Here is a 125,364-nt window from a genome sequence, read left to right as displayed (position 1 = left end):
TCACAAGTGACAGCATACGCACATGAAATACCACATAATGGACACAACGAATGCCAGTGATGCCAAACAAAAAGCTGACAATTTTGAAAGAGTGAATATTATATGACAAATAAGTTTCCACACACTTTCTATTACTTGCAGAGTGAACATTAAATTTTTCCTCAAAAATAGAATGCTCTTTCTCGTTTGTATTAACAATGATTGAACCATCCACACTAATTTCACACAAGATAAATAGCAAAGCTTCTGCTGCCACCAACTAAGTTAAATCTATATTTACACTCCCCAAAGTACGTGAGGGAGGGTACTTCTGAGACCATCGCCATCCATTTGCACATTTCCTGTTGCCACTTCATTGCAAACACTGTAAACTTTTTTTTTTTAATCTATGAATGAATAAGTGCCAGTTTAACACGGACTAAGCTTTAAATATCCTTTGAAATATCTTAGAGGTATAAAGAAACACATCCTCCCTGGTCTAACTTGTGGAGCATTCTGTTGGATTCTATCTTAATACAATGTCATTAGAGCATTATATTGCCTAAATGAGGAAAGACAACCAAACCTCTTACTTCTAGCTGATCAATGCATGGTGCTGTAGTTCACCCTCTTTGTTTTTTTAACCTTTCTGATTATTTCATCAGCCAGTGCAGTAATTTGGAAAATGGGTTTAATTATAAAGTCACGAAATAATTCTCATCATGAAGCAGTGTTGTCACAATAGCAATATACACAAGTGGAAACTATGCCACAGAATATTAATAAAATATAAATAATATTTAACAACAGACTGGCTGCAACAACAAGAAAAGGCACATACATTCGCAAGTGAGTGAGCTGTCTAATAACTACTGCATTTGGGGATGATAGTAAGAAATTGTAATTATTGTAAAATTCACTCACATATGACAAATATATGGGAAAGACAGAAACACACATATTTTCTTAGATTTACCTTTTTTTTTGTGGCCTGGTTACAAAGAATATCGGTTATGGTGGAGACAAGAATCAGATAAATATTATAACAGAAGGAACTGGACTTCATCAGAAAAAGAGAAATGATAAGATTGCACATATTAGTGTCGCGGTAAATAACTAAATTAAAAAAAGAAAAACAGAAAATGGCAGCCACAAGGGAAGAAAAGGACATGTTCACCTACCTTCACTTTCATAATGCGCCGTCACGAAGATTGCCGCAGCTATCTGTATTCATCTTGTATAAATAATAACAATATTGGTCCAAGAGAATGTTTTATTAGGCTTCCACAAATAATGATAAATGGGAGATTTAGTTACACAGTTTTCTCAGCAAATGGGAATTTCCTATTGCTCTGTTGAAACAGCTATGACATCAGCAAAGTTGCAGCCCTATAAAGTAGCACCTGTGCAAAGACTTAAACTTGGTGACCCAGAAAGAGAGATTGAAGTTCTGTGAATGGATTTTGAATATGGTGCAAGACAGAGAAATTGACCCTAACCTACCTTTCTTTTTGGATGAATCATGGTTCCAGTGGGTATGTTCATTTACAAAATAACACAGCCAACTGATTCAGCTCATATCTGAGAGGTCACTTTTGTACATCCTAAAATAAGAAACTTTTCAGATATTTTGGCTCAACAACCCCTAAAGTTCATGATGAGCAATAAGACCCAAAACTAACAGGATTGATAAATAATTCAAAATTAAGCATTTTTCATCATCGTATAAGGGAATCACAAACACATATTTTCTAGGAAAATGGGGATATAAACTTGTTCAATCGCTGCTTATGCACAGATGTGATAAAGGCTATTAAACAAAAGTGTCATGGTCTAACTACAAAGGCATCCACAGCGTTCCGAGATGCACTGTGTGTGTGTGTGTGTGTGTGTGTGTGTGTTTTAGGTTTTAGTAGAGAATTAAAATTTTACGGCTTGTTGTATGAAAACAGTTCCAAGCGAGACTGTTGTGAAGACAAGCATTCTACATAGGAAAGAACTGTTGTCACAGCTTGTAGTATACATAAAATAATGGATTTAAACATTGTGCTTTATTCAATTGTAGCATCTGGAAAATTGTTGCCTAAAGTTTCCAGTGCTTACAAGAAACCAATGATTAATTTGGTCCTCAGTGTGTAGAAAAGTCAACTGTTTGACTGACACATTAAAAAATGTTTATGTAACTTGCTCCAAATCCACAAAACTGAGAAATCTACACTACTGGCCATTAAAATTGCTACACCACGAAGATGACGTGTTACAGGCGCAAAATGTAACTGACAGGAAGGAGATGCTGTGATATGAAAATGATTAGCTTTTCAGAGCATTCACACAAGGTTGGCACTGCTGGCGAAACCTACAACGTGCTGACATGAGGAAAGTTTCCAACCGATTTCTCATACACAAACAGCAGTTGACCGGCGTTGCCTGATGAAACGTTGTTGTGATGCCTCGTGTAAGGAGGAGAAATGCGTACCTTCACAGGAGGAGAAATGCGTACCTTCACATTTCTGACTTTGATAAAGGTGGGATGGTAGCCTATTGCAATTGCGTTTTATCGTATCGCGACACTGCTGCTAGCGTTGGTCGAGATCCAATGACTGTTAGCAGAATATGGAATCGGTGGGTTCAGGAGGGTAATACGGAACACCGTGCTGGATCCCAACAGCCTCGTATCACTAGCAGTCGAGATGAGAAGCATCTTATCCGCATGGGTGTAACGGATCGTGCAGCCACGTCTCGATCCCTCAGTCAACAGATGGGGACGTTTTCAAGACAACCATCTGCATGAACAGTTCAACTATGTTTGCAGCAGCACGGACTATCAGCTCGGAGATCATGGCTGCGGTTACCCTTGATGCTGCATCACAGACAGGAGCGTCTGCAATGGTGTACTCAACGACAAACCTGGGTGCACTAATGGCAAAACATCATTTTTAGGATGAATCCAGGTTCTGTTTACAGCATCATGAAGGTCGCATCCGTGTTTGGTGACATCACGGTGGACGCACATTGGAAGCGTGTATTCGTCATTGCCATACCGACGTATCACCCGGCGTGATGGTATGGGGTGTCATTGGTTACATGTCTCGGTCACCTCTTGTTCGCATTGACGGCACTTTGGACAGTAGATGTTACATTTCAGATTTGTTATGACCCGTGGCTCTACCCTTCATTCGATCCCTGCGAAACCCTACATTTCAGCAGGATAATGCATGAGCGTATGTTGCAGGTCCTGTACGGGCCTTTCTGGATACAGAAAATGTTCAACTGCTGCCCTGAGCAGCACATTCTCCAGATATCTCACCAATTGAAAACGCCTGGTCAATGATGGCCGAGCAATCGGCTCATCACAATACGCCAGTCACTACTCTTGATGAACTGTGGTATCGTGTTGAAGTTGCATGGGCAGCTGTACCTGTACACACCATCCAAGCTCTGTCTGACTCAATGCCCAGGCATATCAAGGCCGTTATTACGGCCAGAGGTGGTTCTTCTGGGTACTGATTTCTCAGCATCTATGCACCCAAATTGCGTGAAAATGTAATCACATGTCAGTTGTAGTATAATATATTTGTCCAATGAATATTCGTTTATCATCTGCATTTCTACTTGGTGTAGCAATTTTAATGGCCAGTAGTGTAATTTACAACACATATCTTGAGAACATTTTAAAACCATAAGTTACAGATAACAAGTTTTGTCTAATATTGATCCCTAGTGTAAACAGACTCAGGCCATCATGTACAACTGTATGATTATAAATGACAAGTGTGCATCAACTTAGATGATAGAAGTAATATTGCCAAACTGCAGAACTGTGTGCCAGCCATGTGATGATGTTTTTATTGCCTAGCTAAAAACTTTATTTTGAGATTTCAACATTGCAACCTAGTTGTGGAAACCTGGCAGGAACTGCCCTACAGTTTAGATGCAATAATGTTTTACAGTGTAATTCAAGATCAACTTTCAGCACTGATTTTTGGCAATGTTACTGTAGGCACAACATGTATCAAAATTAATTCCCAAAAAAGAAATATTTTTAAACATAAACTAAGTCTGTCTTCTGTCAAATTGTTGGAAGGAATGATCTACTTTCACCACGACTGCATTCTTCACATGTTCTTGGTACTGCAGGATTACTGAATGTTTATTTGAGATTACAATTACAAATAACTTACATTGGAATGATCTACTTTCACCACGACTGCATTCTTCACATGTTCTTGGTACTGCAGGATTACTGAATGTTTATTTGAGATTACAATTACAAATAACTTACATCGGAATGATCAGACAGATAATGTGGGGAAAGCAAACCAAAGATTGCTATTTATTGGCAGAACACTTAGAAAATGTAATAGGTCTGCTAAAGAGACTGCTTAATACGCTTGTTCTCCCTCTTCTGGTCCCATTTTATTACCACAAAATAGGGGAGAGAGTGCCACAGATATAATACAGGAATTGCAGTGGCAGTCATTAAAACAAAGGTGTTTTTCACTGTTTCAATCACCAACTTTCTCCTCAGAGAGAGAAAATGTTTTGTTGGCACCCACCTACATAGGGAGAAATCACCCTAATAATAAAATAAGAGAAATCAGAGCTCACATGGGAAAATTTAATTGTTCATTTTTCCTGTGTGCTGTTTCAGAGGGGAACAACAGTGACGGAGCTTAGCGGTGGTTCGATGAACCCTCTGCCAGGCACTTAAGTGTGAATTGCAGAGTAATCATGTTGATGCAGCTGTAGACGAGTACCATCCATCTACCTGTTCAAAGGAAATTGAGGACATGTAACAGAGTTAGTGGTAGAGAAATTTTAAAGCGACCAGGATTAAATGTTTAAAACATTGGAGGTATGAATTAAACCACGCCTTCAGTCACAAGTTTTTTGTGTTTTATTAACTACACGATGCATTTCGGACCCTGTGTGCATCGTCAGGCGTAATTTGTCTTAATACATGTTTTATTTCTTCTCCTGAATGAGGAGAAGAAATGAGGAATTCAGGAGCAGAAATAAAACATGTATTAAGACTAATTACACCTGACGATGGACCCACAGGCTCCGAAATGCATCATGTAGTTAATAAAACACAAAAAAGTTGTTACTGAAGGCTTTGTTTAATTCATACTTCCAATGTTTTGAATACAATCACGTTTTAAGCTGCAAAATATGGATAAAATTCAATTAAATGTTTAAATCTTTACTTGTCAATGTTATCTGAGAAATTAATTGCCTACTTTATTATTCTTTATTGATTCACTTTACTTATTAACCCACCCATTCCTACTAATTCAAAACAGAAAAGAATACACATTTGGAAACCAAACACCGTGTGAGGGTCAAAAGATGGAAATTAATAATTCAGGAGTTCATAAAACACTTGCTCTGTAACAGCTGATATAAGTGACAAATCATGGCTAGTCGATAGGCAATCAAATTTAAATTATGATATTATGGTTAGTCAGAGTACTGACCCAGTTCTGGGCTTGATATGTTTGGATTTTTTATTAGAGATGCTACTGGGGCGTCTTGCAATGGAGAAAGACCATCTTATGGTGAAACCGTATCATCGTAAGTAGCTACAGAGTCTACAGTGCTGTGTGTCGCACCACGGAGCCCCTTCACAATGAAGTTCCATGACGGTGGTCAATGCTGACCTAAGAGTGTTGAATGAAGTAAAGGGGGATTCTTAATCCTTTCAATAGCCTTGAAAGAGTTCAGTCATACTTGTATTACTAACAAGTTGTAATTTGAGTTGTGAATTCAAGTCAGTTTGTAACCTGGCAAATAAAACCAGATGATCTTCCCGAATAGCTGAATAGTTTTTCTTTGTAAAAAGCAATTTTCACGTAGAACTTATGGAAGAAGTGGTGAGCTCCGTGAGTTGAAGGTAAAAGTGAGCATCAAATGGCAGAACCATCACAACAGCCAGATGCTGTGGACGCTACACCAGCAGAACTTGCAATGAACTGTCTTTACCTTATGGGTGCATAAGTGGCAGTTGTAAAAGTTTCTTGCCTTGATTTCCAGGAATATAGACTTTTGCAGATCCAGACATGATGAAAAATGCTCAGTTTATAATTACCCATTGATCCAGTCAATTCTGAGTTGATTGTGTGACATGAACTTTAGGGGTGGTTTTCTCAACCTTACTGTATTTTATTTTGAACTTTAGGAGCGGTTTTCTCAAAAATATCTTACAGTATTTTATTTTAGTTTGTACATAACTGACCTGCCAAATACAAGCTAAATTGCTTGGCTGTGTCTGAGGTCCTCCCCCTGTCAGTGACTCAAGATTTATTTGTAATACATGACTCTCAGGATCATTTATTCAACAATTATCGTGGACAACAGGCCTGCCTTTGATAGTACACAATACCGTAGAAATACTAGTTATATGAAAGTGAATGCCATTTTAAATGATCTTTTATATCATAACAAAATTATCTTTTACATGTGATCTTCAAATGAAAGAATTAATTTTTAAAATGATTTTTCTTCTTCAGTCACTTTTTACTAATATTTAATAGCACAAAACATTTTGGCAGCATGCTGCCATCATCAGACTGTATTCGTTATTCCTGATGTTCCCATACAATGCTGTCCCTATGAGATCAAAGTTATGCCATCTGGGCTACTTGATGCTCTAGCCTGCTTCGGACATATGATGGACAACCTCCTTCGACACCTTACAAAGTCTATTGTTATTTGCCAACTGAATGATATTGTCATTTTTTAAGACATTCAAGGAACATCTAAGCCACCTGACAATTGTGTTGAAGTGTGTTCAGACTGCAGGACTCAAACTGTATCTGAAGATGTCCACTTCATTGAAAAAGAAATACAAGTCTTGGGGCACCTAGCTAATGGGAAGGGAGTCCAGAAGAGAGAGAATGAGACCAGTCATAGATTTTCCAACTGTTTGGCACATTTTTGATGTGATAAATTTGGTCAAAATGCGTCTTACTACTGGCGATTCATAAAGGATTTCCAAGTACTGTTGCAGGGAGACACCAAATTTCCCTGGAACAAGGTACAATAAAAATCCTTCCTTGTCCTTAAGGAGGTGCTAACATCTTTTCCAGCTCTGGCAATTAATGACAAGAACACCAAAACAGAACTTCACACAAGTGCTAATGGTTAAGGGATAGCTGCAGTCCTAGTTCTGTTTCAGGAAGGTCATGAAAAGATAATTGCTTATGCATGTAGAGTAATCTCGTAGTCCGAGACGAACTACTCTACAATTGAAAAAGAGTGCCTTGCAGTTGTTTAAGCAATCAGCAAGTTCCAACCATGTTTATTTGGCAAATCATTCACCATTGTGATGGATCACTATTCCCTTTGATGGCTTATTGGCCTGAAAGTTCTGGCGATTCAACAATTGATATGGTCACTATGTGTGTGTGTGTGTGTGTGTGTGTGTGTGTGTGTGTGTGTGTGTGTGTGTTTTTAAGTCATCAGTCTACTGACTGGTTTGATGCGGCCCGCCACGAACTTCTCTCCTGTGCCAATCTCTTCATGTCAGAGTAGCACTCGCAATCTAGAGACCTCAATTATTTGCTGGATGTATTCCAGTCTCTGTTTTCTTCTACAGTTTTCACCTTCTACAGCTCCCTCTAGTACCACAGAAGTAATTCCCTGATATCTTAACATATGCCCCCATGCTGTCCCTTCTTCTTGTAAGTGTCTTCCATATGTTCCTTTCCTCACCGATTCTCCAGAGAATCTCCCTTCTCCCTTACATCATCAATCCACCTAATTTTCAACATCCATCTATAACACCCCACTTCAAATGCTTCAGTGGTTTTCCACTGTCCATGTTTTGCTAACATACAATGCTGTCATCCAAACGTACATTCTTAGAAATTTCTTTCTCAATTTATGGCGTGTGTTTGATACTAGTAGACTTCTCTTGGCCACGAATGCCCTTCTTGCCAGTGCTTGTCTGCTTTTGATGTCGTCCTTGCTCCAACCACTGTGGTTTATTTTGCTACCTAGGTTGCAGAATTCCTTGACTTCATCTATTTCTTGATTGTCAAAACCAATTTTTAAGTTTCTCACTGTTCTCGTTTCTGCTATTTCTCATTACTTTCGTCTTTCTTCGATTTACTCTCAATCCACATTCTGAACTCAGACTGTTCTTTCCACTCAGCAGATCATGAACTACTTCTTCACTTTCACTCAGGACAGCAATGTCATCAGTGATCTGTATCATTGATATCCTCTCATCAAGCCAGTCTCAGGACTGAAGACCACAACAACACCTTAAATTTTGATTCCACTCCTGAATTTTTCTTTTACTTCCCTTTTCGATGCACAGATTGAACAATAGGAGCAAAAGATTAAATCCCTGTCTTACACCCTTTTTAATTGGAGCACTTTGTTCTTGGTCGTCCACTCCTACCATTCCCTCTTGGCTCCTGTTCATATTGTATATTATCTCTCTCTCCCTATATCTTACCCCTATTTTTCTCAGAATTTTGAATATTTTGCGCCACTTTACATTGTCAAACACTTTCCCCAGGTCAACAAATCCTATGAAAGTGTCTTGACTTTTCTTCGGTCTTGCTTCCATTATCAACTGCCATGTCAGAATTGCTTCTCTGGTGCCTTTACCTTTCCTAAAGCGAAACTGATCATCATCTAACACACACTCAATTTTCTTTTCCGTATATTATTCTTGTAAGCAACTTGGCTGCATAAGCTGTTAAGCTGATTGTGCGATAAGTCTCTCATGTTAGCTCTTGCAGTCTTCAGAATTATGTGGATGCTATTTTTCCAAAAGGCAGATGGTATGTAGCCAGACTCATACATTCTATACACCAACGTGAAAAGTCATTTTGTTGCCACTTTCCCCCCATGGTTTTAGGAATTCTGATAGAATGTTATCCATCCCATCTGCTTTATTTGATCTTAAATCCTCCAATCGTCTCTTAAATTCTGATTCTAATACTGGATCCCCTATCTCTTCTAAATTGACTCTTGTTTCTTCTTCTATCACATTAGACAAATCTTCCTCTTCATAGAGGCCTTCAGTGTACTATTTCCACCTATCTGCTCTCTCCTCTGTATTTAACAGTGGAACTCCCAATGCACCCTTAACGTTACCATCCTTGCTTTTAGTTTCATCGAAATTTGTTTTGACTTTCCTATATCCTGACTCAGTCCTCCTGAAAATCATTTCTTTTTTGAATTCTTCACATTTTTCATGCAGCCATTTTGTCTTAGCTTCCCTGCACTTGCTATTAATTTCATTCCCCAGTGACTTGTATTTCTGCATTCCAGAACAATTTTGTACTTCCTTCTTTCATCGCTCAACTGAAGTATTTCCTCTGTTACCTACGGTTTCTTCGCAGTTACCTTCTTTGTACCTATGTTATCCTTTGTAACTTCTGTGATTGTCCTTTTTAGACATTTCCAATCCTCTTCAACTGAACTGCTTTGAAGAACTTCAAGCATATCTCGGCATTCCTTAGTACTTTTGTATCCCACTTCTTTGTGTATGTACTGATTCTCCCTGCCTGGCTGTAAAGATGAAGATGCTAACTGCCTTTCAAGGAATTGTTTGGTGGAACACAACACCATAAATGAAATCTCAGTCATTGCTGTACTGAATGACATTTATGCTGAAAAGAGAGAAGATACAGCATTTCGGAAAACCATATCTCTGAAGGAGGAAGAAATGGTCAAAGAAGGGTTCCAATGAATAAATGGAACACTGTATAAGAGGAACTATGAACCAATGGATCGAAAATGGTTGCTTGTCATCCTAGCTTATCAACTGCCAACTAACCTGCAATTTTTCCATGAAACTTCAACATTTGGTCACTTGCGATTCAAGACTCTTGACAACAGCAGACCCTAGTATCACGGGCCAGGTCTTTACCAATCCTTTAGACAATATATGGGCCACTGTAAGGAATGCCAGTAGCAGAAGCAGATGCTGCAATTACCTCCAGGGTGTCTGGTACCAATTCCACCTGCAGCAACACCATTCCACCAAATTGGAATCAATCTCTTGGAGAGGTTCCTGAAGTTGACAAATGGAAATTAATGGATAATAGTCTGCATCAATTACCACACCTGCTATATTGTGGTGATCGTGGAATAGTTTTCCAGCCAAGACTAGTGTCAAAGGTAACTTCAGATCATGACATAGCAAACATACTCTCCTACAAGCTTCTGTAAAGTTTGGAAGGTAGGAGACGAGATACTGACAGAAGTAAAGCTGTGAGGATGGGGCGTGAGTAATGCTAGCTTAGATGGTAGAGCACTTGCCTGCAAAAGGCAAAGGTCCCAAGTTTGAGTCTCGGTCCGGCACACAGTTTTAATCTGCCAGAAAGTTTCATATCACCGCACCCTCCGCTGCAGAGTGAAAATCTCATTCTGGAAACATTCCCCAGGCTGTGGCTCAGCCATGTCTCCGCAATAACCTTTCTTTCAGGAGTGCTAGTTCTGCAGGTTCGCACGAGAGCTTCTGTGAAGTTTGGAAGGTAGGAGACAAGATACTGGCATAAGTAAAGCTGTGAGGATGGGGCATGAGTCACGCTTGGGTAGCTCAGATGGTAGAGCACTTGCTCATAAAAGGCAAAGGTCCCGAGTTCGAGTCTCAGTCCAGCACACAGTTTTAATCTGCCAGAAAGTTTCGTATCACCACACACTCCACTGCAGAGTGAAAATCTCAAGATGACAACTGCCTACTGCCTACTGACACACCTACCATCTACAGATGAATGGACTCACAAAACATCTTATTAAGATGTTGGCAAATATGCTCTTGATGTATGTTGATGTTGAACAGAGAGACTGGGATAAAATACTAGCTGTCTTGAGATTTGCATACAACACAGTAAAGCAAGATATTAGTGGCTTCACTCCATTCTTTGTGTTACATGGTCAGGAGGCTGAAATGACAATGGGTACACTGTTGCCACTTCAACTCTGGATGACTACGTGAAACATCTCATCACCAGGACCAAGCAAGCAGGACAGCGGACTTGCATCACTATAACACTAAGTACCAGTCAGGGAGATACAGCCCAAAAGATATGGTGTGGTATGGATTTTTATGCTTGTGTGGAAAGTGTGACTATTGGAAAAATTAATAAAGTGCTACTTTGAGCCATATCATACCCTTCATTGCCAGTCAGATGTCACACAAGAATTTGAAGATTATGGCCCTTCACCAAGAAGATAAAAGCACACAGACCATGTCCATGTCCTCTGTATGACGTCCCACTACAGTCCTGAGACACAGATCAACACTGGGAGATTCTCATTCAGTTTCCTTGAAGACACGCTCCAAGACTGAAAATCTTCAAAGGGAGGGGCTACCTTCAATGCTCATAGTAGTGAAGAGGACATGACAAGATGACCAGAACTCAAGGATTCACCTGTACGGTCATACAGAAGACCATTGTCAAGGGGTTGGGCTGTTTAAGGGAGAGGAGATCAGACAGCGAGGTCATCGGTCTCGTTATGTTTGGGAAGGATGGGAAGGAAGTCGGCCGTGCCTTTTCAAAGGAACCGTCCTGGCATTTGCCTGGAGCGATTTATGGAAATCATGGAAGACTAAATCAGGATGGCTGGATGTGGGATTGAACTGTCGCCCTCCCGAATGTAAGTCCAGTGTGCTAACCACTGCGCCACCTCGCTCGGTCCATTATCAAGATCTAGATCCAGGGTACTGTAGCAGGCTTCAATGAGAACGTCTGAAACAGCAGGTGGCTGTTTCTCCAGGAGAGGGAGCACTGCTGTGCTGCATGCAATGTGACATTCTGATCAGCTGCTGGCTGACATGTGAAACAGCTACCAGTTCAAATGCAATCACCAGCTGTTATTTGTTATATAGTATTTGCCATCTCTGGAAAGTCCATGAAATTTCTTAAGTTTGTGTATTCTGGAATATGCAGTGTTTCTGTAAACAGCAGCATCCACTGTCCAGGAGTTCTCTCCTGCTTGTTATTACGTTGTGTTTGTAATATAGATGATAATCATGCTATCAGATTTGGAATTGTGATTGTGGTTATAGTGTGACAATATTCTGATAGTAAAATAGCCCCCATTAAGATCCCCAAGCAGAGCCTATTCAGGAGGATCTCGTTATTAGGAAAAACAAAACTGGCATTATATGGGTCACAGGGTGGCATGTTAGGTCCCTTGACTGGGAAGATGACTTTGAAAAGAAAAATATATGGGTGGAAGATAGATTTGGTGGGAATCAGGTTAGTGAACTGCGCATGCAGCAAGTACAGGCTAGTGAACTGCGCATGCAGCAAGTACAGGCTTTCTAGTAATGAGAGTATAGGGTTATCAACATAATTTCAAACAGTGGTGTGCGTGAGTCGGTCTCATAATGAATAAGAAAATAGGAATAGCATCTTGGCCAAGATAGGCAAAAAGCTTAATTAAAACTTGATAGTTCGACAGATAACGAAGAGGTTTTATAAATGTATGATGTTATAAAAGAAATTATTCAGTTTGTTAAGGGAGAAGACTATTATTACAATCTAATAGAAGGAAAAGAAAGACACTGAAAATAGTAAGTTAGTTAGTTATATTACTTGTTCCATGGATCATGAACACGATTCTTTCGTAATGATGTGGAACGTGTCAAAGTACAAAAGATTCATTTATCCCAAATAATCTTTGTTAGTCTTATATACGGTACAATTGTTAATACTTACTGTATTTCTTTAGCCTATGTCTAAAAATTCATCTATGGAGTAGAAGGAGTTGTCATTCAGGAATTCCCTTAACTTACTTTTGAATGCTGATTGGTTGTCTGTCAGACTTTTGATATTGTTTGGCAAGTGACCAAAAATCTTTGTGGCAGTATAATTCACCCCCTTTTGTGCCAATGTCAAATTCAATGAACGGTAGTGAAGGTCACCCTATCTCCTAGTATTGTAGCTGTGGACTGTGCTATTAATTCTGAAGTGATCTGGGTTACTAACAACAAATTTCATTAGGCTGTATATATATTGTGAAGCTACTGGCAATATCCGTAATTCTTTAAATAATTGTCTACAAGATGATCTTGGATGAGCCCCAGACATTATACTGATAACACGTTTTTGTGCAATAAATACGTTCTTTCTTAGTGATGAATTGCCCCAAAAGATGATTCTGTAAGAAAGCAACGAATGAAAATATGCATGGTAAGCTAACTTACTTATATGCTTGTCTCCAAAATTTGCAATGACACTAATAGCATAGGTAGCTGAGCTCAATCGTTTCAGTAGATTGTCAATGTGTGTCTTCCAGTTTAAATTCTGATCAATACAGACACCCAGAAATTTTGAACAATCTGCTTTAGCTAAAGATTTTCCCCCACACTCTATATTTATTTCCGGTGTTATGCCTTTCCCTGTACTGAACTGTATGTACAGTGTTTTTTCAAAGTTCAATGAAAGTCCATTTGCGGAAAACCACCTAATAACTCTTTGAGAAACATTATTTGCATTTTCCTCAGCTGATTCTTGCTTTTTAGGCTTGATTACAATACTTGTGTCATCTGCAAAGAGAACCAAGTTTGCATCTTCATGAATATAATTAGGCAAGTCATTAACATATATTAAAAACAATAAAGGCCCCAAGGCAGAACCCTGTGGTACCCCATTCTTGATACATCCCCAGTCTGAATAATCTGATGCCCTTTGTGTACTATGTGGGTTTACTGTTTCAACCTTCTGCATTCTACCAGTTAAATATGAAGTGAACCATCTGTGTACTGAACCATTCATCCCATAGTACTTCAGCTTATCTAAGAGGATTTCATGATCCACACAATCAAAAGCCTTAGAGAGATCACAGAAAATCCCAATTGGTGATGTTCTACTATCCAGAGCATTTAAAATTTGATCAGTGAAAGCATGTATAGCACTATCTGTTGAAACACCTTTCTGAAAACTGAACTGAAATTTTGTTAAAACGTTATTCCCACTGATATGTAAAGTTACTCTTGAGTACATTACTTTTTCAAACACTTTTGCGAAGGATGTCAGAAGTGAAATAGGATGATAATTGTTGACGTCTGTCTTGTCACCTTTTTTATACAAGGGTTTAACTATGGCATATTTCAATCTGTCAGGAAATATTCCCTGATTCAATGAGCTATTACATATGTGGCTAAGAACTCGACTTATCAGGTGTGGACAAGATTTTAGTATTCTATTGGAGATACCATCAGTTCCATGTGAGTTTTTATTCTTAAGTGAATTTATTATTTTCTTAATTTCAGACGGTGAGGTGGGTAGGATTTCAATTTCATTTGTTTGCACCGGGAATGCCTCTTTCATATAGAGTTCTGCCCTATCTGGTGAGCAGCTAGTGCCTATATTTTCCACTACATTTAAAAAATGATTATTAAAAATATTTTCAACCTGTGATTTTTCATTTATAAGCTTTTCATTGTGCTTAACAGTAAAACTGTTGTCCTGTGACCTTGGTTGCCCTGTTTCCCTTTTAACGATATTCCATATTGTTTTAACTTTGTCATCAGAGGTCCTAATCTCAGACTCGATACACATACTTCTGGATTTTTTTATAACTTTCCTTAGTATATTACAATATTTCTTATAATGGTTGAGCTTTTCTTCATCTCGACTTATTCTAGTGTCTTGGTATAGTTCCCATTTCCGGCTACAAGAAATTTTAATCCCTTTAGTCAGCCATGGTTTTTTATCAAGTTTATTTGAATTATGATTCACTAATTTCTTAGGAAAACTGCTTTCAAATATACCCACAAGTTTATCATGGAATAAGTTAAATTTAATATTTGCATCAGGTTCCCGATAAACATCCTCCCAGTCTACACGTTTCAAGCTTTCCTTAGATTGTTGAATTGTTATATGGTTAATTGGGCGTATTATTTTGATTTTTTTTTTTTTCACATTACTGTATGGAGCAAAGTCATGAATTGAAAGTAGCTGTGCATCGTGATCAGAAAGCCTGTTCTTAATAGGATAGGTGCTTACTTCTTTTAATTTATCTTGGTCTATGAAAATGTTATCTATCAGGGTGCTACTGTCTTGTACAATACGAGTAGGAAAATCAATGACTGATGTCAGATTGTAAGAGCAAAGTAATAGTTCAAGGTCGTTCTTCTTGCTTGAGTGTTTAAGAAAATCTACGTTAAAATCTCCACAAATGATAATGTGTTTTCCTTTTTCTGACAGATAACGCAGCAAGAGATCTAGGTTTTTAAGAAACATTTGAAAATTTCTAAGTGGGGACCTATACACAGTCACAATTATGAATTTACTACTGTCCAATTCAAGCTCACAAGCGCATACTTCAATGTGCTCTTCTACACAGAATTTTACGGTTTCTATGTTTTTAAAACCATGTTCCCCCTTAACATAAATGGCAGCTCCTCCTTTCTCCATATTGTCTCTACAAAAATAAGTTACTAGTTTATACCCATTAATATTTACATTTTCTATTTGTGTAGTTATATGATGTTCAGACAGGCACAGTACATCAACTTCTGTTGTACTTTTAATATTCTCAAAACAAATTATTAGTTCGTCTATTTTGTTCCTTAATCCCCTGATATTTTGGTGAAATATATTAACACAACTGTTTCCTCTACCTTTATTCGAACCATTTATTTTTTTACCTTTAAGAGCTGCCTGTCTGTTCATCTTGTTCAACCTAAAAAAGGTGCCCCTATGCCCTTTCAGGTCACAGGGGTTTTGCCTTGAGTGTTAGTGGCCCCCTTTAGACGACCTACAATTAAATCAGCTAATCTATCCTTCCCTAGACTATTTAGGTGCAGGCCATGTCGAGTGTATCCCCATTCCCAATGCTACCAACAGGCACTGTATAAATATGTGTTTTTGCACAGTCCAGCAGCTGCTCGCTCAACTCTCTGTTAACTCACCACACAGAAGGGTTAAGCGAGGGCTGATCGTAACGCTGCAATACCTCAACAAAACCCACATTCGTATATCCTATTGCAGCTCCTATTTTATCCAGGTCACTCTTAATATCATAATTCCTATCCTTAGCCAGGCTGTTTCCTGCCCCACCTATTACTATCACCTCATCATTCTTGTCAAAGTCCCTACAGAGTGGTCCTATGTCTTCTATCACCTGGCTAAGCCTAGCACTTGGCTTAAACAAACTCGTAACCTGGTAATCTGCTCCTAATTTCTCCTGCACTAGTTGGCCTACACCCCTCCCATGACTGCTACCTAGCAGCAAGACTTTTCTTTTCCTATTACTAGATTTTCCCGACCTAATGCTGTTACCAATTTTAGTAGTCTTCTGCACCCTACTTTCAACTACTCCTGTTTTTGGCTCCTCCCTTCCTACTTCAGGTAAAAAGGAGAATTTATTCATAACTGGAACTTCGACAACATCTACATGGATGGTCCCTTTTCGCGATTTCCTTGTTACCAATTCCCATTTCCCACAGTCTTTTTCCCCCTTTAACTTAGCTAATTCAGTTTTTACCAAATCTAGTTCAGCCTGAAGGGCACACATCTTTTCCTCCTGTTGTACGAATCTTTTTTCTATACTACAGAACCTACAGTTCCATGGAACAAGCTGGACTAAGTGAAAGGAATGAATAGGTAAGCCCCTTGGAAGAATTTTGCTCAGATCACAATTTAATTCACACAAATTCTTTGTCATAAGTGATTATGCAGAGGCACAACAAATTAAGAAATCAGATTTTAAAACTGAGAGCACAACTCAGATAAAAGGTCATTGGGCATGAAATGCAGATTGAAAATACAAAAACAGCAGAAAGGAAGGAAACTGGACATGGATAAATGGAAAGAATTAATGGTTGTTACTGTTTCAAAGGGCAATTATTGACAAATAGAAGAAAGGAATGGAATGCAAGATGTATGGGTACCTTTGAGAAGCCAAACAGTGAAGGTAGCAGAGGATCAAATAGGCAATGAGATAAGGCCCACCAGAAATCATTGGATAGCACACTAGATACTCAATTTAATTGATGAAAGAAGAAAATATAAAATCTCAGAAAGTTAGGTAGGTGGAAGGGAATGCAGATGTCTAAAAAATGACAAGGGGAGGCCACAATGCTGGAATCACAGATTTACTTCAAACATTGTGATTCTCCAGTAGGCCATAAAAACAAGATAATATGCAAGCAGTAAGGTGCATTACTCTGGCAATTCCGAGAAAATCGCAAGAGAAGTTGTGTGTGTTTATTACGTAAGGGACCTACCTGTATATAAGTGCAGCTTGTGACAATTCATAGTGGTCAAGTGGTTAGCATTCGAGCTTACTAAGATGAACATGTATGAGGCGATGGTTCGACTCCTGCTCAAACTTAATTTTAAATCTATACTTATTTCATCATTGTTCATATTACTTAATTTATATGACATTTGAGAGGTAATATAATTAAAAAACAAGTTGTTTTTCCATGAAGTTTTAGTGAATTTCATGTTATTTGACTACTTACAACTTTTAATTAAATTTAAGTATTAGAACAAACATATTTATTACAACGAAATGAAAACCCTTAGCCGCTTACAGGCGTTGACATACACCAATGGGGACAGATGAAAATATACGCCCCAACCGGGACTCGAAACCGGGATCTCCCGCTTACATGGCAGACGCTCTATCCATCTGAGCCACCGAGGACACAGAGGATAGCACGACTGCAGGGATTTATCTGTGGCACGCCTCCCGCGAAACCCACACTCCCAACCTATCGTCCCGCACTACATTCGTAGTGCCCCCACCCATTATACTCATTACTCGCGGCGCACTGCCGATTCCTGTGAGAGTTCAGGCACTGTTTGTGCATCCGCACAGAAGAAGAAGATGGTTAAAGGGCCGGTGAGCCTTAACTATACAGGATGGTCCATGGATCGTGACTGGGCCAAATAACTCATGAAATAAGCGTCATATGAAAAAACTACAAAGAACGAAACTTGTCTATCTTGAAGTGGTAAACCAGATGGTGCTATGGTTGGCCCGTTAGATGGCACTGCCATAGGTCAATCAGATATCAACTGCCTTTTTTTTTTTTTTTTTTTGATAGGAACCCTTATTTTTTATTACATATTCGTGTAGTACGTAAAGAAATATGAATGTTTTAGTTGGACCAGCTTTTTCGCTTTGTGATAGATGGCGCTGTAATAGTCACAAACATATGGCTCACAATTTTAGACAAACAGTTGGTAACAGGTAGGTTTTTTAAATTAAAATACAAAACGTAGGTACGTTTGAGCATTTTATTTCGGTTGTTCCAATGTGATACATGTACCTTTGTCAACTTACCATTTCTGAGAACGCATGCTGTTACAGCGTGATTACCTGCAAATACCACATTAATGCAATAAATGCTCAAAATGACGTCCGTCAACCTCAATGCATTTGGCAATACGTGTAACGACATTCCTCTCAACAGCGAGTAGTTCGCCTCCCGTAATGTTTGCACATGCATTGACAATGCACTGATGCATGTTGTTAGGCACTGTCGGTGGATCACGATAGCAAATATCCTTCAACTTTCCCCACAGAAAGAAATCCGGGGACGTCCAATCGCCGACAATCCACCTGTCATGAAATACGCTATTCAATACCGCTTCAACCGCAACCAAGCTATGTGCCAGACATCCATCATGTTGGAAGTACATCGCCATTCTGTCATGCAGTGAAACATCTTGTAGTAACATCGATAGAACATTACATAGGAAATCTGCAAAAATTTGCACCATTTAGATTGCCATCGATAAAATGGGGGCCAATTATCCTTCCTCCCACAATGCCGCACCAAACATTAACCCACCAAGGTCGCTGATGTTCCACATATCACAGCCATCGTGGATTTTCCATTGCCCAATAGTGCATATTATGCCGATTTACGTTACTGCTGTTGGTGAATGACGCTTCATCACTAAAAATCGCAAAAAATCTGTCATCATTCCGCAATTTCTCTTGCGCCCAGTGACAGAACTGTACACGACGTTCAAAGTCGCCACCATGCAATTCCTGGTGCACAGAAATATGGTACGGGTGCAATCGATGTTGATGTAGCATTCTCAACATCAACATTTATGAGATTCCCGATTCTTGCACAGTTTGTCTGCTACTGATATGTCGATTAGCCGCAACAGCAGCTAAAACTCCTACTTGGGCATCATCATTTGTTGTAGGTCATGGTTGACGTTTCACATGTAGCTGAACACTTCCTGTTTCATTAAATAACATAACTATCTGGGGAATGGTCCGGACACTTGAATGATGTCATCCAGGATACTGAGCAGCATACATAGCACACGCCCGTTGGGCATTTTGATCACAATAGCCATACATCAACACGATATTGACCTTTACTGCAATTGGTAAAAGGTCCATTTTAACACGGATAATGTATCACGAAACAAATGCTGTCTGCACTGGCGGAATGTTACATGATACCATGTACTTATACATTTGTGACTATTACAGCGTTATTTATCACAAAGCGAAAAAAGTGGGCAAACTAAAACATTCATATTTCTTTATGTACTACACGAATACGTAATAAAAAAATGGGGGTTCCTATTTTAAAAAATGCAGTTGATATCCATTTGACCTATGGCAGCGCCATCTAGCGGGCAAACCATAGCACCATCTGGTTTTCCCCTTCAAGTTAGTCAAGTTTTGTTCTTAGTAGTTTTTTAGTTTGATGCTTATTTCGTGAGATATCTGGCCTGGTCATGATCAATGGACCACCCTGTATATATACTAAGATGGTATCTGTTCTTTTGGATATGTCCGAAAGAACAGATACCATCAGTGACCATGCAATTTGTTAGAATAAATTACAATGAAATGAAAACCCTTAGCTGCCTACAGGCATTGACACACATCAATGGGGACAGATGAAAATGTACGCCCCAACCGGGACTCGAACCCGGGATCTCCTGCTTACATGGCAGGCGCTCTATCCATCTGAGCCACCAAGGACACAGAGGATAGTGCAACTGCAGGGATTTATCTCTGGCACGCCTCCTGTAAAACCCACACTCCCAACCTATTGTCCCGCACTACATTCGTAGTGCCCCCTCCCATTGTACTCATTATTCGCGGCGCACTGCCGATTCCCGTAAGAGTTCGAGCACTGTTTGTGCATCTGCACAGAAGAAGAAGACGGTCAAGTGGCCAGTGAGGCTTAACTATATATATACTAATATATACTATACTAATATATACTATACTAATATATATACTAATATAAACATACACACAACTATCAACAAGTAAATGAAGAAATGCAAAGAGTTTTCCTGAGAAAGTATGCTTGTCATGATTTGTGAAATCCCTTATACACGCAATCTGATAAAGTACCCAGAACTACTTTGCACCTCGATGCTTTGAGCAGTAGGCAGAGATGCAGACGCCATTTGGCAGTTAACTTGTGTAGCAGTAAGATGTTGCTGATGTAGCAAGAATGAAAAGTGTAGGAGCAAATTTTCTGATTATCACAGAATTTACACTTGCACTACAAAATAAAAAGCTGACTAGGAGTCAAACAGTCACTTCATACATGTTTGTCTTACGAACCTCGAACGCAAACCATTGACCACTGTGTACTCTAACATCCAGCACCTATGCACAGATAAATCAGTTACATAATACACGCATAAAACTTCTCTAGCAATTTCTCAGACTTGCCAGAATTGCACATTATGTTGGTTTAATGGCTTATTAAAAGTGTATAAAGTTTGAAGTAAAACCGTGATCCCAACGTCATGGTCTCCCCTCATGAGATCAACAGAATATGCAAAACAGGAGGCATATATGAATGTGGGCAAGACAGATGCTAAAGAGAACTAAACTCCATCCAAACAGGCCTCCAAATGCCCAATGGTACCAACTAGTCACCGTGTCATTCTCTGCCAATTTGTGGAGACGGATGCAGGCACAGAGAGGCACACAGCACTCTCCCGGCCGATGTCAGTTTTCGTGACTGGAGAAAGGTAAATGCAACCTACAGGAGAATTACAGAGATCTTACGAGAACAGAGACACAGCTGTGTGGATATCAAGCCAGTATCGTGTAAGGAAGGGAAACATGAAAGGCATATATACAAAGGGTATACATGGGAAATGAACTCGAAGACAATACTACAGAAAGTGACACTGTACTGAAAGTACTACAGAGAAACAAGGGCCCAGGAGTAAACAATATTTCCTCATATTATTGAGGTCCTTGGGAGAGCCAGCCATAATAAAACTATTCCACCTCTTTTTGTACGATGTATGAAATACAACAAATATCCACAGGATTTCAACATTAATGTAATAATTCCTGTTCCAAAGAAGGCTGGTTTCAATAGGTGTGAATATTACCAAGCCATATGGTTAATAAGTCACACTTGCCAAACAGTAGCACAAATTATTTACGAATGAATGGAAAGAGTGGCAGAAGCTGATGTCAGAAAAGATCACTTTGGCTATCAGAAAAATGTATGACCCCATAAGCAATACTGATGCTACAACTACTCATAAGAGGCTAGACTGGAAAAAAAAGGTAAACTATGTATAAAGCGTTTGTTGACTGGAATACACTGAAATTCTGAAGTACCAGGATTAAATACACAGAGTGAAAGTTATTTACAGCTTGCACAGAAGACAGACTGCATTTATAAGAATCAAGTACAAAAGGGAACAGCTGAGACGGGAATAAAACAACCCCAATGTTATTCAGTCTGCACTGAACAAGCAGTACAGAAAAACCGAGAAGAAATTTGTTAAGGGGATCAATGCTCCAAGGAGAAGAAATAAAAACAATAAGGTGTGTTGATGGCAAGATTCCATAAGGAACAGCGTAAAATGTAGATCAATTGTACAGAATGTATAGTACCTTGAAAAGAGGAAATATGATGACATTAACAAGAGTAATGGAATTCTGTCAAATTAATTCAAATGATCCTGAGGTAATCAGGTTACGAGATGAGACATTAAAAGTAACAGAGCTTTGCTATTTAGAAGGACGGAAGAGTGGGGTTTAATACTGCATCAACATCAAGGTCATTAGGGTAGAGACAGGGCAAAATCTCAGAATATTTCGAGGATGGGGTGGAAATCAGATGTGCACTTTCAAAAACACCATCCCACAATTTTTCTGGAGTACACTTGATATAATTAAATTTTTCTTGAGACATTGGACTGTCATATTCATCTTCGACAATGACAGAAGCCGAAAAAATGAATTAAAATTTGTGCCGATTGAGACTTGTACTGGTGTCTCCTTGTGCTAGCTACCTGGATCCTCGTGCCACTGCAGCCATATAGCAGAAACAGCTGCACGGACTACCCTAGTCGAGTTCCCTCCCTAACACACATTTAAATTCACATCTTCAGCTTATTTTCCCTTTCCCAGATCGCCACTATTGCTGAGGCTCTCTGTTATCAGGATAGCATTCCATCATTGGAGGTAATGGAGCAATCATTAATTTCTTCAGCTTCTGTTATTATCATAGATAAATATGTGACTCAAATATCTCAACAAAAATTTCATTATATCATATCTATAGATCACATATGTTTGAGGTACAGACAGGATTTCCCCATTACGTCCAATGCTCGGGTGATATTCCAATACCGGAGGGTCTCAGCAGTAGTGATAATCTAAGGAGGGGAAAATAAGCTTAAGAAGTGAACTGAAGTTTGTGTTAGGGAGAGCATTGGACTAGGGTAGATCGTGCAGCTGTGTTAGCTGTTATGCTGTGTTAGTGTAATTACTAGCACATCTGTCTATATGCAGGGAGACCCAGGTTCAAGTCTCAGCTGTGGCACAAACTTTAATTCATTTCTTCAGCTTCTGTCATTGTCTGAAATAATTTAGGGAAATCACAGAAAATCTAAATTTGGATGGCTAGATGTTGACTTGAACTTCTGTCCTCCCGAATGTGAGCACAGTGGGCCACCTCACTTGGTTCGTCATTTGCAGACCAAAATAACTTATAAAGGCTGAGCTAGAGAGGATATAAAATGCAGACTGTCTATAGCAAGAGCAGTGTTTCTAAAAGACAGAAATATTTTACCACTGAATAAAAAATTTAAGTGGTAGGGAGTCCTTTCTGAAAGTACTTCCCTGAAATGTAGCCTTATACAGTAAAATGTTGAATATTAGATGGAAAAATTGGACAGCAAATGAAGAGGTATGGAATCAAAATGAGCTTTATGGCACTAACTGACTACAAGAAGTTGATTGAAAAAATCCTGAGGCATACACCTTGCTGCTGGGGGGATGTGCGGGAGGTAAAAATTGTAGACAGACACCAATGTTTGATTACAGTATGCAAATTAAATTGGATGTAAACAGCAATATTTATGCAGAGATGAAGAGACTTGAGCAGGGCAGGATAGTAGGGAGAGCTGAAGAAATCAGTCTTTGGGCAAAAAATCACAACAACTATATGTCAAGGACAAAATGTCCTCAGCATAGTCACAACAGAATCTCTTCATTCATAAATAATCTAGGCCCTCCTTGGGAATGCATGCAGACGCTACACATTCACGCTAATTACACTGGGAGTACATACTTTCTAAGCACTAATTCATTTATATTTTTGATGCACAAAACCATAAAAATGGTTATACTTACAAAAGCAAAAGTAATTATTCAATGACATTTTATATGGGCAAGTAAACTTAATGACAGAAATTAAAAAATATTAGCACTTTATTTACAAGAACAAAGAAAGAATAAACTAATGTTTTAACACATTTTCCTTTTGTTGAAAGTTTTAAAGAGTGCCGGGTTTCCGAGTTTCTTAACTCACAGAATGACTAAAAAAACAAAGACAATCAATTACATTGCTCTGGCACCTCTGCTTCATCTTCAATTGCCCTCAGTCAGATGAGCTACGATCTTCATATTTAGATTTTTTCTTCTTCTTCTTTTTCTTGTGGTGTTTGCTTTTCTTCTCAGATCCTTCTTTCTCCTCCTTGGTGTGCTTCCAATATGAATAATAACTATTAGAGATGCACTCTTCCTTATCATGAACATACTCCTCCTCCGACGCATAAGTGTGGGCAGTTTTATGTTCTTGTGCCGTTTGCTTACCGTATGAAAATTCACTACTCTCTGAGTCACTTCTGTGAAAGTTCCTGCTCACTGCTTTCAATTTATACTCTTTGTGTTTCACATCATGGTATTTTTGTTTCTCAGAGTCACATTTGCTTGTTTCACCATACTCAAATTCACTAGTGCTCATAGTCTCATACATTCTTTTCTTTCCATCTTTGATTCTCTTCTCTGATCTAGAAAATGAACTTTCGTGTGACCTGTGAGATTCAGATCTATGGCCATGTTTTTTGTGATGTTTGCTACGTTCTGTTTCATAATAAGTAGATTCCACTTTTCTTGCTCTTTCATTGTCTCCACTTTCCCAGTCACTACTCTCGGATCTCTCTCTCTTTCTTTTGTGGTACCAATTAGTACTTTTTTCTCTTCTATTTTCGCTCTGAGTGCCTGAATGATCATCATAAAGGACCTGACTCATGTCTGTACTTGTTGAACTCTGTTCATACTTATCATATCTTAAACCTGCATCTCTTCTGTAAGACCCATTATGAACCTTTGACTCAGGGTCCCTCTTCCTAGAACCATATTTATCCTTTGTGTACCATTCCTGTGACTCATGCCTTCGTACCCTAGAAAAATCTCTACGGCTGTCATAAGCATTTGTTTCACTTTTTGTGTCACGATTACTCCGTTTCCATTCTGGTACATCAATCTCAGTCATATCATTCTCCACTTTTACAACATTAGTTTCTGAACTTCTTGTACTTCCAACATCATCTTCGTTTTCTTTACTACTGATTTCCCGAAGGAAATCCATCTGATTTTGTATAACTTCCCGTAATATCTGCAAGAAGAAAAAGATAAGTAAACACATGCACAAAGCACATCTTTGTCATTTATAGGTTAGTTAGGAATAAAGTAATCCACTAAACAGCCATTCCAACTATTATATGATTCAAGGAACTGTGAGATTCATAGTGACAGATTTTAAGTAATGGTACTACTAGCATGTCAGGCCAAAGAACTATCACAAATGGCAAAGGAAATTAAGAAATTATAGAATAACAAAATAAGTGTAAAATATACAAAAGCAGACTTATTTTTGATGGAAATTTTAATCAGAAAGTGAACTAAAACAAGTAACAGATTTGATATGTGGCAAAAAACCTACACCAGGGTGTGAACTACGAAGATGCCTTCATCCGCAAAAATTACAGAACAATAGACAAAGCACTGCGTACCTCCCTCCTGCAAGTACCAGTTAAGAGACTCATGGTATGGTTATTGGAGGATCAGATCAGAAATATACCATACATTTACACTTACAAGAGGATAACTTGGCAATAGGATTTTCATAATTTTTTATGTTTATGGTATGTGAAGTTCAGAACTCAAATATCAATCCCCCAAAGCAGTTCACGTCAACTACCAAAAAGGCTTGAAAAAGTTGACTTTGAAGTTTTCTAAGGAAGTTTCGTTCATTATTGTTAAGGTGGTTTTGTTGACTGACCACATTGCTTAAAGGCTAGCATTGGAGATTGGTAATGGGATAATCAATGGATTGCTGGTTCGAGCCTCACTTTGGTTAGTTTCTATCTCCTTTCCCCCCTGTTCTGTTCAAATATCTATAGCATTCAAATACAAAATCCATCAAATAGATGCTAATTAACAAACATCTAATCATCATGTTTTATAAAAATGTATCCAATTGTTGCCCCTAGTCTTAAAATGTCTAAAGGAAACAACAAGGTCCTTTGGACCTAGGTTTCAAAAATTGGTCGCCATGCAAAACAAAAATATATCAAAATGTCGGAGTCATGTCATCGAAATTTGACTTCAAGGCTATATAAAGATTTTTTAATCAACAGTGTAAAGCCATACGTAAAAAAAGGAAAGGTTTCTCTAACTGACTTATTCTCGTTAATGATATATAATAGAGGGGAACATTCCACGTGGGAAAAATATATCTAAAAACAAAGATGATGGGACTTACCAAACAAAAGCGCTGGCAGGTCGATAGAGACACACAAACAAACCAAACATACACACAAAATTCTAGCTTTCGCAACCAACGGTTGCTTCTTCAGGAAAGAGGGAAGGAGTGGGAAAGACGAAAGGATGTGGGTTTTAGGGGAGAGGGTAAGGAGTCATTCCAATTCCGGGAGTGGAAATCTCACGATTTCTATGTGAGCGATACATGGGGGCTGTGGTACATCCCTAGCGTAATCATGTAAATCATTTAAAGCTGGTTCTTGAAACTTTGTTAATATACTTTCTCAAGATAGTTTACATCTATCTTCAAGAATCTGCCAGTTCCGTTCCCTCAGTCTCTCTGTGACAATCTCCCACAGATTAAACACAACTGTGAACATTTGTGCAGCACTTGTCAGTATATATTCAATAACCCCTGTTAGTCCTATATGGTATGGAATCCACACACTTGAGAAATTTTCTAGAACTGGATGCACAAGTGATTTGCAAGCAATCTCTTTTGTAGACTGATTGCACTTCCCCAGTATTCTACCAATAAACCGAACTGTACCACCTGCTTTTTCCCACGACTGACCCTATGTGATCATTCCATTCCATATCCCTACAAAGTGTTACACCCAGGTATCTGTATGAGTTGGCTGATTACAACAGTGACACAGTTTTGTGAAGTGCAAAATGTTACTTTTCTGAACATTTAGAGCAAGTTGTCAATCTCTGCACCTACATCTGACTGAATATTTATGCAGCTTCTCTCAGATAGTACTTCATTATAGATAACAGCACCATCTGCAAAAATCCTTATTTTACTATTCATAAGAGATCGCATCTGTATTGTAAAACAATGAATGTAGACCATATAAAGAGTATTTGATTCTGCATCTTTGCCATAAAAATTTAATTTGCAGTGTTTTTATTTAAACAATAACTGTTAACAATCCTTTATAAAATATCAATAGTTAAGAATTTATATTTGCAATGAAAACTGGAATTTTGCTTGCAATATGTAATTAAAAACAAGAAAATGTGCATTTTCATAAAAAAATTACATTATATATGTGCTAATTAGAGTGTATTTGGTGCATTTTATATTTAAATGACATGTAAGACAAAAAAAGAAAAAAGGCCAAAGCAAGATTCAAACCAGTGATCCACTGATTGTCTGATTACCAATCTCTAACACTATCATTTGAGCCATGTGGCCTGCCGACAAAACATCTTAACTTCCTCAGAAAACTTCCAAGTTGATTTTCCCAAAAAATTTGAGGGTTGAATCAAACTACTTTGGGTGACTGATATTCGAGCTCTGACCTTCATTTGCCACAAATATATAAAAAAAAATAAATTACAAAAATCTGACTGCCAGGAGTCTCCTTGTTGGATATGTAACAAATGAGGCCCTGTAATAAGCCTAGTACCAAAATCTATATTTTAAAATGGCACGTAGCAGCATATATCTACTCTAACTACATTACTATATCAGAATGTATATAAAAAGCACTGCTTTACAGAACCAATGACTTTACAAAAAATTACTTCATATACCATTTCCCAGAAGACCAGATGGAACCGGAAGAATAGGAAGAGAAGCCAATTCAGTACACAATATAGAGGCAACATATGGTATAATGTGGAAGAGTTTGACAATGATTCTGAATGTAGGATGAAGCACTAGACAGGATCCAAAGGTAGAAGACTGTTATGTCATCCACTACTTCATTGCTACAGCATGAATTTACACTCTCACTCTCTCTCTCTCTCTCTCTCTCTCTCTCTCTCTCTCTCTCTCTCTCTCTCTCTCTCTCTCTCTCACACACAATAAAAATGTGCAAAAGACAACAACTCAGCTATAGCAGACTGTTGTGTGACACTCAGAAAAACGTAACAGAAAGCAGTACTCACACTAGCTTTTGGGCACTTGCTATTTTTCTTATACGAGGGCTATGCCGAAAGTTTTTAGCTGAACGTGTGAAAAAAAAATTATTTGCAAAAAAGCGTTTACAACTTTTCAAAATACTCTCCATTAGCATGTATACATTTTTCCATTCTCTGAAACCACTTAGAAAATGTGTCAGTCCAAGCTTCTTTTGGAATGTCACTTAGTGCATTCTCATACGCTGCAATGGCCTCTTCATCTGATGAAAACCACTGCCCTCAAATTTTTTCCTTAGTCTTAGGGAAGAAGTCACAGGGGGCCAGGTCAGGTGAATAGGGGGGATGGGGTAAGACTCGCACTTTTTTCTTCTCCAGAAAGTCCATCATTCTGGCAGCTCTGTGCACAGATGCACTGTCGTGATGCAGCAGAAGGTGCCCACTCTTTGGACTTTGGATGCTGTGACATCCATGTGGCGATGACTTCTGGAAGACAATCGTTCACGTACCATTCAGCATTGACTGTACAACGTGTGTCCAAGGTCACAAAGGTGAGATGCCCGATCTTTGTGAAAAATGTTGCCACCATCTTTTTTCCAGAACTCCAACTTTGTCGAACTTTTGTGGCAGGTTCCTACCCTGGAAAGCACCACACAGAAGACTGTCTCTTCGTTGCAGGGTCATAATGGTAGACCCACGTTTCATCACCTGTGACTATATTATAGGTGTCTTGGGACTTCCCTCCATTGAATTTTTCGAGCACAAAACAACACCAGTCCACTCTCGCCTCCTTTCGGCTTTCTGTCAGGGAGTGTGGCACCCATAGGGCACATCTCTTAGTAAGGCCTAAGTGACTATGAATGATGGTCTGTGCTGCTGTTGATCCAATATTTAGGGTCCCTTCAATGTCGCAAAATGTAAGATGTGGATCTTCTTTGATCATTTTCCTCACAGCATCAATGTTTTCAGGAGTCACAGCTGTTGCTGGCCGAGCGGGATGAGTTCATCTTCAACTGACTGCCGACCCCTCGAAAACTCGTGAAACCAATTTCCAACTGTGGCCCTAGAAGGGGAAGCTTCACCAAAAACACGCAGCAAAGAAGAATGGCATTCCTCGGCACTTAAACCCTTTTTATAATCGTAAAAAATCATGAAACTAAAGTCGTGGCGCGACAGCTCCATCCTGCACTGTCTCTGACTCAGCACTGCCTGTGCTTTCTTTCTGCACTGTGGGGGGATCACCGCTAGCCATGGGCTGTGCGCGCACGTCCCAAGGTCGAAAAACATCGCTCTTTCGAATGAAAACAACCCCACTGTCCTCCACCTTACAGTTTATGGGCCGCAAAAAACTTTCGGCGTAGCCATCGTATTCACACACACAACCACACAGACATCCAAATGAACACTCTCAAGGCCATGAGGAGACTGACTACTGATTACTGATTATCAGTTACTGAGAGCAGTTGCCAAGGCAGAGGGAGGTGGTAATGTGATAGAGAACACACAAAATGAGGAGGGGTTAGTGGGATAGCATGAAGCAGATCTTTTGACATTTGATTCATCCACTGCCCGAAAGAAGTTCAGAAGAATACAGAGAGAGTGTGTCCCACATTCAAAGACACAGCTCAAGACTTTCGCTACCTTTTTCCATTCCTGTCCTCTTAACACTAGTCTCATTGTTGGTCATTGTGAATGCAACAACCTTTTACACCAACTTCCCCATGCCCATGGCCTTGCTGTCAAGGAACACTATTTTTTTCAATGTCTTCCTGATACCAAACCTACCATGTCTTTCCTAATTCTCCTAGCCCACTGCATCCTGACCCACTATTATTTCACTTTCAACGGCCAGGTCTGTAAACAAATCCATCATACTGCCATAGGTACTCGCATGGCATCATCTTATGACAACTTATTTATGGGTCAACCAGAGAAATTCTTCCTATCGGTCAACACCTAAAATCCCTTGTCTGGTTCAGATTTACTGATGACATTTTCCTGATCTGGATTTGTGGCAAGGACAACTTTTGCTCTTTCCTCCATATTCTCAACACCTACACCCAAATCCAATTCAGTGGTCCTTCTCACTTAACAAGCCACCCTCCTAGATGGCTCCATAAATACATTTATTCACATGAAGCACAACAATCACCAACCACACTTCCACTTCAACAGCTGTCCCCCACTCTAAATCAAAATGTCTCCCTTTTGTGGCCTCTCCACGTGTGGATGCCACATCTGCAGTGGAAAGCAGGGTTTGTCAAAATATATTGACACCTTTTATTAACGAACAATATCCTTTTAAGCTCATCCACAAACATATCTCCTGTGCAAACTCTTCCTCTGACATTAGTAGGACTTCACCTACCTCTTGCTGTGTCCCGAGATGAAGGATATCCTACTAAAAATACTACCCATGCCATCAAAAGCAGTGTTCTGACACCCACCCAAAATACAGAATATCCTTGTATCCATCCATGTTCCTATTCTGCACTCCATGAGTCATTCCCCTACGATCGACGTGGGTGAAAGACCTATCCCATACACTCCTCCATCACCTGTTAGCACAGTCCAGTCATGCACACTTCCTACTTAATAACATGCAGGGCATGAGTGAAAGAAGTCCTGTTAGTAGGCTGTAATTACTGTACAAAATTATATTTCAGCATGACAAGTAACCAACTGTCTACTCATATGAATGACCACAACCAACCTGTGGCAAACTGCAAACTTGACCATCCAGTGCCGGAAAAGCTGTGCACCACACAATACAAATGACTGCAACAGTTGCTTCACTATACAGGGCATCTGGATACTTCCTTCCTGCACAAGTTTCTCTGAACAACACAGTCCCCCTGGCCTAAATCTCCACAAATCTGTTTCCCATTCTCTCTTCTTACCTTTTTCCTCTCTATTCTGTACACAGCACTCCTTCCCCTTCTACCACCAATATCCCCCCTCCACTCCAATTGGCATCCCCCCCCCCCCCCCCCCCCCGACTCTCTCCATCTTTCTTCACCTTCCTCTCCCAGGTGCTCTATCCTCTGAACTTTCTACTTCTTGTGCAACCACTGAGCCATCTGTTGAAAATCATGCCTCACACTATCCCGATACCCCCTTCTTGCCTCAGGTGTCCTTCTCTACCAGCTTACCACCTCTAGCTGCCCTGGCAACTGCTCTCAATAATTGATCATCAATAACTAGTCTCATCACTGCTATTACAGTGTGCGTGTCTGTGTGTACTTTTGCTAGAAAAAGAGCAAGAGCTTGAAAGCTAGTGTGATGACTCTTTTCTGTTATGGGTTCCTATATGCCACACATGTCTGTTATAGGTGAGTTGTTGCCTTTCCTCTATTTTATGTATTGTTCCATCAAGGAATTTGCATTGTTGTTAGGTATTAAAATAAGTTGCACAGTATACCTCAACATGGGTTTTACGGTTGGTGTGAACTTTCTTGCTACGATAACTAATTCTTCGTCGCTTTGCATCCCTCATTTCCATTAACAACTCCAACTTCGTTTTTGCACGTGTTCCCTCATCCTTCTTATAGCTGTAAACATAAATGAAAAAATGTACACCAAATTACAATTCAGTCACTATACATTAATTAAATAATGTATTAAACCACAACAAAACAGAAATTTTCCTCTAAAATTGCATACAAAAAACAAACTAAACCATACACGAAAAATAAAGACCTAAAACAAAACCCTTTTAAGGAAACCAAAGGAATGATCCAAATGGCATATATTTTTAGTATAGTAATTAGAGTTGTAACAATCAATAAAATACACAATGGCCCTTGTAGAGCAGTCTACAGTTACAGCACCCTTACAGTGCAAACAATGGTTACATCCACGAATATCATGAGGCTTCTGTCAGTTCATTTTACAACATGAAGAGTGTACCACAATATTATGTGCTATAGAATATATAATCCCACAGCTTTCTGTGCTTTTTGTTGTGAGAGGAGGTAGACTCTCCATAACACCTTGTGTTCTCCTGTAAATGCTGCAACCATTATATAAGTTCACCACAGCTACTACACACAAGATTTTCTTACCAACAGATCATAAATGGCTGTGTCTGAAGTAGTTACATATTCAGGAGCCAGGACTGATGACAATTATCACTGCATAATTTTGAGTGTTGAATGTTGTTGTAGTTGTTGTTACTGTGGTCTTCAGTCCAGAGACTGGTTTGATGCAGCACTCCATGCTACCCTATCCTGTGCAAGCTTCATCATCTCCAAGTACCTACTGCAACCTACATCCTTCTGAATCTGGTTAGTGTATTCATCTCTTGGTCTCCCTCTACAATTTTTACCCTCCAAGCTGCCCTACAATACTAAATTGGTCACCCCTTAATGCCTCAGAACATGTCCTACCAACTGGTCCCTTCTTCTTGTCCAGTTGTGCCACAAATTTCTCTTCTCCCCAATTCTATTCAGTACCTCCTCATAAGTTACATGCTCTATCCATCTAATCTTCAGCATTCTTCTGTAGCACCACATTTTAAAAGCCTCTATTCTCTTCTTGTCTAAAGTTTTTATCGTACATCTTTCACTTCCATACATGGCTACACTCCATACAAATACTTTCAGAAAAGACTTCATGGCACTTAAATCTATACTCGATATTAACAAATTTCTCTTCTTCAGAAACACTTTCCTTGCCATTGCCAGTCTACATTTTATATCCTCTCTACTTCAACCACCATCAATTAATTTGCTCCCCAAATAGCAAAACACATCTACTACTTTAAGTGTCTGATTTCCTAATCTAATTCCCTCAGCACAACCTGATTTAATTTGACTACATTCCATTATCCTCATTTTGCTTTTGTTGGTGTTAATCTTATATCCTCCTTTCAAGACTCTGACCATTCCGTTCAACTGCTTTTCCAGGTCTTTTGCTGTCTCTGACAGAATGACAATGTCACTGGCAAACCTTGAAGTTTTTACTTCTTCTCCATGGATTTTAATTCCTACTCCAAATTTTTCTTTTGTTTCCTTTATTGCCTGCTCAATACACAAACTGAATAACATCAGGGATATGCTACAACCCTGTCTCACTCCATTCCCAACCACTGCTTCCCTTTCATGTCCCTTGGCTCTTATAACCACCATCTGGTTCCTGTACAAATTGTAAAATGCCTTTCATTCCCTGCATTTGACCCCTGCCACCTTCAGAATTTGAAAGAGAGTATTCCAGTCAACATTGTCAAAAGCTTTCTCTAAATCTATAGTGCTGAATATCAGTTCATTATTACTATGCAGAGTCATTCAGTAAGACAATGGTCACCCACAAATGGCACATGGACCTACAAACTGACAGCATTATGAAGAGGTAGTCTGATAACCAGTGTGACCTCTCAATATATATTCAATGTGATTAACTTTGACAATGACTTGGAGCCACCATTCATTTACAAAATATATAAGTGCCGGCTCCAGTGGCTGTTACCCAACATACCTCAGGACATTGAATATGTGTGTAATAATCTCCAAGCGAATAATAATCTCCAACTGGCCTGCATCAGAATTTTATAATTGTACATCAGACTGTTATCCATCTCTCAGGACATGCAGCTTCACAACATTTCTGATGTGCCTTCCAAGAGTTAGATTTCTGATATGTGTTTATTACGTATTATAAATTAGGTGTGGTTTTGTTCATTGTTTCATTGGTAAAGTGTCATTAACACATCTAAAGGTCTTGCGGTCAGTACTTGGTGAATTTTAGGATTTTTATCTGTCACTTATCACTTCTTTCATCTCTAACAATAGTTGTTAATGTGATAAATGCACCTTGGTTCTGAGTCCATGTTAAGGGGAAGAGCCCTATGACTGGCTGGGTAAGTCAGTTTGAAGGTCGGAAGAATATAATGGCATGCCAACTCCAATACGACCATGATTATAGACTCACATGTTGGTAAGTGCGAAAGGCAATAATGTCTCTGTCAACAAAACTTTCAAGTCCAGGAACACTTGGTACTCCAGTACCTCCTCGAACAATGGCAACAGTAAACCATCCGTTACCATGACCAAACGTATCATTTATATCTAAACTAAAATTAAGTCTACAACCGACGAAAACAGCAGGACCATCCAGCAGAGCTTGTGCAGCGACAGACTTAACTGGAATACGATTCTTCTTGTCTCCAGCTGTTGTAGCAAATTCGATGTTCTCGATGGTCTTGTAGACTGTTTGTTTAGAACGGCGGCGATATCTTCTGTAAGGCATCTTGGCAGCGTTCAATGCAGTTGCCTGTGCAGCAGCAGCAGCGCGACATAGCCGCTATGCGGCACTCGCTCGCTTATATACATGTCCGAACACGCGTGACCTTGATTCGGACTTAGAATATTTCTGCCTGCTGGCAGAGCGTTATCCCGGACGCGAGCACTAGTTGTTCTAGGTGCTCGCGTCCGCTGTGCGCCAGCCAGGCGCGCTGCCAAGATTACGTAAGTTGGTCGGCAAGATTGCGTCAGCCGCCTTTGTGGCGTGACATGCTGTTGCCTCCTTGAGCCCCCGGTTCTAGATGTACCCATGTCCGGTTCTCAGCTACGCTACAGATCAGTTTGCAAATAAAAAATTTATTTATGGAACAGCTGGAGACAAGAAGAATCGTATTCCAGTTAAGTCTGTCGCTGCACAAGCTCTGCTGGATGGTCCTGCTGTTTTCGTCGGTTGTAGACTTAATTTTAGTTTAGATATAAATGATACGTTTGGTCATGGTAACGGATGGTTTACTGTTGCCATTGTTCGAGGATACTTCACATGTTGGAGCTGTCATTCTCCAATCAGAGCGCACACTGTCACACTTGACCTGTTCACTTTTGCCAAACTGTCACAACAAATGGTCAGTTCACTTACACTGTTAGCCCTAGCGCTGTATATGAAACTTGACTATTTTGCTACAAGGTTTGTGTTTCTTTGTTTTTAGTGTGATTGTCACATCTAACGAAATGCAAAAGAAAAGAGAGAGACTCAGGACTCTGGGTGCAAACACATCAGGAAAGAAAGTCGGGCAACGAATTGCGTTTAAAAGACACTAGCTTGTGTGTAATGTGTGGGAATGCTTTGAGTAGGAGGTGGAAAATCAGAGACAACTCTTACCAGTTCCAAGGTAGTCACACATCCACAGCCACAGTTAATGCTAGAGAATCAATTGTATTTCGAATTGGTAAAGAAAAAACAAGAAGGAAAGAAGTGAAACAGGACTCTTCTTATCTTCACACACTTGGAAAGAACGGAAGTATTCAGATATGAGTAACAAATCTGGATTTCTTCCCACAATAAGCAAGTCAGTGTCACATATATGATTATAATCATAACAAAGATCAGCCTACATTAAATAAGCTTTGTACTACATTGAGTGAGGGCGAACTTTTTGAAAGCAGCAAATTGTTGTCATGAAAGATTCTGTAGAGTCTCAGTTTTAAATACAAAAATATTTCAGGATGTAAAATGTAGGTGGGATGTGAAGACACAGTCAGATGATTGAACTACTTAGCCAATGACCATCAAGACTATTGAAAGTCACTGTATGATTAATACCATCTCGCTCATTATGTTTGTTTGAGCTCCAACAGTCCCCTCATGTATTTCATAATAGAGCAACCAGCAACTTTACAGCCTGAACAATTCTTTCTTTTTTGGTTGACAGAACAGGGAATTAGTAGTCATAAGGCTGTTATATCATCACTGACTTTGGGTGTCAGCAGGAATATAAGAAAGCTAGGAAGATATTTCTGCTTATTAAATGTGACATGAAACAGATTTTAGACTACCTGGGCAATCATCATCAAACACTCATCCACAAGACTGAGAATACTGAGTATAAACAGACAAACTTCAAGACAGTACGTCTTGCATAGGTATGTAATGGGTACAGTTGGAAGGAGTGGGAAAAAACCATGGTGGTTCAAGGCAGTATTAGAAAGCTGTTCCAAAAGCAAAGAGAGCTCTGCTGCATATTTAAACACAAACAAAGCCTCTTGGAGCAGGGCAAAGTGGAGGGGTGGGGAGGCGATCAAGAGCTGAACCAATCCAAAATTAGCGTAAGGATAGCCTATGTGATGCATTCAACAAATTCAAAAGTAAATTTATATCTACTGATCATACAGTAAGCCCTAAGGAGTAATGGATCAAAGCCATCTGTTCACACACTCACTGACTGTAATGGCACTGAAACAGAAGATGATGGAGAGAAGAAAGAAATATTAATTATTTTTTCCAAAAATGTTTCACTGAGGAAAACTGTACTATGTCCCCTCCTTTCAATTGCTGTATGAATACTAAAATGACAGACATAGAAATAAGTGAGTGCCAGATAAAAAAAATCAACTAAACTAGCTCAACAGAGGAAAGGTGATTGAACCTGACGGGTTGGCTATGTAAATCTACGAGGGCTATTCAGAAAGGAAGATCCAAATGGGCATAGAATGGAAACTACAGTGCAAAACAAAAATGCTTTACTTGCTGCAGTTGGCTACACCTTCCAGCTACGAGGGTTGCCCAGAACATAATGCACTGCATTTTTTCAACAATTCTTTATTGAGCATAACGAGAACTACACATACGACAGAATGGTGTTTTAAAAACAAAGATTCCAAGACTTACCAAGCGGGAAAGCGCCGGTAGACAGGCACAATAAAATAACACACACACAACACACACACACACACACACACACACACACACACACACACACACAAAATTTCGAGCTTTCGCAAGCAGCAGCTGCTTAGTCAGGTAAGAGGGAAGGAAAAGGAAAGATGAAAGGATGTGAGTTTTAAGGGAGAGGCTAAGGAGTCATTCCAATCCTGGGAGTGGAAAGACTTACCTTAGGGGGAAAAAAGGATAGGTATATACTCGCGCGCCCACACACACACACACACACACACACACACACACACACACACACACATATATATCCATCCATACACACACAGACACAAGCAGACATATTTAAAGGCAAAGAGTTTGGGCAGAGATGTCCGTCGAGGCGGAAGTGTGGAGGCAAAGATGATGTTGAATGACAGGTGAGGTATGAGTGGTGGCAACTTGAAATTAGCGGAGATTGAGGCCTGGTGGATAAGGAGAAGAGAGGATATATCGAAGGGCAAGTTCCCATCTCCGGAGTTCGGATAGGTTGGTGTTGGTGGGAAGTATCCAGATAACCCGGACAGTGTAACACTGTGCCAAGATGTGCTGGCCGTGCACCAAGGCATGTTTAGCCACAGGGTGATCCTCATTACCAACAAACACTGCCTGCCTGTGTCCATTCATGCAAATGGACAGTTTGTTGCTGATCGTTCCCACATAGAAAGCATCACAGTGTAGGCAGGTCAGTTGGTAGATCACGTGGGTGCTTTCACACGTGATCTACCAACTGACCTGCCTACACTGTGACGTGGGTGCTTTCACACGTGATCTACCAACTGACCTGCCTACACTGTGACGCTTTCTACGTGGGAATGACCAACTGTCCATTCGCATGAATGGACACAGGCAGAAAGTGTTTGTTGGTAATGATGATCACCCTGTGGCTAAACATGCCTTGATGCACGGCCAGCACATCTTGGCACAGTGTTACACCGTCCGGGTTATCTGGATACTTCCCACCAACACCAACCTATCCGAACTCCGGAGATGGGAACTTGTCCTTCAATATATCCTCTCTTCTCGTTATCCACCAGGCCTCAATCTCCGCTAATTTCAAGTTGCCGCCACTCATACCTCACCTGTCATTCAACATCATCTTTGCCTCCACACTTGTGCCTCAACGGACATCTCTGCCCAAACTCTCTGCCTTTAAATATGTGTGTGTGTGTGTGTGTGTGTGTGTGTGTGTGTGTGTGTGTGTGTGTGTGTGCGTGCGTGCGCGCCCGCGAGTATATACCTATCCTTTTTTCCCCCTAAGGTAAGTCTTTCCGCTCCCGGGATTGGAATGACTCCTTACCCTCTCCCTTAAAACCCACATCCTTTCATCTTTCCTTTTCCTTCCCTCTTTCCTGACGAAGCAGCCTCCGGTTGCGAAAGCTCGAAATTTTGTGTGTGTGTTTGTGTGTTATTTTATTGTGCCTGTCTACCAGCGCCTTCCCGCTTGGTAAGTCTTGGAATCTTTGTTTTTAATATATTTTTCCCATGTGGAAGTTTCTTTCTATTTTATTTACATCATTAATTTGAACCCAAGAATGATGTTTTATCTACACATCCTGTTTCTCCACATAAATCTCCATTCCATTCTATGGTCTCCCTCCAGCACAAAACAAGCCCTTGTCAGTACCAACCCTTGTCCTGGTGGTGGAAACAGTGCTTCACTGTGTGAATAACCCTCTCAAAGTCCTACAAATGTCTTCCACGAATGACACCCTTTTAATGGACCACACAAGTGGCAATCCAAGGGGGCTTGGTCAAGGCTGTAGGGTGGATGAGGTAACACTATCCACCTCTTTTTTGCGATGCGTTCAGCAGTCCTCAGACTTGTGTGGGACTGAGTGTCATCATGTTGCAGCAAAATATTTCCTGGGTTGCTGTGCCGCAGAAGTCACCAGAAGTGTGTCTTGAGTTTTGTTAATATGTTGGCATATGCTTCTGAGTTAATGGTACCACCTATTGGCTTTACATCAATGAGAACCACACTTTCACAGTCTCAGAGCATGAGGATCATGATCCTACCAGTGGAAGCAGTTACTTTGAATTTTTTCTTCTGTGGGGAGTGGGAATGGAGCCATTCCATCAACTGTCGTTTTGTTTTGGGTTCAAAATGGTGAACCCAGGTTTCATCACTGTCACAATCCAAGACAAGAACACCTCCTCCTCAGCTTCAAAACATTGCAACAAATCAAGACAACTATTTTTTCTGTGCAAATTGTGACCCACGGTTAGACAGTCGGATCCATCTTGCACACCCTTTTGAATATCCAAGAGTGTGGATAACTGCATTCAGACTTCCTTTGTTGAATGACAGATGCAGCATCAACTACCAACTTGTAATGCATCTGTCCTTGCGAATGACAGCATCAGCTTGCTGCAACTTGTCAGGTGTGACAGCCGTGGATGTTTTCCCCGACCGTTGCAAATCATGGAGAACCGCCGAACCACCTACTGATGACCTGACCCTGCATGAACAGTGACTAACTGTAATTCTGTCGACAGCAGATGCTCACTAGACTTTGCACAAGCGTTTGTGGATATTTCCCACAGTTTCTTTCGTTGCCGTCAGAAATTCAATGATTGCTCATTGCTTGTAACATACATAACTTACAGACACCATTTTGAAATTGTCCTGCAGCTATGTTACCTGTCAGAAGTGACAGACACTTGGCGTGCTCACTCAGGAAACTTCAAACAACACATATGTAACATTTTGCATTCGTAACATTGTTTTTGGCCGAGAAAAAAAATGTAGTGCATTACTTTCTGGGAAACCCTCATACTTCTCTACATAGTCACCAGACATTTGTCATAGTGTGGTACCAACTTTCCAATACCCTTGTTATGGAAGGCACCCCCCTGTGCCTTCTGTCAGTTCTCTACACTGATCTGCAGCTTGCTGTCTGTGCCAAAATGTTGTTTCATAGCCAGTGGTTCACGTGAGCAGACATGAAAATCAGACAGTCTGGCCTGTATGGTGAGTGATCAGACATTTCTCACTGAAAACATTGTAGGGGTGTTCTCATTGCCCCTGCACTGTGAGTCTGAGAACAGTTATATTCTGTGAGCTGGATGAAATCAGACGAAATCTCTGTGGCGAAGCAAGCTGGGATAATTTTACTTCCCCTCTTGTTTTGCCACCTGCCTCCTTAAATTCATTTTTTCAGTTTTAACTGATTATCATTAACATACGTGAATATAATCTGCATTTTCATGAAAGAGAAAGGTTGGCCCTTAGTCCAAGTATATAACACCAGATCTAATTTCGTGCTTAGTTTTATGTATGTAATTGATTTTCTAATTTATTTTGACTGTTACTAGTTAGTATCTTTTATTACAGCGTGAAATCAGTAATTGTTTCGTAACTTAAATTCTTCTGTTGACATATAAACAAATATAAATTCTATACTAATTATAAACATTTGGAAGACGAAATACTAGTAATCTTAAAGTATCTATTTGACTCTATTCGAAAACATGTTAGCAAAACCAGCTCTTCATTAATTCCAAAGTAATTAACAGTTTTGTCAAAAGTATTGTTTACATAATGATGTATGTTAATTTCATCATTTAAACAAATAATTCAGCCTAAACCTTGTAGTAGAAGAAACTGTTAAAATGAACAATTTTTTTGATGTATTCAGTTAATTTAATGAGTTAAGTTTTAGTTGTAATTTCAGTAAATTAAGCTTCGAACAATGTGTGGTTTAGGCCCCTATTATTGTGGTGATATGTAAGGGCCCGATTTTTGGTCCCGAGACAATCAGTCCATGACCAAGTTTCAGATGAGGAACTTGTGTTGGTTGAAACGACATCAATGCATCAACTTAACAATGAAATAAGTGATACACCAATAGGCTGTGTGTTAAAGCAATTTATTCGTAAGACTGTGAACTGTATGGTTAGGTTTTTACTGCTCGTTGATGTTCAACAGGAAACTATTGTAGCAGTATATGGATGTTCACCTGCAAACTATTAATGAGGCTTATCAAAAGTTGGACAATAGTGCACTGGACATATATAACTATGTATGATTGGGGGGTAGTGAAAAGTGAAAGTAAAAGACTGAACGGCAACTGTGCATCTGTCAACTACATCATTTACAGTAGACAGTAGCTGCACATCCAACCCCTAATTTTTCAGCCAGTACGTCGACACTGAGGACAATCAAAGAAGAAATAAAGTAGGTGAATTGCTACATTTCCCACAGACACTCATACTTGGTGTGAGAAACTATTTTCTATGCATCTTTATGTGCTCACTGTGCACTCAGAACTGAAAAGAGTAACATGACATGACCAATGAGCATACTGTTGAACCCATTTATGTAAATCTTCATTGGATTTTCACTGAGGTTTCCATTTGGCGACTGATTGGACCTCACATTCTAAACAGCCCTTGAACATACAGTATGTGAAAGAAATTTCTCTTCTTCCAGCAGCAGTATACTGTAAATCAAAGGAAGTATGAAGTGTTCCTACTGACTGGAAACATAAGAACATCATTCCCATTTTCCAGAAAAGCTTTCAACATGACACAAAAAAACAATGGATCATAGAATTTTGAAATACTGTTTTATCCTTGTGTCTTTTGATTTCTCTGGTGACCAAAAATCTGTTTTATAGGGAACAACACAGATTATGTAAACAACATTGCACGAAACACAGATCACTCTGGTCATCCAAGAGATCCAGAAGTAAGTAGATTCTGGCACCCATGTTGATGCCATAGTCTTGACTTCCAAAAGGTGTTCAATAAAGCTTGCAATGTTACCTAATGAATGAAATATTTGCATATGGCATATCAGACTAGATTTATGACTGGAATGAGAAGTTCCCAGCAATTACAATACAGCATGTCATTCTTAACGGTCAGAAACCTTCAGAGGCAAAATTAACTCCAGGCATGCCTGAAAGGATTTTTATAGGATCATTATTGTGCACAGTGAAAGTGGTACACAAAGTACCCTTCACCACACACTATAATGTGGCTTGCTGAGGATGGATGTGGATGACGGTCTTTCTCGATAGTTCTCTGGTTTTGAAAGGCACTTTCATGTTTTCATTTCATACAGTTGGGCATTTGGATTTTGATTATTCCCACAAAAGAAAGAACGGAAAGAAATATTTACGGGGAGTGGCAAATACACATAGAATTTCTAAGGAAAGTTATGAACAATAACACTATACAATAGAAATTTGAATTAATGGAAAGCTACTCAAAAATTACTAATGGAAAGATTTAATTTCATGTACACAATGAAATACATCTCTTCCAGATTCAATTTTTACTCTGCAGTGGAGTGTGCACTGATATGAAAGTTCCTGGCAGGATTAAAACTGTGTTAACACTGTTCACTTTACTTCATGGGACCTTCCTCATGATTTTTTGTATACAGGCCTCATTCAGAAAGTGACACAATGATAAATGTAACAATTATGTAACAATTACTGCAACCTTTACAGCCTATTAAACGTAGAAATAAGTCAAAGCATTAATATCTTACAATTAGTCATAGTCTTATGTGTTTAGTTAACCTAAATTGTTGCCGAAGATGAACACACATCATGAATACATAAGAGAAAATAAATTGACACTGTGGAAAATTCTCACAGAACGTACATATTTTAGGAGTCAAGGGGATCACTCTGTGAATAGCAGAAGCATTGAGTCACGAGAGTATAAACCGAGAAGAAAAGCACTGGCAACAAGGCTGACTGACAATACAGGGGAGAGAAAGTTACGAGACAGTAACAAAGGGAGGTCGATAAAAGGTTTAGGATAGAAGAAAGCCACTAGGTGCTATAAATAGTAAGGGAAGTTCAGGCAGAATGTAGATAATTTAAGAGTAAAGAAGACCACTCACTGAATAAGCATTGGACTGATGACAGGCACACACATGAAAGAGAAAGCTTTTCTAGCTCCACAATTATTTATGAAAAATAAATTAATGCAATTCAGTTATAAAAATAGTTAAAACAGAACAAAGTAATTAATTTTAATGTAAACTATTAATCTCTAGTAAACACACAATGTAAATGGTATTACCCTCTGTTATATGGTGTTACCATTTGGTAACTAACTGTAAATTTACATATAATGCTAAGGAAACTGGTTGTATATGCATGATGTTGACATCTGGCAACAAATACAATCTGGCTGCATCAAGCATTACTACGTTGGCAGAAACCGCTCAAAACTGATAATGTCTGCTGAAGGTCAAGTGTACATAAACACACGTGAAAGTAACTGAAAGAGTAAATTATTTCTGTCATTTGAATCACAAGTAGTTACATTTTTGAGGTATGTAAAATGATTTTTAATGATAGCACAGATTTTGTTTCCCCCTCGGTAACACAATGATTAATAAATAACAAATAATTTCAGTTTGTTGCTATATGGCAACAGTTACTGAATAAATCAAAATTTATATTTTCAACCTGTTACATAGTATTTTGCGTGCCAGACCCTAACCCCATATATGTTTTTCACTTTAATTGGTTCCCTAAAAAGGGTCATGCAATACAGGGTTAATTTCTGTCATAGAAATAATTAAAAATATTTCGTATCTTGACTAAGAATATTATGAAAAGGATAGTTGCTAAACTTTTTGTAATAGGGTTACACTCAAAACCGGATTTTCCATGATTGAATATCTTGACTAAGAGCACAAAAGTTTCAGATACTACGAGACTTTATAAACAAATTAAATAAATAATATAAGATATCAACTTACGAGATACTGAGCTCGTCTGCTTTCAGAAATGCTGGAGGCATTGTATTCGCAACAGCATAATTATAAAGAGCGAGCCTTTCAGAACTGCTAAAGTCGGACATTAGCCTCTCTGCTGTCTGTGGCACATTTCTCGCCTCAAGTGTTGAATTATCTGAAAAAATATCATTTCATCACATTTACAACAAATCTATTTGTCAACTACATCACTGTGACTAAGTTCATCACAACAACTTCATAACAACAATATTATAATTGTGCTCATCATGAAATACAAAATAATGATGAAGGACACATTATCTTTGCTGTCAGCCTTGTACAATAACGTTCTAATGGGATATCTAACTTTTTTCATCATTTCAAATCATGTTGTTTTGAGAACAAAATGAAGATAGTTCATCCCATCCTCCATCGAATATTTCATACAACATGAATTATATCAAAATCAGTTGCTGCTCGGGACACAGAGGAAGCAATCAGTGGCAGACAATAACATTTAAAAATAGGCTACGCTAATGCGCAAAATCAGAGTTTGTCTTTACAAATGTCTGCTTGTGTCTGTGTATGTGCGGATGGATATGTGTGTGTGTGCGCGAGTGTACACCTGTCCTTTTTTTTCCCCCTAAGGTAAGTCTTTCCGCTCCCGGGATTGGAATAACTCCTTACCCTCTCCCTTAAAACCCACAGACTTTCGCCTTTCCCTCTCCTTCCCTCTTTCCTGAAGAAGCAACCGTCGGTTGTGAAAGCTAGAAATTCTGTGTGTGTGTGTTTTATTTATTGTGCCTGTCTACTCGCACTTTCCCGCTTGGTAAGTCTTGGAATCTTTGTTTTTAATATATTTTTCCCATGTGGAAGTTTCTTTCTATTTTATTTATAACATACTTACATTAATTTACTTTCTCTCAGGCTTCAAGCCCAAAGACGACAGAGGTAGTGTGTATGAGTTGTGCATGTACGAACATTTGTGTGTTTTTCTAAACCTGAAGAAGGACTTCGTCCATTAGCTTAGCCTAGTTTTAAATATGCCTATCTGCTGCTCAACATTTCCTTTACGTGGAAAGCAGTAATCTAGCCTAATCTGCATTGTTGTTATTCCAGTCAGGATTTTCAATTGTTTAAATACTTCATACAATTTGACAGACTAAATATGTCTGCCTGTTTGAACTACACAACAAATCAAGATTGATAACTCAGCTATGCCAATTTGCTATTAAATTTACATCTATACTCTGCAAACCACTGTGAAATGCATAGCAGAGGGTACTTTTATTGCACCATTTATTAGTAGTTTTTTCCTTTCTATTTATATACAGAGCATGGAAAGAATGCTTATTTGAAGGCCTTTGTATCTACTGTAATAAACCTATTCTCTTTGTGATCGCTATGGTAGTGCTACTTAGGGCTTGTTGTATATTCCTAGATTCATCACTGGGGCAGTTCGCATCTGTCTTCAAAACTCCGCCACTTCACTTCACTTAGACTCTCTGTGACACACTCCCAAATGTCAAACAAAACAGTCACAATAAGTGCTGCCCTTCTTTGTATAAGTTCAATATCCCCCATTAGGACTATTTGGAACACATCGTACATACTTGAGCAATACTCTAGGATAGGTGGTATGAATGTTTGGCATACAATCACCTTTATAGACCAATTTCATTTCCCTAGTATTCTACCACCTGCTTTACCTATGGGATCATTCAGTTTCATATCTCTACAGATTGTTACTCCCAGGGATTTGTACAAGTTGATTGATTCCAACTGTGACTCACTGATATTGTATCATAGGATAATGAGTGGTTTACTTTATTTTTTAAGGTGCACAAAAATATGTTTCTGTACATTTCAAGCAAGTACGCAATCTTCGCATGAAATCTTCTAGAGATCTGACTGAATATTTGGGCTCCTTATTTTAGATAGTATTTCAATAGAGACAACTGCATCACCTGTGGAAAGTCTAAGATCATCTGCAAGGTCATTAATATACAATGTGAACAGTAAGGGTACCAACTTGCTTCCTTGGGGAACACTTGAATTTACTTCTACATCTGTTGATGATTATACAGCCAAGATAACGTGCCATCTCATCTCCACCAAGAAATTCTTAATTCAGTGACAAATCTCAATCAATACACCATATGATGATACTTTCGATAATAAATGTATGTGTGGTACTGACTCAAATGCCTTTCAGAAGTCAAGAAATACTGCAGCTACAAGACTGTCCTGATCCGTGACTTTCAGGATGTCATGTGAGAAAAGTGAGTTGAGTTTCACACGAATGATGTTTTCAGAATCCGTGCAGGTTGACATGGTGGAAGTCATTCTGTTTGAGGCATCTGATTACATTTTAGCCCCAAAAATGTTCTAATATTCCACAACAAATACATGTCAAGTATATTGGATGGTAGTTTTGTGGATCACTTCTGATGCCCTTCTTGCATATGGGTGTGACCTGTGCTTTCTTCTAACTACTGGGCAAAGTTTTCTGTTGGAAGGATTTTCAGTACATTTTATTTAAAATAGGGGCTAACACAGCCACAAATTCAATATAGAATCTGATATGGATTCCATCAGGCAGCTCTGTAGCTTTGTTCAGTTTTAAAGATTCCTGATATTTTTCAATGCCACTTACACTAATATCTTTTTCACTCATCTTTGCAGTTAGTTATTATCATGTTACACAGATCATTTGCATGACACATCACAATGATGTGGAAAGAGTTATTTTACATTCAAATTACACCTTCATTTATACGCTGGCTACATGCTGATCATTTAAAAGGTGGTGTTTTTTTTTTCTTTTTTTAGAAATTCAGATTGAAGTTAGTAATTCCTACCCACCACCTTCTATACATTATAACTACAGAAATTCTTCAACAGAACGGAAAGAGTTGTCCAGCAGTAACGTTTTCAGTTTGTTATCAAATTTTACTTTGCATTGGGTAAGTTATCAAAAATGTTGGTTGCAGTATTGTGCACCCCTTTCTGCATCAAGACAAACCTTAATATGGAGTATTGAATGACATTTTACATTCTGGTACTTTAATTATGTACATCACTGTTCCTTTTGAGCTACAGTGGATTATTTACAACAAACTTCTTGGGAAATAAATATTCTGTGAAACAGTTGTCAGAATGCCCAGCTCCCTAAATAGATGTCTACAAGATGATCATCGGTGAGCACCGCATACTGTTCTTACAACATGTTTTTGAGCAATGACGAGTTCTTTCTTAAACATGAGTTATTACAGAACATTATTCCATAAGTCACTCAATGAAACTATGCAAAATACGTCAACTTAGTGATTAGTCTCTCCCAAATATTTCCAATGATTCTAAGTTATTTTATGCATTTCAAAATCATCTTTTTCCAGTTTAAATTCTCGTCATTATGGATAGCTAAAGTTTTTGAAATTTCTATGATAGTTGTTATTTCTACACAACATTTCATACATATACATTTTTTTTTTAGAACCTATAAATGTGCTGAACTAAATACGTTGTGTCTTTCTGAAATTTACAGTAAGACCCTTTACAGACAATCAGTCAACAATAGCTTTAAGACACTATTTACCATTTCTTCTGTTGCAGTATGCATGCTAAGGTTGGTTAGAACAGTAGTGTTATCTGCAAAAAGCTCTAAATCTGCTTGTTGTATACTGGACAAAATATCGTTTACACATACGAGGAACAACAGCGAATCTAAAACTGAGCCTTGGGGAATCCCATGTGTGTCTTCTCCTCAGTCAAAAGAATCTTCCCCAATTACAATGATTGAATTCGTAAGTACAACTTTCTGCATTCTTTTGGTTAGATATGACGTTACCCATTGGTTGGCTGTACCACCAATTGCATAAAACTTCAGTTTGTCTAGATGAAAACTGTGAGTCACAAAATCAAATACCTTTGATAGGTTCCAAAAAATACTAACCAGTATTAGTTTGTTATTTAATGGTGGTAAATTTGATGAGTGAATGTGTAAGTAGCAGGGCTGATGATAAAATACCAATATATCGATATTTTTTCCAAAAGATATCGATATATATCAGCAATTTTTTTTCCACTTATATATCGATATCGAAATGGCAATATCGAGTGCCAATATTTTAATTTTATATCATATTTTACCACAGTTTTCAACACATATTTGAAGTTTTTTTTTAATTGTAGTAGAACATAATTTTACTTTCAGTGTGTGAAGGATTCTTACTACTTTTTCAGCTTTTATCATGTCCAGTCTTTCCCTCTGACTGTCTGAAGCAAGTACATATGGGTCAAAGAAGTCCAGTTGCACTGAGGGGCAGCAGTGAGAGTGGAATAACAAGGTATCTGATATGAAGAAATAGCACACCAATTGTGTTAAAAAACAATTTTTAATGCAATTAGTGTGCTAATTCTTCACATCAGCACTCTTCACAAATACTTGCTGAAACTGATGAACAAAAATCTAAATGACAAGATTGGACTTTGCAGTGAAAAGAGACGTGAGAGGAAATGCTGATGTAATCGGCGCTTGGTGCTACCAACAGAAACTGCAATGTTTAACTTCACCACACTATTTTGACCCAACTGCTAGCTCGTGGGTGTTTGCAGAAATGAAAAAACAGGGACGTCAGCAAGAAGAGTTCTAGGCAAATCACATATGTGACGAAACCAAACGATGGATCCATCAAACACCTTCTATTGTGTCACTTACCTGTAAACAATAATGATCGTATGACATTGTTGGCCGGGAGGCCCCATGCGGGGAAGTTCGGCCGTTGTATTGCAAGTTCTTTTTAGTTGACGCCACTTCGGCGACTTGCACGCCACTGATGATGAAATGATGAACAACACACACCACCCAGTCATCACAAGGTAGAGAAAATTCCTGACCCCGTCGGGAATCAAACCCGGGACCCCGTGTGCAGGAAACGAGAACGCTACCGCAAGACCACGAGCTGTGGACTCATTTACCTGTAGTTACCATTGTTAGTAAAGTGGTTATCACCAAGCATGAAAACGTGAACGTGCATTTTTTTTCCTTTCAATTCTTGCTCTACAGGGGATAAGCAGGCTGCTACATTGTTTATGTACAGAATATCTAATAATAAATAAATAATTAAATATACAGCTCTAAAACTGGCAGTGTATTTACAAAGTGCACCCGATTTTTTTGCCATTGATATATCAATAATCAACGTACCAAAGGCCAAGACATTTTCTTAATTATTGATATATCGGATTCCGGATATTTTTAAAAATATCAACAGTCCTAGTAAGTGGCATTCTCAATTGAGCAATTCTTCTGAAATTCAAATTATTATTCATTGAGGATATTATTATTGCTCAGGTGGGATGCTATTCTAGAATACATCTCCTTAAAAATTTTGAAAAAAGGCGTCAGTACTGGAACAGGTCAGTAGTTATTGACATCACTGTCACCTTTCTTATAGAGGGGTTTTACAATGACATATGAGACATAATCAAAAAGTAATGGGATTTTTTTAATTTTACAAGTTTTACAAGTCTGATTTTCAAAACTTTTTTTTAATCTGGTTGGTACACAAGGTCCTGGTGTATGTTTGCATTTTCAGTTGTAATGAATATTTAGTTTATGGTTGACGGTCGGGAAGGTTATAGTTTTCGTGTTTTCAAGTGCTTGGCAGATTTTTACTTACGAAAAAGATGGATCGAAGAATTTGCATTATATTTTGCTTGAAAAATCGAATAAAGTGCAGCATTCGAAATACTGACTGTGGCTTTTGGCGAATCTATTATGAGTAAGACAAGAGTTTATTAGTGATATAAGACAATGACTGATCTGGAAGCACTAGATCATTAATTACTGATGACAATGTGGAAGAAATAAAAGAAATGGTTCTAGAAAACTGCTGAATCACTGCAAGACGGGTTGCTGATGATGTCAGCATATCCTTTGGCTTAAGCCAAGCAATTTTTTCAGATGTATTGAACATGAAACAGATGGTAACAAAGCTTGTTCCAAAATTGTTGAATTTCAACCAAGAATGTCATGTACACATTATTCAATACGACTCCGAAACCAAGGCTCAATCGCCCCAATGTAAACTGCCTGCGAAGAAAAAAAATCAACAAGTTCAGACACATGGGAAGCTCTTCTCACTATTTTTAAAAAAAATTACAATGGGGTATTGCATCACGTGTTCCTGCCTTGTGCTCATACGGTGAATAAGGAATACTGCCTGAAACTTATGTGCTGTTTGTGCGACCAGGACTGTGGCAAAAGCGCTCGTGGAAATTGCATCATGATAATGCTCCCACTCACATCTCAATGCTTTTTCATGATTTTTTGGCAAAAAAAAAAAAAAAAAAAAAAAATCATTTTTTTGCCTTAGCCACCGTATTTCCTGGGCCATGGACCCCTGCAACTTCTTTCTACTCTCAAAGCTGAAGAGAACTATGAAAGAACATCATTTTGCCACCATTGCTGAGATGATAACAGAATTGCTGAAGGAGCTGAAACCCACAAAGGAAAGTTAGTTCCAGAAGTGTCTCCAAGATTGGAAGAAGTGCTGGTACAAGTTATTATATGTGAGGGGGATTACTTGACAGGGATATAGTTGATTTCCATTACCTTTTGATCATACCCAATGTTTCAATCTCTCTGGAAAAATGCCATGAGTTAGTGAGGCATTACATATTTAATGTAGGGTTTATTATACATGTATGAATCTTTAGCACTCTGCTTGAAACACAATTAAATCCAGCTGAACTTTTATTTTTTAGAGAACTGAAGTTCACCTTTGAAGTGAAAAGCCCCAGTGCTTCATAAAAGACCAACCCAGGTGTGGCTAGGCTTAAAATTTTTGATTTTTCCACTCAAGCAATTTTATGTGCCCTAATTTATAAATTTTCAGCGTTCACAGGCAGGCATTTCTGATGCTGTTCTTGACAAACTCATTTAAAATTACTTTAAGAACATGATATTGGCCACATTTTGGTCCACTAAAGGAGTTTCTGATACTGGAACACTCAAATAATTTGCCTCTTTACAGTCGCCATTGTCTGACATTGTTCTCATCTATTCTGTATTGCAGACCTGCAGCATATCCTGAATCATTATGCATCGTTGTTATTTAAGTAAAGAAATTTATTATTGTTGCTACTAATATTTGAAAGGCCACTACACTGGGAGATGAACAATACTGAACTTCTATTTCCTTTGCAGGAGATGATTAAAATTCAATGGTCAAAACCAAAAATAAAAAAAGGTAAAATAATCATCTATCACTTTTTTACTAGCACAGAGGTTTTGCACCAGTATTTATCTTTGTTCCTGGAAAGCATGCTTGTCTATGGTGAAAGTTAGCTGTGTAATTAATGCAGTACCAGAAAATTACTACACTTCTCCCATAATTATTGTGTTATTGTTGGACTGAATAAATCTCTTCCATCCAGGAATTTCTGGCACTTGTCGAATGGGCTGCACTGAGTGGAGCAACTTACAACACATCCACAGTACGTCTTGCACGGTGGATGCGAATATGTCCGATGGAATGGGAATGATCATGTTAATGTCTAGAACTGTAATCTGCTGTAATGCATTGTTTGACTTGTACTGGAATATCTGAAACACCTATGTGACCTACTTCTTTTGAAGAGAAAGCCAATTTAAGACTCTGGCCCTCTTCAGATGTTGGGAGAGCTGAGGCTGGAATTCTGCATTTGATACCCCCTTGCTGTGAAATGCATTCCAGCCTCTGGCAGTGGACACAACAAAATTGGCTTTGTCTAATACATATTGACAGCATATTTCACTTTTGGCACATTCTTCAGTGTATTAGACAGATAACTGTGTCAGCCATTGAGCTTAATAGCTCACTTACAACTGCAAATAGGTACTCATTTAATAAATTGAAAATAATTCCCCTATGTAAATACAAGATCAGCAAAGTTAATTTGTGTACTCACCTAAGAGAACTGGACAGAAAATGCTAGAGACACATGGTCTGTCTGTAACCTAAAAAACAAGCAGCACTCATGGGGAGGGGGGGGGGGGGGGGGGAGTTGCCTTTCCCAGAAGCACACTACAGCTGCCATACAGTAGAGTAAGTCATATATGTATTCCATGTGCCCATGTAGTGTTAATACACTCTGCAGAACATAAGCACAACTGGGCATGATCTGCACACTGATTTGCCTGTGATTCACAAGATATGCTGCAGAAGTGTCAGTATAAGTTGGTGAAATACCCTGTAGTTGCGTCTGGTGACACAGGGGGGTGTAGAGAGAGGGGCAACGCACCTGATCGCTCTTCAGTTTGCAAATTTATGAAGAAAGGAAATGCATAACCACAATTTGGTGATCTACTTTCTCTCATACATCTACCCTCCCCCAACCCCCTTCTCCAGCACAACCCACCCCAGAACACAACATAATATATAATACTGTTCACTACAGTCAGATGTGGTACACACATTTTTTTAAATTTATGTCATTCAACAACAAACACTAATTTTATGCCTTTGAAACATTTGTAATAATTTATGATTTTTCCATTCCTTTCAGTGCTGAAACTGTTAGCCCTAGGGAAAAAGTGAAGAGGACCTTTTTTGCATGAAATTTAATGTAGTTTAATTTTGTACTGGGACACACTTTTGCTAAGCGCTGCGATTTTCATGTTATTTATGAAAAATTTAAAACAAGTGACCTTAAAGTGAAGCTGTGCTCATACTCCACTCTACCATTCAGGATTTTTAGTATGCTGCTCATGGCACTCCCTTCTACCACTGTACACAATTTTGCGACTACTCAAACTTTTTCCCCTAATTTTCCTTAATTGACTGAGTTACATTATTATGAGAGAATACTGCTTAAAAAATTGTTACATACATGGCCAACATGCTCTGAACATAGCAATAAATGTGGCTTTAATTTTAGGTTTGGTAACAGATACCAGAATTTAGACAGCAGAATTTTAACATGTAATATCAACAGGTTTTGTAACCAACAACATACAAAAAATACACAATACTTATTAGAAATAGAATGTAACTTTCTAAAACAGACTTCTTTCACAATATCACACAAGTACTCCCAGATTAGCTACATTTCACATGTGTATTACTTTGATATACGCACAGCAAGTGATGACTGAAAAATTGTAGCAAACAATTTCAAAAATCAAGAAGTGTCAGGACAGATAAATACTGAATGAAATGTGATGCCTAAATTGGAGTTACTATGCAAGAGAACTGTTCTCATCCCTATACTGCCAAGACAACTTTGGATGCAGAACCTAAATTCTGGAGTATAAGATGGCCATTTATTCTCTTTACTTGACTCAGAACCATCTATTGTTACCCACCTGAACCAGTTAGATGCAGTTAGCTGACAATCTCAAGAGGAGTTTTTGTTCTCTTTTATGTATTTCAGCACCACTCTGTCCTGCATTTCTCTCCAGTCACTGTATGTCTTGTAAAATATATAACTATGTAGAGGAGATGATTAATTTGTGTCTTATGAATAATAGTCACAAGGTTATTGGCAATTGAAAATATATTTTCACTACTGTTACCCATACCACTTGACCCCAGCACTTTGAATTATTTCACCCATTCTGAAAGTCAAAATTCCATTGTCTAGTCACTTGCTCCACTTCTACACAGAGCTGCTTACAAATGCTTTTCAAATCCATCCTTGTTCCAGTGCATTGCATCAGTAACAATAACTCTTCTTTGCGAATAATTCAGTGTGTTTGACAGTACTGTGTAGACTATTAAATACTATCACATAATTTTTCCTATCACATACTTTTTCCATCCAAACAGATCACATTCCTCAAAAACAAAAATCAGTTGGATAGAAGTTATCTGAATACTTGTATATATACTGTTTATACCACTAAAATCTGTAAAATCATTTCTACACAATTCCAAAATTAGCTCTTTAGTTAAAATCAAATCTAAATTGAAAATAAAGAAATTAATTAATCACTAATGGGCTAAGTTTGTAGGAGAAGTCATGTAAATCCATATATATTAATAAAAGATTTTCGTACCTTCGAACAAAATCATTTCACTAATATTAAACATAAAAAATGCAATTCCTAAAAATCATTATAATGGAGACTACTAACAGAAGTTGTTCTCTCTTCTGGAAAGAGTAATGTCACTGTCTGTAAGCAATTAGCACAGATTACTTTTCAGGTTTTTTTCTATTATGTTACGTGTCTCTTCTATTTCCTGTTTAATCATCAAAGAGAATCATATAATAGGGTTGATTTTTATTACTTCAGTATTCTTTCTAATAATTTGTATGCTTACACTGAAAACCAGTAAAATTGCCACAGAGCATGAGAGGGTTTTCTTCCTGTTATCCTCTCTGGTTTTCTCCCTTGACCAGGATTTTGGTAGACTATTCCTATGCTTTTTCTCATATCCTTACGCTTTCTTAGTTTCTTTTCCTCCATCTATTTCCTATCTTGTATCGCAACTAGCCTCTCATTATGAAAGCTAGCAATTTCGCTTCTTTCTGTATGTTTCCATCTGCTACTACTTGGTGAGATTTTGTCTATCCATATTACAAACATATACACCCCATTGTTCACTTTTGTAGATATAATAATATTTTATTCAATCTCCAGAGAAGGAAAATTGTTTTTAGTGACTGAATAACTGACAACAGAAGCCTGAAATATTATAAGGAAACAACCTAATCAGTTGTAAGAGTCTCTTTTTGGTGTCTTCATTTACTATTTCAGTGTATTTACTGTGTATGGGACAGACACAACCACCTTGTCCTTAAGCATGGAGAACTCACATTCTCACTTAATTCTGTGCAATCTCATACATTATTTCATTCTCATTTCACTCTTCATCATAAATACTACCGCTCACTGGCATGGCCACTGAATCAACATAATCCATGTCACTGTCATGACGATATACAACACAGCTTATTGTATCACAGCAATAGATCTTGCTTTGCAAGCTTTGAGATTTAGAGCATTTTGGGAAACTTACATCCTCAAGATGGTTCGTTTAGCATTGAGAAATAGTTTTCTCAAATGTCTAATTTTATCGGCAAACATTTCTTTGTCAGTCATCACAATAAATAATGATATGCCTAATACATGCACTTCCATGTCTTACTGTAGCAGCATCATAATACAACATACAGTTGTGTGATGAACAATACAATTTTGTTTGTGGGATTGGGATTTCTCAGTGTTGTTTCAGTGACAGTATGTCTATATACTATACTCAAACTGGAAATTGAAACATTCGTCACTCCTACTGCGACTAAACACATGACATTATTTAATTACTTAGTTTCTCATTTACTATCTGCAACTGGTGAAAACTGTCTCATGCAGTACATTAACTTACATCTGTATTCGAAAATCAGATATTTGTTTAAAGGATATGAAAAAGGATACCGCAGCTGAAAAGGTTTACTTTTTCTTTCAAGCAACAGAATCCATATGTAATCAGACACAATATGCTGAAAAATAAAAGAGTGATTGATAAATTTTAACTCAGTACATAAAAAGATAAATCAGATTCCTAACTTTTTTAACATTTAAGACTATAAATTCAATAATGAGAAATTGTATTATGAGAATTAACAGTATTTCTAGAATATATTTACACAAAATAATTTAGTAAACTCAAAGATTGCTGAAATATACTACCAGCTTAAATACGTGTCTTTAAAAATCTTTGCAGCAGATTAAAATCTCACTCCTGTGCAGACAGATAACCTGAAGTATGTCATGTGAAAGGCATTGAATTTAATAATAATAAATAAAATGTTTCCTTAACCTTAAACACTTATTTTTCTGAAAATGAGGGATAATGATGAACAAATATGATATCCTTTAGAACTAATTTAATTAGAACGTATGACACTGAGATGTGTAAGGTGTCGCTCAAATACAGAGACTTGGCAGAGGCAGTGAAGGTGAAATGCAGAAGTTAGCATTTAAGGAGCAAAATGAAAAATAAATAAATGGGCGATAACAAATTGATAGTACAGCAAAAGCTGAGATGAAATACTAATCGAACAAAACTTGCAATGTGAATGCAAGTGCATGCCGCTCTCCCCCCCTCCCTCACACGCACGCACGCACGCACGCACACGCACACGCACACGCACACGCACACGCACACGCACACGCACACGCACACGCACACACACAAAGTGATAGAGAGAGGTAGAGAGAATATTACTTGAAAACATACAAAGAGCAGAGACCATTGAAAATCAAAATAAATGAACATGTACTGACAACGACAAGATCACTGGAGACCAAACACAAAATTGGACTGTAATGGAAATTCACCCTGCCCTTTCAAGAGAATGATCAAGGGAGTTATGGAAATCACAAAAGCCCTAAACCAGAATAGCCTGATGAGGATTTAAAAAGCTGGTGTCCTAATTTTGAGTCCAGTGCCTTACCATTTACTCACTGAGTGACTCAGAGTAAGGAAAGAAGTTTCAGAGACTTTTCTGCTAAGGGCTTGGGAGGTGATGCTGGAGGTGAGGAATCACTGGAATGCCTGGAGTAGGTGATTTCAGGGAAAAGCAGATATCCACTGTGACTATGGCCAGAATTGTTCAAGGCAGTGTTCACTATTCAGCCTGTTTCTTGTGGGTGGGACAGGGTGATCTAGTATTTCAGATGAGACTTACTTGAATAAGAGGATACCTTTAACTCCAGCAATGTGGTTAAACTTAGGTGTAGAGTTGAAGGATAGGCCTTTTGATAGAACACATGCTTGTCAGGAGCAAAGAATGGCTTACATAAGTACTACTGAAAAGACTATTGTTGTGAAGGGTTGGGATGTGATTGTGCCTCTGGTTTGGCATGAAAGAGAAATATTCTGGGAGTGGTAGGTTAAATAAACAATGAAGGTGGGTTTATTGGCTAGGAAGAGAGTTTGCTGAAGGCAATGTTGTGGCTGACAGCTGTAGGAAAGTGACACTTTATATGAAGTTTTTGACCAACATAGTGGAGTGCTTCCTGAGGTGGTGCGAATGTTTTACTGATGTTTATGGCTGGCTTCAAAGAGAACGAGTCTTTATATGCTTACAGAAACAGGTAATGAAATGTATATAATTTCAAGTATACAGGAGCACTTGGGAGTTTCACTTGGCAGAAGTAATATATAAGGTTTGGTCACAGAATGGAGTTTAAGAACAGACTATATAAAGGTGAACTGCATCTGGAGATGGGAACTTTTAACATAAGATCTTTAGGGGAGAAAAATTTGAGGAACTCTAACTTAGATATGGCAAAGGCAGACTTGCCGATAGAGCTTATCTGATACCTTTTCTTCTTGTCAGCTTAGTGTCTGAATAAACTGCTCCCCATAACTTTCAAATCTCTCCCAACAAATTTCTATTTTATCACTGAAAACAGAAACTAGTTTTCTTAAACTTATGAGAATTATTTTGCTTTTCAAAGATTTCTAGGGGGAGTATTGGGTGTTGTACCTCCTGAAGGTATGTGCTGGACCATCCTTGAGTTTTTGAATAATGTATGTTCATTGTTGTAGTTGTGGTCTTCAGTTCTGAGACTGGTTTGATGCAGCTCTCCATCCCACTCTATCCTGTGAAAGCTTCTTCATCTCCAACTAACTACAGCACCCTACAACCTTCTGAATGTGCTTAGTTCATCTCTTGGCCACCCTGTATGATTTTTACCCTCCACGCTGCCCTCCAATACAAAACTGGTCATCCCTTGATGCCTCAGAACATGTCCTACCAACCGATGCCTTCTTCTAGTCAAGTTGTGCAGCAAATTCCTCTTCTCCCCACTTCTCTTCAGTACCTCCTCATTAGTTACATGATCTATGCATTTAATCTTCAGCATTATTCTTTAGCACCACATTTCAAAAGCTTCCATTCTCTTCTTTTCTAAACTATTTATGGTCCATGTTTCACATCCATACATGGCTACACTCCATAGAAATACTCTGAGAAGTGACATCCTGACACTTAAATCTATACTTGAGGTTAACAAATTTCTCTTCTTCAGAAATTCTTTCCTTGCCATTGCCAGTCTACATTTTATATCCTCTTTACTTTGACCACCACCAGTTATTTTGCTCCCCAAATAGCAAAACATATTTACTACTTTAAGTGTCTCATTTCCTAATCTAATTCCCTCGACATCACCTGATTTAATTCATTATCCTCGTTTTACTTTTGTTAATGTTCACCTTATATCCTCCATCAAGACACTGTCAATTCCATTCAACTGCTCTTCCAAGTTCTTTGCTTGCTGTCTCTGACAGAATTACAATGTCATCGCCAAACCTCAAAGCTTTTATTTCTTCTACCTGGACTTTAATTCCTATTCCACATTTTTCTTTTGTTTCCTTTACTGCTTGCTCAATATACAGACTGAATAACATCAGAGATAGACTACAACCCTGTCTCAACCAATGCTGCCCTTTCATGCCCTCGACTCTTGTAATTGCCATCTGGTTTCTGTACAAATTGTAAATAGCCTTTCGCTCCCTGTATTTGACCCCTGCAACCTACAGAATTTGAAAGACAGTATTCCAGTCAACATTGTCAAAAGCTTTCTCTAAGTTGACAAATGTTAGAAATGTAGGTTTGCCTTTCCTTATCCTATCTTCCAAGACAAAATGTGGGGTCAGTATTGCTGACTTATTAAGCTGATAGTTCGGTAATTTTCACACCTGTCAAACCTGCTTTCTTTGGGACTGGTATTATTATATTCTTCTTGAAGTCTAAGGATATTTCACCAGTCTCATACATCTTGCTCACCAGATGGTAGAGTTTTGTCAGGAATGGCTCTCCCAAGGCTATCAGTGGTTCTAACGGAATGTTGTCTCCTCCCGCGACCTTGTTTTGGCTTAGGTCTTCCAGTGCTTCGCATAGTATCATATCTCCCATTTCATCTTCACTTATGTCCTCCACCATTTCCATAATATTGCCATCAAGTACATCACCCTCGTATAGATGTGCTCTATCCTCCTTCCATCTTTCTGCTTTCCCTTCTTTGCTTAGAACTGGTTTTCCATCTGAGCTCTTGATATTCATACAATTGGTTCTCATTTCTCCAAATGTCTCTTTCATTTTCCTGTAGCCAGTACCTATCTTACCCCTAGTGATATATGCCTCAACATCCTTACATTTGTCCTCTAACCATCCCTGCTTAGCCATTTTGCACTTCCTGTCAATCTCATTTTTGAGACGTATGTATTCCTTTTTGCCATCTTCATTTACTGCATTTTTATATTTTCTCCTTTCATCAATTAAATTCAATATCTCTTCTTTAACCCAAAGATATCTACTAGTGATGGTCTTTTAACCTACTTTATCCTCTGCTACCTTCACTATTTCATCTCTCAAAGCTACCCTTCTTCTTCTACTGCATTTCCTTCCCCTGTTCTTGTCAATCATTCCCTAATGCTCTCTCTGAAACTCCTGAAGCATCAAATAAGAGACAAATAAATCTACAGTTACTCATACTGTAACTCTCAGGCAAACATTAACTTAGAGGGTTGTCCCTACGTGGAAGATCAGAGAAAGCTCGCTGAATTCCTGGTTGATAAAGGGTACAAGGGAAATACAACACCTTCTGTGAACTAACAAAACTGTAAAGAAAACTCTAATAACAAATCAAGCTATGATAGGACTAGCGAGCCAGTAGTTGATAAAATTACATGCTTTCAAACATACAATAAGTCTCCCAAAGGATGAATATAATGGAAGATAACCTAGGTATTCTCTATGACAAGATTCGATTCACTGAACACACAGGTGCTGACAGGATAAAGAGTGACAATCTTGATGAATAGGAGGAGACTTGATAATCTACAACAGTCAGAAACATGGTGAAAGATAAAGGACATATGGCACTGAGCATTGGATATAGGCTGCACTGGAGTGGGAATGAGGAAGAAGGAAGACACTGAATGGCAGTAGTAATGAGCAAAGGATTGAAGAGAGCCACTGAATGGCTGTCGTAATGAACACAAGATTGAAAGAGGAGGTGAAGTGACAGGATGATGAAGATTAGAGTGAAAATAAAAGGCAAAAGGAAGGCTTTGAAAATTCTGCAAATGTATGCACACTAAGTTGATGTTCTGCAAAAGGACAAGCAGGAATTTAAAGAGGAAATTCAGGGACAACTAATTGAACAGAAGATCACAATAATGAGACACATAAATGCAGTCAGGGTTGCCACAAGTTTCCCAAAGTGAAATTCCCTGATATTTCCCTGATTTTCAGACAAGTTTTAGAATTTTTCCCTGATAAATTTTAAGATTGATTAATTGAGAGGTCATTACCCCCACAATTCCAAAATTACTCATAGAAGAAAAGGGTCTGCTAAAAGTGGATGGAACTAACAGGGGAGTCAACTATAAACCAAGGAAGTTAAAACACACACAGTAAAAGGCATAAAATGTTAGACCAAATCCAAAAACTGGAAAAAAGAGCGGTCTTTCCCGGGGAGTTGTCATGGGGTCCCAGACCGAGAAAACATAAAGAGAGGCCCCAATCACAACCACATTGCCTCTGCTTCAGGAGTAAAGCAAAACCTTATATCTGGAAATAACCACTTTCATGGAGGAAACTGAGGACCAGTTCAACCATCCATGAATTGTCTGCTAATATTAAAATTAAGAAGGGCTATTTTTAGCATGAAGGGCCAAAAGAAGGGAACATTCAACCAATATGTGGGATACTGTCAGTCTGGCTCCACAAACATATTGTGGGGGCAGTGCATGTGCACTACACATGAGGAAACAATGGGTGATCCTGTATGACCAATGTGTAGACGGCATGAAGCAGTGGACTCCTTCCAAGAGGAGTGGAAGGAAAAGCACCAAAGCATAGTGGTCTCCTTGATTGTGCGCAGTTTATTACTGAGAGCAGTGGCGCACACCAGATGTCGTACCACTTTTGGGCAAGAGAGAGTTGACATAGATCTGCACATCCACATCTGGAGTCATGAAAGGGAATGGAGGGTGAGTATCAGCTTATCTGGCCAAATGGTCAGCCAGTTCATTTCCTGATACCCATATACCTTGTGACCCAGAGAAAGACAAGTGAGCAGGCAGCACAGTCAAGTTAGGAGAGGAGGTCATGGATAGCAGAGGCCAAAGGATGACGAAAGTAGCAGGCTGCTCAATGAGTCGGTACACATTAAAACACTGTGGAGGGAGGCCTGAGTAACAAAATGAAGGGCCATGGTAATGGCTAGCAGTTCTGCTGTGAACACACTAATGATTCTGGCAATAAATGTTCTGAGCCAGTAGGAGGTGTGAAAATGTATCTCACTTTATCTATCATCTTAGAACCACCAGAGCAGAAGATGGTAGCACCCTGGAGCTTTTCAGAGTGGAAGGAGCCGCTGAACTATAAACCTGACTTCCATAATCTAGTCTGAAGAAAACCTGAGCACAGTAAAGATGGAGAAGAGTAGCATGGTCTGCACACCAAGATGTGTGGGGCCAGGAAGTGGAGAGCACTAAGCTTCCGCAAGCATGACGTCCTCTGGCGGAGAATATGGGGCAGCCACGTCAGCTTTTCTAAAACAAGCCCAAGAAACAGGATGTGCTACAAAATCTAGGAGCTGGTTGCCTAAATAAAATTCTGGATCAGGGTGTGCTATGAATTGACGACAAAAATGCAAAACCTGCATTTTGGAGGGAGAAAATTGGAAGCCATGGGAGACGGCCCACACAGAGGTCCGTCAGATGGCGCCTTGGAGCCAGCACTCAGCAAGCGCTACCAAGTGGGAGCTGCATTGGATGCAAAAATCGTCGACATACAATGCCAGGGCAACCTGAGGGCCAACAGAGATTACAAGCCCATTGATGACTATGAGGAAGAGTGTGACCGTTAATACAGAACCCTGTGGAACACCGCTCTCCTGAATCTGGGATACCATTCTCCTGAATCCGAGGGGTGCAACGTGAAGTGCCAACTGAACCCGGAAGAGCGGGTGGGATAAAAATTTGCAAATAAAAATCTGAAGAGGGCCACAAAAGCCCCAGTCTTGGAAGGTAACTAAAATGCGAAGGCACCAAGCCGTGTCATATGCCTTATGTGGGTCACAGAAGACTGTGGCAAAGTGCCGAAGTTCGTGAAACCCTGTCAGATTGCAGTTTCCAAATGGACTAAATGGTGAGTTGATGGATCAGTAGATAGAGCACCTTGGAGGGTAAGCTCCTGGGCAGTTGACTGTAGCTGGTGGCCCAGAAGGCTACAGAGCTTTGACCAAACCTGTGATGAAGAGCCAAATGTCCCCAGGGAGGAAACACAGCGCTCCCAGCATTCCTTTTTACTCCGCTTAATAAGGTATCAAGACCTAACATGGAGATGCTTAAAAGTGACGAAGTTGATCTGTGAAGGGTGCTGTTTAAATCGCTGCAGTGTCCGTCAGCTGTCCTGGATAGCGACTGCTACATCCTTGGTCCACCACTGTACTGGTCAGTGATGAATACGGATATGGGGAGAGCAGTGCCAGCAGCATGAAGGATAGTGGCAGAGATGCCCTGCATGACTGCATCAATGCACTTACCAACACGGGGTGACCAACGTAGGTGAGCCACGAGAGCAGGGTAGGAGATTGAGAGACTGATAGCAGTAAAGGTGCCATGAGTGACACTGGAGTGGGTAGGGGAACCGTCATTGAAGAGTGACAAATCAAAGTCTGTAGTAAGTTGGTCAAGTACAAGACCCCTACCCGATGAAGTGGCAGTCATGGAGTGGTGTGCATTGAAGTCTCCAAGACGAGATATGGGAGCAGGAGTTGCTGTATTAAGATACAGAGTTCAAGACAAGGAAGTGGCCTACCTGGAGGGAGGTAGACATTGCAAATGGTAAATGCCAGAGTCGTCTTCATTCTAACCACTATCACTTCCAGGTCGGTATGTAGGGGGATCCAGTCACTAATGAAATAGGTGCAAACCAGAGTGCAGACCCCTCCAGACGCTATCCTGGGGCACGCACAGTTCCAAAAGAATGGCCAATAACACAAAATGTTAGACAGTGGTCAACAAGAATGTGAGTTTCTTGAAGAGCAAGACAGAATGAAGAGTAGGAGGAAACAACGTGTTGTATTTGTGGGAGGTGGCAATAATATCCATCGCAATTCCACTGGATTATCATGTGGTGACAGTTCCGATGAGACAGTAAGAAGCTGAGGGGAGGTCTTGTCACTTGGTAGGTGGTCGTTACCAACGAGAATATGGTGACATCCATAGAACTGGGTGTGAGTCAGGATGAGGTGGAGGGGGCAAAGCCCTCTGGGAAGCCTCATCCTTTAACTTTTGCTGCTTCTTCTTCTCCCTCGAAGGGAAGGAGGAGGCATTATCAGTAATGGAATAGATTGCAGTGATGTCAGGATTAGACAGAAAGCAAGTACATCTGGGGCCCTCGGAGTGTGGGTCTCTCCTCTGGCCCAAGGGTGCAAGCTTCCTCCCTGGGAAAACTGGGGAGGGCTGTTCCAAGACGGAGGCCCATCCCTAGCAGGAGCCAGGGAAGAGGACATTTTCCCTGCTGAAGAGGAAGAGGAAGAGGAGGAGGAGGAGGAGGAGGAGGAGGAGGAGGAGGAGGAGTTCCTGTAGGGGAAGGAATGAGAGCCCATGAAGGTGAGGAAAGGGAAGGGTGGCAGAATGGGGGTAAGGGTGAGGGGTGAGGAGGGGAAGTGTAACTGAGGCAAAGGTAAAGCAGAGATTTACAAGGTGAAGCCTGCCAAATTTTTTTTGAGCCTCAAAGTAGCTGAGACAGTCAAGGGCCTTTATTTCCTGAATACATTTTCCTTCATGCACACTGGACACTTTGGTTAGTGGGGAGAATGGCCACCAGAACAGTGTACACAGTTAGGTGGTGGGGCGCAAGTGCTCCCCACATGAAGAGGGCAGCTACCAACCACCACAGATGAGAAAAGAACCGCATTGTGAGGACATCTGGCCAAACTTGAGCAATGGAAGCAATGCATGGGAGGTGGAATGTACAGTTTCACATCACATCTATACACCATTACCTTGAAATTCTTGAGCAGGGTATCCTCCTCAAAAGCCATGATGAAAGCGCAAGTGTCTACACGATGGCCCTTAGGGCCTTTCTGGAAATGCCAGATGAATTGAATGTCACGTTGTTCCAGATTAGCCCTAAGTTCATCATCGAACTTGAGGAGAAGGTCCCTATGGAAAATTAAATCCTGTGTCATACTGAGTGACTTATGAGGACCGATAGCCATGGGGTTGTCTCTTAAATGGTCGCAGGCACAGAGGGAGACTTTATAAGCAGATAGCCAGATGTCATCTTATGAATGACTCAACTTCACTGAACTTGTCCTCAGTATGTTCCACAAAGAAGTTTGATGGCGGCAAAAGACTCCCTGCTGGTCCTCGTACAGACCAGGAATTGTGGAAAGAGTTTTGTCCCAAACCAGTATGTCTGGCCCTCCTCCCAGGGTGTATCAAAGGAGGGTAAGGCTGGAAAGGCAGAAACAGGAGCTGAGACAGAAATATGTTATGGAAGAGATGTGGCCACAGTAGAGTGGCCAGAGAGTTTAACACATTTCATGTGCCAAATGTCCACCCTGGTACCAACCATTCCAAACAGGGGCTCACCTTGTGGGTGCCACCAGCTACAGCAATGGTCACCTGGCAGGATGGTCGTTGCCGGGAGTTTCGATGCCTCGAAAAGATGGGCAACCACTTCAGCACTTGCACAAGGCATTCACAGCACAGCTACCAGCAGTGTGATCCCTGTGGTATCAGGGGGCTCAGCCAGATGGCTGCATAAAGCACCACCACACAGACTGGCTACTGAGATGGAGGCAGAAGGGTTTAGCAGGGGACAGAGGGGAAGGGGGAAAAAGGGCAAAAGGGGGGGGGGGGGAGGAAGAGGAGGAGGAGGAGGAGGAGGAGGAGGAGGGGAACCCATGCCAAAGATGGTAGGGAGGGAATTCTTCCCCATCTGGCTCAAACAACTGATTTCAAATTTGGAAATGGAAGTCAAACCCCTGAGAGGGACCAAAAAGGAGGAGTAAAAGTAACCAACCAAAACTGCAAGAGAAGCTTAGTCATGAGGATAGTCAGGCTGACATAAAGAAGAATGCCAAGAGAAGGAAAGGTAGGGGCAAAGTAAAAGGAAGAAGGGCAGGGAAGGAAAAGGAAGGGAAAGGGGAAGGGAAAGCAGCCCGGAAAAGAATAAAGGCTGCAATAGCTCAGGCACCCGTGCACGCCACACACATGCGCACGAAAGAGCTGCTGGCCTCTGGAGGGATAAATTTTGAGGTCTCAAGGGTAAGTAAAGATATAAGTGACAAAAAAAAATGTACGGACTTCTGTATTTCTAAACATGTGAGCAAAAATCTTAGGTACTAACATCAACATCCTTTGCAATGAACTGTTTTTAGATTGAGAAAACAAGCCAAATGGTATACATATATTTTTTTCATTAAGACCAGTGATGTTCTTTTATGTCAATAAAACTAAACACATTTGATGACAAAAATACATATTTCATTGAAGTCGCAAGACAGATTTAAAATAGCTCCACTGATTTCAGAAATAACCTCAGAAAAAAATAGGCCCCTTGAAAGAAGTGTATAAGACACGAGAGATTTGTGGAAACCAACACTATACATGACTGCCAATAAAATGTTGGTTCTACTATGTTTATTATAGTCAGTTATTGCCCACTGTGTTATGTCTATTATTTTACAGGAATTTAATATATATATATATATAAACTACTTTCAAAGTGCCAAAATTGATAGAATAAATAAAATGTCTATAAAATGCTGCACTGTACAGTGTTCTTGCTGTGAGACAGTTGCAATTCCTGAAATCCATTGCCAGTGCCCTCTGGCCTGCCAAGGAGCACCACAGTCCTTAGTCCATGGACAAATCATGAAAATCTGCTGCATTACGCCACACACGAACAGACCTGCCCTGCAGGCAGATCAGTGAGACTAGATCCAACAGACAGGGCCTGCACATCAGTGGGAAATGATGGACTTCAGATTGGCGAGCCTGATCCATTAGAGATACCCATAGAAAAGGCCTATGGTTTTGGTCCATCATGAAAGCCCACTGGTGTGACCAGCTATTTAAATGTCACAGATACCATGTTGACGAAATAAGACCGCAAAGATCAATCCCTGCTATAGATAACTTGCGTGAATACTCTAAAAATCAATACTAAAGAGGATAGGTAGCAACTCACCATAAAGATGATCACTGAGCTGCAGACAGGCATATAGAAATGACAATGACACTACCACAACTAAATTTTTGCCCATAGCCTTTGTCAGAAAATGAGAACAAACAAACACTTTCACACAATCATTCAGAAACAACTCACACACACGACAGGTGTCTCCAGCTGCTGCATCAACAGTGTCTGAGAATCAGATCCAAACAAACTATTCCTCTCGTCAGCAGTTGCTAGGCTAGCATCAAGAAGTGGGGGTATCACTGAAATGCAAGTTTAGGGGCATGCCAGAAGGGAAGAAGCAGTAAGAATGAAGGGGTAGGGAAGCAGCTTATGAGCTCATGTACCCAGCTGCGCTCAGCCAGTGACAATGAATGACATCTCAGCAAACAAATCATTTCATCTGCTGAGACAAAAATTATATTTTCCAGTTTTTTTTAAATTTTTCTTTATATTTTCCTGATGCATTTGAAATTCCCTGATTTCCAGAACTTGTGGCAACCCTGTGCAGACACAAGCAAGGAAAGAAAAAGGTGTGAGGATGTAGATGTCAAGTTGATACCTTCTGAAGTCCTACATGGTGATCACAGTCAGAGAGGAGGACACCAAAGGGAGCAAAAAGGTCCTCTAGAGAAAGGGTAAGACTGAGAAGAGAGGCATAATAATGGAAAATGTCAGGAGGCATAATAATGGGAAATGTTGGCACGATCAATACAGAAGAAAAGAAACGAGAATGTATAGGAAATCAAGGAGGTGCAGGAAGAATATTTCTGAAGAGTTATTAAAGCCCAATGGAAATATAAAAGAGGAAAATGAGGCGCCTGGGGGTGTAAGAATGTCAAGATGGACCTATTGTGGACAAAAGCAGACAAAGCGATAAAGGGCACAAAAGGAAGAAAAGTGTCTGGACTGTATTGTATAAGAGTGGAGATTATGAGAGCAGCTGGCACTGTTGGAGTGATGTGGCTCTATCAAGTGATAAGAACACCAATGAAAGAGAAGAGGGCACCTGAAGACTGAGAAAGGGGAATTTTGGTGTCTATTTTTAAGAAGGACTGCAGGAAACTGTGTCACAATTATAGGGGAGTTGCTTTCATGGGTGATGCTGCCCAGGTATTTGAGAAGATCCTTGAAAAGATAGTATGGTAGATAAAAGGAGTAGGAGTAAGAGGAAGAGGAACAATATTGGTTGACAGAGGAGCTTAATTTCTAGTTTTATTTATTTATTTATTTCATATGGCTTTAAATAGAGCATCAGATCACATCAGTGATACAGCATCAGATTAAATCTGGTACATTTTGAGATATATGTACAGTACATACTTATTATAAGATAAAATACTGATAATGACTAGCCTCCATGTGGTGCATCCCGGACAATGTGACTTGTGAAGGCTACAATACCAGCTGCTGGACCTAAATGGGATTTTCCAGGTTTCTAGAAAAACAGCATAATGAACACCAAAGCAAATATTAAAACAAACGACTCTTATCAGAATGTTAATTTCTAGCATAAGGCAGCTTCAAGAGAGAGAATACAAATATGGCAAGGATTTAATAATGATGTTCCTGGACATTGTGAAAGTGTATGGTTGTGTGAAAAGAAGTTAAATCTAGGAAAACCTTCAGTAAAATAGAAATAGAAGGCTGACTATGAGAAAAGTGAAGGAAATACGAGGGTTGGAACTTTAATAGTGGCAACTATTTATTTACAGCTCATACAAAATAGATACATATTTCAAAGTTTTACCCATTGCCAGCGATGAGGAAGTCGTACGATACCCTTAGCAGTGTTAGTTGTGTTGACAGTTCGAGCAGCACGGTCTGTTGCCCAACGAATTTGTAGCTGTTCTGAAGAAGAAGCCGTGAAGTGTTTCCTTCAGTTTAGAAATTGAGTTGAACTCACGAGGGCTTAAGTCAGGGGAGTGCAGTAGATGGTATAGCACTTAGGAGCCCCATAAGTCAAACAAATCAGAAACAGTTTGCATCCACACGCTGTCCTGTAAAATGATCCTGCAGAAAGTGTCACCACTTCTTTCTCTATGCTGTTTATTTTTGGAACACAACCTACGACCAGCTTAGAGACAGAAGTGATGACACTTTCTGCAGGACCTGACCATCATTTTGCAGGATAATGCTCAAATATGTACAGTACAAACTGTCACTGATTTATTTGGCTGACGGGGCTGCTAAGTGCTATACCACCTATTGTAATCACCTGACTTAAGCAGGATACTGAGATAGGCTCATGAAATGACAATGGGAGCAAGATACCTACAGAAAGGCCCAGAGGCAGATGGATTGTTGGAGTGAAGGATTGTGTGACTACAAGACTAGAAGACTAAGACAGAGTTGGGAGAGAAAAACAGTGGGAGGACGGAGAAAGCTGGAGAGGCCTATGTACCAAATTGATCAAACCAAGGGCTGAAAACTGGAGAAGCTCACGACGTACTGTAAACTACAGGAACATCAAACGCTTACTATGTATGAATGGTCCAAGAAAGGAAACCTTACTGACAATTTATTAGTCATGTTATACACACTGCAGCAAGACAACCAAAACTTGAATACTTTTTTGTGGCCCAACACATCCCCCCATTACCAGAGTACGGAATGTTAACAGAGGTCACTTTCTAACATATTCCATTATTAGGAAAGTTCAGGATGGAATAACAACAATATTATGAAAAAGTCAGATTGCTACTCACAACACAGAGGCAGCACTGAGACAGCACACAGGCACAATGAAAAGACCGTTAAACATTTAAGTTTTTGGCCAAAAGGCCCACTTTGGAAACAGTATGAGCACAGCCCCCACCCCCCAGACACAGACACACACACGCACACGCACACGCGCACACACACACACACACACACACACACACACACACACACACACACACACACACACACACACACTGCCATTCTCTCTGGCGGGCTACTGTGGCCCAATTGCAGACTGCAAATGCACCTCACTGAGAAGCAATGTGTGTTAGGTGGTGGCGGTGGTGGTGGTGGTGGTGGTGGTGGTGGTGGTGGTGGTGTTGGTAAGGAGGCAGTGTGGAATAGGGAGGGGGAAGGATGTGATGGTAGTGGTGGGGAAAGGTGTTGTACTGCCTCTGATAGTAAGCAGGGAACATGATGGAGTCAGGATAGGGCTGCTATGGGAGCAGAAAAAGAAGAAGGTACAGGAGAGAAATAGAGCTGGGGAAAAGCCTAGTGGTTGCACTCACATAATAGGAGGCGTCCCACCTGCGCAATTATGAAAAGCATGTAGTGGTGAGAAGGATCCAGATCGCACAGACTATGAAGCAGTCACTGGAGTAGAGCACATTGTGTTGGGCAGCATGATCAGCAACTGGGCGGTCCATTTGTCTCTTGGTCACAATTTGGTGACGGTCATTCAGGTGGGCACATAGTCTGTTAATTGTCATCCCCACATAGAAAGCATTGCAGTAGTTGCAGTTTTGTTTGTAAATCACACGGCTGCTTTTGCAGATAGCTCTGGTTTTGGTGTCTGTGACAGGACTTGAGTAGCGGATGGTGGGAAGGTGTATGGGACAGTTCCCGCATCTAGGTCTATTACAGGGATGTTACTATAAAGCAAGGGTTTCGGAGCACGGGTAGTGTCACGACATTTAACAATGCCGTCATGACAGTACGCGCAAACGGCGATAGAGGCGCTTCGCAACTTGGCTGAGCGCAGGAGCGCCACCTAGCTACGAACGGCGCCGATCGCATGTCACGGCATGGCTGTCGAATAAGAGATACTGATTTGTTATCATGTAACCAGCTATTGTTTCTAAGTGAGTGTGTTTGAATATCCATGCAATTATTGGTGATTGAAGGTTATAACACTTTTTGGCAATGAGGTCGGATATTTTCACTGCGTTGTGGATTTGTGTGTTCGTGACAGGGCAGACATGGAACAGCTTATGCAAGCACTCATTGAACAACAAACACAGCTGACAGCTGCTATTCAGGCGTTCTCGACATCGCTTACTCATCGTCTGTCTTCCTCTTCTCCGCCTCCATTCCCTCCTTGCGACGAGGCCGCTGAAGACTGGGAGGATTAAGAGAAGCGTTTGCGGCAACACTTCTTGGCTTTCGGCATTGTCGACGCTCCTATGTGTAAGTCGTTATTTCTATCTTGGATTTCCCCACGGATCTATCAGCTGCTATCTCAGTTATCCCCTCTGCGGGAACCTGCCTCTCTGTCCTTCTAAGAAATGTGTGACTTATTGTCTAAATATTACCGAAAAAACACCCACTTCATTGCCACCCGCGTGGCGTACTACCGGTGTCGTAAACAGCCCCATCAATCTTACCGGGCTTGGGTGGTGGAACTACACCGTCTGAGTAAGAAATGTCAGATTGTCACAGACACTCCAGGAGTCTTATGCTGATTCAATGGTTAGGGACGCTATTCTACGGCTTGCTCCTGATAAAGAAGTTCGGCAATGTGCCCTACAACTGCCAAACCCGTCGTTGTCAGAAGTTCTAAGCATCGCTCAATCCTTTGAAGTGTCTCATGCTGCTGGCGCGCAAATAGACGCGTGGTGTGATGTAGGTGCTGTACAGTCAACTTTCGACACGGACAATTTGCCTGTTTCACAGGAGAACGAAGATGTGGCGGCAGTTCACTCGCGTAAACAACGTTGCGTTGGGCCGCAACGCTCGCAGCGAAAACAGCAACCACAGAAGCAGGTTCGTTCCGCACTTCCTTCTTGTCCACATTGTTTCACACAGCATGACAGGGCCGCGTGTCCAAAACGTTGGGCCACGTGTAATTCACGTAGGAAAAAAGGCCACATTGCTTATGTGTGTCAGTCCCCTAAAGTTCCTGTCGACGAGGACGAGGCATCGGACATGGATGTTAACTGTGTGCTTCCTCAAACAAGTAAGTTGTTTGTTACTCTTCGTGTTCTGGATAAAGACATTCGCATGCAAGTGACACTGGCTCTGCAGTAACTCTCATTAATTCTCGCACGTATTTGGAGTTGGGCTCCCCTCCCTTGTCTCCAGTTACGCGAAATCTGAGAACTTATAATAAACAGAAAATTCCTATCATTGGCCAGTTTGATGCTTCCACTGCCTATAAGTCTGTTGTTAGGCCCCTCACGTTTTATGTGGTGGATCATGCGGGCACTGAAAACCTGTTTGGTTATGATGCTTTCCAGTTGTTCGGGTTCTCCATTGATGATGATGTGCACCTCATATCTGAGGATATTCCGTATCAACAGCTGGATGGATTGTGTTCTGAATTTTAGTCCATGTTCTCTGCTGGTCTGGGTCGTGCCAAGGATTTTGAAGCCCACATTACTCTTAATCCTACAGCTCACCCTTAGTTTTTTCGGGCACACCCTATTCCGGTGGTGTTGCGTGCACCTGTCAAGGCTGAGATAGACAGGTTAACAGCTTCAGGGATTCTCCTCCCTGGTACCTCCGGCGAATGAGCATCACCAATCGTGGTGGTTTCTAAACCAAACGGGAGTCTGCGATTGTGTGATGATTTTAAAGCCACTGTCAACACTCAGAGCCTCATTGACACTTATCCTCTTCCCTGTCCTGAGGAGTTATTTACCAAGCTTGCTGGGGGCCAGTTCTTTTCCAAACTTGATTTATCGGAGGCGTACCATCAGTTGCCGTTGGATGCTTCTTCCAAGGAATTTCTCGTCATCAACACTCCTTGTGGGTTGTATCAGTACCAGCGGTTACCATTTGGCGTCGCTAGCGCGCTGGCCATTTTTTAGCGGTTTTTGGAGCAGCTCAAGGCTTCCGTTCCCGGCTGCATAAATTATCTGGATGACATTGTTGTCACGGGGGCCTCCACTGAGGAGCACCTTCGAAATTTGCGTTCACTGTCTCGAGTTTTGCATTCGGCTGGGTTGAGGTTCAATCTGGACGAGTCACAGTTCTTCCAACCCTCCATTATGTATCTTGGTTTCCACTTGTCCCGTGAGGGTATACGTCCTCTACGTCAGCACGTTGTGGCCATTAATGCTCTACCCCAGCCATCTACGGTCAAAGAGCTTCAGGTGTTTCTAGGCAAGATTGGTTATTATCACAAATTCATTCCATCCGCGGCAGCGGTAGCTCATCCTCTGCATCAGCTGTTACGCAAATACGTCCCTTTCTGTTGGTCCGACGAGTGTGAGCAGGCTTTTGTCCGCATGAAGGCTCATTTGCAGTCGGCGCCTTGTCTTGCCACATTCCGTCCAGGTCAGCACTTGGTTCTGGCGACTGACGCGTCACAGTATGGCCTAGGGGCTGTTTTCGCCCAGTGGCATGAGGATGGGTCGGAACGACCCATCGCCTATGCTTTCAAAACCCTCAACGATGCGCAACGGCGTTATTCTCAAATCGAAAAGTGGGCGCTCGCTATCATTTATGCTCTAAAAAAGTTCAGTGTTTTTTTTGTATGGTTCTAAGTTTCACCGCATCACCAACCACAAGCCGCTGGTCTCTCTGTTCAGCCCATCGGCGTCGGTTCCGGATGAGGCAGCTCACCACCTGCAATGTTGGGCCTTATACTTGTCTCGTTTGCACTATGAGATTCACTATCGCCCCACGGCCCAGCACGCCAACGTTGACGCATTGTCACGATTGCCGATGGGCCCCAACCCGGTTTTCGATCATGATGAACTACTCTGTTCCCACATTGATGAGGAAGAACATCGTGCGGTCGAGGGTTTACCACTTACTGGTTCGCAGGTCGCGTCGGCTACTGCGCGGGACCCGGTCCTGCGACAGGTGATCGGTTTTGTTCAACAGGGTTGGCCGGTGGTGCCAGCTTCTCTTCGCAAAGATGTTCTCAAACTGTTGCATGAAGGCCATTGAGGTATTTCTCGGACTAAGTCCCTGGCCCGCAGGCACTTTTATTGGCCCGGTACTGATTCGGACATCGCCCACATGGTTGCTGCGTGTGGTCAGTGAGCTCAACAACTGGTTGCACCTCGTACAATGCCCTCTCTGTAGCCTGATCCGGCACAGCCATGGGAATGAGTGCACGCTGACTTTGCCGGCCCCTTCCTCGGTACTTATTGGCTACTGTTGATTGAAGCCTTCTCGAAGTTTCCATTTGTTGTTCAATGTCCGTCACACACCACTGTGGCAACGACGCTGGCTTTGTCCAAAATCTTTGCGCTAGAAGGTCTTCCATCCACGATTGTCACGGACAATGGCCCTCAGTTCTCTTCGCAGGCCTTCCGTGATTTTTGTACTGGACAAGGGATTCATCATGTTACAGAACCGCCCTTCCATCCGCAATCGAATGGGGAGGTCGAGCGCCTTGTCCGCACTTTCAAAAGCCAGATGAAAAAATTCCTTAGTGATTTTTCCACAGATGATGCTCTGCTACAATTTCTGAGTTCTTATCGCTTCACGCCTCTGGGTGATCGCAGCCCTGCTGAACTCTTGCATGGCCGCCAACCGCGCACTCTACTGCACCTGCTTCACCCTGTCAGGCCTTGTGCTGTGTCCCCTAGTGCGGGAAAATACTCGGTGGGTGCCAACGTGTGGGCACGAGTGTATGGATCTCGCACTAAATGGATGCCAGGGGTGGTCAAGGCTCTTCGCGGCCGCCGGCTTTGTGAAATACATACGGACAACGGCATGGTTGTTCGCCATTATGACCACATGTGCCCACGAGTGGTGGCCACGCTGGTGCCACCGCGCCTTCCTTCGCCTCCACCAGCCCGAGAAGCCTGTCCTGTCGCTGCTGCCGATCTACCGTACGTGTTGATGCAGCCGACATTGCTACCGTTTCCGAGTACGTCGGAACTGGCCCCAGTCGCGACGCTGTCTTCTCCGGGACCCATCTCGCTGGAGCACACCCCCAGGTCCATGACACCTATGGATGCTGCTCCGGAGTTTTCACCCATCACCTCGTCCAGGAGGCACTCCACGCACGAGCTTCTGTCCTGGACATTTTCGACCATACTCTCGTGTCTGTCCACAGGATCTTCTCGGGGCCTCGCAAGAGGTCATGGATGTCTCCGCACTGTCCATGTCTCCAAGGAAGTGAGTGTTTTTTTTTTTTTTTTCGAGGGGGTAAAAGTGTTGTAACAGTGCCACGACATTTAACAGTGCCGCCATGACAGAACGCGCAAACGGCAATAGAGGTGCTCCGCAACTTGGCTGAGCGCGGGAGAGCCACCTAGCTACGAAAGGGCTGGCCGCATGTCATGGCACGGCAGTCGAATAAGAGATACTGAGTTGTTATCATGTAACCAGCTATTGTTTCTAAGTGAGTGTGTTTGAATATCCACGCAATTATTGGTGATTAAAGGTTATAACAAATACCACGCAGGTTTGGTGGATGGAAGAATACCACAGTGGGAGGGATGGGGAGGATGGTACAAAGCATATTCCTCATGTCAGGGCAAGAGGAGATGTAGTCAAAATCCTGACAAAGAATGTGATTCAACTGCTCCAGTCCTAGATGGCACAGAGTGACAAGTGGAGTGCTCCTTCATGGCCAGGTGATGGGTATGTGTGAGGTGGTAGCTGACTGGAGAGGCTGGACAGAGGAGATCAGTTTCTGAACGAGGTCAGAAAGGTAATTTTGGCCTGTGAAGGCCTCAGTGAGACCCTTGGTACATTTGAAGAGGGACTGCTTGCAAATACGGATGCGATGAACATAGGTGGCTATACTGTATGGAAGGGACTTTTTGCTATGGAATAGGTGGCAGCTGTGAAACTGATGTATTCTTGGTGGGTGGTAGGGCTGGTCTGAATACAGGTACTGATGTAGCCATCCTTGACATGGAGCTCAACAGTATGGAATCTGACTTATTTGGTTGAGGGGGACCAGGTGAAACGAATGGAGGAAAAGGTGTTGAGGTTGTGGAGGAATGTGGACAGGGTGTTCTCACCCTCTGTTCAACCCATGAAGATGTTGCCATTCAACCTGAACTAGGTGAAGAGTTTGGTATTCTTGGTGTTTAGCAAGAATTCCTCTAGGTGTCTCATGAATAAGTTGGCCTAGGATGACGTCATGTTGTCAATGGCCTTGCCGCAGTGGTAACACCAAAGTTAAGCACTGTCAAGCTTAGCTAGCACTTGGATGGGTGACCTGTCTGGTCTTCCGAGTGCTTTTGGCAAGCAGGGCGCATTCAGCCCTCATGACACAAATTGAGGAGCTACTCGATTGAGGAGTAGCAGCTCTGGTCACGAAAACTAACAGCGGCTGGGAGATAGGTGTGCTGAGCACATGCCCTCTATATCCACATCCAGTGACCCCTATCAGCAGAGGATGACACGGCGGTCGGTCAGTACCATTGGGTCTTCCAGGGCCCGTTCGGACAAAGTTTTCAGGATGGTGCCTTGTAAGTGCCCACCACTGTACCCCAGATTCGTTTGTAGGTAATGCCTTCAAAGGAGAAGTAACTGCATGGGAGGATATAGCTGGTCATGGTGACGAGGAAAGAGATCATAGGATCGGGAGTCAGTCGGGCATGGGGAAAGGTGTTGTTCAATACCAGCAATTCCCTGGGTTAATATCCAAGTCTTGCCACCATTGAACAATATGTAGAGGGAGGTGGCATCAACAGTTAAGAGCTTGGTGCTGGCTGCTAAAGGAACAGGTATTGTGGAGAGTTGGTGGTAGAAATGGTTGGTGTCTTTTTATATAGGATAGATTACAGGTAATAGGCTGAAGGTCAATGAGAGCAGAGATTCTCTCAGTGAGGGCACAGAAATTGGTCACAATGGGGTGTCCAGGGTAGCTGAGTTTATGGATGAATTTGACAGCCAGCAGGATCCCTCCACCAGGTTCATAACTTTCATGCAGTTCATAACTTCAGTGATGGAGCCTTAGGTGGCAGTTAGGATTACAGGTTGGCATAATTTTTTAGGTGGTGGACTGCAGTTCTTTCTGCAGATGTAAGGCTGGTTCCCATGTTGAGAGATTTCAGCAATGATGATGAGACCAGATTCAAGGTTAGCAAATTCTAGAAAGTTAACTGAGAAAGGTTTGGGGGCAATGAGGATGGATCATGTTTGTGCAGAGGAGTGAACTGAATCAGGATTCAATATTGATTTTGAATTGGTTCCAATTGGTTGGGTTAGTGGGAAAAAATTGTTTCAATTGTAAGGACAGGGAGCAGAAAAGAAGAGCTTTTAAAAAGTCCATTGTGATTGAATATGGGAGTGGGGTGAAAGGTAAGGGCTTCGGAAAACACTGATACTTCTGTGGGACAGAGGCTTTTGGAGGTCAGATTCATGACTGTAGATTGGGTCTTTTTAGGTTCTAGATTTGGTATGGTGGTGGGATGTAGTTTCTGAGGGTGTGGTAAATGTAGTAGGTCTTTGAGGCAGGGCTTGTCGGCTATGAGGGGATGCAGTGGAGGTTTGAGGGCTCCTCTTATGGTGATGGATAATGGTAATCCATGGTGGGAGTAGGAGACGAACAGGTTGGAGAGGTTTTTGAGGTGGGGCTGTGCATGCTGCTCTATGTCTTGGAGGATAAGAGTTTCAATCTGGGAAATGGAATGAGGGAATCAGGGATCGCAGAGCTGGAGAGTTTTATGGATGGAAAGGAGGTATTGCAAGGATATTTGTACCTGATTTACATAGTTTTGCAGGACTAGGTTGGTGAGAGATAACGACTGACAGAATTTGAAAAGGTACAGATCATTGTGTACAGAGGGGTTGCAACTAGAAACGGATAATTTGTTGGTCAGGCTAGGCAACGTTTGGGTGCTTTCTGTTTCTGAAGAAGGCCTTTCAGCCAAAAGCTTAAATGTTTAGCAGTATTTTTATTGTGACTAACTGTGACTTGTCGGCATCCTGCTTATGGTGGGTGGCAGCCTATCATTTTCATAACATTACCATCACATTTCTCTGTCATTTTTTCCACTTTTACTAGTGGTAATTTTTTGTTCAGTTTTTCCTATCCTAGTGCCATTTCTTCCTCTACTCTTTCCTGTTTATACAAACCAGTGTTCTTTTCCTACTCTCCTCTTGTTCTCTTTCTGTCACCATCCTTTTTTTTTTTTCTTTCAATAAATAAAAACAAACCACTGATCTCAGGCCCATTTTTTTAATTATTTTACTTTATTGTACCATTTATCTTCCCTTTTCTGCTCAACTCTGCTTTTGCTTCAGTTTCTAAATGCTCTTGTTTGTAATAGTAATTTCGTTCCAGTCTAACAGACAGTTCCTCTTCCTTTTCTTGTTTAACCTACAACAAATATATTCTTTTTCCAAAGGTCTGAGTAATTAAAATTGTGACTTGTAGCAACTATCTGGCTTCAACCACTGTAGTTTCATTGTTAGGCCATGAATGATTCATACCTATGCTAATGGCACTTACAGCTTTATATCTATCCTCATTATTTAAATGCTTGAAATCTTTTGCAATTTGCTTTGTTTCTCATGATTCCTCTCATTTAACTGGTTATTAATATATTTAGGATTAGAAATGTGTAATGGATTCCATGATTATTTTTATTTGAAAATAATAACACTAGGAAAACCTTTTTTATTCAGTCTCCCTGTTTATATGTATCACTGACACTTTCATCTGCACCTAATGCCAAACTTTAACAATTTGCCCCACTCACAGTCCATACTGTCTCAGAATTCACAGTGTACCAATGGTGCTTTCATACTCAGCTCCTCATTTCTTCTTTCTCCTTTTTTTATTGTTATTATTATAAATATAGGCAGTAGGCTGTGGCATAAAAGGTCTGTGTCCACTAGCAAGTAACTTCTGCATGCACTTGCTGCAAGTACTCAGAGAAGCATTTGCACTACAGTAGAGTTGTGAAACAGATAAGCATTCCCTCATTATTACTATCACTGAAGAAAAAATGGGATGAAAAACGACGTCAGTAAAAGGAAATGTTTGGGTGAAGATTTGGAAACCACTGAATGAACTTCACTCAGATTAAAAACTTACTGAGAATGTTTTATGCAAGCTCTGAACATCTTCTGTCCATAGTACAATCAAATACTCAAGAACAGGGTACAAATGTGCAGCAAGCTATAGCACCAAGAGATCGTCTTCTAATTACTCTTTGATTTCTGCAAATTTATTTATTACTTTTACACTAACATTACAAATTCAGTTAAATTTTAAGACATATGCACTGGTATTCTACTTGCCCTTCTGGTGAAAGAAGGTAATCAATAAATCCATTTCACACTTCCTTGACTTATTATGGCCAGTTGCAAATTTTAAGGCTTCCATGGCACACCTTTATGTCTTTTTCCTTTTCAACCCTGACATTTCTGTACTGCTATTGAATCCACAGAAGTTCTGAAAGTTTGAGAAAAACTTCTAGCAACTGTCAAGTTTCAAGCTGCAAGATACGGTTCCCAATAACTTGTGGAAGCTCCTTCTGGAACTTGATGAAACGTTCGGAAGTTGGTTTGCTGGGGATGTTTCCAAGTCGAAGAACTTACAGAAGTAGCTCCTAGTTGCTTCTGGAAGTGACTTGAAGAAGTTTACTTGCTAGTGGACACACACCTTAAGAACTTGTGACGATTTGAAAATGTTTTGTAATTTCTTCTTATCTTTAATTTTATTTTCACCATTCACATTCACCAACAATAACGGTACTCTTTGTTTGAAAGTTTCTTACAATATTTCATGAAGTAAATAACCTTAAATATATACTTCAGTTCTAAACATAAATTTGGTATTCGCACCTCTGCAGCATCTTTTAATAACCCACACCATTCAAAAAGAATTACATTCTTGCACAGCAGACATACAGTGACCAACATCTATACATTTCTTAAAACTGAATTTTACTGTAACAGTATTTCCCTCTAATAAGATAAAGACTATGTAATTTATCGATTAGCCAACTAATCAATAAACAAGCCTGGTTACATTTTTTTTGAGAAAAAATATAAATGTTACTTTGTATCTCTTACCTTCTGATTTGGGAGTTACTTGTTTCAAAAGATACAACTGATGCTGCTGATCTGAAATATTAAGAAAAATGAACTAATAATGATGATGATGGTGATGATGATGATAATAATGTGTGTCCAGTGGCCTGGCATAAATTTTGTAAAACATTCATTTAATTTTATGAGAACATAAGTTATTGCAAGCACTGTCAATAAAGTTAAAAATTCTTCAATCACAGTATTGTCACTGAATAGCCAGTCAATCATGAACTTTTACAGCAATACATGTAAGAAGTGTCTTTTTCTGAATATGTGAAATTCTGACAGTGCATCACAGTGTGAAGCCAGTTTCCAGAGGAAAGCCTCAGCAAGAATGATGAAACACTGGATCTAAAGATTCTGGAAAGAATGACGCAGTACTAAACCCAAAATACTGTTAACATACATGTAATCTTATTTAAAAAATTTTCAGTACACTCTCCAAAGGTGAGAAAAAGAATCACACAAAATATAAAATACTCTCAACAATTCAGGGATAAAATGAGCCAAGTTTTGTTAGATTAGTGAAGTCAATAGGAATACTGAAGGAGCCAAAAAAACAAGTCTAAAGACACCTGCATCTACCAGGTACTACGGAACTCTGAACCATGTGTCTAAAAATTCACAAACAGAAAAAGAAGTGCAACACCAAGAAGGAGCCGTGTGACAAACGAAAATTGGTAGGCATGTTTCTACATCTGAAAGATGATGTCTATTCAAATTTCTCACCAGTCACGTAAGAGGCGTTAGCAGCACTACAATGAGGATGCAAATAGGCTTTGCTTTAAATACACACTTTATCAGTCATGAGCGTTAATTACCTTTAAGATTGAACATGGTGAATTGATGTTGGTCAAGAATGCCTTTAAGGTAGCAAAGACACCATTATCAACACCTCACGGAATTTTAACAAGGTCATGTCATAGGTTTCTGGGAAGCTGGATGTTCCTTCTGCGACAGCGCACAAAGACTTGGTATGAATGTGACCACTGTACATGTTGCTGGCAGCAGTGGTTACAAGAATGTATGGTCGTATGGAGACGAGGCTGCAGACGGCCAAGTGGCACTAGCGAGAGGGAGGACTCATGTTTGGCATAGGGCTCTGGGGCACTGTAGTAAATCTGTGACAGCAATTTAAGCAGCAGTTGGCATCACAGTGATGCAACAAACTGTTACAAATCAGTTACTTTGAGAACAGCTACAAGCCAGAAATCCTGTAGTGTGCATTCCACTGACCCCAAACCACCGCTATTTGCAACTTCTGTGGAGTCCAGTGAGAGTTCACTGGAGGGCAGGGTGGGAGTCTGTTGTGTTTTCTGATGAAAGCTGGTTCCACCTCACTGCCAGTGATACCTTTGTGTTGCTTAGGAGGAAGCCAGGTGAGGACCTGCACCCAATCTGTCTATCTGCTGGATACGTTGAATCTACACCTGGAGTTATAGTCTGGGGTGTGATTACGTATGACAGAAGGAGCACTCTCTTGGTTATCCCATGCACCCCGACTGTAAAACTGTATGTCAGTCTGGTGATTTGACCTGCTGTGCTGCCATTCATGAACAGCATGAGGTGGGGGAGGGTGGGCCATTGTGATTCTTCGCTCATTATGTGTTCTCAACAGTTCAGTTATTCCATGTTGGTTCCCATTTGGAAGTTCGATAAATATATCCTACAGGTCGGTTGTGGTAACTACAACCCATAGGTAACTTAAGGAAGCATCCCTGTTTCACATAAATGATGCTCTTTTTCTTCTGCACATCATAATGTTCCATTTTCATTTTTTTATGCTTTGTAAGGACACTTCAGTGACATGTTTACTCTAGCTAAAATGAACACAGAAATGAAACTGCATAAAACAAGCAATTTTTACTGTTTACATAAATATGTAATTCTTTTTTTTTCTTTTTTTTCTATTTCATACGTGATGATACCAAAAAGAGAGAGATGCATAAGATGCCATCTCTGACTCCACCCAGAGCAACAAAAGTGATGGGTGTGACACATTGTGGAATACACGTCAATTATACCAAGCTGTGGATTCCAAAGAACAATCCTACTGTGAAAAAGTAATAAAAAGCTGAGCACTAAAACAGAGTGAAGCTGACCACTAAAACTATACACATGCCACAGTGTATGGGATTATTGTAGTGTAGTGTAGTGTAGTTCCTCTGCAAAGCAACTGCCTTTAATATATTGAACAGAACAGACCCACATTCAGAGAGAAGTATTGTAGTAAAGTATAGTGCTTTTTCTTGACTAAGTTCAGTGGCTAGTGTCTTGGGTAATGAACAGAGTATCCAGATAGTGTCTGAAACAGTTCAGATATAATTTTTCTTTGTCATGGAGGAAGTAGTGCCTTAAAATCGAAAATATTTTCATTCATCTCTTTTAGGGAATCACTGAGACAAAGTGAAAAGAAATCTGGTTTCAACTTTGGAATTCAGTATACTATGCCACATGTGCAAGCAATATTTGCAAGAGGTTGCGCATTTTGTTTGAAATAATCTCCTGTTATCATAGCAGAAAAAACACCAAAGAATTAACATTGAGAAAAAAATAAAGTAATATACAAAATGAACTTAAGCTTCAATATCTGCAAAGTATGTTAATTAAATGGTAAGTTGACAACTACAGGCCCTGTTGTTTTAATGAAAGTTTACAACCAGCCTAGCTCATAGCAGTAAAGTTATCTCCCAAGTTAAAATTTTCTATCAGCAAAACCAAATTTACAACGCAAATTCAATCAGATGCATTATTTTCAGGCCCTCTGAGGTTTACACAAAGAAGTTCGCGTAATAGGGAAAGTCACATTTAGGATTTAACATTCACAAACAGCAATGTAGCAAGTAGTGTTATTGCTGCCAGGTGGCTCAAAATTCTCATTTGCATGCACACCAAAATATATCTGAATTCTTCTTCTTTTACGGACTCATTGCGCAACTTCACTCAGTCATTTTCTGGTCATATTCTTCAATAGGTTTCCTTTCGGAATTGCCCAATATCTCTCATTCTTTCTGATCTTTTTCGTTCTTCCTCATCTGTGTGATTCTTCTGTTTTATGACTCTGATACCTTAACCAGGCAAGGTGTCTATCTACCACTGTTCTACCACATACATCGTTTTCTCTGAATTGTAATAATTCCATCTGACCTTTAATAAATTTATACTGTATTACATATGAAGAGTACCAAAACGAGAACACAAAATAAATAATTGCCAGCACTGGGATTCTTGTGTTTGTCCTTGTTAATTCTGAAGGTAACACTGGTGTGCTAGCAATGTTTTGCTATAAGCTTGCATCAGTTCATCGTATGAGGGTTGCTCAGAAAGTAATGCACCACTTTTTTTTCCCTTCAATGAGAATTACACACACAAAAGAATGGTGTTTTATTACACACCCTATTTTTCCACGTAATCTCCATCCCGTTCTGTGGCCTTCCTCCAATGTGAAACAAAAGCATGTATGCCCTGTCGGTATCAATCCTTGTCCTGATGGCGGAACCAGTACTTTTTCCACTACTGGCATCCTTTGACGGCCCAAACAAGTCTAAGTCCAAGGGGCTAGGTCAGAGCTGTAGGGTGGATGTGGTAACACTGTCCAACCCTGTTCTACGATGTGCTCAGCAGTCCTCAGACTTGTGTGGAGCTGAGCATTACTGTGTTGCAGCAAAACATCTCCTGAGTTGCTGCGGTGTCGAAGTCGCAGAAAGTGCATCTTTGGTTTTATTAATGTGTTGACATATGCTTCTGAATTCATGGTACTGCCTCTTGGCATCACATCAGTTAGAATCACATTTTCACAGCTCCAGAACATGGTGTTCATGGCATTACCATCAGAATCAGTTCCTTTGAATTTTGTCTTCTATGGGGAGTGGGAATGGCGCCACTCCATCAACTGTCATTTTGTTTCAGGCTCAAAATAGTGAACACAGGTTTCATCACCTGTCACAGTCAAGGACAAGAAGGCCTCCCCCTCAGTTTCAACATGTTGCAAAAAATCAAGATAAATGATTTTTTGTGTGTGTGTGTGATTTGTTATCCAACATTAGACACCACCGGACCCATCCGGCAAACACATTTGAATATCCAAGAGTGTGGATAACTGCATCCACACTTCCTTTGCTGATTGTCAGATGCAGTGCCAACAGCCAAGTCATAATGTGGCTGTCCTCGCGAGTGACATCATCAGCTCGCTGCAACATGTTGGGCATGACAGTTGTAGATGGTCTCCCCAACCTCTGCAAATTGTGGAGCTCCACCAAATCGCTTTCTGATGACCTCACCCCCAGTGCCCAGAGACTAACTGTACTTTTGTCGACAGCAGATGCTCCACAGACTTTGCACAAGCGTTTGTGAATATTCCCCACAGTTTCTTTCTATGCAGTGAGAAATTCAACGACAGCACTTTGCTTGTAACATACATCACCTACAGACAGCATTTTGAAACTGTCCTGCAGCAACACAATATGCCGGAAGTGACGGAAACTTTGCGCTCATCACTCAGAGACTTCAAATAATATATTTGTACCGTTTCACATTCATAGCATTGTTTTCAGCTGAGGAAACAAAAGCAGTGCACTGCATTCTGGGCAACCCTCATAATAATTCTGCAGAGCTTAGCCATTACCATGTGTGGCGTTGTTGTTAGACGAAAAGAGATTGTCCATAGCCTGATAATAGCTGGTAGCTGGGGGATATATATATATATATATATATATATATATATATATATATATAGAGAGAGAGAGAGAGAGAGAGAGAGAGAGAGAGAGAGAGAGAGAGAGAGAGAGAGTTATTTATCATGAACAACCTGGATTTTAGTTTGTGGAGCTTCTTATAGATAATTAGATGGTTTTCACTGAATGCAAAGATCTTACATCATTTCACATTAAGATTAGTTATACATAATTAGAAACAGTCTTGCAAATATATGGAACAGCAATACGCAAGGACATTAATTGAAACACTTGGGTTGGTTAAACTCTCAGTAAAATAAAGAGCAGGTTTCAATTTACTGGTAAATTTCAAATTATTTATGAAGATATTGCTGCACATCATGCGGACCAGTTTATGATGGAAAAGTACTTAATCCAAAGAAGTAAATATTACTCAGAATTACTTACAAATAGGTTCACTTGCATACAAGGTGCTGTAGTATGCAGAGTTGGAAAGATCTGCATAGGGTAGACTAGCAAGAAGTGGTGCATCAAACCCATCTCCGTACAGAAGACCACAACATTATATTAAATCCTTTGATGTTGGTCCACTTTTCCATACTAAGTTAAAACAAGGTTTATATTACAACTGTGTGACATCAATTACATCAACACATATTGGCAATGTATTGTGTCGTTACCTTTAGATTTATTATCTTTTGTTATATACCAACAGGGCATACGTAGTTTGCATGTGGGCAAGAAAAACTGTATAATTTGGTGGCATTACATCAAATATGATACTTGGTGGCTGGATGGTAGTATGTGTGGTATTGGTATTTCCATGTCAACAGTCTCGCTTATCACAAGACAGGGCATTTGAGCACACTGTGAGAAATGTAATGAAGATGGGAACAATATTGAATCCAAAATAATATCACACTACTTTCTGAAAGCACAAGTCAGTGAAGATTCCGGAAGAATTCTGAAATGTCTGCAATTGGAAATAAAAACCTAACTGTGTTATCAAACAAAACTAAGGTCTTACATCTCGTCTTAATGCAAGTGAATTATTTCAAAGTGAAGTTGGTCTGCTAAGAAAAATGATATTCTTGTAGGAGCACAACAGTTTATCACACAAATGCTTAATGAAACAAGAATATCACTCTGGAATGCAAGAAATTTCTTGATGTGAATCCAAAGCAGATGCAAACAGATACAAATAAAAGAAAAATTGAATGATTTGAGCAACCTCGTCTCGAATCATTCCTGCACTGAGTGGAAGAAATTAGATGATTTACAAGCACAGAATAAGTTATTTCCAGAACAGTCAAATAAAGCTACTGATACAAAAAACAGTTATTGTGAAATAAAGCAATCAGACACAATATCAGCTGAGATAAGTGTTATTGTGATCAAAATGATACCTAAAAGAAATACCTCCATGATCGGAATTTACTTTCTCACTTGAGGATAATTAAGTTCACTCTACAATTCCTTATCTTGTATCTCTAGTAGTTTTCCAGATGGGATGAGAGGGGGAGGGGGAGAGGGAGGAAGAGAGAGAGAGAGAGAGAGAGAGAGAGAGAGAGAGAGAGAGAGAGGAGGAAGGTAGATAGTGTTTAGTTTTGGGAACCACACACAGATTGTACTGTCAGTCAAAGAAATCCACAACTTAAGACTTAATAATGTGCAGTACTTCAGTAACATTTGCAGTACACATTATTTTTTTGCTACTGGTTGCTTAGTAGGAACAGGCATAAGCTTTGTCAGAACCACAAATAGTCAGTAATCTATCAGACCATATTAAATTCTTATGAATAATGTGGTGGAGTTTAAAATTGAATTGAGCAAGTTTCTGCTGAATTTTTCTACTCTGCTGGAGAGTATCTTCATAGAACTTCTGAAACTTAATATTTTATTTTATTCTGTGAGGAATATAGGTACAGCCCTTGCATAAAACGTACATCCCTGACATCTTTGCATACTTCTGACAGCCTTCTACCTTTGACTGAATACAGCTAAGAGGCCATTTTGTAAAAATTCTCCATCAAAACTAGTCAAGCCCAAAGTAAATGCATCACTTTTATGTTCATTTATATATATCAGAAATGTGTTCCAAAAGGAGACAAAGGGATAACTACTACTGGAAGTTATTTGGTCTTCTGATTCAAAATATGTAACTTGTTTTTCGCCTCTCCACTAATTGGAAAAAAAGTAAAATGTTATTGAATTTTGCCATTTTTCAACAAAAATTCCTTTGAATAAGAGGAAATAGTACAGTACCCTGTTAGCTACAATTGTATATCACTTTTAATTTACAGAACATGGCTGCATTAAAAATGGTTTCTTCCTTTTAATAATAACCACATATTTGTGCTGACAAAGAATTTGTACTTGATTTCTTTATACTGTCATCTACATTAAAAAATTCAGAACACTTATACTTACCAAGAACAATAGTAGATCTGTTGTGCTCAGTTACTTCTGGCAATGGCACATCTGCATCACTGTAACCTTCGTTTTTCCATTTGCAATGAGTAACATGTTTGGACAGTCTTTCATTTGGTACCCTGTGTTGGTTACTTATTGGGCAAGTCACCATACTGCTTGAAACATCCTGGAAAATGTCAGTAAACAATTTGTGATGGTATTCAATTCATCCTTTCCCAAACTAGAGAGTAACATATACAAGAAGGAACAAAATAAAAACTGCTGACATGGTGCAGTTTCAAAGCTGCTTTCTGTAGTCACTGCAAACAGCAGAATCACTAAACATTACACTAAAACAGTTTTAATCTCAGTTAGAGGATCATTCGTAAATGGATTTATTCTCATTTACTTTCATAGTTCTTAAAATACACAACTCTGCATAGTATTAAGGAGGCAGAGAAAAGTTATTTTCTGCTATGCACCTCTGCAGTCCCAAATGTGTTTTATCTACTTGTATAAGGTGACACAAATGTGAGGGCATATAACTGTCTTTGCTCAGTGCTTATTTGTTTGTTAGTATAAGTATGCCAGTGTGCCTATTCTACAGGGTGGAGAAAAACTGTGACACGAAATTTTAACCCTGGATAGCTGATGTCAGTGGCAACCAGAATTACTAATGTTGTGTAGGTCGACAATGTACAATTTTTAAACTATAGAAACTAGGCGCCACATGCTCCGACTGGCCATAGGGTTGCCCTGTTGCTGTTCATCGGTTGATGAGCAGCACTATGGTTGTCGGTTCACACATACAAATGTGTGTGCCCCCCCCCCCCCCCCCTCACTGCCCTAACGTTATATGCACATGTGTTGAATAGGTCTTGCTGTTTGTCTCCACCTCACGTCAGAGGCATTCAAACTTAAGCTTCACTTCGGTGCACACACGTCACCTGTGTTTTAGTCATACAGTAAGTATGGCAGCACAGCATCTGTTTGAAGAAGAACAAGGTATTGTTTTTGTTTACGGAGTAACCAACATTAATGCGCATGAAGCTCGACGGTTGTGTGAGGAACAGTACCCAGAAAGGTGCCACACCCACCCACAAATGCTCATAGCAATTCACCGGCGGCTGCTTGGGGAAACAGGCTCATTAGCAGGATATGGTGAAGCTGGAAGACCTTTAACACAACAGGACACTACACTTGAAACTGTTCTTGAGTGCTTCGAGGAAGCACCTACGAGAAGTGCTCAAGTGTTTGGACACGACACGGGAGTCACTATCAGTTAGGCTGGGTGGTCTTGAGGGATGACAGCCAGCATCCATTTAGTTTTCACCCTGTCCAAGACTATCTCCTGTGGCGGACTATGAACACAGGCTAGGGTTTCTGCGATGTGTTGCACGAGATCTTGACTTCCCACCATTGTGTTGTTTACCGATGAGTGCATCTCCCACCGGGACGGCCTTTACAACACTCAAAATGTTCATTACTGGGCAAGGGGAAATCCTCGTGTCACATTTGTCCACAGACACCAGGTACAATTTTCTTTGAACAATTGGGCAGAAATTAAGGGTGACCATCTGATTGGGCTGGTCCATCTACCTCCTCAACTTACCGGGGCGAATTAGGTTCACTTTTTGCAGGAAACTCTACCCAACCTGCTAGAAGATGTTCCCTTGGACATTTGGCTACGCATGTGGTTGCAGCATGATGGGGCACTCACACATAACAGTCATGCTGTGTGCGAATATTAAATGAACTCTTCAACGGCTGGGTAATTGGGAGAGGTGCTCGTAGGACATGGCCCCCGCGATCACCAGACCTCATGCCGTCGGACTTTTTCCTGTGGGGATTCTTCAAGGTTCTAGTTCACACATCCAGACACAAACCACCAAGAAACAATAAGGAATTAATGGATAGCATTCAACATGCCACTAACCACATCAGGGTAATCCCAGGAATCTTTGAAAGAGTTCGGCAAAACAAAATTCGACGTTAACAAGCTTGTGTCATGTCAGAGTGTCGCTAGTTAGAACACCTGCTTTAAGCAAACAATGTCCTAGGTACAAAAAAGGCCCTTTTCAGGGCCAACACAATTTGTAAAAGGCTTTCTGTGTGCAAACTAACAGCTGTTGACAGGCTGATTCCCGGTATGTCTTATCGTGAAACTACAATGGATGTGTTGGGACCCCATCAGGATTCGCCCCGCAGGCCCCCCGGGCGGAAGACCGGCACGTAACCACCAAGTGTGAAAGTCGCCTTGGATACATCACAAACTCCGGCAGGCAAAGCATTCATGGTCATACGTTGTCCAGAGCATCCGGCAAACAGGCAATTCCGTGGCCAATCAGGGCACATGGTGCCAAGTTTTTGTAGTTTAAAAATTGTGTGTTGTCGACCTACATGACATTAGTAATTTTGGTTCCTACTAGCATAAGCTATTCAGGGTTAAAATTTCGTGACACAAATTTTCTCCACCATGTATTACACAATGAACTATTACAACCCCTCTACCACACACACACACACACACACACACACACACACACACACACACACACACACACATGAAGAGGCAATATAACACAACACTGGCCCTCTTTTGCGTCTAAGTGATGTTTTTGGAATGTTGACTGTAGTGACAGACTGGCCTAAGTTCGGTTGAAAGGCAGCAATTTGGTTGTTAAGTTGGCAAAGCAAATAAATGTGAATACAATACCTTAGTTGCAGTAACATAATGATTTTTGGTGCAATCTTAAGACTAGGTTAGGTAAAAGATGACGATCTGTGAGTTGGTAAAAGGGTATCACAGATGTCAATTATATACCAAACGCATTAGCCTGTTATAACTTACCTCTATGTGCCACACTGTAAATTCCTGCATTTAGTTCAATTTACACCCCATCTTTAAACCAATGGCTCATATTGGTTGCAAAACGTATTAAATGATAACAGAATACTAGAAAGCTTTCAAGTGGAATACAAATAATGTAAAGAAATAAGGTAAGCAATCACTGTACTATTGAGATATTGAGCAGTGGACAGGCACACGAACAAGACTGAAATTGTCACTAAGCATGAACGTGCATTCCTATCTTGCAACTCTGTGATCCTCTCATGTTCCTGTAGACTGCTTATCTATTAGGTGAGTTTACTCTTTTCATTATTTAAAGATGCGGAATGTCAAGAATGGAAATGAGCTGGAGTGTGACAGTGGACCAGTCCTGAAATTTTGGTTGTGATAAGAGTGTGATCTGTTCCTTAGCCAGAAGTTTATGCCAGGTTGGAAAGTGATAACTGAGTGTGGGCTAGCGAAGCTAAAGAATGCAAATGTGTGTTGTGATAACACACTGATCCCCATTGTGTCACATTTAATGTGCTTTGTCAATTTTATGGCAACTTTTTCATTAAAACTAAAACACGGTAAATTCAGAAGACATATAGTGTCTGTTACATAATGGGAACATGTGCATATATATTTGTATGTCAGCTTGTCAAAGTATTTCTTCTGAAAGTTAGCAAATTTTTCATTCCCTTTTGTGTGTGCCTCTCAACAACTCCAAGCTTCTGTTATACGGTGAGTGAACTCCTTTAGTACTAAATTTTATACATTCTGCCAGAACTTTCCCCACTCTATAAGTGCACACAGGCATTCTTAGCTACTGTAACTAGGCGTAATGAAAATAAACAGTTTATGATACTTAAGTACGCAAATATCATTACAATACTATAGAGCAACAGTACTCAAATACTATATGGTGAAATATTTATCGAATGGTTCTCCTAAGAATTTTATCACTTGAGTAAAAGGACTGGGCCATCAAAAGGTAATTTCATGGTTAGATGTGTGACATTTTGACAAAAATACATTTGCAAAAAGTATCAAGGATAGCACAACTTGCCTGCTAAAATTTTTAATTGCTTACATTTTAGTAGCCCGTATCTTAAGTAATTCGCACAAAAACTTTGAACAAGTTAAGACAAACACAGATAATGTAAACAAAATTGAAATTTTTCTTGCATTGTAATGAATGGAACCACTTCTTTTCCAGAAAGTAGAAATGTTATCACAACTGGTACATCAATTTTCCATACACCCATCAACCATGGAACTAGCCGTAGTTGGGGAGGCTTGCGTGCCTCAGCAATACAGACAGCCGTACCGTAGGTGCAACCACAACAGAGGGGTATCTATTGAGAGGTCAGACAAATGTGTGGTTCCTGAGGAGAGGCAGCAGCCCTTTCAGTAGCAGCAGGGGCAACAGTCTGGATAATTGACTGATCTGACCTTGTAACATGAATAAAAATGGACTTGCTGTGCTGGTACTGCGAACAGCTGAAAGCAAGGGGAAAGTACAGCCCTAACTATTCCCAACGGCATGCAGCTTTCCTGTATGGTTAAATGATAATGGCGTCCTCTTGGGTAAAATATTCCAGAGGTAAAAGAGTCCCCCATTCAGACCTCTGGGCAGGGACTACTCAGGAGGACATCGTTATCAGGCGAAACAAAATTGGAGTTCTATGGATCAGAGTACGGAATGTCAGATCCGGTAATCTGGCATGTAGGTTAAACATCTAGAAAGGGAAATGAATAGGTTAAAGCTATATATAGTGGGAATTAGTGAAGTTCGGTGGCAGGAGGAACAAGACTACAGGATTATAAATACAAAATCAAATAAGGGTAATGCAAGAGTAGGTTAAGTAATGAATAAAAAAAAATAGGAGTGCGGCTAAGCTACTACTAAAATCTTAGTGAATGCATTATTGTAGTCAAGATATAAACGAAGCCCATGCCTACCACAGTAGTAGTAAAATGCCAACTAGCTCCGCAAATGATGAAGAGATTGAAGAGATGTATGATGGAATAAAAGCAATTATTCAGATAGTTAAGGGAGATGAAAATTTAGTAGTCATGGGGGAATGGAATGTGATTGTAGGAAAAGGAAGAGAAGGAAAAGTAGTAGGTGAATACTGACAGGGGATAAGGAATGAAAGAGGAAGCCGTGTGGTAGAATTTTGCACAGAGCATCACTTAATCATAGCTAACATTTCGTTTAAGAATCATGAAAGAATGTTGTATACCTGGATGAGACCTGGAGACACTGGAAGTTTTCAGATGGGCTATATAATGGTAAGAAAGATATTTAGAAACCAGGTTTTAAATTGTAAGGCATTTCCAAGGGTAGATGTGGACTCTGACCACAATCTATTGGTTATAATTTGTAGATTAAAATTGAAGAACCTGCGAAAAATGTGGGAATTTAAGGAGATGGGACCTGGATAAACTGAAAGAACAAGAGGTTGTAGAGAGTTTAGAGGGAGGATTAGAGAATGATTGACAAGAACAGGGGAAGGAAATACAGTGGAAGAAGAAGGGTAGCTTTGAGAAATGAAATAGTTGGGTAACAGAAGAAATATTGAATTTAATTGATGAAAGGAGAAAATATAAAAATGCAGTAAATGAAGCAGGCAAAAAGGAATACAAACGTCTCAAAAATGAGATGGGCAGGAAGTGCAAAATGGCTAAGCAGGGATGGCTAGAGGACAAATGTAAGGATGTAGAGACTTATCTCACTAGGGGTAACTTAGATACTGAATACAGGAAAATTAAAGAGACCTTTGCAGAAAGGAGAACCACTTGCATGAATATCAAGAGCTTTGATGGAAACCCAGTTCTAAGCAAAGAAAGAAAATCAGAAAGATGGAAAGAAAGAGAGTGTCTATACAATGTATTTGAGGGCAATATCATGGAAACAGAAGAGGACATAGGTGAAGATGAAATGGGAGATATGACACTGCCCGAAGAATCTGACAGACCACTGGAAGACCTAAGTCAACACAAGGTCCCGGGAGTACATTTTCCAGTAGAACTACTGATATACTCGGGAGAGCCAGCCCTGACAAAACTGTACCATCTGGTCAAAATACCCTTAGACTTCAAGAAGAATATAATAATTCCAATCCCCAAAGAAAGCAGATGCTGACAGATGTGAAAATTACTGAACTATCAGTTTAATAAGTTACGGCTGCAAAATACTAACGCGAATTCTTTACAGACGAATGGAAAAACTAGTAGAAGCTGACCTTGGGGAAGATCAGTTTGGATTCCGTAGAAATATTGGAACAGGTGAGGCAATACTGACCCAGCGACTTCTCTTAGAAGCTAGATTAAGGAAAGGCAAACCTATGTTTCTAGCATTTGTAGACTTAGAGAAAGCTTTTGACAATGTTGACTGGAATACTCTGTTTTAAATTCTGAAGGTGGCAGGGGTAAAATATAGGGAATGAAAGGCTATTTACAATTTGTACAGAAACCAGATGGCAGTTACAAGAGTCAAGGGGCAGGAAAGGGAAGCAGAGGTTGAGAAGGGAGTGAGACTGTGTTGTAGCCTGTCCCTGATGTTATTCAATCAATACACTGAGCAAGCAGTACAGGAAACAAATGAAAAATGTGGAGTAGGAATTAAAATCCATGGAGAAGAATTAACTACTTTGATGTTTACCAATGGCACTGTGATTCTGTCACAGATAGCAAAGGACCTGGTAGAGCAGTTGAACAGAATGGACAGTGTCTTGAAAGGAGGATATAAGAAGAAAATAAAAAAAAGCAAAATGAGGATAACGGAATGCTGTGTAATTAAATCAGATGATGAGGGAATTAGATTATGAAATCAGACACTTAAAGTAGTAGATGAGTTTGCTAAATGGAAGAGGACATAGGTGAAGATGAGAAGAGTGATATGATATTGCGTGAAGAAAACACTGAAAACAGTCGAAACAAGGTCCTGGGAGTAAACAACATTCCATTAGAGATAGTGAAAGCTCTGGGAGAACAAACCATGACAAAACTCTTCCATCTGGTGAGCAAGATGTAGGATGTAGGCAAAATATCCTCAGACTTCAAGAAGAATTTAAAAATTCAAATCCCAAAGAAAGCAGGTGTTGACAAATGTGAAAATTACCAAACTATCAGTTTAATAAGCCACAGCTGTAAAATACTAACACAAATTCTTTACAGATGAATGGAAAAACTGATAGAACTCAACGTCGGGGAAGATCAGTTTGGATTCCATAGAAATGTTGAACAAGTGAGGCAATAATGACCCCGAGACTTATTTTAGAAAATGGAATAAGGAAAGGCAAACTGATGTTTCTAGCATTTGTAGACTTGGAGAAAGCTTTTGACAATGTTGATTGGAATACTCTCTTTCAAATTCTGAAGGTGGCAGGGGTAAAATACAGGGAGCAAAAGGCTATTTACAAATTGTACAGAAACCAGATGGCAGTTATAAGAGTTGATGGACATGAAAGGGAAGCAGTGGTTGGGAAGGGAGTGAGACAGGGTTATGGCCTATCCCCGATATTATTCAATCTGTATATTGAGCAGGAAACAAAAGAAAAATTCGCAGTAGGAATCCATGGAGAAGAAATAAAAACTTTGAGGTTCGCTGATGACATCGTAATCCTGTCAGAGACAGCAAAAGACCTGGAAGAGCAGCTGAATGGAATGGGCAGTGTCTTGAAAGGAGATATATGATGAACATCAACAAAAGCAAAATGAGGATAATGGAATGTAGTCGAATTAAATCGGGTGCTGCTGCGGGAATTAGATTACAAAATGAGACGCTTAAAATAGTAAATGAGTTTTGCTATTTGAGGAGCAAAATAGTGATGATGGTTAGAGGATATAAAATGTAGACTGGCAATGGCAAGGAAAGCATTTCTGAAGAAGAGAAATTTGTTAACATCGAGTATTGATTTAAGTGTGAGGAAGTCATTTCTGAAAGTATTTGTATGGAGTGTAGCCATGTATGGATGTGTAACATGGACCATAAATAGTTTAAACAAGAAGAGAATAGAAGCATTCGAAATGTGGTGCTAAAGAAGAATGCTGAAGATTAGATGGATAGATCATGTAACTAATGAGGAGGTACTGAAGAGAATTGGGGAGAAGAGGAATTTGCTGCACAACTTGGCTAGAAGAAGGCATCTGTTGGTAGGACATGTTCTGAGGCATCAAGGAATCACCAGTTTAGTACTGGAGGGCAGTGTGGAGGGAAAAAATCATAGAATGAGACCAAGAGATGAATACATTAAGCAGATTCAGAAGGATGTAGGGTGCAGTAGTTACTTAAAAATGAAGTAGCTTCCACAGGATAGAGTAGCAATGGTGAGCTGCATCAAAGCAGTCTCTGGCATGAAGACAACAACATCAAATTGAGTGAAATACTGTTTCATTGCAAATTCTGTGTTCGCTTTTAGTACAAAAGAATAGAAATTTCTCTAAGCATGCATACCATAATTAAATTCCAGTTTGAAAATATGGTGTGTACGTGTGTGTGTACATTGTACGAAATGGGAGAAATGAAAGGGAATTTACCACAGAAATGAACAAAAAAACACTCAAACAATTCAAAACATGCAATATAAAATGGGGGGAAAATAGGTGTACAAATGAGCAGTTGTTACTAAAATAAAAATTGGTCTTGGTTACTGATCAAATAAGAAGCTTGACTTTCTTCACAATTACTGACACGTCTTCACAAGACGTGTCTTTATTTACTAGTCAAATCCAATACTCCCCACTGGAATGCACATAGCTGAGTAAAACTTTGTTAGTTTCTTCCTCACATTCCTTCACTTCTACAAAACAACCTTGCTTTCTATGTAAAAAGTACAGAACCCCATGGCTTAATGTTAATGGTATCTTTGCTAGATATGAAATTTTCCCTCGCATCTTCTTCTTTTACTTTTTGCTACAGCCAAATTGTCAATGATTCCTCTTTTTCAGAGGTTACAGATACTTTCAACACCGTTCCTTAGCAGATGTTATCACATAATGAACTTTAAAGGGATGGAACTGGTTGCACATTTTTCCTCCAGGTCTTGAAGAAAGGTTTAAGGAACGCCCCAACAGAATATTTGCTACATGGTAAATCATCACTTATAATAATAGGATTGGGGAGAAGAGAAGTTCGTGGCACAACTTGACCAGAAGAAGGGATCGGTTGGTGGGACATGTTCTGAGGCATCAAGGGATCATCAATTTATTGTTGGAGGGCAGCGTGGAGGGTAAAAATGGTAGAGGAAGACCAAGAGATGAATACACTAAGCAGATTCAGAAAGATGTAGGTTGCAGTAGGTACTGGGAGATGAAGAAGCTTGCACAGGATAGAGTAGCATGGAGAGCTGCATCAAACCAGTCTCAGGACTGAAAACCACAACAACAACAACAATGGCATAATTGTGGACGATACCACATTTTAACTGAACAAAATTAGTGAAAATAGCATTCTGTTGCTAATGGCGGAGAGCACTTTGATTTTCAAATTTGCCCACAGCAGTGGAGTTTCCTGCAAAATCCACCAGAAAAAATGCATCAGGATTAACACATGTTCTCTTTACTTCTTCATAGTGCCAGTGACTGATTTCTTTTCACATTATAATGAAGTCTGAATGTTGGCAACTGCATCTGTATTTCTTCTACACAGCCAGCTACAGATCCAGCTTCCATTACAATTTGTGGATGTCCATCAACATCTTTCCATTGAGGTCACTGTATTTCATTATGTATTGTTTCTTCATCACTGAAATATTGTGGATAGAGCTCCCATTGTGTCGTTTTTACCTGTCTGACAGGCCCTCAAAATCTTCATGGTCAAACATAAGGATGACTACTAATCCTTGTACCCTGTATGGAAATACTCTTAACTCTTATCCCATACTATCCACCAAAAATTCATGTTTGCATGGTATCTAAATTCACGTGTGTCGTGGAGCAACTCTTCAGTGGCTTCAGCAATAGTCATCATCTTTCTGTGTTTCTGTGAGACTTCTTCCTTCTCAGTTCGGGGAACTTCATTCTTTTTAACTTGTTCCATGCAGCTAATGTCACATTAGCCCTTTTTCTTCATTCAGACTTTACATTCCTTTTTGAATTTACACACTAGATTCAGCTTTCTCATAAGTTTTGGTACCTCGTCAACAAATAATAATGCTACCACTGTTTCATGTTTCCTTGTGTCTGTCTTACCTCATGTTTTTACCTTTTCTGCTGTCTTATCCTGTCCTGCTCACACTTGAGGTTTCTACATCTACATCCATACTCCGCAAGCCACCTGACGGTGTGTGGCGGAGGGTACCGTGAGTACCTATATCGGTTCTCCCTTCTATTCCAGTCTCGTATTGTACGTGGAAAGAAGGATTGTCGGTATGCTTCTGTGTGGGCTCTAATCTCTCTGATTTTATCCTCATGGTCTCTTCGTGAGATATACATAGGAGGGAGCAATGTACTGCTTGACTCTTCGGTGAAGGTATGTTCTCGAAACTTTAACAAAAGCCCGTACCGAGCTACTGAGCGTCTCTCCTGCAGAGTCTTCCACTGGAGTTTATCTATCATCTCTGTAACGCTTTTGCGATTACTAAATGATCCTGTAACGAAGCGCGCTGCTTTCCGTTGGATCTTCTCTATCTCTTCTATCAACCCTATCTGGTGCGGATCCCACACTGCTGAGCAGTATTCAAGCAGTGGGCGAACAAGCGTACTGTAACCTACTTCCTTTGTTGTCGGATTGCATTTCCTTAGGATTCTTCCAATGAATCTCAGTCTGGCATCTGCTTTACCGACGATCAACTTTATATGATCATTCCATTTTAAATCACTCCTAATGCCTACTCCCAGATAATTTATGGAATTAACTGGTTCCAGTTGCTGACCTGCTATTTTCTAGCTAAATGATAAGGGACCTATCTTTCTATGTATTCGCAGCACATTACACTTGTCTACATTGAGATTCAATTGCCATTGCGTGCACCATGCGTTAATTCGCTGCAGATCCTCCTGCATTTCAGTACAATTTTCCATTGTTGTAACAACCTCTCAATACACCATAGCATCATCTGCAAAAAGCCTCAGTGAACTTCCGATGTCATCCACCAGGTCATTTATGTATATTGTGAATAGCAACGGTCCTATGACACTCCCCTGCGGCACACCTGAAATCACTCTTACTTCGGAAGACTTCTCTACATTGAGAATGACATGCTGCATTCTGTTATCTAGGAACTCCTCAATCCAATCACACAATTGATCTGATAGTCCGTATGCTCTTACTTTGTTCATTAAACGACTGTGGGGAACTGTGTCAAACGCCTTGCGGAAGTCAAGAAACATGGCTTCTACCTGTGAACCCGTGTCTATGGCCCTCTGAGTCTCGTGGACGAATTGCGCGAGCTGGGTTTCACACAACCGTCTTTTTCGAAACCCATGCTGATTCCTACAGAGTAGATTTCTAATCTCCAGAAAAGACATTATACTCTAACATAACACATGTTCCAAAATTCTACAACTGATAGACGTTAGAGATATAGGTATGTAGTTCTGCACATCTGTTCGACGTCCCTTCTTGAAAACGGGAATGACCTGTGCCCTTTTCCAATCCTTTGGAACGCTTCGCTCTTCTAGAGACCTACGGTACACCGCTGCAAGAAGGGGGGAAAGTTCCTTCGCGTACTCTGTGTAAAATCGAACTGGTATCCCATCAGGACCAGCAGCCTTTCCTCTATTGCGTGATTTTAATTGTTTCTCTATCCCTCTGTCGTCTATTTCGATATCTACCATTTTGTCAACTGTGCGACAATCTAGAGAAGAAATCATAGTGCAGTCTTCCTCTGTGAAACAGCTTTGGAAGAAGACATTTAGTATTTCGGCCTTTAGTCTGTCATCCTCTGTTTCAGTACCATTTTGGTCACAGAGTGTCTGGACATTTTGTTTTGGCCCATCTACAGCTTTGACATAAGACCAAAATTTCTTAGGATTTTCTGCCAAGTCAGTACATAGAACTTTACTTTCGAATTCATTGAAAGCCTCTCGCATAGCCCTTCTCACACTACATTTCGCTTCGCGTAATTTTTGTTTGTCTGCAAGGCTTTGGCTATGTTTATGGTTGCTGTGAAGTTCCCTTTGCTTCCGCAGCAGTTTTCTAACTCGGTTGTTGTACCACGGTGGCTCTTTTCTATCTCATGTCTATGAGTTCCAAGTGCTTGTTTTTCTTTCATCCTTTGTAATTTGAACCTTTCATGCTCTTTTGATCGATGTTCTGCATACTTCACTGGATCATGTTTAAGTTTTTCTCTAAACACGATTTCTCGGCACATGACATTCTTAAAATGTCAAATAGTTTACACAGCAAAAGATCAAATACAGAAATAATTACTTAATTCACATAATGTGTAACACTTAAACATAAATGTTAATATAATGGAGTTAAGTAGTGTCACACATGCAACACAAGTCTTAGGCACTATAAAGAAAAATTGACACAGAAAAATATTGACCTTGTGCACAACCTTACTTTCATAAGCTTTCAAACTGATAAGTTCATTCCGTTTGTCAGAACATAAATAAAATCACGTTTGTCTTGCAAGTGTGACAAACAATTGTTAAATTTTCACTTGTTGCAGTAGACATGGAAAAATCACTCTATTTTCTTCAAAATTTCACTGAAATTCTGCAACTTATGAACACACGTTGTGGCACATGGTAACAAAAGAGAAACAAAAGAGCAGATGATCAAGGTAATCAACTGACAAACTGTAAATGCCCTTTACCGAGTAGTTCTACAAAGATAAAGTTGAAATATGTCTACAAGTAGAAACAAAATAATGATATTTTTTTAAAAAATAAGTTGTTTGATTGTGATATCTTCTGCTCTTGAAAAGTTATTATTGCAACTACTTCGAACTATTATAATTTGTTGGTATAAAGGCATCTTTCACATAGAATCATCCATTTGTAAGTTACATAAATGGATAGCCTAAAATAGTGACAACCCTCTCGCCTTCCAGCATTCATGAAATCTTCGGTTATCGTGAATTACGACTTACTTATCTATGGCGAAGATGGAGGACTATGTTTGGTTTAAAGAGGACAATTTGGCTGTGAAAGTGCGAACAGTACAAATGTACTAGTACAGTACATTTCGGGCATGTTAACATGCTAACGTCATAAAGATTACTAATGTGGTTTTCTTAGGGGGTGCACTGTTACGTTTGCTTAGATATTTCAGGTACTTCATAAACATACCGTCGTAAGTATATGATCCCTGTCCCATTCTAACGCTTCTAAAATACTATTCACACTTTCATATGAAGAGTCTATGAACGTCTTCAGATCTTCAAGCTGATTATCTCGTTCTTTCATCTCTTCCATTTTTCATGCGAAATACACTATGTCACTTTAATAACTATGAAACAAAACATTTACATTAACTCTCATCACTTTACGAAAACAAACACTTCCATAGATATTATCCACACGTTAAACACTGTCTCAATCAGTGCCAAAGATGCCATCCAAGCTGCGTGGTTGTCACTGAAATAATAACGATAGTTTTTACATATTTGGCTGTCCCTTACATATTGTTATTCCTCTTTCTTTTTCGTAGCTCTCGAGCTGTAACGATGGCTTCGCCTTGAAACCTTGAATCCAAGACAACTTGTAGAAAGTTACAGCTACCGTTATCTAAGAGATGGTATTGTCGTGTATTGTATCTATTTATTTATTTAGCCATCTATGGATTTTAAAATGTATGGAAGTTGCCAGTTGTGTACATTCATATATTTATACATTTTATTGTTACATGTAGTTAAACTTTGTGACTTATAAGTTATTTACAATCATTTTTGCTCCTTTTCAAAATATTGTGAAGCAAAAGCTATTTACAATCATTTTGTACTAAAGAATTCACTTATAGTGTAAAAGCAATGTTCCTGCAAAAACAATTTAAGATATTTTCTAAAGCAGTACATGTTATCTGCTTCTTTTATTATCTGTGGCAGTTTGTCATACAGTTTTATACCTTCATACAAGAAGCTATGTTGAGTCTTATGTTTATTCTTCCTGTCTAGGTGAAGACAGTGAGTAGTTCTTGTACTATAGTTATGAAAATTGCAATTTGTGCTATAATTTTGAATATTTTTCTTGATGTACGCTATGATTTGGAGCATAAATTCACAAGGAACAGTTAGAATTTTAAATATTTGGAAGAGTTCTCTGCAGTGGGCCCGCTTACTACTTTTTGTTATAATTCTTACTGCTCTCTTTTGCATTTTAAATACTGTTTGTAAATTGTGAGCACTGTTTCCCCAGAAAATAATACCATAACTGATTACTGAATGAACATATCTAAAGTATACAGTTCTCGCACATTCACTACTGCATGTGGATACAAGGACTCTAAGTGTATAACATGTTGTAGATATCTTTTTCGAGAGTTTCATAGCATGTTCATTCCACTTTATTTGGTTGTCAATTTGCAACCCTAAGAATTTTGTTGTATGTACATCATCTATGGAGATATTATCTAGTTTTATATTTAATGTACTATGTTTTCTGTTAATTATAAAGCATATTGTATTTGTTTTCTTTACGTTGCGAGTTACTTTGCTTTCCTGAGAATATTTCTGAACATCCCTCAACACTTCAGTAGAATTTTCCAACATTTGTGCTGGTGTCTTACTGGTGAGGTACTATGTTGCTGTCATCCGCAAACAATATCTTCTTTCCATGGCTGATATGTTGCGGGAAATCATTTATATACACCAGAAATAATACAGGGCCTGGTACACTTCCTTGAGGGACGCCAATATTGATATATTGTGGATCAGATATATGTTTCTCAATGTACTTTGATCCACGGGAAACATGTGTGATCTCTAGTGACTGTACTCTGTTTCCTAGATATGAACGAAACCATTTGAGAGCCACTCCCCTTACTCCTAGTGCCTCTAATTTATGCAACAGCTTCTGGTGGTCAACTGTATCAAATGCCTTAGACAGGTCTAGGAAAAGGCCCGTTACATAGCTGTTCTCATCTAAAACTGTTTTTGTAAATTGGGCTATTGCAGATTCTGTACTTCTATTAGGCCTGAAACCATGCTGGTCATTGCAGAGGAGGTTGAATTTACTTATATAGCTCAAAAGCCTGTTTTTCATTATTGTTTCTATCACTTTGGAAAAGCATGACAATAGGGCTATTGGTCTGTAGTTCTCAATATTTCCTATGTCATCTTTCTTGTGAACTGGTAAAATTTTGGCATCCTTCAGATAGTCAGGGAAGCAACCAGTTTTTAAGGATTCATATATGATTTCTGTTAGTGAAGCTTTGATACCGTTTATGCATTTTTTCAGCACACACATTGGGATGTCATCTAAACCTGCCGAGGTTTTGTTCTTTAATTGGCTTACAACATTGTATACTTCCTCCTCAGTAGTTGGAAGCAATACCATGGAGTTTGCTATATGCTTCTGTATTGGTTGATTAGCACCTTTTGGAAAAATTGTCGATAAGTTCGTTGCAATGCTGCTAAAATACGTATTCACATAATTTGCCAATTCTTTCTGGTTACTTTCTAAGTTTTCTTGTTCCCGATTTGTGTGTTTGTACCTCTCTGTTACACAGTTCCTGTTTCTTTTTTCACTACAGCCCATGTAGCTTTACTTTTATTATTGGCTAAATTCATGAATCTATCGTTGGCTAATTTTTTTTGCAGTGTTGAGTGCCTTCATGTAGATCCTTTTGTAGTTTTTGTAGCAGTGCAAAAAAACCTGGATCACTATTGTCCTTTTTAATGAAGGTTAGGTATTTACAAGTTTGAGCTCTTTTTCTAATTCCTTTAGTGAACCGTTTACTGTTGGTGGATGTTCCAACGGGAATTACTGCTTCGGGGAATGTTTCTTTAAATTTTAATTTAAACTCAGACATAAAATTGGAGAACTTGCTATTCACTTTAGTTTCTATGTGTATTCCTTCCCAACTTTCATGTGCTAACTTTAAGGAAAACACTTGCAAGGCTGATGGAGAGTAAACTCTTTTATATACATGCAGTTTTGATTCTTTTTTTACACAAGCTTTTACTTTTATAATCTGACATAGATGGTCAGACAGTCCCAGATTTTTGACAAGTACATCACAGTTTTCTCTGCATACATCTGTAGCTACATGGTCAATGGTAGATGGGGAATGTGTGGTTATTCTTGTTGCACAGTCGACTAGAGATGATAGACCAAAACTATGTAGGATATTCATAAATGTGTTACTGGTGTCATATGCTTTGTTTGTATTTATGTTAAAGACCCCAAACAAAAGGATATTATGTTTCAGAGTCAAAGCTAGTTCTAGGCTTTGTATCAGTTTTGAAAATAATATCCCTAAATTACCACTGGCATAACGATATACACATAATATAGTTAGTTACTTGGGCATATTTATAGCAACTATCTCTACTGCTGACACTTCAAAGTCTTTGTCTACACTTAGCATGATAATATCATTTCTGACTTTAAATCAATGCCGTTGTTAACATAAATACATGATCCTCCAGCTTTAATTGTGTTTCTGCAATAAGAATATGCTTGGATATATGAGGGTAAATTAATATATAAGATTTCACTTTCTTTACACCAGTGCTCTGTAATACAGATAAGATTTGTAACTCGACTTCCAGCTGTTGCACTTTGTTTTTTACACACTGAATATTTTGGTGGAGTACTGTTAGACATTTAACGTTACTTATCTTGGTGGTTTCTTTTTCGTCATATCTGCAATTAAAAAATCCTTCAGATGGGAAGGACGTGTCCTTTTCCTTCTACTTGCTGCTCCATGGATGGTTGCTTCCATGTCTGCTGCTGCTCCTGCTATTGCTGGGATTTCTGCTGTTACTGCTGTCTGTGATGCTGCTGTTGATGGTGATGCTGTTGTTGGAATTGATGTTCCGATTATAGCTCGTACTGCTGCTCCTGCTATTGCTGGGATTTCTGTTGTTACTGCTGTCTGTGATGCTGCTGTTGATGGTGATGCTGTTGTTGGCATTTTTGCTTCGATTATTGTTTGTACTGCTGCATTTTGTGTAACTGCTAATGGTTGTGTTTGTTCTGCTGCTTTTTTTGTTGTTGGTATCATTTGTGATGAGGTGGCTCCTCCGTTTTGAGTTGATACAATAATAGGCATGATGTTGTTTTTTATGTACATCATCTCTGCCATATCATTTATTCTAGAACCTATGAACTTTTTCCCATGAATATTTAAATTCATACCATGCCTGGTGAAGTGTTTCCCTCCCAAGAATTTCACATCTAGGAAGTTTGTGTTTCTGTATGCTTCGCATATTTTGTGAAATTTCTGTTGACCTTAATAATTTCCTGGTTGACACATGACGTTTCTAAGAGCTCATATCTGTGTGGTATTCCAGTCATTATTACACTTTCATTTCTTACTGTATCTGGGGTTTTCCGGAGGTCACAGACGGTAATTTTTAGTTCATTGCAATAAACATCGTTTGCACCACCAATTATAACTAAAACCCGATTTTCTTGTATAGTGTTAACACGCTTTATGTTCCTTACAACTTCGTTCATAGGGGCCCCAAGTTTTACATAGCTGGTAGCTCTAAGATTATGTTCGTTTTGCAAGATTTTTCCGAGATCGCGCCCATGACTGTCTGACTAAACAACTAACTTGGATTTCCTAAGATATGTATTTTTGCCATTACTGCCTTTTGGGGCAATGCTATTTCTATACTTTCGTATATCAGCAGCGTCTGTTAGATGGCAATCAGTATCATTAAAGTCTTCCTTGTTTGCTTTTACACCGTCTAGAATGGCGAAATTGTTCTGTAGTTTTTTAGACCTAGGCCTGTTGTAAGCACTTTCTGAGTCACAGTTTTTGTTTTCAAGAGGACTCCTCAATACTTGCTTTAGATTTTCCAGAAATTCTACGTATTTTCTAGCTGCATTTATATCACATTAGAGCACATGTAACACATTTAGTTCAATTTCGGCACTGCACATTTCCGCTGCTACTTGGAGACCATTACACAGTTGACCACAATCGAACAAGATTTTGTCAGAGTTTAATTTCACAAAACAACTTGAGTGTTACCATTTATGTGTTAGTGAGCATGCTGTAATACCTTTTACCACTATAAAATCACATGAACAACACTTTACTGATGATAATAGCTCAAAATTTATGGAGTAATTTACCACAGTCTGTATATACCCCGCCATATTAACTTTAACATCTGTTCCTGTTGTCTACAAAGCAGCTTATTCAGAAGACATTAGACTAGTCTAGTTATAAGTATACAGCTGTTAGATTGCAGTTTTGACAATAATAAATTTATTAATCGTGCATAACAATGTTTCATTCTGACAGTGTGTTAATTCTGTAAGTATTAGCTGTTCCAGTTTACTGCATTGTACTAACCTATTTCGACTATCAACAGGACAAATCAGGGTAGTAAGTATTATATTCAAATGTTTTATGTTTTTATATTATACTTTCTGACATGTTTCACACCTACGATTTTCGTCTCATGTGTTGGGTCTCTGGAAACAAAACTGAACGTAATCTAATCTAGAAAGTCTTTTCTAGGCACACTTATTTAAGGTTACAATAATACACTTTATTCAAAATTATTTATATAACCCAAATCATAAATTTAAACACTCTTCAATGGAGTAAACTCAGTGATGCTGTAAATAAGACATTAGAGATTTTCCACAGGTATTGACCTCAGAAATGGTTTTTAAGTTTTTAGGAAGTCTGTTAAAAAGCCTAACTCCCATGTGAAAAGTAACTTTTCGGCACAGAGCTGAGCTGATTTGGGATATATGTAAGTTTCTGTTATCTCTGATAAAGTGATCATATATATATATATAACAGTTTCTCTGTAGTCTGCAGTCCTTACCTTTTAAAATTATTTTAAAGAATAAAAGGGTTTCCCTAATGTATACACATGGTAATGGAGGAATACAAGATTTCTTAAACAGAACAAGAGTCTCTAGGCTTGCACACAAACAAGATTCTAATGGCCCTTTTTGTAGATAAAAGTGCTGTTAGGTGTTTAAGGCTTCCCCAGAAGGTGACCTCTTATTTAGGAAGAGAACGAAAGTAGACATGATATGCATTTATTACTGGTTTCTCACTACAGCGTGATTTTAGTGAGCAAAGAAGGTAACATGTTCTGCTCAGTTCTGCATTGAGATACTCAATATCCTTATTCCATCTGACACTACTCTGAAGCAACAGTCCTAAAAATTTGGTTTCGGTAATGTTACCAACTAGTTCGTCATTGATAGAGACCGATGGGATAAATTTGTCCTCGTTAGGAACATTGTGGAATTTTAGTCCAATGGTTCTTTTACTGCTTGTTACAACCTGATTATTCTGTGCCCAGCATCTAAGTTGTTTTGTGACCATGTTTACTGACTGCTGTAACTCTTCATTGCTGTCACCGTTTAGTAGGATCGTGGTGTCGTCTGCAAATATGGTCGTTTTATGTGTATCAACAATTAAGTTTAGATCATTTCTGTACAGAAGGAACAGAAGGGGTTTCATTACTGATCCCTGGTGTATATCACATTTAATTTGATAATAGTCAGATAAGTGTTCGGATACAGTTTTTAGTTGGATATTTGTGTACTTTATGCACACTATCTGCTTATGATCAGTCAGACAGGAACTGATCCAGCTGTTGGACAGACCTTGAATACCACATCTTTCAAGCTTTGATAGAATTTTATGATCCACGGTGTCAAAAGCTTTTGACAAGCCAATAAACAGAGTTAGGAAGCTTGTAAAGTGCAGTTGTCGTTGACCTCTTATTTCTGAGTCCATGTTGTTCGTTACATAGGATGTTTCTATTCTTAAATTTCGTATGTTTGTCACACATAACTTTCTTAAACACTTCAGGGACGCAGGAGGAGATTGTGATGGGCCTGTTGTTATTTACATTATCTTTCTCACCATTTTTATATACTGGAATAACTTTTGATGTTTTCAGTACATCAGGGAAAGTGCCTGCCTGAAGTGAGTAGTCACATAAGTGTGTGTGTGTGTATTTTAACTAGTTTCATGCACTCTTCTTCAGTATTGTTGCAGTTATACTATCAATACCTGCAGAGTTCGATTTTTTAGTATTAAGATGTGACAAAGTGTTCCTTCAATCATATAAAAAGACAAATAAGACTTCACAAAACCAAATGCTGAAGCAACAATTCTTTGCTGCACATTACTCTGTCACAGCTAGTTGCCTGACTTGTGGCAGGTACAGCAATGTTTCTTTTATGTAGGCTTCTGCCACTTTCCAGATAAATTAAAATTTTTCTTTTACAAAAGGTTTTTATAAATAGGGAGAAGGAGATAATATACACAATTACAGGCCCATTTCCTCGCTACCAACTGTTTCTGAGCTATTTGAGAAGCCAGTGCATAAGCATGTAGAAACACATGTCTGTAGGCTAAGCATAATTTGTTGTCTGACTCACGATTTGGCTCTAGGAAGGAGGCAACGACAAAAAAGACAATTTATTATTTTATGTGTAATGCACTGTCAGGGGCAAATGACTAACTGAAAACTGTAGGTACTTTCTTTTATTCAACAATAGCATTTCATTGAATGGGCCATGCATTATTCTGAAACAGGTTGAGTCCCTGTGCCATTAAAAATATAGTGCACCAGCAGTCATTTCACACTTCTCAAATAGCAACAAAAGCTTTTCCAGTATCAGCAAATGGGAATCAGATTTGAAATTGATAGATGTACTGTAAAGTAGTGAGCTGCTACATCTACATCTATATTCTGCAAACTACTGTGAGGCGCATGGCAAAGAGTGCATCCCATTGTACCAGTTATTAGGGTTTCTTCCTGTTGTATTTATGTATGGAGCATGGGAAGAACGATTGTTTGAATGCCTTTGTGCATGCAGCAATTATTCTAATCTTATCCTCATGATCCCTAAGTCAGCAATAAGTAGGGGGTTGTAGTATATCCCTCAAGTAATCGTTTAAAGCCTGTTCTTGAAACGTTGTTAATAGATTTTCTTGGAATAGTTTATGTCTATCCCCAAGAGTCCTCCAGTTCAGGTCCTTCAGTGTCTCTGTGACACTCTCCCAAGGATTAAACAAACCTGTGACCATTCATGCCGCCCTACTCTGTATACGTTGAATATCCCCTATTAGTTCTAATTAGTATGGGTCCCACACTCTTGAGCAATATTCTAGAACTGGTCACATGAGTGATTTGTAAGCAATCTCCTTTGTATACCGATTGCACATCCCCAGTATTCTATCAATAAACCGAAGCTTACCACCTGTTCCATCAAAACACGAGAGAACTGCTGGATATCAGTAACGTTCCGCCACGATATTTCGGCGCAGAGTATTACTGGCGAGTACGTACTGAGCTCCGCTATTTAAAGCCGTGCTGAGGTGACTTCGTGAATGCGCTGCTCAGCGTGTACGTTCATAACGGCTCCGTGCGCTGCGCCTCGCGCCCTCCACTGTGACGTATCGGTATCAGGTCGATTTCCATCTTTATGCAGATAACTACGTCCACTACGAAGTTTCTCTATAACAGGATTCCAAGCACAGTTTAGCTGATAACCGTTATCTCTATTGATGAGAGTCTCGTTGTCAGACAATCTTATTTCCAGAGATTAATTGATAATCGAGCTCCAAAAGTTTGATGTATGGGCCAAAATTTTTGTGTCGTTGTAATTCATGGAATGGTCTGTGGAAATACAATGTTCGGCGATTGCGGACTTGGTAGGTTGGAGAAGGCGAGTATGCCATTGGTGTTCCACAATGCGTTGCTGCACAGTTCATGTTGTTTGCCCTATATATGATTTGCCGTATTCACACATAGTTTTGTAAACACCTGGTTTACGCAGGCCCAGGTCGTCTTTAACGAATCCCACCAGTGATGACATTTTGGAAGGAGGACGAAAGATGACTCTCACTTGATACTTTCTCAATATTCTGCCTATCTGTGAAGAAATATTCCCAATAAATGGTAGATAAACAGTCGACCTGAAGGCCTCTTCCTCTTCCTTGTTCCGTCGTTTGTAGGCCTTCATCACTCTGTTCACTTGCCTAGGTGCAAAGCCATTCTTCAAAAATGCTTTTTGCAGGTGTTCCAGTTCCACTTGAAGACTGTCGGGGTCAGAGATAGTATGGGCATGGTAGATCAAGGTTTTGAGAACGCCCATTGTTTGTGCTGGATGGTGGCAACCAGTAGCTTGTAGATACAGATCTGTATGAGTGGGCTTTCTGTACACCGAGTGACCAAGTGTGCTATCACTCTACCCTCGCACCAAGATGTCTAAAAATGGCAGACAACCATCTTTCTCTATCTCTACGGTAAACTTTAATTTTTCGTGTATGGAGTTCATGTGACGCAAAAATTCTTGGAGACGGTCCAGACCATGAGGCCACACTATAAGTGTCGTCAACGTACCGCCAAAATACAGTCGGTTTAAAAGTGGCAGAGTCGAGTGCTCTCTCCTCAAAATCCTCCATAAAAAGATTGGCCACCAGGGGAGAGACAAAGGACTCCCCATGGTGACACCGTCAGATTGTTCGTAAAATTCGTTGTTAAATATAAAATATGTAGAGGAGACAGTGCCCTCAAACAACGCTGTAATGTCTGCACCAAACATATTGCCAATGAGGTGTAGTGAGTCCACCAGAGGCACCTTTGTGAACAGTAAAACGACAACAAGACTGACCAAGTCATTATTTTGCAGTTGTAGTGACCGAAGTCGACTGATAAAATCACCAGAATTCTTTATGTGATGTGCACACTTGCCTATAATTGGTTTGAGCAAAGATGCCAATAATTTTGCTAGGTCGTAGGTGGCTGCTACAATGTTACTCACAATTGGATGTAAAGGCACATTTTCCTTGTAGATCCTAGGCAGTCTGCGCCAAAATATCGTGGTAGGACATTACTGATATCCGGCAGTTCTCCCATGTTTTTATGGAACAACCAGTATGCCGGGAAAGCTTTAAACATCACGCCTACCACCTGCTTTAGACGTGACTGAATCTATGTTCACATTGCATGAATGTTACACCCAGGTATTTGGATGAGTTGACCGATTCCAAGAGCTCCTCATTGATATTATAGTCATAGGATACTAAGTTATTTTGTTTTTTGAAGTGTAAAATTTTACATGTCTGAACATTTAGCGCAAGCTTCCAATCTCCGCACCACCAGATTCTGTAGAAATTCTTCTCTTTTATTGTAGAACAATGATCTGTCACAAAATATAAAATGTTGTTGTTGTAGTGGTCTGCAGTCCAGAGACTCGTTTGATGCAGCTCTCCATGCTACTCTACCCTGTGCAAGCTTCTTCATCTCCCAGTACCTACTGCAATCTACATCCTTCAGAATCTGCTTAGTGTAGTCATCTCTTGGTCTCCCTCTACGATTTTTACCCTCCACGTTGCCCTCCAATACTAAATTGGTGATCCCTTGATCCCTCAGAACATGTCCTACCAACCGATCCATTCTTCTGGTCAAGTTGTGCCACAAACTTCTCTTCTCCCCAATTCTATTCAATACTTCCTCATTAATTATGTGATCTACCCATCTAATCTTCAGCATTCTTCTGTAGCACCACATTTCGAAAGGTTCTATTCTCTTCTTGTCCAAACTATTTATCGTCCATGTTTCACTTCCATACATGGCTACACTCCATACAAATACTTTCAGAAACGACTTCCTGAGACTTAAATCTATACTCGATGTTAACAAATTTCTATTCTTCAGAAACGCTTTCCTTGCCATTGCCAGTCTACATTTTATATCTTCTCTACTTCGACCATCATCAGTTATTTTGCTCCCCAAATAGCAAAACTCCTTTACTACTTTAAGTGTCTCATTTCCTAATCTAATTCCCTCAGCATCATCCGACTTAATTCGACTACATTCCATTATCCTCGTTTTGCTTTTGTTGATGTTCATCTTGTATCCTCCTTTCAAGACACTATCCATTCCATTCAACTGCTCTTCCAAGTCCTTTGCTCTCTCTGACAGAATTACGATGTCATCGGCGAACCTCAAAGTTTTTATTTCTTCTCCACGGATTTTAATACCTACTCCGAATTTTTCTTTTGTTTCCTTCACTGCTTGCTCAATATACAGATTGAATAACATCGGGGAGAGACTACAACCCTGTCTCACTCACTTCCCAACCATTGCTTCACTTTCATGTCCCTAGACTCTTATAACTGCCATCTGGTTTCTGTACAAATTGTAAATAGCCTTTCGCTCTCTGTATTTTACCCCAGCCACCTTCAGAATTTGAATGAGAGTATTCCAATCAACATTGTCAAAAGCTTTCTCTAAGTCTACAAATGCTAGAAGCGTAGGTTTGCCTTTCCTTAATCTAGCTTCTAAGATACGTCATAGGTTCAGTCTTGCCTCACGTGTTCCAACATTTCTATGGAATCCAAACTGATCTTCCCCGAGGTCGGCTTCTACTAGTTTTTCCATTCGTCTGTAAAGAATTCGTGTTAGTATTTTGCAGCTGTGACTTATTAAACTGATAGTTCGATAATTTTCACATCTGTCAGCACCTGCTTTCTTTGGGATTGGAATTATTATATTATTCTTGAAGTCTGAGGGTATTTCACCTGTTTCATACATCTTGCTCACCAGATGGTAGAGTTTTGTCAGGACTGGCTCTCCCAAGGCCGTCAGTAGTTCCAATGGAATGTTGTCTACTCCGGGGGCCTTGTTTTGACGCAGGTCTTTCAGTGCTCTGTCAAACTCTTCACGTAGTATCGTATCTCCCATTTCATCTTCATCTACTTCCTCTTCCATTTCCATAATATTGTCCTCAAGTACATCGCCCTTGTATAGACCCTAAATATGACTTGTGTCATCAAATATTTTTGAATCAAATATAAAATATGATTCAAAAATGTTTGAAGACACAAGTATGACTGTGTAAGGTTTAAGATTTAATGTAAGTAATTTAGTAAATAGGGACATGAGTAACAATAAATTTTGACTTACAGGCAAAATATTGTCTCTTAATTGTAACCAAACATAGAATATGCAATTTCTGACAGTAAAACTCTCATAAAGCCTAAATTTCATTAATGCAGAGGAATCAAATAATCAGTGAAGTCGAATGTGGTCGAGTATGTTAAATAGTTTTGAATGATAATATATGAAAAGTTATCTTGGAAATATCATACACCAGAACTTCTATAGGAACAAAACAACAACACCCACTGTCATCAACAGTCACAAAGAATATCACAGTTGTAAAGCAGTGACTCAGAACAATTCAAAGTGTCAGTTCACAAAATTATGTCAGATGTTAGCAAATTGTCTTGGAATCTCTGTCATATTTGTACATGGACAACATCATGCCATTTATAATTAATACTAAATAGCTGCTCAAAAGATAGTTAAAGCTGAACAGAAAAAATTCACATACAGAATTAATCATGGTACTGAAAAGTGTGCACTATTCTTCAAGTTACATTTTCTACAGGTCTTCAATAAAAGTAAAAATGCTGTGACTGATCTTAATTTTTAGATACGCATCTGCATCTACATGACTATTCAGCAATTCACATTTAAGTGTCTGGCAGAGGTTTCACTCAAATTCTCTACCGTTTCACTCTTGAACAACGTGTGGGAAAGACAAATGCTTAAATCTTTCCCTACAAAATATGATTTCTCTAATATTATTACAATGATCATTTCTCTCTATGTAGGTGGGAATCAACAAAATTAATTCGCATTGAGAGGGGAACATTGGAGATCGAAATTATGTGGAAATATTTCGCCGTAGCGAAAAACGCCTTTGTTTTCATGACTGCTACCTCAAAGCACATATCAAATCCATGGCGCTCTCTCCCTATTTCGAAATAATACAAAACGAGCTGCCCTTCTTGGATTTTTCTTCGATGTCCTCCATCAATCCAATCTGGTAAAGACACTACATCAGACTGCAATACTCCAGCAGAGGACAGATCAGTGTAGTGTATGCAGTCAATTTATATTGAAATCTACTTGTAGTTTACTCTATTTGCCTTAAACTGGAGTAGCAGCAGTTGCTTAAATCTATCCACTGTATTTATCTTGTGGTTCATTTCATAACTGAGTTAGTTTGCTACATAACATGAATAAAAACAGTGAAGTTTCTAAATTTACATCAAATAAAAAGCTTGTTCTAACCTATGAGTCTATTGATAAATTTAAATTATCTACTTTGGTGTGTCTTACAGCTTTTTGTCTTTATTACAGTAAAGACTGGCTGTGACTGATAATTCGCTAAAATGCCACTAAAACATTCAAAGCAAATCAGATTCATTTATTTGGTTTGCATGTCTTCAGTAGAAGGTCCATTAACAACCAATGGCTCTTGTTGAAGCAATGATATATAAGGAGTCTTCATAAAATTTTAATTATCCCTTGAAAGCATAAAGTTTCTAATTAATTAATTTTTTACAGGTTTATATCTGCAGTTCTTGAACACCCCAATATTTCCACACCACATTAGTGTAGCATGCGGCTACAGGAGCCAAAACACAATCATGCAGCAGCCCATTGATAAAGCTTTCTATCGTTCAGTAATTCACACTGTAACAATCCAAGTTGAGTTGGTGGAAGTGTTCAGAAACAATGCACCATCAAATGATGTAGTGGTCAATGGAACAGATGATTCTGGTATGTTTAACGAATTTTAAATGACGAAGAGCAAAGTGCCAGACCACCTCTCTCTGAATCAGTGTGAACTAGACCTTTGAGTATGATTCAGTTTTATATGCAGAATCCACAGCTGTGGTGTGTATTAAGTAAACTGTAGTTGCAAGGGCGTGAAAGGTAAGGAAATTATGATATCAGCTGCATCAGGACTTTACGCAGAATCAGCGGTGATGAGTGAAAATGTTTCTCTGACTGGGACTCGAATCTGTGATCTCTTGCTTACTAGGTAATAGTAAGCGCCATCAGAAAACGGTTTCTATTGTAAATGCAGGGATTGTCTTGACATGTTTCCCAGCCAAGTCACGCTCCCACCTAATACCACCTGTCTGCAGTCTCCATACATATGCTCTATTTCGCTAATTTTTAGATTCCCACAGGAGGTCAAAAGTAACTATGCATGTGCACTGAGGGTTGTGGATTTATTGCCCATCAAGGTGAATAAATTATGTGAATGAATGGTGTCTGTTCTTTAAGACAACTGCCTAATAAGCAGAAGATCTTCGGTTTGTATCACAGTCCGGCACACATTTTCACTCCTTGCCACTGATTCTGCATTAAGTCCCAATGCAGCTGATATCATCAGTTCCTCCCTTTCCTTTCCTTCCTTCCCTCCCCCCATCCCCCACCTACAATTTATATAATATGTATCACAACTGCAGATTCCACTTCATGTCTTTTCTTTCGACATGTCCAAAAGAACAGACACCATTTATTCATATAATTGATTCGCCTTGACAGGAAATGAACACACAACCTTCAGTGTGTATGCACACTTACATTCGACCTCCTGCAGGAATCTAAAAATTAGCGAGCATGAAGGACATAATGCTATTACAAGAAAATAATGTGCCAAGATCATTCTCCTGTGTTCAAAATGTCACTTGTCATGAATGGATGCAGACTCAGTTACACAGGTGGACCAACAGGAGGCTATGAAGATTGTATGGGGCATAGTTGCATGTTTACGGTCCTAGAGCCAGTTTTCCGACAGTCTAGAGTTATTAAAAGGGGCACAGCAGCATGTTCAACACCAGTGGATGTCCTTAGTTTGTGCAACAGCGAACTGCAAGACTATGTTTTATACGTTTTCTAGGGCAAATCGTGTGCGAATCAAAGAACATTGTGCGATAGGGGCCAACCAAATGAGGCAATGTATTTGTTATAACACCACATATTCAGGAGGATGGAGTCTGCTCTGTCATACCATCCTGATTTAGGTTTCCTGTGGTTTTTCTAAGTCATTTCTTGCAAATTCTGGTGTGGTTCCCTCATTAAGGCTATGATCGACCACCAGACATACCATCATAGAAGCATGCGTTTACATGTGTGTGTGTATATTTTGAGTAATTTATTTTCGTTGTATTATGATGACAAATCCTACATCATTGTGAGATGAATCCTGGGTGAATAAATAAATAAAAAGTGAAGACCGAAGCGTCATCAGGCAAATTGATGCTAAGTGTTTTAGGGGCTGCCAAAGTGTGATGCTTGTAATAGAAAACTGTTGCAGTAGCATACTATGACTCCTGACAAAGTTACAGGAGGCTTTCAAGGGGGCTCCACACCTCACCTCGTTCTGCACAGGACACAGTAGCATATGTTGCTTTTTCCGGCCATCAAAGTTTTCGACATCCTTTCCTCAACTGTGATGCATTCTTCTGTTATGGTATGAGATGGAAGATTTCCTAAACAGCCAAAATACCAACCAAGGTGTCCACCAAGTCATCCATAATTGGTAAAACGTGTCACATTGAAGGACGAATAACAGGACACAGTTTTATTTTTTATAGGTAATAATTAAAAATTTAGACTACCTCTCATATGGTAACAATCCACAGTACAGCAAAAGATTGTATTTTATGTGCATTAAGAGGCTTAAAGTTGGACACTACATTTCATATTTTAACCAGGGTGTAGGCAAGAGATGCTGTTGGAATGAGCAATCAGTCAGTCACTCACCACTGTTGCTCAGCACTCATTTAGCTCCAGGCACCTCACATGTGAAACATATTATCTCATAATTTCCACATCACATTTATTACCAGTCATCCAGTCTCTTTAATTGAGAAAAGGTCAGTGATTTATCATTTAGAAAAATGTCCAGGATTCTAATGAAATTACGTATTTAGCGAACTTGCTGTTCACATTCAATTGTACTACATACATACAGGGAAACATGTGTGAGCCAGTTGGCTAGCAGAGTCTATCACATACATTCCGTAGGTATGAATTACTGTCTGTCCACTGGCTACAGACAAATAATTAGCTATTCTCAACACACCACTTAATGTAAGCCAGTACTGCACTAAGTGTGTTTTAGCAATCCAAAGCGTTTGCTCACTGTTGCAGAAAAACTGATTATGTTACAGTGGGGCTACTTCTCCCCCCTCCCCCTTCCTTGGGTGTAACTTTCCTCCTACACTGAAAAAATTTCAGTACTATCTAGCATCTATCCTAATAAACATTTTGGAACAGTTTTCATTCTGTCCAACAGTTGACAGTTTCTGCTGGCTCAAATGTTTCAGTTTTCTGCCACTCACTGCCATCGATATTTTGTGCAATCTGTGCTACTGTATTTTTGACATATTTTTTTGTCCAGAAAAGTGACACTTTGCTACTAGAAAACTACTTAAATGGAAGGCAAATGTCATTCTTTCGTGTATATAAATTAGCTATTGTCTAGAATATATCCACAAAATTGCAGTCAAAGCGTCATTTATCACTGTATGATTGAGATCAACCATGAAGATTATTTTCTGGGAAAATAAGGGGAAACTTTGCAACACTGACAAAATGAATCAAAGTACATAATATTTTCATTAGTTTGTTTTACACTTGATTCAGCTTGGGATAAATCTTATTATATTCAAAATGAGCACTGCTAATGGATTAATGCTGTTATAGCATGGTACAAGTGTAAACGAGAGCTAGGACCCAGCCACAATACAGTTTACAGTACTGATAATCTGAAAGAATGTCTGAAATCCATAAAAAATGGAATATTTGTCTGAAATGTCACAAAATGCTTCTAAACCAGTGTCAGTTACTAGTAAAAAGGAAGAGAGAAGTTCAGACAGTGCCTGATTATTCTATTTGCAGAACAAATTTTTGATGAAAGAAGAAATCAAATGTAAGTTTTAGCAGCATTTATAGAAAATGAAGAGAGCCTAGCAAAACCACATCACAAGCTGTGGCTATGAAGTCTGAAATTAATCATTAACCTGGTGTTATTGAAAGTTTTATTGAAGATGATGCAACTTTAAATATCAATACTTGATAACTGGAAATGGTCTGTAAATAAAGACATACTTTTTCTAGAACTGGTGGTTGTAGTTGAAGGCATAAATCCCACACAATTATTCAACAATAAAGCATTTCCTTAGTACCAGAGTTGGTTGATGGTGATGAATTTTTGAAACATATTTTCCTGGTATTGTCGCTGAGATTCTGACACACTGGCATACGTAATGAAATATAGGCCTTTTCTTTGATAACAAAATAACATTAAATTTTGTTCATGTTCGTTAATTTTTTTTACATATTATCCTGAATTTTTATTATTTTGGGCCTTTAATATCTAGAAGTACATAAATGTCGTACATAAATGACCTACAAGGTAACAAAATAAATTTTACAGAGGGTAACATTGCCCCACGATATTATCATGTCATAAAACAATGTTTACCTTATGTGAAGCAAAGAAACCTATTGAATGAGCTACCGTGCTCCAATAAAATAAATCTTTGATGTATTTTTATATTACTAGTTGGCTTTAACAGCGTTTTAGAATAGTATAATCTCATTTTCAAAAGTAAGTTTACAAAATTACTATGCATTAGATGATTCTGTTTGATAAACTGTCCAGAAGCACAACAAAATCCCCAGCTTTATATGATATTTTTTCAGTTTGTGCTGTATATGAGAACATTTCAAATGGTTTGAACAATTTACATTACAGTTTGGGAATTTTCGAGGTTGTCATGAGCCTCTGATCATCCAGTGACCTTCAGATATCAATCAGAACTGGTTCTAGAAAGGGAAATGCTTAGTGGAGGCGGCTTTCAAGAAACCCTGGGCTGGACAACTTCCCCATCCTACAGAATGAAGAAAATGCTAGTAGTTCACTACAAATATCATAAGTAATATAGCTAATACGCTGTACTTATAATTTCTAAACATATCAAAACTTAGTTTCAAAGTATTATTAACACATAAATAGAAAATTAAGTCTTCTCTTTCTCATTCTCTGTTTGTAATATATAAATTTACCATTTAAACATGAAATGAACTTTTAAATGATCATTTAAACGCAATGTAGTATGTTCAATTCAAGTTCATATAAAAAAAGAGAAAAAAAATTTAAATGCCTGTTTTACATTGTTCTTTGCTGCTTTCACAAGCCCTTCATTGACCCTCCTCTATTTCAGAAAATCACCACAGCTTTCACACAAGCTCACTTGTATTTGTAGTTCTCTTTTCACTATATTTATGGACATCCGGTTTCTTTCTTCTTACCACTGGTTCTTCATCACACTGAAGAGTCTTTTCACAAATAAGTTGATGGTAGGAACTGAAAATACAAGGGGCCTTCAATAAGTAATGCAACACATTTTTTCCCTGAAAGCAGATTTGTTTTATACAGGCCTGCGATACACTATTATACCCCTATCTTTGGGCTATAAAAGCCTATATTTCAACACAATCTCTGTTCATTGCGACAGCCTTACTCCACCTCACTATCAGGGCCAGTATGTCTGCACGGCACCGCTCTACTGGTCGACATCAGAGCTAACGTCTTGCTGCATCAATAACCATGTACTGCTTTCTGCAGTGTGCATCCTTCATTGGGACAAGCAGAGGGAAGATGGAAGATCTAGGCTTCAGGACAGATGAGGAAGAGCAGCCTAATGAAGTCCTGTGAGCTCCTCTCAGGTGTGCAATCTTTTTTGAGGGCTTGTTTTGTCATGGAGGAGAGTCATTTACATTTTTGTGGCGATGAACAAGCTGAAGTCGTTTCTTCCGTTACCTGAGGGTAGTACAATACATTTCCGAGTTGATTGTTGCATCATGAGGGAGGACACTGAAAGGGTAACCACTTCAGAGACACAGAAGACTGTCGCCATACTTTACTGGCTGAGCGTGCAGCTTTCAGCTTTTTCTTTGGAGGAGAGGTGGTGTGGCGTCACTCCATCTATTGCCATTTTGTTTCGGTTTGAAGTGGTAAACTCATATTTCTTCACCTGTCACGACATACGACAAAAAATTGTCATCACCAGCTCTGTAACATGCAAGCAATTTCGCACGAATGGTCCTTCAGTGCTCTTTATAGTCTTCGGTTAGGTGGCGAGGAACCCACTTTTGAGTACTCTAAATGGTGTACATGTGTGTCAGCACCATTAACAGATATATACAGCTGTGTGGCAAGGTGTTTGACTGTGATTCACTGATGATCTCGAAAGAGAGTGTCCACATGTTCCAACACTGCAGAAGCCACATCTGTGTGCAGTCAGCTGGAACAGTGGAGATCAGACAGGTTTCTGCAATCTTGTTGTGATGGTGGCACATGCGTCATCCAATGACTTACAGTGCTTTTGTTAACTGCCTGGTCCCCATAGACATTCTACAAGCGCCTATGAATATCTGTGATGCTCTAGTTTTCCGCGAAAAGAAACTTGGTGACATCTCTCTGCTTGGAACACACTTCTTTACAGACAATTTTGAAGGCTACATGTAGTGCAGCCAGCGTTCGGAACTTCGTGAAACTAAAGGGGTTGAAGTGATAATATTCCACGATGCCCCACAACAAATTCCGTGTTTTCTAACCCAAACTGGCTGAGAAAAAAAGAAAAAACTTGTTGCAGTACTTATTGAACGCCCCTCATATGTGTGATATAAGCCTAAGAAACTGGGAATGAGAGACGTCAGTTGTGGCCTCCTGCATGAAGAAATCTACCCAGGTCTGGTCTTCTGTTTCACTTTCATCAAGTTTAGCACATGAGTTCTGGAAATCACAGAATTCACTGTGTAACTTATCTTCACCCAAGTTGAAATTCAGTCCGGGTCGGTGCATATATGGACATCAGCCCTGGCAACGGGAACGGTGGTGACGTTTCCTTCGGCGACAGCGGCGCATCATCGATCTGCATTGGCACCACGTTGGACGACGCTGACTCCGACGGGCAGGGGGGCGGAGATGACTGCTGTTGCGGACCCCAGAAACGTTCTGGGTGTGTGGGCAAAAGTTCTGCATCAGAATCACTGACATAAGAGCACTGCAGCTGATTCTGGTGATGCCAGTGAACTCCAGTGGAACCTTGAAGTCTGTAAGTGGAACAACATAACATCTGCGTGATGATATCGTTCTGCCAGCACTATTTCTTGGCAAAGACTCGAAAGAAAACTTTGTCCTACGGCAGAAACTTCGTCTGACGCGGCAGAACGAATTGTTTCCACAGTGGTCGTATGGTACAGTGACGATGACTGTGTAATAATTCTGCTTTTGAAGTCCCATTACAGGACGAGGAGCAGTAGAAGGAAGAAAAATCTTTAAGGTATGCTCCCATCTGTGAGAGGATTCGAGTTTCTTAATGTGATTTTTGAACGTTTGATCGAATAGTTCAGCTTCACCATTAGACTGAGGGCGCAAAGGAGGAGTATTACATGATGTACGTCATTGTCCACACAAAACTGAGACAAGGACCTCAGGAAGACCTTCTAAACAAAAAATAGAAGACAATGCCGATACAGTACTAACGGTATCAGTGGATGTCATGAGGACACCAAAATCAAATTTACTGTACATGTCAACTACCAATAACCATCGCGTATTCCAGAATCGACCCAGACAGATGAGGCACTGAAAAAAAAGAGTAGCACCAGTGTGGACTGATGTTCTGCACAAACATTGTAACGAGATTAATTTGCTGAATCTGGGTGTACATGCCCTGGCAAGTACAACAATGTCAGGCGAGTTGATCCCCTCCATATTATCAAATTGGACGATTCATTGATGCTTCAGCATGTGTTCTATCAACCGCTCATTTTTTTAGTCAAGTTGGGCCATAAATTTCTTTTCTCCTCACTGAGCATCACATTTCACAAGCTGCTATTCTCTTCATATCTGAACTGCTCACCGTCCATGTTTCACACCTGACCTTGATTCAACAATGCCAAACTTCCTGCTGAAGGAAACGAAGGATGACAAACCGTGTATCATCATTCTGTATGTGCAGCAGCATCACACCTGACCATGCGTATAGTGCCTGACGATGGGGAAAATAGAATGTGCCACTGTGTGGGGAATTCTTTCAAACTACACGGCCAACCATGGCGCACATATTGTAAAACTACCCAAAGAGCTGTGTGAGAAGCATTTGCTCCAGCAATACATCGAAGGTCAAGAGGAAAATTTTGAAGAATTTCAAAATTTTGAGTATATCAATTTGATAACATAATTCCTCAGGCGAATCAAACACTGTCCGATAACTGAGACAACAAGTCAGCATTTGAATGTTGAGCAGAGCCCAATGTCCCAGTTTTGGCCCTGTCTGCTGTGGGACAGGCTTGGAAGGATTGAACAAAGCCATTAAAGGCTCATGATCTGTAATCAAACAGAACTTCTGACTGTACAAATGTTGGTGGAACTCGATAGCACTATAGATAATAGCGAGGGCCTCTTTTTCAAACCAGCTATAACTGCACTACGCTTTGTTGTTGTTTTTCGCTGAAAAAGCAATTGGTCGATCAGATGGACCAATTATATGGGGGAGCACAGCTCCAATCCTGTAAGAAGATGCATCTAGAGCTATTACAGCAGGCTTAGCTGGATCAGAATGAATCAATGACGACTTAACAATACGTTTATTTAATTGCTAACGCGCATCTTGACCACCATCCAGTTCAGAAATTTGCGCTTCGGTTGCAATAAACTTAAAGCATAACGCTTAGAAGGAGAAGTGCCATTACTTCTGTTTTCGTGATATCTCTTATAATGACAGTTGCTGCGCAGCCGTCGCTTGTGGCTGGCTAAAGAAGATTTCTAACAGTGCGGCTTGTCAGACACACTTAGAATTGTTGTTGTCATGTTGTTTCATGACGTTAAGGGACTGTTTATCAAAAAGTACAAGTGGAGTAAATTTTCGTGCGTTTTTGTAGACTTTTACCGCAAAAGTAATCCCGATAATTTTAGTGACAGTGAAAACACATAACTATTCATGAGAGATACGAACACTGTAATGTAACAGATGCACTCAACTCTAGAATGCAAATAACTCATTCAGCAAAGATTCCCCATCATACCAGATATTAATTGACTTTTAAGGAACCATTTTCTCAAACAACACATTTTTTCAATCAGAACAATGCAATCTCTGTCACGCTAAAGAGTACATAGGGAGTTTCTCATTATTTGTGGTCAAAGGTATCTATTGACAGGAAAATTCAACCAGGACCCTCTGGAACGTAATTATACAATTTTGAGGTCTATGGGTTGTCACAACCATTCATCACTGTAGATTATCTGCAAGAAAATATGTTACAGTGCATGTATATCCCCATTAAGATGGTTATCTCTGCATCTGGGAACTGGTACCCAAATTCATATGCGTTTATGTGATAAAGAAATGGAAGTATGAAACAAACATATTAACTTATCTGCTGAGGGATGAAATTAAGGACAAAATGGTGATAGCGGATTGGGAGAATGATCTTCCTATTCCAAAACAATGTTTAGTTTATCACATAGCAGGTTACACTATCAAGAAGCTTAATAAAAAGAGCAGCTGTGTGAAGTGTGCTCAAATCCCTGTGAACGAAATGCTGTCTGACACAAAAGTTTCAACCTTCACTACCACAAAGAAGTTCGGCTCAGTAAATGGCTTTTCTTGTTTGACTTATCCATCCCAAAGTGCTTTCAACATTCTTTTACATGTTTAAGTAGTCCTTGAAAAGAAACTGTCTTCCATCTCAAGTCTATGGGCTAATATATTTCATGTTCGTTTCGACAGCATTGACAAAATTGTTTTAGGAACATAATTTACAAAGTTGTTGGAACAAAAGCTAGACCTTGCCGGCTGCTTTTTATTTGGCACAGAAGAAGTCAGCAAAGAGCTTTTGTCAGTGAAGACAGTGAAGTCTCTCCAAAGTTTCTGACAACTAACAGCTACAAATTATATGGGTGAGTTTATATAATATTTTATCTCCTATGTTTTATACTGTATTGTTGTTTGGTATGTGCCCCTACAGATGACTTTTTTATGTAGAGCTGTATTTCAATCTTTGTCATTAGATTTTATTTGCTTGTTATACGTCACCCGATGTTTTTTAATTTCCTTGAAGGACGGTGACGTTTTATATTTCAGTGCATATGGCGTAATGCACTTACCTTGTCTTGTTGTTGTTGTTGTTGTTGTGGGCTTCAGTCCTGAGACTGGTTTGATGCAGCTCTCCATGCTACTCTATCCTGTGCAAGCTTCTTCATCTCCCAGTACCTACTTCAGCCTACATCCTTCTGAATCTGCTTTGTGTATTCATCTCTATGTCTCCCTCTTCGATTTTTACCATCCACGCTGCCCTCCAATACTAAATTGGTGATCCCTTGATGCCTCAGAACATGTCCTACCAACCGATACCTTCTCCTAGTCAAGTTGTGCCACAAGCTCCTCTTCTCCCCAATTATTCTGTAGCACCACATTTCGAAAGCTTCTATTCTCTTCTTGTCTAAATTATTTATTGTCCATGTTTCACTTCCATACATGGCTACACTCCATACAAATACTTTCAGAAACGACTTCCTGACATTTAAATGTATACTCGATGTTAACAAATTTCTCTTCTTCAGAAACGCTTTCCTTGCCATTGCCAGTCTACATTTTATATCCTCTCTACTTCGACCATCATCAGTTATTTTGCTCCCCAAATAGCACAACTCCTTTACTACTTTAAGTGTCTCATTTCCTAATCTAATTCACTCAGCATCACCCGACTTAATTCGACTACATTCCATTATCCTTGTTTTGCTTTTGTTCATGTTCATCTTATACCCTCCTTTCAAGACACTGTCCATTCCGTTCAACTGCTCTTCCAAGTCCTTTGCTCTCTCTGACAGAATTACAATGTCATCGGCGAACCTCAAAGTTTTTATTTCTTCTCCATGGATTTTAATACCTACTCCGAACTTGTCTTTTGTTTCCTTTACTGCTTGCTCAATATATAGATTGAATAACATCGGGGATAGGCTACAACCCTGTCTCACTTCCTTCCCAACCACTGCTTCCCGTTTGTGCCCCTCGATTCTTATAACTGCCATCTGATTTCTGTACAAATTGTAAACAGCCTTTCGCTCCCTTTATTTTGCCCCTGCCACCTTCAGAATTTGAAAGAGAGTGTTCCAATCAAAACTGTCAAAAGCTTTCTCTCAGTCTACAAATGCTAGAAACGTAGGTTTGCCTTTCCTTAATCTAGCTTCTAAGATAAGTCGTAGGATCAGTATTGCCTCATGTGTTCCAATATTTTTACGGAATCCAAACTGATCTTCTCTGAGGTCGGCTTCTATCAGTTTTTCCATTCATCTGTAATGAATTTGCGTTAGTATTTTGCAGCTGTGGCTTTTAAAGTGATTGTTTGGTTATTTTCGCATCTGTCAACACCTGGTTTCTTTGGGATTGGAATTATTATACTCTTCTTGAAGTCTAGGGGTCTTTCGCCTACCTTATACATCTTGCTCACAACATGCTAGAGTTTTGTCAGGACTGGCTCTCCCAAGGCCATCAGTAGTTCCAATGGAATGTTGTTTACTCCGGGGGCCTTGTTTCGGCTTAGGTCTTTCAGTGCTCTGTCAGACTCTTCACGCAGTATCATATCTCTCATTTCATCTTCATCTACATCCACTTCCATTTTCATACTATTGTCCTCAAGTACATAGCCCTTGTATAGACCCTCTATATACTCCTTCCACCTTTCTGCTTTCCCTTCTTTGCTTAGAACTGGGTTTCCATCAAAGCTCTTGATATTCATGCAAGTGGTTCTCCTTTCTGCAAAGGTCTCCTTAATTTTCCTGTAGGCAGTATCTATCTTACCCCTAGTGAGATAAGTCTCTACATCCTTACATTTGTCCTCTAGCCATCCCTGCTTAGCCATTTTGCACTTCATGTCGATCCCATTTTTGAGACATTTGTATTCCTTTTTGCCTGCTTCATTTACTACATGTTTATATTTTCTCCTTTCATCAATTAAATTCAATATTTCTTCTGTTACCCAAGGGTTTCTACTAGCCCTCGTTTTTTACCTATTTGATCCTCTGCTGCCTTCACTATTTCATTCCTCAAAGCTACCCATTTTTCTTCTACTGTATTTCTTTCACCCATTCCTGTCAATTGTTCCCTCATGCTCTAACTCAAACCCTGTACAACCTCTGGTTCTTTCAGTTTATCCAGGTCCCATCTCCTTAAATTCCCACCTTTTTGCAGTTTCTTCAGTTTTAATCTACAGTTCTTAACCAATAGAGTGTGGTCAGGGTCCACATCTGCCCCTGGAAATGTCTTACAATTTAAAACCTGGTTCCTAAATTTCTGTCTTGCCATTATATAATCAATCTGATATCTTTCAGTATCTGCAGGCTTCTTCCATGTATACAACTTTCTTTTATGATTCGTGAACCAAGTGTTAGCTATGATTAAGTTATGCTCTGCGCAAAATTCTACCAGGCGGCTTCCTCTTTCATTTCTTAGCCCCAATCCATATTCACCTACTATGTTTCCTTCTCTCCCTTTTCCTACTCTCGAATTCCAGTCACCCATGACTATTAAATATTCATCTCCCTTCACTACCTGAATAATTTCTTTTATTTCATTTTTATTTCATCAATTTCTTCATCTGCAGAGCTAGTTGGCATATAAACTTGTACTACTGTAGTAGGCGTGGGCATTGTGTCTATCTTGGCCACAATAATGCGTTTACTATGCTGTTTGTAGTAGCTTACCCGTGTTACTATTTTTTATTCATTATTAAACCTACTCCTGCATTACCCCTATTTGATTTTGTATTTATAACCCTGTATTTATTTGACCAAAAGCCTTGTTCCTCCTGCCACCGAACTTCACTAATTCCCACTATATCTAACTTCAACCCATCCATTTCCGTTTTTAAATTTTCTAACCTACCTGCCTGATTAAGGGATCTGACATTCCATGCTCTGATCCATAGAACGCCAGTTTTCTTTCTCCTGATAACGACGTCCTCTTAAGTAGTCCCCTCCATGAGATCCGAATGGGGGACTATTTTACCTCCGGAATATTTTACCCAAGAGGACGCCATCATCATTTAATCATACAGTAAAGCTGCATGCCCTTGGGAAAAATGACGGAAGTAATTTCCCCTCGCTTTCAGCCATTCACAGTACTAAAACCGCAAGGCCATTTTGGTTAGTGTTACAAGGCCAGATTTGTCAATCATCCAGACTGTTGCCCCTGCAACTACTGAAAAGGCTGCTGCCCCTCTTCAGGAACCACACGTTTGTGTTACTACACCTTGTCTTAATCTTGTCAATTACAGCATTTCAAAACTGTGTACGATCCGACTAGTACAGAGGTGTGTATTGAAACGTTCCCCGACTAGCGCTAAGCGACGGTAGAGCAGCCTAGTGGTAGGCCTGCGAAACTTGCCGATTGCCTACACTTCTTTTCTTCTTCAAGACGCTATGCTTAAAGTATTATGTGAGCTACCCCATGAGAACCTGAAGTTGCTTTACGTTACGGGGCGCCAGCAAATCTTTAATGGCAGGATGAATAACCTGTGTATTTATAATAAGTCCTAAATTTTCAAGTTCTTCGTGGGAGAAGGAGCACTTTTCATTGTCACACTTCCAACCAGCCACAGCAAGGGCTTGAAACAAAATTCTAAATTTGCCAAATGTTCAGCGGGCATGTGACCCACGACGGTAAAATAGTCGAAATAATTTGTGCATAAGGGACCTATACCGTTAATTGTTCCAGGATCTGCTGAAAAACAGGAGGAGCTGAAGCACATTCAAACGATAGTCTTTGAAACTGGAACAAACCTAGGTGTGTGTTGACACAAATTGTTGCTTTGGCTGCTCATCCAGTGGTAAATGTAAATATGTCTCATTTTATCAGTCTTCAAAAAGAGTCTGTCCTGTCGTGTCCTAATCTGTCCACTAACTCCTCTGGTCATGAGAAAGGAATGAAGTCATGCCAGGTTGTGGGTTTACTGTGGCTTTGAATTCAGCACACAAAGCTTCTTATGAGTTTTTGAGAATGACCAAGGGGCGATGGCCTCTGACTTGCACAAATGGGTTGTATCACTTCATTGTGTTCCCATCATTACAATTCCAGAGGAACAGTAGTCTTT

At 39.7% G+C, this 125,364-nt stretch overlaps 1 protein-coding gene and 1 non-coding gene across 3 annotated transcripts; both read right to left on the bottom strand.

The window, feature by feature from the left end:
- Positions 1–19,852: 19,852 nt before the first annotated feature.
- Positions 19,853–19,926, bottom strand: Trnat-ugu (transfer RNA threonine (anticodon UGU)). The gene has a single exon. It is a non-coding gene; the product is annotated as a tRNA-Thr (tRNA).
- A 3,705-nt stretch (positions 19,927–23,631) lies between these two features.
- Positions 23,632–98,927, bottom strand: LOC126279056 (U11/U12 small nuclear ribonucleoprotein 48 kDa protein-like). 2 transcript variants are annotated; one of them, XM_049979496.1, is made up of 6 exons: positions 98,842–98,927; positions 85,447–85,615; positions 78,326–78,376; positions 43,256–43,406; positions 31,277–31,406; positions 23,632–24,838 (listed from the first exon to the last, which is right to left on the bottom strand). In XM_049979496.1, the coding sequence occupies exons 2-6, from the start codon at positions 85,598–85,600 to the stop codon at positions 23,819–23,821; spliced, it is 1,506 nt and encodes a 501-aa protein (XP_049835453.1). In that variant the 5' UTR covers positions 85,601–85,615; positions 98,842–98,927; the 3' UTR covers positions 23,632–23,818. The 2 variants fall into 2 exon arrangements, with proteins under 2 accessions (XP_049835453.1, XP_049835444.1); XM_049979487.1 differs by lacking the exon at positions 98,842–98,927 and adding an exon at positions 98,510–98,802.
- Between the last annotated feature and the right edge of the window lie 26,437 nt (positions 98,928–125,364).

The sequence above is a fragment of the Schistocerca gregaria genome, chromosome 1, assembly GCF_023897955.1.
Source record: "Schistocerca gregaria isolate iqSchGreg1 chromosome 1, iqSchGreg1.2, whole genome shotgun sequence".
Classification (NCBI taxonomy): Eukaryota; Metazoa; Arthropoda; class Insecta; order Orthoptera; family Acrididae; genus Schistocerca; species Schistocerca gregaria.
The sequence above is the reverse complement of the archived record's forward strand: the minus strand, read 5'-3'. Positions and strand labels throughout refer to the sequence as shown.

Coding starts and splice junctions, on each gene's coding strand:
- LOC126279056 (XM_049979487.1), bottom strand. CDS start 98,635: ATGGAAGAGATGAAAGAACGAGATAATCAGCTTGAAGATCTGAAGACG. Junction 78,377..85,446: donor CAGATCTACTATTGTTCTTG/GTAAGTATAAGT, acceptor TTAATATTTCAG/ATCAGCAGCATCAGTTGTAT. Junction 24,839..31,276: donor ACCGTAAAACCCATGTTGAG/GTATACTGTGCA, acceptor TTCTTCTTGCAG/ATATTACGGGAAGTTATACA.